Below are 144,179 nucleotides of genomic sequence, written 5' to 3'. Positions count from 1 at the left end.
GCTAATAGAGACTAGCTAAAATAAAAAGCATTACTGCTGTTTTGCAAGCTTTTCAGAATAAAGGAGTGGTCTCGATACCCATAATTACTTGTTTACTTCACTTAGAAAAAAAATGCAGTGGCATCTAGAATGGATGTCTGGAAGCTAACTACCGTGTCACAGGATGTCTGTCACCTGTTGGAAGATATTGGAAGGCTCATATAGAACTGCTAACAAGTGTAGAGAATGGTAATCAAACATCTGGTTACTTCTTCAGCCTATATACAATGTAGGATGCTCACTCAAAATAGGGAATTAGCACAAATGGTAACTGAGACTAGAATCACAGAATATTTTGGGTTGGAAGGGATCCTTGAAGATCATCTAGTCCAAACCCCCTTGCCATGAGCAGGGACATGTTTCACTAGGTCAGAAAATATAGATAGACTACTGGAATAGGGACAGAACAAAAGGGTTTAGGATTTAATTTTCCCATGGGAAAATCTTAAAGAACTGTCTCCTTCTGTACACTATTCCTGAAATGTGAGCTTGGGAAAGTGTATATAAAGTGGCAGAAAAGCGTAACCTTTCAAATAACCATAACGACTGTAGAACTTGCCCCCATGTATTATTTTGCAGTATGGATGCACCAAAAAGAAACCCACCATCTACTCTAAAACTGAAAAGGGGAAATATTGTCTCTCAGCTTTGAAGGGTCTTTACCTTAAACACTTTCCTAAGTCTCCACATTATAGCAAGCAGCCACAGCATGTAAGCTAGGAGCCCTTTCAAAGTTCACACACACCTTGTGGATCTCCCAGAAGGGTAATACTAAATGCTTTACTCTGTTATTCTTTTAAAAACTTTACTTTTCCTCAGCAGTTGTACATTTAATGTTGCTAAACAAATGAAAAATAGAAAAGAGTAAGGAATAGCTAAGTTTTTACAATGCATGACTGGAGTATGTAAACTAAACACCCAAATTCCATGCCTGCTGATCAGCTATTATACTTAATTAGCGAAATCACTCAGCAGGGCTAAGGAGGCTGAGATGACCAGCTTCTCTAAGATGAAATGGGCCATCTAATTATGCACTTTTATAGCTCATTATACCTCATTTTGAACTTGAAGCGCAAATTAATTCAGGGGAATGCAGTGGTTGTATTAAACTGAAGGCCATGTTATTTAATCATGGAAGTCCTCATTGATATTAAAAATGTGTATCTCTGAATCTCTCTTAAATCGATGTATCTGGAGATTTAGCATTATTATTCTATTTTTAACATTTTCCTTGAACATTTGAAGCTGCAGTCTGGTGGGTCTCCATTGCTGCAAGTGTGGTTTGAATGTGCCTGGCTGCTGCAGTGACAAGCAGCCCTTGTCCCAAAGGGCAGCTGTTTGTCACTTAAGTGGCACTGAAGGAGGAAGGCCAAAGGAAGGGCAGGTACTGGGGAGTCAACAAGGCATCTCCCTGTGACTATGCCACTCCTAGACACTTCCATGTCAGCTCAGTGCTTGTGTGATGGGCCAGGCAGATGGCCACCTGCTGCCTAGTTCTGCCACATGTCACCTCACCAGGCCCCATGCACCATAACCCCAGTGGGGGAAAAAGTGACCTTCCCACCCTGGTGGGAAGCATCTGGAGCACAAGTCTGATGAGGAGCAGCTGAGGGAACTGGGGCTGTTTAGCCTGGAGAAAAGGAGGCTGAGGAGAGACCTTATCACTCTCTACAACTACCTGAAAGGAGGTTGTAGCATGGAGGGTGTTGGTCTCTTCTCCCAAGTAGCAAGTGACAGGACAAGAAGAAATGGCCTCAAGTCGCACCAGGGAAGGTTCAGATTGGATATTAGGAAAAATTTCTTTACAGAAAGGGTTGTCAGGCATTGGAACAGGCTGCCCAGGGAAGTGGTGGAGTCACCATCCCTGGAGGTGTTTAAAAGGCATTTAGACAAGGTTCTTAGGAACATGGTTTAGTGCTAGAGCAAGGTTATGGTTGGACTCCATGATCCTGAGGGTCTCTTCCAACCAAAATGATTCTATGGTTCTATGATATTATGACATGGAGGAGTATTGCCCTCCAGACTCCATGGCAGGAGGTTCCCCTGTTGTGCTCCTCCGCAACACTGAAAAATGAAATGGGGACCCTGCGGAGATCCTGACCCAGGGGTTTTGGCCCCAGAGGTGCCATGGGGTGGCCATGGGGCTTCCTTCTCTGTCCTTCTCTGTGGGACAGGGCCCAGGGTTCATCTGCCGAGCAGCCGGTGATTTGCTTCTCCTCCAGCGAAGGGTGCAGGTCTCCTTCAGGGGATGCAGAGCCCATCCTGGACCTGCACGCACCAGATCCGCCCCAGCAAAGGTGAGTGGTGGGTTCACATCAGGCAATCACCAGCAAAACGAATCAAACTAATCTCTATAGGGGTACGCAGTAATATTAAACCAGACTTTGTCATCATGCCCAAAGACATGGTGACACCAGACAGAAACTCAGAGATTTTTAGTATTGTGTGAAAAGATTTACTCAAAGATATATGAATGGACTGCCTTACCATCAAGTGAATGAAATATTTTAATGCAACTGAAAGCCTAAATTCATTTATTTATCCTTTGCAAATGTGCACTTAAATTTACTCAATGCATGTAACGTTTATCACAATTTTCCACACCAGCTGAACTAATAAATCACTTTCAGCCTTTACTCCAAAGGTTTTTGAAAGGCGGATCACGTTTGGCACGCTAGAGACGGTCATGACTTTTTTAATATAAAATTAAGATCAACATAAACAGACCGGGTTTTATTTCGGCGGCAGTGGCGGAGGCCGGGCCCCGGAGCAGGGTGCTGCGGCTCGGCCGGCCGCGCGCGCCGCCTGCCCCCCAGCGGCCGCGGGCCGCAGCGCTCCCTCCGCCGCGCTGCCCTGCCAGGGGGGCGGGAATCGGGGCCCGTCGCCCCTCATCCCCTTTCGTGCGCCCGCGGTGACCCGACACCAGCCATGTCGTTTTTAATCCCGCTAACAATTGTACGCAGATTTTAGGGATAAGGTATAAGTTGGGGAATGACCTATCAGAGAGCAGTGTAGGGGAAAGGGACCTGAGGGTCCTGGTGGACAGCAGGATGACCATGAGCCAGCACTATGCCCTTGTGGCCAGGAAGGCTAATGGCATCCCGGGGTGTATTAGAAGAGAGAGGTTCTCCTTCCCCTGTACTCTGCCCTGGTGAGACCCCATCTGGAATATTGTGTCCAGTTCTGGGCCCCTCAGTTCCAGAAGGACAGGGAACTGCTGGAGAGAGTCCAGTGCAGGGTAACAAAGATGATTAAGGGAGTGGAGCACCTCCCTTATGAGGAAAGACTGAGGGAGCTGGGGCTCTTTAGCCTGGAGGAGACTGAGGGGTGACCTCATTAATGTTTATAAATGTGTAAAGAGTGAATGCCACAAGAATGGAGCCAGGCTCTTCTCGGTGACAATCAATGACAGAACAAGGGTCAATGGGTACGAACTGGAACACAGAAGGTTCCACTTAAATTTAAGAAGAAACTTCTTCTCAGTGAGGGTGCCAGAGCACTGAAACAGGCTGCCCAGGGGGGTTGTGGAGTCTCCTGCTCTGGAAACATTCAAAACCCGCCTGGACACCTTCCTGTGTAGCCTCATCTAGGTGTTGCTGCTCCAGCAGAGGGATTGGACTAGATGAGCTTTTGAGGTCTCTTCTAATCCTGAACATTCTGTGATTCTGTGAAGTGCATGTGGAGCCAGAGACGTCAATGCCACAGCTCTGAACTTACAGCCTTCTCATGCAGTTACTTCTTTTTAGGACATAAAAATCCTGTGTATGCACTCTTTCATTTCGGGGGGGGGGGGGGGAGTCAAATTCTTAAGATTAAGCTGTTTCTTATAAGCATCCTCTGTGCCTATACATGTATTCAACACAGAGTCATGGAGTCATTTTGGTTGAAAAAGGAAGTTCTTTAAGATCATTGAGTTCCTATGAAGATGATTAGGGCCCTGGAACATCTTTCTTATGAGGAGAGACTGAGAGAGCTGGGTCTGTTCAGCCTGGCGAAGAGAAGGCTGAGAGGGGATCTCATCAATGTTTATAAATATCTCAAGGGTGGATGTCAAGAGAATGGGACCAGACTTCTTTCAGTGGTGCCCAACAATAGGATGAGGGACAACAGGCACAGACTGAAGCACGGGAAGTTCCATCTAAATATGAGGAGAAACTTCTTTACTTCGAGGTGCCAGAGCACTGGAGCAGGCTGCCCGGAGAGGTTGTGGAGTCTTCTTCTCTGGAGATATTCAAGATCTGGCTGAACCCATTCCTGTGTGATCTGTTCTGGGTGAACCTACTTTAGGAGGTAGGTTGGACTAGATGATCTCCAGAGGTCCTTTCCAACCCCAACCATTCTGTGATTCTGTGACTGTTAACCTTACACTGCCAAGTCCACCTCTAAACCACACCCCTAAGAACCTCATCTATGCATCTTTTAAACATCTCCAGGGATGGCGACTCAAACACCTCACTGGGCAGCTTGTTCCAGTGTCTGACAACCTTTTATGTGAAGAAATTTTTCCTAATTTCCAATCTGAACCTCCCCTGGTGCAACTTGGAGGCCATTTCCTCTCATCCTATCACTTGCTACTTATTTCTTATGATTAATTAAATTTGTACTGGCTATAACTGGACAAATGAGTGGATTTAGTTTGCTTTAATATCTAGCTGATTCTAAAGGTTAAAGAAGACTAAAGTGGCAAATGCATCGCCACTAGAGCTGTGTGCATGCATGTGTCTCTTCATGATTCCCCTCCCACCTCCCCATAACTAAATGCATTGCAGCCGTTTGCAACCATCCTTGACGGGACACCAGCCGGGCCCATTTCAGCCAGCTCTGTGAATTGCATGTAGATTTCTTGGGCTAGAATTTGTTACCTGTGCACTGCCTATCTGTCCTGAGCACTCCCCTGGACTTCTCTTTTCTATTCTTCAACATGCAGAGGTTGCACTGATGCATTATATTGGATGCTCATCTAAATCACCAAATGGATATTTCTTTACATTAAAATAGATCAGTCAAAATGTGTAACTAACCAGCAATTTGAGGGGCCTACATGAAAATTAACCAGAAGCATCTAGATGCTCACCTTGCGTTTTTGATTTTAAAGACATGCTGCTACCATTAACTTCCTGTGCAACTGCCTCAAATAGAGACTGAAGAGCAACGAGCTCAGCAATTAGATGCCAATGAGCAGAAGTGAATAGAACATCTGTCTTTCTTATCATATGCTTCATATTCATGGCCAAGGGTTTTGTGCTGTTTGTGCAGTCATTCAAGCAAATAATGAACCAAATTTCAATGCAGAGGAACCTTTTGCTTTATTTACAGTTTTACAAATCATTCAGGAGCTTTTATTTTAATAAAATAAACATCAAATGCTGAAGTTTACCAAATATTCTGTATTCAGGTTATTTTGCTAAAAATAACTACAGAGAAAGAGCGTCCATCACTGGTAGTGATTAGTCTGACAACCCCGCTGTGTGTCTACAGCAGGTGAAGCTGCCTCAAAAAGCCCAGATGATCCTTTCAGAACCTGCAAACCTCTCCACAGCCACGCCGTTATTATTAACTGCACTCAAGACCAAGGCGCTTCTGAATTAGGTGCTATACGTAAACAGCTAATGATGACCGTGCTGCACATTAATTAATTAGGTAAGGAGGATTTTGCCATCCTTGTGCTGCTGAGGGGAAGCCAACCAACATTATCAAATTTGTTGAACCTGCTTTTGAGTAATGAGCTCAAGGCACTTAAGTTGTACTGAAGTTAATTGTAGGTGATAAACCTACATTCGGTCTGAAAAAATAATCCAGAAAACCACATGAATCCCTGTGCCTTAATCTAATTTTTTGAGCAGCTTGTTTACACTTTCTCTGAGAAGTGCTTTGAAGCCAGAAAGTAGAGGCATTCATTCCCTGGCTCACACCGGAATGGAGACACCTATGACTTTAGGGACTTGCAAGCTGTTTATCTGCAATTCACAGATGTTTCATTGGCCTGACCTGGATGGACAACTCACACCCTAGTTGTCATTAGTTAGTGAATAAATTACTTTATGCCAGCTGGGCTTCTCTGTGCTAGAGGTGTTGCTGTCTCACTGCTCTCTACGCAGCAATGTGGCCAACAAACATCAATGAGCAAAAGCACCAAGGTGACAGGGGCTGCTACAATATTGTGATACAGCTTGTTCTTGTTTTCACCCTTCTGTCTCAAAAAGAGAACAGGACTGACTTTGGTTTTCTTTGATGCATAAGTATCTGTATCTACAGAATTAAGAGCTCTCTCTGCTCAAGCAGCTGATTTCTATCTATTCCCAGTAAAAAGAACCCCAACAATCAAAACCCCACAAAACATTCAGTGCTGTCTCTATCTCCTATTCCACTCCATCAGAGCTCTTGACATTCACATCCAAAATAATATACATAATGTTATTATTGGCTGCAGGTAAATAGCTATAAAAAGAAGTCTAATAAAACACTGCTCAGATTTCTACAGATGCGTATTTGCCTTTCAGATAAAACATATTTCTCAAGGCTCTTACTGTAAAAGTGAGAATATTTTCAAGATGCATTTAACACAACCAGACCACACCCCCCCAAAACCCACAATCCAAAATTCAAATGTTCTAATTAAGGACCTGTACCTGACATTCCTTTAAGAGTTTCTGCTGCTGTTGAACCCAGTTTTCTCAGGCAACAGCAGAAGAAACCTGTGGACATGATCTCAGCAAACTCGCTGTTCTGAAAGAAGCCTGTTACTGTTCCAGAAAAGGAAAGAAACAACAATTGAAAATGAGGGGATGTGTTGGTATTTCTTAACAGATCCAAGGAGTTAGCACTTCAGCTTTTTTACTTTCCCATTTTTTCTTGTCTTCCAGTACACTACAGGGTCATAGTGGTCCTCCTTTAGAAAATTGCAGGTAGCCTCATCCAGCTTACAGTGAGTGAGACAATAGTTTCTCACAATTAAAAAATAAAATGATGCAGGACATTCCTTTGAAATCCATGAAAGGTATGTATTTGGGTGCTGTGCTGCTGCCATCACATTCCTGTCCTAGTGCCTACTACATGACATGGTTTGGCAGAAAGAAGTCAACCTCTGGCTTTTCTCAGCCAACACAGAATACGTCACCATTCTCCACAGATTCCTCAGCTTTGCATAACTAACAAGCTTCACCTCTGAAAGCTTACTCCTGCCACATGCTTAATGTCTTCCAGCCCACAGAGAATGGAAGTGCAAAATGGTGCATCTGTCAAAGGATAAAGACTCTGATGAGAATTCCCCAAAGAAATAGCAAAAAAAAAAAAAAAGTATGATTAACTGGTAACACAGATCTGTTCCCCCTGTTGTGTTCCTGCCTGAAGAATCTGCTGCCTGAAGTAGAACATTTTAACAGAGGCAAGTGGATGGTTCTGCCCTGACTTGTTAATGATGCAAAGAGCAACTCTCACATTAACGTTCTGAAGCATGTGGAAAAACATAAAATGCATATACATCCTAGAGGAATCATTTTTCAAGAGCCATTTGCTTACCAAGGTTAAGAGATGATGATAAAAAACCCAAAACTATTGTAACTTATTTCCTTAAATCTTAAAAAAAAAATACATCCCTTTTTCTAAAATGCTGAGGCAAAGCATGTGATAAACATTTTCAAGTCACATTACATAGATAAAGGCATGCATAATATTACTTATGTGCAGACACAGAACCATGATGATCTGTGATGGTAAGAAAGCTTGTTGAGAGAGGCCATATCTTTTATTAGAACAATAGAGAGCTGGAAAAAATATGGGCTTTTCTTCAGGTTTGAAATGCGTAAAAACCTTTGCAGTCCTGACTCGAGTTGGCAAATTTCTACCAGCAAATAATTTATTTGTCAAGAAACATAGTTTTAGGGCAGACAAAACTCTTTGCCAAATCTGGAGTATTCAACCATGAGTTACAGCCAAGAAGAGAAAGAGCTGGAATGTCAAAAGGATTTCTCTTCTTTCTTCTGAAATGGAAACAGTGACCAAGCTCATAAACAAAAGCCTTGACACAGAAACACAGGCACATGCACACAGTTCACGTTCCATTCACAAAATAGCAGGCAATCCTCCACAACCTAAAGCAGGGCAGCTGGGAAGTTTGGGCTCAGATGTCCTTCTTACATTTAGTAAATCTGAGCTTTCTGTATTTTAGAGAGCATCCTCACTGTCTTTTGACCATTCTGACATACAACTTTCTTACTGGCACCAGTAGCCTGTGTTCTATTTTAACCTTACTAGATCAGTGAAGGTGTCTGAGCCAAAGTGATATTTTGTGTGACTATAGCCAAGAGTGGGGGGAAATAAAAGGAAAAGGAAAAAACCCAGATTGTTTGCATTTCCATGCCACAACTTTTAAAAAGATAATTTGGCCTTAAAAATAATAAGTAAAAGAAAAAAAAAGTAAAAGATTTTTTTAGACTTCAACTGTTAACTCCCTTATGTTCAAAATATCTGTTTCGACATGGTGTTCTAAAATATGTACAACCAGATATCCACATTCAGCAGTATTTCTTGTTAGACCCAGCAATAAAGATTTCTTCTTGAAAAACGTCCCATTTTCAAGCCAGTATATGATTGTGAGCATTTTCTTATGATTGGAATCAAAAGGGACCCAAGGTGAACTAAGAAACAGCATAAACAAAATAGATGCTTAGATGATATGATTTATTAAATGAGACTAAGTGATTTACTGTTCGCAGTTTATGGAAAGGAAAACAATCACAACAACATTACAAATCTCGATTTCTTGTGTGTTTTTAATCTCAAGAGATAAATGCTGTAGAAAATGAACTGAAATAAAAACACACAGCTCATTCAGTAGTGAAAAACAGCTGCCTCTAGGAATGGAAGAAGCAAACGCTGATCAGGACATTAAGAACAAACCTCAGAGGACAACAAGGATGAGGGAACTGTAAATGCTGTATGTAGTAATGTCTGCTTGCATGTTACAGAGCTGAGGATTACTCCATTAAGCCCAACACTAACCTGAAACACTGGAAATGTGGAGACAGAGGCCAGCTTCTCTTGAACTTCCAGCTCTTCTTCCTTATCTGACGCCTGTCCCAGCTCCAACACTGGTGAGGTCTAGAAGGGATTAAATGTGCAGGAACACAGATGGAAAACTGCCTCATGGTCTTCCCTGGGAAAACAGCAGGAGAAACTCCCAGGGGTTATTCTCCATAACTCAAGGGGTGAAACCATGAGCATCTTTCCTGGCAATGAGAGTGACAGACCCCCTAAGGATGGGGCTTATGACCTGAAAGGTGTTTCTAATACACACGCTAGCTGCAGCTGGGCCCATATCTCCTACCTGCCATCCCAGACTCCAGACAGGCTTATTTAACACACAATTTTCCAGGAGTTCCAAGGAGTCAGCTCAGTCCTCCTCTCTGTGGCGTAAGAATTAGCATTACTGGGTAGAGAATTTCATCACGCTGCTATGTGGTAGAATGAGAGGAAGAAAGGGGACAAGTGATAGGGGACACCAGGGAATACCACCTGCAGCTGATGGATCTGTCACATGCCCAGTGTCTTGCACTTCCCTCTTCCCTCCTGTGTTCTGGTGGGCACTCCTTCGGATACATGAGTTTGTGATGCGTGCTCTCTTCCTTCAGGTTAAACACTTAGGTGACAACAGAAGCATGGGAAAATACCAATTATTAGAGCAGGCTGCTTGCCTGCCTGGAAGTTTTGCCCCAGAGTTTTCTTGTTGGCCTCTGAACAGCTCATTATCAGAAGGGAGAGCAACAACTCAGCAGCTGTGCAGTGACATCTTGCTCTCAACACCTCCAGCATATATCAGATGGGGAAATCAGCTTGCAATAAGCAGAAATATTTCCTGACCCAGATTCTGGCATTTTATAAACTTCGAGTCTCTTTTCCAGCTGTAGAGATCACTGTGCTGAAGCAAGCAACAGTGATAGCTGTCAGAAACAGACATCTACACCCTCCTTCACTATGTGTGCCACCACTGCTCAGGAAATTTATAGGGGGTTTCACAACAGAAATGAACGTATGTTTCGGCTCTGAAAGCCTCTCTACTTGATTTGTTCCACTGTTTCTGCCGAGCAGCGCAGCGCTGACTGCAAAACCCTGCTGCAATGCAAAACGTTACACAACAAGTCATTTGCTGAGCGCTCCAACAAAAAGACACCTGAGTAGAGAAATGGCATCTTCCCAACTCAGACGTCCTTAGGCAGGAACCCAGCAGTGCCTGCAGGCTCATGGAAAGGCTTCCGTGGTATCTCAGCCTGTGCAGCGGCTGTTGCAGCTGGGAGCTCGCAGGGAGGTGGCAGAGACTTCATGCCTGGTGGCATGAAGTACTGCAGTAACATTCGTGGTGGCTGCCCAGAACACTAGGTTAGGAAAGACCAAAAAGTCTTTGAAGGAAAAAATTAAGAGTTTCATTGAAAAAAACCCACCACCAACAAAAAAATGTTAAATAATCCCCATTCAAACTCAGATAACTGCATTCTGCAGATAGTAAAAATACAAATTCACAAGACTATGTTGTGCTCTTTATTTTGAAGCTAGGGAATACATTTAGTTCTACCATATTTGAAAATTTCCTAATGTCTTCTAAGAACAGATGTCCACTTTTCTGAAGAAGGCAACATGGTTCAGTATTGTCCTTGTTCACTACCCGTAACAAGAGGGTCTTTATACATGGCTACAACAGAAATGCTAATTGACACTTGAGAGTAACATTGCTAGAGGGAGAAATTGCATGGAATTGCTTCAGAGGGTGTTTTGTTTGTTTGTTTGTTTGTTTAAATTAATAAAGTCTTGTATATTTATTCCCTTTAAAATGAAATGATTTATTATGAAATTCTGGTGATGGTTCTGAAGGCACTTTCTCCTGGATTGTGCACCTCAAGTGGGCAGGCATGCCATTTTTCAGTCGCAGTTCAGAGGTGCTGCTTTTAGGACACGTTTCATGGCATCTGTGACACCAGGATTTGTGGACTGACACCATGTCCTTCACTCAAAAAACGATGCAATGGCTACCCAAGGGAGATACTAAATATCAATCTTACCTCCAAATTGCTTTTACTAATTTAAATATTTAGATGGTGGGGTAGTAGCAATGTTTGTAGGGCATCTGGCGTGCTGAATTTTTTCTGCTGTGGCTAAAGTAAAACATACTCCATTATCTAAATGAACACAAATAACAAAGTTTGGTTTCCTATTTCCACGTCCTCCATCCTTTTCCTTTGTCCTGTTGCAACTCCCCCCATTTCTGTCCTGTCAAGTCCTTCCAGCTGTTATCCCAACGCAGAACGCAGCCCAGGCTCAGGTGCTTCCAGCATTGTGGATGCTGGATCCAGCAGTTTGGAGCTGTCCCTGCCTCTCTGCACCCCTGGAAGCACCTGGTGAGCTGTGCAGCCTGGCTCTGCTAGAGGCAGGTGGGGGATTTCCTGGGCGCTACCTCTCCCCTCCATCCCTGGGTAGCCAAAGCCTGCCCTAATTGTTCTGGGTCCTGCCTGGGCTGAGCTGGACAGACCTTGGCCGGCTGAGGGGACCCAGCACCATGTCCCGGCCACCGTGGAGCTGCCTCCATCTCACCCACCTACAGTTTCCAAAGGGAAGCCACCAGACTTCATAACCACAAGGGTCACTGGAGCAGAGGTCCCCTCGCTTTCCCCACAGCATGGCCACCTTTTTTAATAAGATCCGTAAAAGAAACCAAAATGCAGCAGCAGTTGAAAATGACCCAGCTGAAATAGTATAATTGGATTTGGAAAGGGGAAGCCTGTTTCAAAAGAAAATTCCTGGGATGCTTGTTTTTAAAGTGGTAGCAGCAACCTCAAGAAAACAACAAAGCGTCTGCCATAAAATGAAGGGTAATATAAGGTCTGACCTGAGGACTTGCACTGGTACGAATCTGTTGCCCTGCAAATGTCTCACATCCTTGGGAGCAAAATCATCTTCAGCACAACAGAATCAAAGTAAATCACTCCAGACATTTCTGGGTGCAATTTGTCACAAAATGCATTTTCCACTGAGGTAAAAAGGGCATATGTAAAACTGGACGGGAAGAGAGCTTCCAGCCAACAAAGGCGGGCAACATTTTTGGGGCAGCTTTTTAATATGGTTTTTGAGATGCTAGTCAGCCAAGTTCCAGTGCTGCTTAAAGCAGGTTGTTTGAAATGTCACTAGGCAGATGAAGGAGCTGGACTATGTTTGTCTATTAATGCTATATGCCGACTTCATCTGAGCCTGGGGAACTACTGTGCTAAACACACTACAAAACAAAACCTAGAATAAATTATAAACCTGAACAAACAAGACAGGCAAAAAACTTATTACTAATAATGCTTGATGTTCAGAGAAAGAGACTGTGACAGAGCCTGTCTTGCATGTAAATCAAAAAGCTTCCAGGAGACTGCATAGTTTTTTTCACAGAGAAATAGGATGAGCCAAAATTAGAGACAAATTAAGAGATGGCAAAGTGCTGAATGTCTCTATTACCCAAGCAATTTCTTCAGAGGGCCAAATTATATCTCGCCTCTGGGGGAATTTGGTCTACTGTACAGTATCCATATTCTGTATGAGAAAGCCACAATTAAAAGCTGCCTCGCTGAGGGATTCAATGAATGCTTCTGCAGATCAGTGACTTTTTTTGAAGTTGAAATAGTTGCTTTTGTATCAGTTGATTTGCTTTCAAATCCTCAGATCACACAGGTTAACTGTAGAGCTTTTTTACCCTAGGAATGTACATGAAACAGAAAAAGGAAAAACTTTTTGTTGTTATTTAGCTGTTTTTTCCTCATTATATTCATTCTCCTGAAGCCATCACTTGCAGGTCAACTGTATCTGACACAAACTGTGCACATTCATAAAGGACATGCAAACAAAAGAACTGCTGTATAACAATTTTCAGTCTGGACATGAAGATATCCTGTGTTATACAATATTTACTAGTGCCAAGAGACAGCAATGAAAGAAAAAACAATATATAGTTATATTGCAAATACAGACAAAATAATAAAGAAAAGGCTGATAAAAATCTCTCGATGCCAGCGGTTCCAGTGTATGGTTTATGTTCACTTTTTACTACACCCTCTTCCTGTTTGCCTGAGAGCTTATCTTTGATGAAAACACAAACATTGTTTAAGGTCTGACTAATACCCACAAAAACAAGGACAGGCAGAGAAGGACATGAGAACTCGCATTTCTGTGCATTCTCTGTTGTCTTAAGAGTAGGGTAACATTGCGGAATAAAGCATTACGCTTACATCTGAAGAAGTTATGATCTGCAATTGCAGACTTTTTTGCCTAGAATAGGATCACTTTTACATATATAGGTAAAATTTATCGCCAATTATACATAAGCAAACAGCTCTTACTAGGTTACCTGCAATGACTAATGACAAGTGTTCAGTATTCCTCACCCTCTTTGGTGTAGTATTTATGCTGACATGCAAAAGGAGGCTTTTTCTCTTAAGACCTGAGTGACATTTAAAATCAAGCATCTCAGCAAGCTCTTGTACTGAGGATTTCAATATTTACTTTCCATAAATAACCTCTTTAAAATTTTCTGTTTCTTTGCACTTCTCTGCAGGAAAGATAATTTGCTAATATCAAGCATTGAGGAAAATTTGCACAAGGGCAGGCAAAGCAAATCTCTGTTTTATTCAAACAAGACACTCCCTTCCTCAATTTTTGAGTTCCTTGCTTTGAAGACCTGTAAGCTATTAAATTTGATTTACATCTTCCAAGTTGAAAGAAACAGAGTTTCTCACCACTTCCAAGTACCCAACTTTGGGAGTAAACACATAGGGATATACAGTAAATCTTCTCAAAATTTATACAAAAGTTGAGCTTCAGCTATTGCATATTTGTCTTTAGTGGACTTACTTGTGTGTAAAGGTAAATGGGTCCCAAAGCCCTTAAAGAATCAGAGGTCTGAGTTGCTACTAAGTTCACAACAGTCCTTCTTTCTTTCTCTGAAATGCTTTCTGTCCTCCCTAGTACACTGAATGTGTCTGAGCACGCATTGTTCTCCATCATCAAACACTGAACTGCAAAATCATACTGCAATGTGACTTTTCTATTTGCAGTCCCTTCGGTAGGTTTGTCATAGGACGCATTCTGAAAGCTACAAGATACTTCTACCAAGAGTGAAAAAAAAGGGTTTTAAAAGAGTTCTGCAGTCTGGTTAATTGGATCATTCATCACCCAAATCTGTCTTCAGAGCATAGTTAGTATTTGCTTCACAGATGATCACTGGTTATTTTATGAGGATAAGTACATTTATTAAAAAAATGTTATTGGTCCATAATTTTACAGATTTCTGCATGCAACTAATTATGTAACTGGTAAGTTACTATTAATAAAACTCCCTTTCCTGAATCAACTGTCTTGAAGAAATATTTCAGTCTAGCTTCTGCATTTTAACATTTCTAATGTTGTTTTTACTCTGCATTTTTGCAGCCTCTGCTTTTGATGGAGAAGAAGTGGGACTCCAGCCATCTAAAACACATTTCCAAAGTTGTGATAGCTAATCCCTTTAAACAATAGCCAGACTGGTCAAGGCACTCCTACAGCAAAGCGAAGACTTAGTACTCCAACTTCATGGTGCATCTCACCATCAGTTCAAGGGGCAAGGGACAAGAGGTCATTGCTGAACCTTAACCTCTCTCACAATGGCATGCAGAACTGCCTGGCCAATTTCCTCTGGGTTTTATTTACCAGGCATGTGGCCAGCATGGGAAGCAGCCTTTCCCACAGATGTTTAGTATAAAAGAAGCTATTTATCAGTGTGAGTTATACAGTCAGGCTGTGATCAGAATAGATCAGGTCTCTATGTAACACAGAAGTTCCCATGTTCTCTGAAACAATGGTTTAGAACAGCTAAATTAGAGCTAATTTGTGTCTGAAGCCTGTTTTCTTGCTTTATTTTCTTTTGGAGGACACTGATTTACACCCACTTCTCGTCAGGACTGATGTTGCCTGGGAGAATGGGAAAGGTCACAGGGCAAATGGTGGCACTGTCCAAGGTGACCAGCTGAACAGGCCTTGGGCAGATGCCAGGGTTTTCTGACAGCCTAAGTCCTATTTCTGCTAGCCATTCCAGCAGTTCCCTTTAATACAAGCATTTTTCTTCCCCAAAAGCATTCTGACTTGGTGATCTTCTTGCTTTCCTTTTTTTTTTTTTTTAAAAAAAATAATAATAATAAAAAAAAAATTAAAAAGAACCAACAAAACAGGTATTAAGTCAGTCTAAGTTCCTTCCCCCAAACAATTTTACTCTATCCTGTAACATATTTGCCATTTGTTAGGAGAAGTACCACTGCACTTGTTTCACATGCAAAAAATACCTCAGGCACAAATCATTGGGTTTTTCTGGGACCAGGAGAACCATGGGTATTAATCCACAGTAAATTGTCAGATTGGACAAATTCTCCATCAAGCCTATGAATGTCTCTGATGTATGAGTTACTTCTCTGTAATGTAATGAGGCAGATTGATTAGACATGTTTTTTGATGTATGTTTTTGCAGCACATTGGAAGACATTTGGATTCAGCCTACTCTCTATTCAGTGATTTATATTTACCTCAGACAGAAAATTTTCTTCCCTTGCCATATCTGTGTGAGGTCTTCAACAACCCCAAAAAAACTCATTAGCATCTCTGTAGACTTGAAACATGGCCTTGGGTATTCTTACTTCTGTCCTTCACTCTAAAGCTACAGGGTAATTTATAACCTTAAAGAGCAAGAAAGTTTCTCTTGTAAATTTTGCTGTGGAACCATGATAAATATAATCAAATTTACTGATTTACTGAACTGATTAAACTGAAACCATTGTAAAACAACCCTTCTGGCTCTTGAAATTAGGAAAAAAATATATAACCTTTCTGGGACAGGCAGAGGTGGAAGACACGTGAGTTTAAACAGCACACTTCATTTCTGGGACTGTAACTGAGTCATACCAAACGTGGGGATTTTCAGCGCCCAGGTTTTAAGACTGACCCTTGCAGAGGATTTTGAAAATGTGATGGTTTTATCCCCATTTTATTAAATTATAGAGCTTTTATTAAATTCTAGACATTTTCAAAAGCCTTCAGGCGCTGGTTTGAGTCAGAAAAAGTAGAACTCCCTGGATGAGAGATACAGAAAGCTCATTTTCCTCCTCCAGTCAAATCAGGTGCATCCCTTTTGTTCTGCAGGACTCACTGACCCAGCCCGTGCCTGTGTTCCCCATGCTGAGGCCAGATGGTCCCTGGGCTGACAGAGGGACTGTCAGCTCCAGGAGGGTCACTGGCTGCTCTGCCCATGGCTCTGCTGCTGCATCAGCCCTGAAAACTTCTGGATGCCATGTTGCCCTCAACTCTGAACCTCCAAGCCAATGGAGATGGAGCGTCAGAGCTTTCACCAAGAAAGCCTAGCAAACTTCAAATTAGCATGGTATGGGAGAGATGCTTCAAAGGCTTACGCATTTAAACACATTTGGGCAAAATTTCAGGAGCAAACCAGTTTTTCCACAGAAACATGGTTCTCCATGTCCAGAAGTCAAGTTCCTGCTACAAAGCGTGACAGTCTTGTCCTCTCCCAGTAGAACACTTGTAAGAATTCAGGGACATGGGAAAATGCATCATATCACAATTAGCTTGAGAACAGATGCCTTTTTTTATTTTTTTTTTTTTTTGGCAGAAATGTTAAAAAAAACACATCAGTAACTATAAAATAAAACTGCAAGTATTCACCCTGAGGCAGAGGCCTGGCACAAGACATTTCAGAGCACTGAAAAATAATTTACCCCAGCAGAAGCAGGATTTTACAAGGGAAATTGTTGGCCAAATGTAACTATTGGCAGCGTTGCCAGCTCGACTTTTAGGAAATAATGCGCCTATGCAAATCAGCCAGTTCTTGAAAATTTACAAACCCCAAATGCTGCACCTCAGTCATATAGCTGAAAGGAAAGTTTATTACTTCAAGAGCTGTTAGCCGTATTTTGAATAATGTCTTTTCAGGAAAGGCTTATAAAAGATTAAGAAAAAAAAGGGAACTCGGCTGGCACAGTGTTTACTGGAAGACATTTGGCAACGCCTCCAGCTGCTCCCCCAGTTTCAACTGGAGTTACACCTGTCCCAGGTGGGGTGAGGCCCTGTTGGGTCAGGACTGTCACCACACGTTTTCTGTCTCTTCAGTGGCAGCACAGCTCTTTCATCACAGCTCTAAAGCAGCTGTGTGAGCCTCCATTGTGCTCAAGCCCCTCCGCAGCACATGTTTACTGGTGTCACTGCAATGTCACTTCACTGTGGAGAAGGAGGGCTAGACTGAGCTTTGGGCCTCTCTGCATGCAGCCCCCTGCTGTGCCAATGTCCTTCATGGGTGGGGTTTGATGTCTTTCTCAGGGGGAACATGGTGAACATCTTGATGCAATCCCTTTGAGAAGTGAGAAAATATTCTCTTTCCCTTCTGTGCTCTCCACTCACTTGTAGTATGCTTAATATACAGAAAAACACTGTGAATTTTTAGTTGCCTTTGTCAAGTGACGGAGGATACACAGGAGCTCACTTTTGAAGCACAAATCTATATGAAAGCAGATTTTGGGGATTTCGCTGTGCACTGCTATAATTGGCTTGTTGCTTGGGAAATGTGATCAGTGGTGCTGTAGGCTAAGTGTGCACAGGACTGCAACCTCTATTTCAACCAAGCCTGGATACCAAAAATTTCACGTTCAGTTATCATGAACCAAAAAGCCAGTGCCCTAAATAATCATTTGCTCTGCAAGACATAACATTCCCACTTCTTTGGCAGCTTTTGTATTAGTCCCTATTTCTCCCCTCTTGTAGTAATGAGGGCTCACTAAAAACCAAATTTATTGGATTGACTTGTCATAAAATATACTTTTACTGCCTTGCTTCTAGCAGGCTCAATGTAGTAGGTACCCTGTCTGTAATCTCTGCCATCTGGACTCTTCTCCATTTGTACATGCTGGAATAGATCTCTGTCTTTTGACATGAACCCAAATATTTATTGTACATGTCCACATCTCTATCTTGCTTAAAAGAATCATCATAGGAAAAAAAAAAAAGTATGGAAAAATAAGGAGAAAGAGTCAATAAGGGAGAGAGTAAAAGGAAAAAGAGGAATCAGCTCATTTTTGACAGAGAGAAAATGAAGCAAACCTAAAAATCTCCCCAGATCCTGAAAATGAAGTGAATAATTTGACAAAGATACAGCTATATATTGCAAGGGCAAAACAGGATGCATTTTAATATTTTCAAGATAGCTCATGTTTCACACTAGGTATTATAATAGACAAATGAGTATTCTAGCATTAAATAAGTTTTCCCCACTATGCTCTTTTATATTTTACACACAATTTGAAACATCTGGTAAATGACTTGTTTTCCTGAAGCACAGCAGAGAGCACACTTGGATGATCCGCTGCTGTTTGCAAAATGTTTCTCTCTGTGGAACAGTTCCTCTCTTCCATTTCCTCTCCTTTTTTGCTATTTGCTTATTCTGAAAATAATAACAGCAATCTGAAAACACAATAACTGATTAGAATATTGATTGTGCTGTAAGAATGGAACAATAACATACAACAGATGCTATGTTTTACCACTGGAAGATCACAATGTTAATAAGATGGGGTCTTCAGACAGAAGTATGGTTTTCTTAAGAGCGATGAATTGAGATGCCACGCTACTGTAGTAGAGACCATTGTGCCATAGCTTGTTTGCAATTTGTCATTAATTGTAAGAGTGGTTATTTTCTGACAGGTGGCTTGATATAAAGGTGCTCTCTGACTCTTATTATTTGGGAAATGTCACTGAATACCATTTAACTTTTAATATATGGCCTTGTCATCTTTCCCACTCACTTTCTAAGTGATATATGAGATTTTTCAGTTTTCAGCTACAGTTATGAAGAGCCCCTAACACTGGGTTGACTGTTGCAGTAAAACATATAGCCTGTTATAGTACCATGTAGCCTTCTAATGGCTACCGTTTTGAGGATGCCACTGTCAGCCTTGCAATAATGGAGAAAGAACATAATCATACACAAGACAGGTCTTCTAGCTAGCTCAGGTGAAATACATTAGGCAGACATTACGGGAACTATTACCTTCTGCTCTTTGATTAGAAATACTATAGAAGATACCAGAATAAACAAATCTCTGCAAAACATTTATATATCTAGCAAAGTAGTATGTTGAGTGCTCATTCCACTTCCTAAGCCTGACAAGCCTCATACCGGTTATTTTGTTGGGTTGGTTATTGGTTTTTGAAAATTTTAGTCCTGAAATTGATTATATTCTTAGCCAAAGAGTTATAGCAGCCAGCATGCTCAGAGAAGTTGAATTCAAGTACAGCAAAATAATACTGACCTTATATAAGCCTATGTTCCACTCAGCCACATTCATCCTTTCAGTCGTTCTAGTGCCATCTGCATGCTAGCATACACATTTTTTGTCTAGAAGAAATTCAGAGTGAAGTGAACAGAAAGTATCAGTCACTGCAAGCCCAGTCTTGCAATCCATCCAAGAATGGTGCTCCCTTGAAATGAATAATTTGTAGCAGTGTGTTTTGCATCCATGAGTCCAGTGAGCACATAATTTGAGCATGTACACTTCTGGCCTGAAGACTATTTCTTCTCTTGTATCTGCGTGAGATTATTTCCAGAGTTAACTAACAGGGAAAGCTTTTACTCCCTCAGTGCTTAAAAAAGATATTTTAATCTTCTGGTTTGCACCTTTGGCCGGCTCAGGAACTAGATGGGAAATGAAGGAGTACAAACCTTTATCCTAAGGATGGCTACTACATGAAGAGCAAATAACTTTTCACATGGTAATCATTTCAGGAAGTCTGGGGCAGGAGGGAGCTTATAAATAGGTATGGTCCCTTAGGTAACTTATCTTTTAAAAACAAACACCAAAACATTAATTACCATGAAATTCACCCAGGCTGAGTAATGACCACAACTACTCTCACATTGTATCACAAAGTATAAGCATATGTTGAGAAGTGGAGCTGGACATGAGAAGTAATCAGGTTATGGAAAGGTAATGGGGAAAGGTCCAAGGAATCTCTCCCTCTACAGACCACAAAAACGAAAGAAAAATGCAATCACAGAAATTGAGTTTATTTCCCTTGATAAAAAATGAATGCAATCTATGGAAACTCATCAGTTTTTCTGACTGGCAACTATTATCTTCAAAAACATACTGAAAATAGCACTTCAGACAATAGGCAATTGCTATGAATTTTATGTTGTAAAAAATAAGTTATTCTCTCACTGAAGTCTATAATAGGCCTGTCTTTTAAGTCGAAATCTGTGAGTCCAGAGGAGTTTCAATTACTCCAAATATTTTCAGATGTTTTGCAAAGGCAAAGAAGTAATCTAACACCTCTAGGTCATTGATGGAGAAAAGGGCGAAGGGAGGAAAGGGAGTGAGGAATCCTCAAGGACGTCTGACCTCTGGAGTCCTGTTTCCCCCATCTCCTCTTTACACCAGACGGCATGCTGAGGTCAGAGAGAAACCAAGGTCAGCAATGGACAGAAGCAAACAGAAGGGAGCATAAAAGAACAATTTCAAGCTGTATAAAAGGCACAAAGGGAGAATGCCATATTCTGCATATTTCTCTTTAGTAACTGGGAATGACACTGTCTCTTGACTCTCATGCCTCAGAGGCTGCCCATATACTTTAAGGAAAAGTAGATTACAATTGAATCAACACCTTTATTTTATGTTAACTTGAACTGTTATTGTGTTTCTTTGCTGTTACTACCGTTTTCCTTTTCTAAGAGTCCTCATTAGTATTCTTATTCCAACAAGTCAAGACGACAGTTTATCACTGCATTTCTCTTCAAAGTAATACCCAGCAATGCATAGTCATCTAAAACTTACAGAAAATATAGAGATACAAATTAATATTGCGTGGACTACATGATAGATTGAAGAGCAAATTGCTGGAATCTTCCAAACTTACAAACCCAGAAGGACTCCGGTGAGGGGAGTAGATAAATTTAAAAATAAATGTGTAGATACTTCAAATGTCACAGTAATCACCCAAACTGTGAACCTTAATTATGCTAACGGAAGATCAGAATTTATGCCCTTACTGAACACTGCCAAGCCAACATCAATAAAATCTATGCTCAGTTCCAATACGAATTAAAACTGGTTTCTCTGATATTGAGGGCACCTGACATAAAGCTGACCAGTCACATTTCTTTGAAACTGCTGACATAAATAATACATCTGCCTGCCCATTGTAATTTGCTATGGATGTTATGATTGAAAGGACTTGCTTTCCAAACTGTAACTGGGTGAGAACAACTCTGTCTTCATGTCTGAAAGCATACAAGTGCAAGACATTAGGGAATTTTCTGTAATGACAGTAATATGAAAGCTTAGATGTATATTTAGGAAGGAGTGAAGTCTGTAGGTGGCAGCTGTGTTCACCAACTAAAGCAAAATTTGGTCATTGGAAACCTACTGTGAAGACTTGCAATTAGAAAACCTCAACTCATACGTACCTTCCATCTCAACACGCAGATGTGGAAACCCTGAAAGAAAAGATTTATTTATTTATCAGATAATATCCTGAACAGATTCATAACAATTAATGACCCACTGACCACTTATCTCCAAAGAATCCAGAAAAGAAAATGGAAATTCCTGTCTGAAACACAGGGTAAACTCAAAACTTCTGGCATAATGTGTCAGTCACTGCAGACGTCAGAGGAGCACACGAAAGACGGTGGCTAGAAATTGTCAATTAAACTGCTAGAGGGAAAACTTAGGGGGCTTCACAATAGGCAAGACTTGCAGAAGGGAGCCACTATGGGCAGTAATTGCAGAACCTTGTTTGCTTCTTCAGAGATATCTGAATGGAAGAAAGGATTTAGGCATGAAATAAGCTACAAGGGCTCTGCTGCTTGTGGATACAAGCCAGACACTCTGTCCCAAGAGGAAGAGGACTGTGAAATAAGTACTCAGTTACCTAAAATTAGAACCTGTGACATGGTTAACTTATTATTCTGCAAGCTGCTGCCTTAGGACATGCTTGATATTGAGAAGATTCATTTCTATTCATGTGTTTTAGCCTATCAAACAAATTTTTAATAAGTACATGTTGTGGCCTTGAACTTTCCTATGCTTTTATGCAGATTTGAAAAAATCATTTTGTCATACTGCATGGATAGAAACTTATTTGAAACTGAATGCACTAGATTATGCAAGACTATGTGATAATAAAATAACTAGAAATTCACATAAGTGCTAGTAATGGGAGAAAAATTATGTAACTTCCTACATGCCCTTCACAAATCTTTGTAACTGGAAATACTGATACCTTTTAAGGAAAGAAAAAACCACCATGGAGACTGCAAGTCAAAAGATTTTATGAGAATCATTAAAGGGTGTTTCTTCTCTTCACATCTGGCTTAGCCTGTGTTGTAGATTTCATGCTATTTAGCTAAATCTAAAAATATGGAGACAGAATTGCTTAGAATCAAGCAAATACACTTAATGAAATATAGGTCAATAACTGATATATCTATAATATTACCTTAGAGGTTATTTTTTCATGTCTATGTATCCGTTGGTTTTTACTTATTTTACTTAGCTAAAAAACAAAACCAAAACAAAACAAAACAAAAAAAGTAAAACATAAGAGCTTACACAGTTAAGACCATTACGTTTTGGCTTAAGACCATTCAGTAAGCTTATGTCACACAATGTTACAAGTTCCATCATATTATACAACCTGTGAAGTATTGTTTTAATTTCACTTTTGAAGACTCCCATGTCATTTAAAGGTCCCTTTTCACAAATATTCATATGTTACCGGAAAAAGAAACGAATGCTAGAAAAATCAAAGCCCGCCTAACCATACATATGGTGCAGTGCCCACTGCTCGCCCACAGTCTCTCCATGGGCTTGTCTGGTTTTAGACAACTCTGAATCAGAAAGAGATCAGAGGTTAATCATTGAAGGAGCCATAGTATTTTGTATGAGGTTTTGGGATAAGAATTTTAAAACTTGTCTTTCCCATGTGGATGCAAAATTATTCTTTCTGCAGTCTTTTCTAAAAGGATCAATTTTGCCAAACTTTTACCTCTTTGAAGGAAGTAGAATTAGGGAAGGGAAACTGAAGACACTATGGCCTCATTCTGCTCTCAGACTTTCTACAATGTCATATTTCTCTCTCCCTTGCTTCGGAGACCATACATTTAATGTCAATAGGATAGGGGATTGGGGTCCAACATCATGGAGACACCAAGGTTTGATCCTTTTCTGTGAAAGGAAGCAGGGGTTTGAGAGTCTGAACTTACCGGGAGGTAGCTACCTGGCACATGAAGCCTGAGCAGTGTGATCCCAGGAAGAGGAGACGTGAGAGGAGGCAGAAGTCGTGATGGTTTGAGTTACTATGTCTCCTCAGCCACCTCCATCTTCTTCTAACATGTCCATCTTTCTCAACTGAGTGTACTGGGAACTGCAGTTCTCCACAATGCACCTAAATGTATTGCTGAGAAGGTGTTCACAGCATCTTCTTAGCAAGTGGGACTATCCAGAGGCAGTTTGATAAGCCCCTATTTTCTAAGAAAAACTAGATTTTCCTTCTGTTGTATAGACTGCAGTCTTCTGTTGTACAGACTGTAGTGATTGCACTGTGCTAAGGCCTGAGCATCTCAGCTGTGGGCCAAGGCATCTTGGTGCTACATGTCATACTGTCACAGGAAGGGACTTCCCCTGTCCCTGAGACCTGTTCTTGTCATTTGATCTAAGTGCAATGAGTATGCCAGCACTGCTCAGCCTCAGGGTTGATGAACTGGAGCATTTATTTTATGACGGTCATATAAGCTGTCAGTGTGCTCAGGATGCCGCTCGGAGCCATGGCGGGTATGTCACTAATGCAACATACAAGTTGGCAGAGGGAACCTGAGACGTGGCAATGTGCTGTAACAAGTTCAAATGAACTTACTGTACATGCTGTATAGCAGATGACTGGAGTCATAAAGATGTATCTGCAAGAGGTCTGAGATAGCCATCTGGATAGCACAAAGTGCAGACTGAAAAAGCAAAATATATTTATTGCCAACAAGGTTTTTCTTCTCACAGAAAGTTCTGTTAGTAGGAAACTAAAAGAACATCCTCAAAAGTGGACAGACACGCAGCACAGTAAGGCTTAGTTTGTCCTGTAATCCTGAATGTATAGATAGGATTCACCGAAAGTATTTTCTATTCTGCACTTCCCAAGGAACCATTTAATTAGATCTCCCCTTCAGTGCCTGTGTAAGGAAAAGGAACCTCCTCCTCTGTGGGTTTAACTCTTTGTTCACAGGCCTCATATCCTGCTCTGAAACATTTGTGGACATTTCTGCCCAACAGGTTTCTGTTTTATTTTTTTTAAACAGCCTTAACTTTCTTCTCCAAAACAAAAGACATCCTCAGTGTCCACCATCTGCCCTATCCCTCCCCTCCGCAAAAAGAAAGAAAGAGGTATCTCTGCTCTGAGTGCTTCTAAGTGGAGCTTTTTGCCTAAGAAATTTAGAGCCAGGTAGCTGACAGTTACTTCCATCTCTGAATTAAAACTTTCATCTGAAAAGCAAACTGACTGCTGGTTTTAGTTAATTTGTGCTATTACGTAAATGTCCCTTCTGTTTAGGAACAGAATCATTAGATACCACCTGTGTACTCCCTCCTTTCTGAAATACAATTTCCCCCTTGCCTTGCTCTCCACCCAGAAGAAGCAGAAAGATAATTGTTTCAGGGCTTCCTCTATCCTAATGGCTTGATCTCTGTAAATAAGAACTTGGATGTTGTATTTACTGCTTCATGTGGGCACTTTGCAGAAGAATGCAATAAAAACGTCTCACAAGCCTGCATCCAGGTCTCTCCACTCCGCTTTTGTGGCCAAGATCCCAGGGAGATGTGGCCTTCTGCCCACCTTGCCAGACTGCCACAAGCTACCAAACATATCAGCTGTGGTCAGCAGCCCTCAAACATTTCTGCACAGGCTCTGCTTTATGTTCACTGCTTTCTCTGAGACTGCTTCAGTATGAGATAAAGCACATGCGCCTGTGGTTGCAAAGGAGGATCAAGCCTGGCTTGGCTAATGTGGAGAGTATCCAGGGGTGGGTATTGCTTGTTTGGGTTCTCCTTGTGTCATCCACATCTCTGTTTACCTGGTTGGCATTGTCCTTCCTGTCTCCACAGAGTTAAACACAGCAGTCCATCCCTTTTTTATTAGGGGAAGCCAAAGAGACACAACCAGGCAGAGATCATTTATGCCACACCAGACATGAAGGGAAAGCAGAAGGTGATCTTAGGCAGGGAAGAGGACATCTGATCGGCTCTAGCCCGCCCAACAGGTTACAGTTACCTGTTACCCCACCTCAGATCAAAGGGGCCATTAAGCACCAGAGGCCTCTGCTGGTGGGGAAGGGAAGAGGGGGCAGGGGTGGCTGCAGAGGTGCCTCCGAGACACCAGCCCCACACCAGCACAGTGTCCGTCCCTTCTGGGCTGGGGGCCAAGGGGACTGTGCCCAGCAGAGCACACAAAAGCCAGTGGTGGCCTCTCCGAGCACCCCACCAACCCCATCTCTGAGTCCCTGGCATACCTGCCGGGCATGGGAGACGGTGGGGAGCCAAGGGGGTACAGCTTGGCTGCCCATGTATTGCAGGTCATGGTAAAGGAGGAGAAGGGTTACAGAGCACAGAGCTATGTATGAATAGATATCTTCTCCATTCAGGAACAGGAGAAAGTGGAGCATATGAGGTGGTATCGGTCAAAATGCAATGAAAAAAAAGACAAGCTGAATTTTTCCAGGGAGCTGCAGGGACAAACAGTATCTTATTGATTTTGAAGTGAAACTCATTCTTAATTTCAACAGGGAGTTTGAATTTTCCTTCAAAACAGATATCACATTATCTCGCCCTATATAGCTTGCTCTGTCTCCTTTTGTTTTAGCACTCTCACCGCCCAAGGAAAGTACACATTTCATGGATGAGGATAGAAGAAAAAAAAAAAAGATAAAAAGAAAGCAAGCAAGCTTTTCAGTGCAGAAAGAGAATGGAGGAGAAAGAAAAGACCATATGGCCTGGATACTATAGCTGCTTATTGTACAACATGCAGAGACAAGATTTTGTGCTCTGTTGTTGTGCTTGAATAACACAAGGACATTTGTTAATGTAGAGCCCACCACATTTGAAAGACCTACTCAGTCCTTGGCAAATAAAAAAAAAATCACCTTCTCCAATTTTAAACCAAAAAAAACAATAAAAATAAAATATTTGCTTATTTATGCAACTGTTGAGGTAAAAATAGATTAATATAGATTAATATAAACAATAAGGGATAAATTATCTTTACTCCAGCCATTACAAACAGACTACTTGGTATGTCTTTTAGTACCTGCTACCAGCTTTTCAGAATTCCTTTCTAACATTTGCAACAGACACACCATTGCACATTATTTACACTTCAAACAAAAAAGGAAATCTTCCTACTCTCAAAAATAGTTGTTTCTGATAAAACCACTTAAAATAATGTTCTACCTCTTGATCTGAAGCTCACTAAAAGCATCATTTAACCACTTATTGCATGCATAAAAGAACACACAGGCTGTAAAGATAAGCACCCAAAAGGCAGGAAATCTAGTAATTAAAGACTGTGTCACAATACATCTTAACCTTCATTACTTACGGCAAACATTGGCCTGTAATTATATGTATCATTGTAGCAGCATAGTACAAAGCATTTCACAAGGAGAGGAAGAGAAAGCCACTGCCTCTAATTCAAGGGCTGCAGCCAACATGTCCCACTCAGTCTTTTCTTCCTAGGCATATTCCTTGCATCTGCCACCTGGGTCACATTAAACTAATCAGCACCGATGGAGCAGGGAAGGTGCAGGCAACCTCCAGGCCTGGGTCACCTGCCCCTCACCTGTGTGCTTGGTCTTCCCGACACACTGATGTCTGAGGAGAAGGACATGGCCATTGCCCCAGAACAGTGGAGTTACCTCGGGAACAGCCCTTGGGTTGGTGAAACAGGAGAAAAAATGGTTTTGATCCATACTTACTGCAGAGAAAATGTCAGTGCTAATAATCTGGAGACCACTCCTCTCACTTGTGTGTCCCTCTTCCCTGAGCTCCCCACAAGAATTTTTTCCAAGTCAAAAGCCTTACCCGAATCTGTGGTCTTGCTCAGCTGGGGTAGCCCTCTTGAAGCTAAGAGTGACCTTATCACTCTCTATAACTACCTGAAAGGACGTTGTAGCATCAAGGGTGTTGGTCTCTTCTCCTGAGTAGCAAGTGATAGGACAAGAGGAAATGGCCTCAAGTTGCGCCAGGGGAGGTTCAAATTGGATATTAGGAAACTTTTCTTCATGGAAAGGGTTGAGAAGGACTGGAACAGGCTGCCCAGGGAAGTGGTGGAACCACCATACCTGGAGGTCTTTAAAAGACATATAGATGAGGTTCTCAGGGCCATGGTTTAGTGCTAGATTTAAGTTATAGTTGGACTCGATAATCTTAAGGATCTCTTCCAACCCAAATGATTCTGTGATTCTAAAGAATGGGCCAAATGCTGACCCCTGCTGCCATTGCTTCCCCTTCTTCAGACGGATAGAGTCTGTGAACCTGCTGGATCTTCTTCTTCCCCATCCCAAGGACTTCTCACTCTCAGGTGCTGTGGAGCACCTCCTCAGCAAAGCTGCTCCAAGTGCCTGGCATGGAGAAAGTCCATCCAAACAGCTACCGGGTCCCTCACATCTCTCAGATTTGGGGCAGCCTGACCACTTGCTTCTTTTGCCTGTGAAGGAGAAAAGTGGTATAGCTCTGCATTTTCCTGCTTTTTCTCTGTGGCTGTGCCATCCTTACTCTGCACACAATTTGAATGGATTGGGCAATGTGGAATAGTTCAAACTCTACTTGATAAGTGTTTCCAGTCTTAACTGTGACTTCAAAAGTTCTGGGATCAAACCTCCCTGCTGTGACTTTGCTATAAAGAATGGATGGATCTTATTCTGCTTATAAAGGGAATGGCTTTACTGTTATAAGTATATAGGGCTGGACTCTTTAATCTAGACACTGAGGTTTGCACTTATCATTACTATGTAGTACTAGCAAATGCATTTCATTCGCCAGTCTCTCCTCATCTACCAATATGCTATAAGTGCAAAATGTTGTGGAAAAGCACTTCATCAGCAGGGAATCAAACGCCATTGCAAAATATTCCTTAGAATAATCCCATAATCTGGCAGTTCTTTGAAGAAGTCATGCATCTGTAATGTGCAGACATCTTATTGCTAGGGAACAAAGCTTGTCTGTAATGACTATTTGATGTTAAATTTAAGCTTAAACAAGACTGCTGTAACTGTTGCTTCTGCATGACACCGCCTGCACATTTGGATATCAAAGGGTTGTAATATTAAATTGTTTAAAAATAGCGTTTATTGTTTCCAAAAATAATGCTGCCATTCTCAGATTTAAGTGCTTCTGACTGTGCTTTGTCTTCTGAGAGTTTGTCAGCTTTTCCATCACAGACCCTGCTGAGAAGTGTATGGGGTGGGTTTTATTATCTCCAGCCAGCTGAAATGGCAAATGAGGTGAAATATTGACTCTCTCAATTATTGGATGCTTATTTGTGTAAAGTTATGTCCATTAAGATGGTTTTGGTGGAGGCATCAGCAAACCTCATATGCTACCCAGTTCTTGAAATATTTTGAAAACTCCCACAGGTTTCTGATAGCCCAAATATTTAAAGGTAGTGGATAACTAGCAGGGACACAGGAACATGTTAGAGAAGATGTGTGACACCCAATCTCCTTTGGAGCCCCACCACACTGTAGTTTGAAATGAGGGCAAAAAGCAGGAGCTTTTCTCTGTGATCTCCTCCACCTCTGAGCATCAAGGAGATGCAGTAGAGAGAACAGAGTTACTGCCTCCCTTTTCCTCCCACTCAGCATGAAAACCAAGGGGGAGAGGGAAATGGATTTTCTAAAGCACACAAGAAAGAGAAAGCTATTTAATGCTTCTCTGCATGTAACTGGATTTGCCAACATGGTTTTAACCAGTGGAGCTATTTCTGTACATGTAAAAGTGCAAACCTAATTTAGTTCAGCGAATGAAATTTCCTTGTTAGTATAGCTTAGATCAGTTCTCAGAATAGAATAAAGCACTTAGGCCAGTATAAATGCATCTTCATTAGGATTTTTTGCTCTTACATCTATAACAAATTGGGTTGTGTTTTTCTTTTCCATGTTCTTCAATGACATTACTATGCCAGCAATGCTTTTAAGAGCAAGCCTTACTTAGGCAGGTCTTACGTGAGTCTGTCAAATAGCCCCTAGCAAAACCAAACAATCTCTCACTAGTCAGATGCGCAGACAGACCTGAAGCAAGAAGAGAACTGGCTGGCTACAACATACATCAGGCTCCACTGAAGGATAACATGAAGTAGATTTAGACCACTTGACATGCAGATCTCAGATATTCAGGTAGATGGAAAAAAACATGGCCATGTGAACTGTGGAGAAAAGCAGCTAAGCAGCATCCCTGTAAGTTAAAAATTTTCCTCTACAGTTGCAGAAATGTATGTGTTAAACACTTACCTTTTATGATCTGCACTTACTGGGAATTCCCAGTTCACGGGGAAGAATTGCAATCCCCAATCCCCACCATGGATGGGGTTCAATAGTTCAGGTCTTGCATAGCAAATGATTTTCATTCTTTGAAGCACTTCCTTGGCACCCAACTGAAATCAAATGCAAATTATAGGAACCATTTTCCTGGGGCTGAAAAAATCCACCATCCTTTTGTTTTCCACTACACAGCTCCCAGTGCCTCTCCATAACAGGCCAGGTTTTCATGGGTGAAGAGCTGGGGCTATCTGGATAACACCAAGTCAAACTTTACTCTTCAACTCAGTTCTGTCAAAGGACCCTCCATCATCACTGACGTTAAAAAGAAAAGTGGTTCTCCCCAGAACTGACAACTGAAAACCTCTGGACAATAGATACAGTAACCTTATGAAATTGTATTTTCTGTTCTCTGACACAGTGTTCCTCTTCAGGCCACGTCAATAAACTGAGTCTCTGCTGGAGACAATGAACTAGATTTCGTCCCCTCCTGATTTAACAATGTCCTTTGTAGTGTTGCCACTGCAAAGCTGTTTGAGCTGAATGACCAGGACCTGCTGTCTCTATTCTTGGAAGTTGTGCCCTATTCATTCTTACAGGCAGCTTTGTTGTTCCACTTTAGATAGTCTGCAAACAGTTATCAGGTCAACCATTTCCAATGGGAAGCTCTCCCCCAGTATCTTTAGGAATGTAGTGTTCAAACCTTGGCTTTATTTTTCTCTCTTTGAACAAACGATTTGCCTGCTACAAGTGAGAACACATGTCTTGAGAGAAACCAGAGATGTGCAGAATCAGTGATGCCAAACGCATGTTATTTTGATAGCTCTGAGCTCCAATCAGGTTCACCCTGGCTGCGGGCTGTGTATGGTTGTGCTTGGCCCCACAGGTGAACGGGTTTCTGTCGATCTGTGGCTCAGCAGCGGCCCTGGAGCCCAATGGAAATGCCAGTACCTGCAGCTGGGGAAGGGGAACCTGACCGGAGAGGCTGCTTTACAAAACTCCGAAGCACCACCAGCACCGAGGTGATGACACGAGCTTACAAGCTGATGCTGCCAATGTCTTCCTCTTCTCCTTCAAGTCTTTACATGATTCTTTCAGTACTAGGAAGTGAAATTTCCATAGTGCTGCAAGCAACCCAGAGACTGTTCCAAGTGTTCTCATACCTGTCAAATTCCCAATAAATATTCTGTCAGTGTCATCCAGAAACTCTCGAGAGCCCACCTCCCAGGAGGAGAGCCCAACTGCAAAGTCCCCTCCCGCTCTTCCCACACCAGGGGTGTCTTCAGCAGGACAGTGTCAGTCGCTGCCTCCTCCTCCCCTGTGCTACACCCCAAAGGCAGGAGCTCTCTCATTCATTCTGTGTAGCTAAAGCCATCATGTAGTGCTGAGAACATCTGTGGTGCAGACTTAAGTAATATCAATCTACTGATTTTTAAAGTCAGGCCAACAGGAATCTAATTTAAAACCTGGAATAAAGTTGTAAGTATATGACTTAGCTTCACCAAAGCCAGTGTTCTTACATGGGTAATATCCACTACTTCAGACTGGGCTTTGGAAACAGGCTTATACAAATTTTTGTCTCTATGCAAATGGAAGCAGTAGAACTGAATTGCTTGGCTTCCTCTATCTTATATCAGATTGAGAATATTTTTATGCAGGATTTTTACATTTATATTCTTTAATGCTTCTGACCATCTTTGTCTGCCAGGCAGCTGTTTAGTGTCCCCTTGGATCTACTACAGCTGGAGCTGAATTCAGATGTCACTCTGGGGGCTCTCCTTTCTGATATCAACTATTATTCCTTTAAAAGTGCAAATAAATAAAATTATAAATTAAAATAATCAAAAGGAAGCACGTGCAGAGTTCTTTTTTAATTTTTTTTTTTTTTTAATTCATCAAAGGCAGCTGAGTCCCTCTAGTGCTTCCATGTTGTGCTCTGCATTTTTTCCAGCAGAAAGTTAACGAGAATTGGAAAATATCAGTCTCCTCCTCTCCTCTCCTCTCCTCTCCTCTCCTCTCCTCTCCTCTCCTCTCCTCTCCTCTCCTCTCCTCTCCTCTCCTCTCCTCTCCTCTCCTCTCCTCTCCTCTTCTCTCCTCTCCTCTCCTCTCCTCTCCTCTCCTCTCCTCTCCTCTTTCTTTTCCCTTTTCTTCTATACGTCACACAGATTTATCTGCATGAAAAACTTGTAATCAAAGTTTGGCCTCTGGATTTAACTCAATGTCTAATTAAGCTTCAGATTAAAAAAACCTAAGCTTTTCTTTTGTCTCTCTCGGGTTTCACCAGTGCTCTCCTCAATCGCGATGGGTGTCAGCAGGCACTCAAGTGCCCTGTTGAATCAGAGCTGTGCCCACAAGACATCTTCCTTTTATTAAAGTAGCTACACACAAGGCCAGTTTTATGATTCAGTTTAAAGAGTACTTCAAGTTTTTTTTCTGGTTAAGTTAATTATTCAAATATCTTAGTCGGCAAAAGTGGATCATGTGTGAGAAACATAAGAAGTAGGATGTGGCCAATAACTTTGCAACTCTGAGGCCATTTCTAATATAAATGACACCCTGGTGATGTAGATCTAGCTGTTGGCCATCTGCCAGAAACCGAAGAACGACTCACTTTTTTGTGCCTTCAGTGTATGTCCTTCAGCTTTTTTATCTTCTTTTTCTCCCCAGTCTGGCTGTCAGAAAATTGGAGAGAACAGAATAAGAAAAACAGAAGTTAATTGTTTGAAAGCTTCATCTTTTATGGCATTTGTTTTCAATTAGAATAAAAAAAAATAGAAAACATTTCCCATTAACATGTGTTGCCTGACGGACAAATTTTTAATCCAATTTAATTTCAGTTGTTTTCTTATCCTTCATTTCATCTACAATGTTTTACATGAAAAGTCTTATGAAGTGGCACTATATATTGAAATTGTTTAGGAGAAGACAGCCACATTGACTTAATTAGACTGAAAAATATATTGGTGCACAATTAAAATGGCCACTGCTTTCAGCTTGCCTGATTATAATCACTACCATATGACTTCTCTCTTCCCTTAGCTCCAATTGTTCCCACTACATTGGAACAATCAGCTCCTTTTTGTGCTTGTAGGAAAATATATTATAGTTCAGTGCAGCTAATATTGGAGAAAAATATTAATTTTCAAATGGAATATCTGGGAAGAATCAAGAGCTGGTAGAAGCTCAGACTAGTCTCGTAGCATTCCTGCACAAAAATACATTATAAAGGATGACAGACTTTGCACTGGTCCAACTTAGATTTGGGATGCTTAAGTTTAAATATTGTCCGAGCACCTGGGATATCATTAGCTTATGTCCATAGGTTGCAATGTGATGAAGGACTGTCCTTTTTCACTTTGAAGCTATCAAGCACATGTAGCCAGCTTACAGGCAAAGGTTCTGTATGAAACTGTAGTTCTATTGCCCAACATTAAACCTCTTTTGCACAAGACCCTCTTACACTGTCACGTACGGTAAAATAGATCTGTGAGTCCAAACAACGCTGCTTTCATCCCCAGCAGCAATCAGTCTACCCCAGGCTTCAGGAGCACAAGTGTTTATTAAAACACCACCTTGCTGGGAACTTGATAACTGTGTTTTGACTTCTCTTCTGTCTGTATAGGTTGTTTTGCATTTTAAGGGGGAACATCAAGCACGAATGCATGTTTGTAGCTGCTGTTTTACTGGGACAGCATCAAGGTTTGGTGCTGCCGTGGAAAAGTTACCAAGCGGGCACTGCTAGGCGAGGTGGCAATACCCTGGGCTGGTCTTTTTCTGCCTCCACATGTCATAACAGTGCACTCTGTCTATGCAAAATGGGGCAAAATGCAAATGTTTATGCAAAATATAGGTTATTGCTGAACACTTATTTACAGTCTTGTTGTAGCCTAGACATGTTATAGGGATTTGCCTCTCATTTTGGGCGGTGTATGGGTGGGCAACCGGTTTGCTATATTTGGGTGACCTTTGCTAGGGAAAGCTTTTCACCTAATTCTACCCTCTCTGCCTTGAGGACTAAGCAGTTGTGACCATATCACACAGGATTTGATCTCTGCTCCAAATGGTGGTTGTCAGGCATGTTTGCAATTGCACAGGATGAAAAGCTTTCCAGGTGTACAAACCCCAGAACAACGTTGAGCTAGTGCAGTAAAGCTGTGCGACCAGTTTCATAGCCAGCTGGTGAGCCAAAGCCAGACATTACAGTGGGGGTGTTTGTGGAGGAGTCTCGGCTATTCTTCTGAAGCTGCCTTTCTGAATTTCCTTAGGAGTATTTTCTTCTCCATTCCCTAACCTAGCTAGTGAGTTAAGATATTTTGTGCATTTTTTTCCCAACCTAGACCATGTCACCTATTTGTCCTACAACATTCAACAAAACGTATTATTTTGCGTTTGCTTACCCACTTGTGATGTGACAATGATAAAAGCAAAGGTCTTGTTCGTTTTTCTGTAAAAGGTGTGCCAGACTTTTACTGAAACATATACAATGTTTGGAGACATTTGTTTGAATGAAAGCTGCTGTGAAACTGCAAATGAAGAAATCCATTTGACTCATTACAAGCTCTGTAGAGCTGCATTTCAGAGGGTGAAATACCAGCTTTGCTAATACCTGGTAAATCAGAGTATTGTTCATATACATAACTCTGGGGCTTTGATTCTCTAAGTCTGTGTCCTGACATTAAAATTACAGTTCCAAATATACTCAGGCAACCGATGACTCTGAAATGCAGCTATCAGCTGCTAAAGTATACAGCAGCTCTAGACAATTTCAAGATTTTTCCATACCAGATACACAGAATTATTTCCTTTATCTGGAATCTCACACAGAATCAGCTTGTATAATAGCAACCAACCTTCCTCTGCTCTGAAACCACTTGTATTACAAACAGTGGCAAAACTGTTATTTAGAAACACTAACATCTCATGTTTTTACAACAGCAATTGGACTAAAGAGAGGAGAACGCAGCAGCTTAAGAACGCTATTGCATACTAGTTATGGTTGGGATTTTTGTTTGTTTGTGTGTGTTTTTTTTTTTTTCCTATTTACTGTTAGTACAGTTTCAAGCAGTAAATCATATTTATTATTTTGACAGTGCCACAGGAAAACAGCTACTTCAGATTTTCTAGCAGCACCACTTACAGCGCTTACCCAGCATAGATACCACAATTTTACATCTAATCAGCCTGGAATGTAGTGCTCCGGCATAATTATTTTCCTCTTCACACCTCCAATTATCTTCTAACTTAGATGGTGAATTTTGAAGGTTGGTCTTTGGAGATCTAGCTGTCAGACTGGACTTCTGTCCAAATGCCAATCTCTTTAAGGCCATTGAAAGGCTGGGGAGAGTTTTTCCTCAGCCTCATGATTCCTGAAATGGCAAAGCCCTGCTCACTACATTGCTTTCATTTGCCCCTTTCTGTCAACAGGGAGACTTTAGCCTTACCAAGAACTGGAAGAACACTCAGCCTTGAAAGCATGAAACCAAGACTGATAAAGGGAGACACATTTCATTCATTTAGACACCCACCTCCCCCTACACCTCTGAAAATACTTGAAGATAACGGATTTCATCTACCAAGCCCACGCTACTCAGCTAAACCCATTTATCTTATGACACCATAATGTTTTTTTAAAAAAAGCTATAGCATCTGGCTTCTCTGAACTTGGGAGGAAGCCAGACAAACTTGGCTCCAAACTGGAGTGAGGTTGCCCTGAGCTGAAATGCTGTGCGCTGGAAACCTCCCACCCAACGTGCCGAACCTAATTGCTGAGACAACCTGGTTGAAAACAACGATCTCCATCTATGGTCTGAAGCCCACCTGGGCATCAGCAGACCCGGTGGCCCTGGCCCAAGGAGGGAGCACCTGGGCTGGCAGAAAGCTCTTACACTTAGCCCAACACAAGCTCTGGTGCCACTTCTGCTGCCCAGAGCGTATCTGAGGAGTCAGCAGCCAAGTGTTGTGATTCCTGCTCACAGTAACCAATATGCACACGAGAAGCACTTCACTATCCAGACCTTTGTAATAAAAGCTATAAATTGGCAGACTCATTGTGCAGGGGATGTGTTTAATTGTGGTATTGATTGCTATATAGCTAAACTCTGCTCCACTGGGATTTTTTTGTTTGTTTTGTTTCCCCTTGCTGGGTCACCCAGAGCAGCAGATTTTCTTGCAACTTTGGGAGGGAAAAGTTCCATGATCGCATTGCTTAATTTATGCATTATTTGGAGCAGGTTCTTTATCACTCAGCCCTATTAAAAATGGGATTATATTTCATGAAACATATTACTGTGTAACAGATGCAACTGATGAGAACTCATGATGAAGTCAAAGAAAAATATGTAGTCAGTAAACTATGACTTGGATATGCAGTCTTGGTCAACTGTGCTACAAATACGGGTAACATGTTGACCTCCTGCTGTTATATTTATGCTCTAAAGAAATGAATGCTGCCATAAGAAATGGGTTAACATTATACAAAAAGTTTTTATTAGATCATAACTCATTTTATTATGCAGTAGTTTGCAAGAAAAAAAAAAAGCTGCTGTTATTGCTATTTCTTATTGTAAAATACTGAATGTGTTTGATTTCCCTCACCCTCTCTGATTCCTCACTGAGCTCTAGTTAACCACGGGGCTGACTGACCTAATCCGGGTAAAACGGGCCAAAGCATTTTAGAAATAAAGAACACTTCAGCACTTTTTGTTAAAAAAAATGGGAAATTAATTGTATTTGATTGGATTCACATTCCCTTCAGCATGAAAGGCGGTGCCTGTGAAACACCATTTTTCTCTCCCAAGAGCCTCCTTAAGCACTACTGCAAGAGGTACATCAGCATCTTGAGCTTGGTTTAATTGATACAGGTAGGTAGCTATTTCTTCCACAGGGCTTCCTTAGCCTTGCCTTGAATGTTTCTACTGGGTTGATGAGAGCAATTTTGGGCAACCACCATCACCCAGCACTCTCAGGACCTCACCAATTCCCTAGATAATGGCAGGGTCTTGCAGTTTCAGGACCAGAGCTCCTCGGGCTCTTCAACAGAAAATGTCTCAGGCAACACCAGCACCTTAGGATATGAAATCTACAAGGAGTAAGAACAACAGTAGAAAATGAAAATAAAAAATGTGTATTTTTTTCTTTTGAAAATGCATATATTCCTATTTTTAACCTCCTGTAGCAAAATACACGTGTAGATATACAGATATACAATTAAATAAAACATTATTGGTTGTATTTATAAACACTTTAAAGTATTTATAAACCAGAAAGTGATTGCTCCCTCCTAAATAATGCTAGAAGTGAAATGTTCCCCAGTATTTTTGCACGTCAAAGACAAAGTAACACTCAATGAAGTGTGACGTGATGAGAATTTTTCTGTGTGCTTTAGAGGGGCCAGGATTTTATCCATGGAAGAAAGTGGGAACTATTTCTGCAAGACAGAGTCCAAACATTGGCAAAGGAAGTTTTAATAGATTTTTACATGACACAAAGCCAAAAGTATTCATAAATGACTGATGTCTCAAATTCCATGGCAAAAGTCCTACTGAGTTCAACAGAAGATTTTCCCTCAACTGCAGTGGTCATGAGATCAGAAATGAAGGAGCAAAAAGCAGTTTCTTGATGCTTAGTATGTATTTTAACATTATAAAACGTGTTACCAACAGCGTTAGAACAGCTCATTCATACAGTACTTCTAATTAGAAAAGCATGATCAGGAGGCCCTCCAGGAACTTGTGAGGGAAACCTCTGACTGCTAGTTAATGGTTTTGAATTTTGACTGCTGCTTGCCCAGTAGGGTAAGGTTAAGTAGAGCAGGTAAAACTGCTACTTTTGTACATATTTGGTTGGTTATAAACACCACTGACAGCAATACTCTCTCTGTAAGCAGTAATTAAAACCAGTGGCATCAGTCTAGTTGCACTCCATTTTTTTTTTCTTTAAGATGAAATAACAGTGCTGAGCACCCTGTTAGTGGTTAAGTAATAAAATACAAAATTACCCCTTTTAGCGCGGTATATGCCATTATGGGTAGGGTGTTCCAACCCCCTTCACTAACACAGTCAATTAGTAGCCAAAGCTACCAGTCATCTTGAAATGTGGCTTAGCTTTTTTGTAACATTGCCTTAGATTCCAAGCGCTCTCTCCTTGATGGACTAGTTTTACTCCAGTGAAATAAAGACGCTCCATTTCCAAAATTTATAGGGTTCATTTATTACCTCTAGTAACATATTATACTGTATAAATACTCTATCCTTGTTATATGTCCTTTTAAAAAAGCGATAACTTAGAAGATCACATTAGACAAGAAGTATAAAAATAAATATGTTCATTATATGCATTTATTACAAATTATAACCCTTCCCAGAAGGGAAAGAAATATAAAATACTTATGAAGTATATAAAATCTATAGTAATATATTTTACTATATACATATGGAAAGCCATATTCTCTCATTGTCTATGAACTGGCACAAACTAATTATGTTAATGTTGGCGTATTGCTGTGGATGGACCTGCTATCCTTCAGCTTTGTCTTCCCGCCTTATCAGTGTTTTGAGCACTAACAAACCCATCAGAGGCCACATAGGAAAGGTTCCCATTCCTAGCGGGTTTCTTTGATATATATATATATATTTAACCCAAATGCAAATAATTTCCTTCAGCTGGGGTAAGGTAAAAGATTTGAATGTGAAAGCATGACTCAATTGCTCACACGTGCCATCAGTCTGGTTGACATGACAGTAGGAACAAGCTCGAATCAGAAAAGCCAGTGGAACGTGTGCGGAAGGCACAAAGAGCAACTATTCAGAGACGCTACCTGCTCCATGAAAACTTCCACTTTTTCTAGCCTCTGGATTCTGTATGTCACCACAATGGCATCGGAGTGGATGAGAGAAATGGACAGGCACATTGGGATGACATAATGACACTAAAAAAAAAAGTGACATTCTAGTTATTTGTTGAGTTGACTGACTGGTTCTTGATATTTCTTACTCTTTACAGGTAGAGAATATGGCTTTATTTTTATATAAAACTATTCTCTGAAACAATAGCAGCCATGAATGACATAGTTAAAGCTCTTTTTCCAATCCTGTTTTTTTGCCCTTTGTGAGGTAGGTAAGCCTTGACCAATTATTTTAAGCTATGGTTTCCACTCCCTTTTCCCTCCCCTTCCTACACATGGGGACTTGATCAGTACCACAATATAATTCCAGAAGAAGGGGAAAATAACTGAACCCCAAAATGTTTGCTTACACGTGTTTTGGCCACTGCTCGTGTTCTGTTCATTTTGTAAGAGACATAAAAAAAAGCAATTTATAATGCCCTTGGGCCTCATCTGCTGAAGATGAGGGAGTGACATGGGTCTGCTAGCCTATCAAATTTACAGTTGGCAGGGTATTTTTAGGATGCAATGCCAATTAAAGCTATTTGCACTGTCCCACCTCAATGGATCCTCACCATGAATTTTGTCTGCAAAAACACATGCGCTGCCTCTAGCCCTCTTTTTTTTTTTTTTTCAGTGCATTGTTCTGAAGGAAAAAAATAAAATAATAATTAAAAAATTAGCTTTCCCGACTTATACTATTTAACTGCAGTCTGTAACATTGCAGAAGTCTATTAGGTGTTTCGGTTTCTTGGAAGGCTCACAGCTTTCTTGCGGCAGCACGCTGCTGTCGTAGGAAATACATTTCAACAACCTCTTCTTGAAACCTTTCCCGCACGTCTTAGAGCAGGGCGACCAGTCCCCCAGCTGCCACTGCGGGCAGGGCACATCGGCGCAGGGACGGACGTCGCTGGGCTTCAGCTCCCGGGCGCAATCAGTGGCCGGTCGCCCCCGGGGGTCCCGGCACTCCACTGCCCGCCGCTGCCAGCCCGAGCCGCACGACTTGGAGCATTCGCCCCACTCCTCGATGACCCACTCGGAGGAGATGATCTCCCTGATTGCGTTGAAGGACTCTTTCTTTCTACTGGGCGACTTCTCTGAGCTAGGCTGCACGGGTTTCTTCACGAAATAGGTGAACTTGATCTTGGGCTGTGGCAGGTCCCCCACCGTGAGGACCTGGATGGTCAGAGGTTCCTTCAGAGGGCTGAAACTGCGGATCCTCTCCAGGGTGGCGGAGGAGCCGCTGTACCTCAGTACGCTGCCCTTGTAGGTGATGTCCTGCTCCAGCGTCGACAGGGTGTAATCGCCGTTGAGGATGTAGGTGCCATCTGCGGCTTTGATGGCGAGGAAGCTGCCGTCGTGTCTCGCACCCCTGTGGTTTCGCTGCTTCACCTCGATGTTCGTCGCCCCAGCCGGAATGGTGACAACGTCATGGTAGCCAGGTCTGCCCAAGAGAAAAGAGAGAGACTGAGTCCTCCACTCTTCCCTGCAAATGGGAAGAAGCTGCTCAGCAGAAGACTGAATTTCATTCGAAGCCAAAGTGTTTAAGCTCACGAGCTGATGACCTAATTGAATTAATGGATTAAGTGATTTCCAAAGTCACATCCCACATTATTGCTACGGCACAGGTGTGCCTGTGTGGAAGTGGCTTCCTTTCGCACGGATGTCACTGTAAGTTATCTTCAGTCAGATGGCTGTGACAGATCAAATCTCAGTTCCAACAATAAACTGGGGAAACACCTCTGCCTTGGAAACCCAAAGCTTACACCCACAACACATTCACCAGAACAAAATAATAGCAGCTGTTATATACTCACTTTGCTCTAACAAGTGTGCCAGACACTTTCTTGCAAGTGGATCCATTGCCACCGCAGATACCACATTTGTCAAACTTCTTATTGGATCCTATCATGCGGTCACAGCCAGCCTTTACGCACTGTCCCTGGACGCAGACAGAGGTGGAATCGGGGCTGCAGGGGGTACCATCCACAACCTTTGCAGGAAAAAAGCAGTAGGGTGTTTGATTAGAAGATGCACATTGCTTTGAAATTGCATAATACAGACACACACAAAATATGGACAGGTGGAAGACCTGCAGCACCTGTATTTTTCAGGTTTTTGAAACCCAAACCCAAAAAAGCCCATAAATAGTTGGAGGTATGTAGCGCTACTTCATCCCACTTGCAAAAATTATGCCACAGTGACAGGAGAAAACAACCAATTTCATTTTCTATTAACATCCCCCTCAAGCCCCTCCACCCACAAATCTGTTTTACTCCTTTCATATAAATAAATAATGTTATTTTCTAATGTCACTAGATGGTAGATGGTAGTCATGTCCTCAAAGTACAGGACCAAAATTGCTTTCAATGGTGTTTGATGTATCTTTCATTTCTAGGACTACTGCTCTACAAAAAACATCTGTGTCATCGCCCTGGTAGTTATTGGCTCTCCACATCTTATGACAGTGAGTTCAAGTAGCTATGCAAAACGAACATTTTTCCTTCTGTTTATTTTAAGCTGTCAGCATATTAGTAACTGGTATGAGAAAGCACCAAAGTTTTGGCAAAGAACCTCCACGGTTTTCCAAATGTATGTCAATGTAATCAAACTGGTGGAGGAGAGGAAAGTAGGGTGGAGTGTAACTGGAAGGACTCTGCCAGAATATTTAAAGCATGTTTGCACTCATCAAGATGTACACGTAGGAAGAGGAGAAGGAAAAATCTAGCTTATATACAAGAAAGATGTAATTTTGGATTTCTATGCTCCTTGACTCTTAATTTCACATAGTTAGATGAAAAAAATTTCCTATTCATGATTAGATAGAAGAGGTATAGTTTTGAAATACCTTTGGCTGTAAAACAAAGAAGTATCCTGTTCCTTTTGCTCGGCAGACCAGCTTGCATCTGTCTTTTGGAGAAACACCGGCAAACTTGGGTGTCCACTCCACCGCAGGTCCACTTCCAAAGGGAGACTTGGAAAACTCATTGTGCTTTTCACATTGTTCCTCCCTAAAAGTTTTGCCTGCAGGGAGAGGAGAGACAGGTGGACATTAGATCATCTTCTGTACATGTTCTTCCTCCACAAGATATCTTTCCTCAGCCTCAAAAATGGGGAGAAGATTACCATCGTTGTCCGGACAATCCTCGATGTTACATGATCTGTATTGCACCCGCTTCCCTTCACAGTATTTCCCCCCATTCCTCGGGACAGGGTTGTCACACTCCCTGAAGGAGTACTGCACTCCACCGCCGCAGGTCCGGGAGCACTCTCCCCATGCCCCCCAGGACCCCCAGCTCCCATGCACTGGTGTCTGGAACGACAGGTAAAAGCAGAACAAAAAAGTTAATACAGCATACGCAAAACAAAACCAAGCCACAAAATCTACAACCATTCCCATTTTTATCTAAACCATTTGTGAAAAAAAAAAAAGCCCCAGGATTGTTTTGTTAGCCACCCGCCTCCATTTATTTAAACCCTTTAAACAGATGACTCCCACTAAAGCATTACCCATGCTACTCTGCAACCCAGGATATATTCCGATTTTTTGTTTAGTACTTACATCATAATGCTTCTTCTCAGTTTTATTCACACACTTGCCATTCATGCACCACTTCCCTTCCCCGCAACTGGTGCCGTCTGCCCAAGGGAAGTGTTTGGTTTGGCACACCAGCAGTCCTCCAGAAGTGCCAGTACACCACAGCGTCGTACATGTACTGGCGGCATCGGGGCAGTGCTTGGACTCATCTCCAAATGTAAACTGGCACTGTCTGTTGGCGTCGTACAACGTGCCAGGCAAGTCAGAAGGAAGCTGGATTGGTTTGTGGGGCTTGTCTAACAAGCACTCACCTGAAAAGAAAGGGAAAAAAAAGCAGATGATGCTGTCAATGAGTTCAGTTTCAAAAGGGAAAAATATATTTCCAACTCTAGAACTGCATTTGCTTTGTAACAGAAGTTTTTGAGCCAACTTGCGCCACCATTCTTGTAAAACTAAGGGTCTTCTAAATTAATTTGCAGGATATAAAAGGTTAATTCTATGCTGTAGCAGAAAGCACTCTTAAGAAAAAAAGAACAAAAAAAAATAAAAAAAGCAAAGCAGTGAAACCCAAGAGCTTAAACGCCACATGAATGGAAAGCTTAATAATCTTACCATGACCGTTATCCAAAAATGTTGTAATCATGTAGGCACTACATGGAGACCAAGGCTGGCTGCGATCCAGATTGGAAAGCATAGATGCCATCATGTGGAAATCCCGGCTTATTCCATTTATACCGGCACACTGCTTTGCATCGTCATGAGGCATGTTAAACACGTGGCCTTAAAAAAAAAATAAAGAAATGAAGTTTGTGATTCTAGGAAGCCTGTCCCATGCATCACCAATACTACTTTAAATATTACCCTAGAGCAGTTCATAGCCTGCTCTTTAAATAATGACCTGAATCTGAACACTGCCAAACTTTAGGCAGATGGCACTGTATCTTCGCTCCCCTCCCTGGCTTCTCACAAGCTTTTTTCCTGCACTCCAGCATGCAGCTCTCACAGACAATGCTGTGCAGACCACAATTGCTTCCCACAGCTCAGCCCTGCTACAGGCAAAGCTTTGCCTCCCCCCGACTGCTGCAGGGAGCCGCGCGGGCTGGGCAGCTCTTTGCTTTACGGCATTGAGCTGGCTTCAATTAACTACATGAAATCGCCTTTCAGAGTTTCAAGTACCTAGTTCGTGCGCTGTTGTAAAAGCAGCCTGTAAGCCATCGTCTTCTATGATAGAGCAACTGCGGTTTAGATCACAAACTGTTCCCACATCAGCCATCCCAAGAGTATCACATGTCTTGGCACCGCAGAGGTCCTGTAAAAAAAGGCAGTTTCATTATTAATCGGATCAGAGACTTAACCTTGGCAAGAAACATCCAGCCCTGGCAGTTTGCCTTCACTTATGGAAAGAGCATAAATATTCAGCACTTCAATGGATATGATGGCAAAAACCTGTCTTTGGAACCTACACAAGTGTTACAGGTAGAAATAAAATGCATAATTTCCACACTAAATCAGCTAAAAATATATGGGGCAGAAATACGTTGCACATACTGTGAGTTTCACCTGAGACAGCGCAAACAGCAAAGTAAATGACTAAGTCAAAAGCAGTTCATTTCATTTTTAGCCTACTTTGCTGAAGCTGTCATGACACAAGACTGCCTCTGAGCACTTTTTCAGAGGTCTCCTGGCAGAATGGTCCTCTGGGGGTAGGGAGCAATGAGCATGGGCATGGATTTGACCTCTGTGTCCCTCACCTGCCTGGTGAAGAGGATTGCTGTGTCGTAGTGCTCGGCATGCCGGTCACTGGGTGGGTTGTGCTGCCTCTGCCAGCTACAGAAGTTTCTCAAAGTCAGGGCTGCGTTGGAAGAGATATCAGGTCCCTTCCGCTCCTCATAAATGACCATGATTTTCACCACCACGAGGCTGATGGAATTGCGGATGCTAGGGTGCTTGTACAGCTTGGCTGCCACGGAGAGCAGCGTCAGGAGATAGTGCTTCAGCCCACTACCGTGGAACTCAGCCATGGACTGGTCAGCTACCAGCATGGTCTCCACATAGCGGGGGCTGGACACGAACCTCTTCTTTCTTCTGCTCCTCGTTTCTGCATTAAAAAGGGAGAGGCAGAGGCAAGGAAAGTGCATGTTAGCATCGGAAGAGAAAAAACGCTGCAAGAGACCACCATATGGAACCCAAACTCCACTGATACTCAGGATTTTCACCTACGGGATGTACCGCCGCGCCCGGCTGCCGCCCCCAAAACTTCTGCAACCTCAGCCGAGCAACTCCTCTGAGTCGCCGCCGGGCAGACGGGCGATAGCTAGACCCGCACCCAGGTGGGAGCACCCCCGGGCCGGGGCTGAGGGAATGCACCGTCCGGGACCCTGCAGTCAGCCCCGTCGGGGCGTGGGCGCAGACAACTCCCCCGTTCCTCCCTTTCCCTCCCAGCGGAGGGCAGCGCGGCGCCCCGACGGTACCTGCGTGCCCGGCGGGCTCCGGCTCCGCCGCCTCCGCCCCCGTCTCGGCCACGGCGCAGCGGGCGGCGGGGGCGGCCCGGCGGGTCCCGCGGAGGCGGAGGAGGTGGGCTCCGCCGCGGTGCGCGGTGCCGGGAGCCGGCTGGATGAGGTATTGGCGACCCCGAAGGGAGAAGGCTCCGCGCATCCCCGCGCAGAGGCTGAGGGCGGCAGCGGAGCCGGGGTCCCGGTTGACGGTGCCGGAGTAGAAGCAGCGGGAGAGGTCGTCCTCCGGCGGCGGCGGCGGCCCGCCCAGGTACTGCAGGGTGAAGTCCGGGGCCAGGAAGCTGCTGTCGGGCTCCAGCTCCAGCGTCAGCCGCTCCCCGAAGGCCTCCAGGCGGAAGCGCTCCCGGCCGCCGGCAGCGCCCAGGCGCCGCGGCACCACCAGCGCCTGCCGCTCGGCGGGGCGCTCGGCGCTGCACAGCCCCAGCAGCGCCGCCAGCACCGGCACCAGCACCGGCGGGCGCCCCCCGGTCCTCATCGCGGTCCCTGAACTCGGGGCGGGGGAGGCTTGTTGCTGCGGCCGCTCGCTTAATGGAGCCCTTTTTATTTATTTATTTGTTTATATTTTTAAAAAATTAATTTTTTGCTTTCAGGTTTTGGGGGGATCTCAGTTTCTCTTTCCTGGCAGAGGGGCGGGGAGGGCCGGACGAGCGCCGGGTCCCGCGGTCACTGAAGAGGTGGTGTCGGCTTCCCCATGTCCGGGGCGCGGCGGCTGGGAATGAGGGTCTGCGAGGGGAGCAGCCGTTCCCCTTTATCCGTCTGTCTGTCTTCTTTTCTCTCACTGCCGGTTCTCCTTCCCGCCGCCTCCTCAGCTCTCCCCAGCAGCAGCGGTTGGGGAGGAATCTCCGGCGAGTCTCCGCTCGCTCCTCCGGCAGCTCCGGCACAGTCCCGCCTGCACTTCCACGGCTTCGCGGGGCGGGGGGAGGCGAGCGCCGAGAAACCTCCCGTTCTTGCAGAGCGGAGCCGAAAACAGAGTGAACACCACCCCCAGCCCTCGGCGCCGGGCCGGCCGGGCCCCCTTCGCTGCGATCCGGATGGCTCCGCCGTGCGGGGTGAGTGCAGCAACCGGGCCGGCCGCTGCCGCCCTTTATGGGGTTTGCCCGGGCCGCCCCCACCCTCGGAGCGGCCCGCCGCCCCCCGCCGCGCCGCCCCTCGGCCGCGGGCCGCTGAGCTCACTGCGTGCGTAACGCGCCCGCGGGCGGCCCCCGCCTCCCCTTCCCCCCCCACCGCCCCCGACGGGGCGGGACGGGGCGCGGCGGGCAGAGCCCAGGGTCGGGCCTTGGCTGCCGGGCGGGGGGCGGGCTGCGCTCTGCTGCGGCGCGGCCCCTTCCCCCGCCCCCGCGGCTCCCCCTCCCTGGGGCCCGCCCGGTGGCGGGGGTGTCCTTCCCCCCGGGACCCCGAGGGCAGCGGAGCTCTGCCCGGGGTCTGTGCGGGGCAGGAGGGGTGCGCCGCTGCCGTCGGCTCCGTGGGGGCGAACATCGCTCTTTGGAGCGGCTGGACGGGCGGCGAGCGGCCGCCGGCCGGGGGCTCGGGTCTGCGCCCGGGGCCGGGGAGTGGCAGGTGAACAGCCCCGAGCTTCGGGGGGAGAGGGAGATCCCTAGTCGCATTCGTGGCTTTTCTTTTTTATTTATTTATATATATAGATATATATTTATATATTTATGTATATTTATTTATATATTTATTATTCTTGCCTTTTCACAGCCCTAATAGCTACAGTCAGCCGTGCACCTGTACTTCTGGGAAATGGTTCCTTTTTAAATTGCTTAAACAGAGGCATTTACGTAGGTGCAGCCAATATTTTCCTTTGAAGCCAATAACCAACCATAGTGGTACAGCTAATCCGCTTAATTCTTTATATGGAACGTGCTTGCGATGTGCGCAGCCCGAGTAATACTTCCTTCTCCTTGTTGAGGCCTTTTTGGAGGATCAGGGTAAAGAATGGTGAGCAAACGTGTGAATGAAAACAGAAGCACTCTACCTGTTGCTGACAGCTCCCGGGCTTCCTAATCCAACAAAGGTGCTTCAATGTCAGTCAATGCTGCATCTTACACAAGTGTGAAACTCAGAGGCTGAAAACAGACATAACAAAATACATCATCCTTCTGACAGAGCAAACATTTCTAAAATTTCATGTATCCACCATTCTCTTAGGATAGAATGTCCTATTTATGCCACTAAATCTAAACCAAAGGGTTTTCTGTCTCATTTAAACCATGTCAGATAAACTTGGAGCCCTGTTTCTGTGTTAACTGCACAGCCTAATTGCCTGCTAAGTTCCGGTAGTACATTAATTTCCCATGGCATTCTGTAAATGACACAAGTTTAGAAACATACTTTTTTTGAAGTTGTGCAAGAAGACACACAAAAAGATGAACCCAATTTTCCAGTTGCGTATTCCACTGAAGTCCTGTTGTCCCACACAGTGATGAGCAAAACCAGAACTGGGCCTCAAATGAGGGATTTTCCTTGGTGTACAGCAGGAAATGCTGGACTTTTTGGCTTTGAGAGGCTGCGACTGCTGCCCGTTAACATGTCAGGAGCACAAATATCCATTCAGTTACAGCAGAAGCCTAATTTTTCGCTGGAGTTGGAGACTCATGCCAATCTCTACCCTTACCTTCGAAATCCGGTAACGTATACCCAACTGTGTCAGGCTTTTCCTAGGACAGAAAATTCACAACAAAAAACCGATTCATTCATGTTGTTAATTTTGCATTGCATATGGTACATACCTAGCAGTTGTATGTATTTTGAATGTTTAGGGAATCACAAGCTTAGAAGTCTAGAAATATGGTCTATAAAACATAGAATTGAAAGGAAAGCATTTTTATAATTTACTTTTGAACTGATGTTACTTTCAAAATAATTATGCTTGCAAAGACATTAATTAAAAATACGCAACCTCCTAGTCTGTCAGTGTGATCAGTGTAGCGCATAGATCAGCAAGGACCAGCGCTAGGACACTCTGGTATCCATCTAGAGCATGTTCACCCAGCTGCCTGGTGCACCTGTGTGATATTTTGCTGTTACTTTTTGGTTTTAAATCTCTGATTTGAAAAGGTCCTGACCACCTTAAAAGAGCTTTTTTGATGTGAAAGGCCTTCCCAGTGTTCCACCAGGTGGCACTCGCTTATAAAAGTTTTTCTCTTGACTGCTTCACGATTCATGTCCTGGATTTCAAACTGTACTCAGGTGGGAAAGGCTTACACTTAAATATTGTTCTCAACAGTTCTATGATTAAGAAAATAGTTTTCCTGGCCTTTGCATAATATCCAAGAAAGTGTTTCTGTAAAGAACTCGGCAATTGCCTTGTTTTCCCCTCATTGCCAGTTGTGCTGCTGTGAAGATGCAGGCAGGCATGTAAATTCTTTGGGGTACGCGAACACAAATCGTGTTGTGAAGGAACATTTACAGAAGGCTTGCTTCCTCCCAAATGTGCAGTGTTACCACACACCATGAGTATAGTCTCGCAAGTGCTTAAATCTGTTTCTGTGAATAACCCCAGTGAGTTTAACTGAATTATTTAAGATCAGAAGGCATGTGCATGCATACTCACCACGAATGTCGTATCTAATCCATACCAGCTCCAGTCGTATTTTGTGTAAATCAAGATTTAGAAAGCTAACTGTACTGAACTTTTGCAGAATTTCACTTAGTGGAATAAAAACCTAGCAAAGGCATAAAAATTATATTTTTAATAAATATCTGGTGCTTGGAAAAAAGAAATCACGAAAAGACACCAAAAATTGTAATGCATGGAAGCCACCAGATGGAGCTAACAGATCATCGTATTTTAGGCTACAGTGCAGGAACAGGTTTTTTATGGCTTAGACCTCAGTGTTACCCGTACATGAGCAGTGTTAACAATGGTGGATTTTTAATTTCGTTGCCAGTGTTTGTATAAACTGCTGTATCCAAAATCAGAAGAAAAAACCAACACCAAACCCACATCTTTCTCAGCCTATTTGTTTAAAAGCTGCAGAATGATAAATTCCTTCAAAAGTTTAGAATTAAAACAGCAGATGGCACATTAGGCCCACTGAATAGAGGATGAATGATCCAATGCTGTTAAAAAATCCTCAGTAGAACACTTCCAATAACCTTAAGCCTTTTCTATTATTTTTTTAAAATTTATTTATTTCTTTTTTCTCCTGAGGAATGAATCTGATTTTACAGAGCTCTTTTCCCATCACCGCTTGTGACTAAGTAAAGGTTTGCCCATAATCAACACTTCTTTTCTAAGCACTTCCTAATTAATTGTTGAGCAGCATGAGTGGTTGGGCTCTGTGCAGACAAAGGGAATTTATTGACATTCAGAGTGAATGATTGTACCAAACAAGATTATTTATGGAGGTTATTTCCTCTATGGCAACTTCTGTGATATGCATGATTAGTTTATTATTTTTTCCATTTATTATTGATTCTGATGCCACTAACAGTTGGTTCTTGTTAATCAGGATAATAGGGATAACAGAGAAAATCTCTAATTTTGCCTAAGTGTTTTGATAATCAGCAGTAACAGAAAAAAACGCCACAATGTCCAGCACCACTTTGATGAGAAGTATACTTTTTTTTTTTTTGAGGAGAATGGTGATTTAACGTGATTATCTGTTTTCCCATAATATCTGCTTTTACTTGTGGTAATTAACAAAGTTACTGAAAAAATAGATGCAGAAATTTTGGAAGGCCCCAAATTTTATTTCTATATAGCCATATAGACCTATATGTACTCAAAATGAAGCACTACCAATTCTTTCTGTTTTCATTAGTAAACTTTTATCAAACTTGGATTAAATGGGAACTTGTTCTACCTCTGGCTGCGTGAGTCAAACATTTTACTATTCAGCAAATACAATGTACCAGACTTTGAGGTTCAGGGTTTAGGTTAGTTCAGTTTATAAAGGTGAGAGCAGCCAGGAAGCTTGATTTAATTTAAGCTCAGTAACACTTGTAGAAATAAGGATCCATTTATTTGGTGTTAGTACTTATTCAGATCACAAATAAATTTTCTGTAGGTATTTTGCATCACTAAAGTAATACTACTTCTATGAATTTAATACAATTATGGGCATTATAACTGATAGCAAAATTGCTCTCTTTAACAGTTTTTTACTATGCACAGGTAGGAGCATATGTAATCCAGGTCACCTTACATATCTCCTAAAGAGTGCCAAACTATTTTTCAGCTGAATTTTTCTTGTGGCTTTTTACATCTGTTTTTTAAACCAGTTTTTATTTTAAACAAGTTTTTATCTGTTTTCTCCTGAAAAAAAAAAAAAAAAGGCATACTGAAAAATGTATTGCGTTTGTCCATGGCAAAATGTTTTCAACCATTTTATCGTTGGGCAAGAGAGGAGGAAAATTAAAAACAGGGAGGGCAAAGGTCAGTTCCAGAGTGCAGGGGTGGCAGCTGTGGGTCTTAACATTTCCTTCGCTTATTGGGCAGCTGTAAAGTCCCCCATGTCACCTGTGGTTCTTAGAGTTCTCCTCATGGTACAGCCACGAGTCAGCTTTCTCCTGACACTGACTGTAGGTCAAATCCAGTGGTGAAGAGCGTGATGTGGGTTGTGCTGGGACCGATGAGGAGTGTCTTTCCTTCCACATGATCCTTGTGGTCCCTTCCAACCCCACATTCTATGTTTCCATGGTTCTGCAGGTGCTTGTGCCGAAAGGAGGATGGCAGCTCACTGCTAATCGCTGGTTGACCCCACTGGCTCTGTGGGGAAGGGCAGGCCTCAGTCTGGACCAGGAGTTGGCCACGTTCATAAACACATGTATAACTGTCTACTGTAGCATCCCTATCTGATCCGAGACATCAAAGGTGCTGTTAGCACCTCCTGGCTGTTTGTTGATTGATGTGCTTGTTAGAACCTGTGAGTTAATGTATTTTAAGTGATATGTTCTGAGAGCAGTGGAGGCAAAGCTGCGCATATATTTAATACTAGTTTTCTGGCTAGATCAGCTCCTAGGGCATGGCCTAGAATTTAGTTTTATGTTAACCTCTCCCCCAGCTGTTATCAGTCACATACCATAGCAAAAGTCTGTTATCACAGTGCATTAAGTCTGAAGACGGAGGTTTGCATAAAAATGTGAATTCAGATATGGCTGTATCACACATAAATCCACAGGCAAGTGTTTTAAAAGGCTGTTGAGGTCTGACATGTATCATCTCACTCCCTGGTGGTAGAAGTATTCCTACTGAAGAATTTGTGTTACCATCTAAATTGCTTGTGAACAGCTGATCTAAATCCAATTTTTCATGGTCAAAACAACTGCTAGTGTCAGATATACAAAAAATTCTCTCTGGAAAGAAGAGATCAAATAAAAGGAATAAGGCAGAACAAAATGTTGCATTATGGTATATCTGCAAAAGTGTTTCAGAAGTTAAATATAACTATACCGTTGGCTGTAAAGTCCCTCAGCAACTGGCAAGGAGCATATTCATGCATACCCTGAGCTCCACGACATTTTGATATTTTTATCACGCTGCGATTCCAACAGATACCACACTTTCTCCGTGTACTTTGGACAGAGGATTTCAACAAGTACTGCAAGAAGTGTTACAGTTTCCATGAAAGTCCTCATAATGGAAACTCATCACTGTACCTATTAATAATTTTTTACCTTTGAGACATCTATGTGAAGTAGGAGACAATTGCCGTCACTTAGCAGATGTGGGCATTGGCCACACTGATTCCAAGGAAATTTCCATCTTGCTAGATGGTGCTCTGCTTGTTGCTGTCCTGATCTACCTGGACACGTGCTGGTAATTCTTTGAGATCAGAGCCTATATAATGCTGATAGTCCCTATAAAAAGTACCAAGAAATTTGAACATAAACAACAAATATTTTCTGTAGCATTACATTTCAATCTGGGCAGTTCCCTCACCCTCGTTTTAGCACAGCCATGCAAACGGTGGAATCGGCCAAGCAGAGGGTTTGATGCATCCCAGCAAGTGGTGGAAACAGGCAGCTCAGCCTGGTTTTCAGGAGAGGGCAGGAAACCCTCCGAGCTGGTGCTGCTGTCCTACCTGTTACTAGGTCTATTAGCTCCTTGCAGTGCTGCTTCCAGACCTAAACTGCCACATACACATCGTATTGTACTGAACTTAATGTGCATAAGGATATACTAATGTGAGGATCTATTTTATTAACTTTCCTTTTCTTCTTCACATTCTTCATGTCATTCTAATAGCCTCGTTTACAGGTTTTACCTTAGCCATATTTTTGCTTCACCCCTTCTTACCCCACCCTTCTTCCCTGTTATACTGCATAATCAAGAGTTGGCAGTAAGTGTATTTAACAAAGGGCAAAAACATTAAGGAAAGTGATTAACCACTCTCCACTCCCCAAACAATTTATATACATGTTTAGACTCACCTAATCTGTGCTTTGCTAAAAACTAGGTTAGATGGGGTTTCCTCCTGGTTTGCAGCTGTGGGGCTGGCCCTCTGGAACTGCAGTTCTTAGGTCTCCTCTGGGTCTCAGATTACTTGTTCCGAGAGGGTTCTTCTCCCTCCTCTGTCTTTCCAAAAAGCCTCACCTTTCCTATGTGTGTCTGAAGTTGGATGCTGCTTGATAAATGGCCTTTGTTGTAGGCATTTGTGTGAAAACCTTTTGCCTGGCACAGCTTTTTGCCTCTTGAATAGCCGTGACATCTAGGGAAGAAAGTTAGACCCTTTCGTAGAATCACAGAATTATAGAATCTCCTGAGCCGGAAGGGACCCACAAGGATAACTGAGTCCAACTCCTGTTCTTGCACATGACAACCCCACAGTTCACACCATGTGTCTGAGGGCGTTGTCCACTCTCTTCTTGAACACTGTTAGGCTTGGGGCCGTGACACCTCCCTGGGGAGCCTGTTCCAGTGCTCCACCACCCTCTGGGGAAGAACCTTTTCCTCATGTCCAACCTGAACCTCCCCCTTTCTAACTGTGATAAATTTATGTATGTGGGTCAGTGTATTGTCTGATCTCTGTTATAGTCCAACACGCTGCTTGAGGTTACCTAAAACCACAGTTGTCACAAATACGGACTTGTACTCATGATCAGGTTCTCAATCACCTATGGCAGGTATATTACACTAAACACAGTGATCAAGCTAGTGTTTAAAACATTAGATTGCAATTTTTCTCCCCCTCTCTCCCCCTTTTTTTTTTTTTTTTATATGGGTCTTGCCTTTCTATACCTTGTGAATTTTTTTTGCACTCATTATAATGAGAGGGAATTTCCCAGACACCAGTCCCAGGGATATTTGGTATCCTTTGTAAGTCAGTTATCTTGCATTTTAACATCCTAATATCTTAGATCACTCTGTCACCTTTACTGATGCCATTTATAGTCTTCTCAGCTGCTTGTTTGGGTTCTTTCTCTGAAGTCTGAGGCTTCGAACCAACACACGAGTAGCTGTTTGAGAAGTAAATGGGGAAATGCCTTTATAACTCAAAAAGCAGAGTGAAACTTTGGAGAAAAAAGGGTACAGAACTGAGCAACAATTATGCATTTCTGCATCTAGTGTCAACAGCTCTGAACTCTTCTAAAGAGAGGGTGTTTGATATGCCAGTGCAACTTTTTTAAGGCCAAAAGAGTTGCTAGTCCCAGTGTTTTCACTGATTTCGGCACTAGCTGCAAGCAATCGTAATGGAGATCATCTGTTAGCTTCTATCAATCATGCTGCTAACCTGGACTTTTAAGTGGAGAAAGTACTAGTCCGCCAAGTATGAAATACTCTTGCATGCATTTCTTATATTCAGAACTGATGGAAATAACATGTGAGCAAGTAAAATTCTCAGCAATACATACCTCAAGAGAGAGAACCTTAAAAGACAACTTCACTTAACAGCAAATTTAAGGATTCGCATCAGGTTCTTTATTTAGATGCCTGAATCCAGGCATTCATCAATTTATCCTGTGACCTAAGCAAATATTTCAGAAATGCTGCAAGACATGATAACATGAAGTCATAGTTTTAAGCACAGTTCTATGTGTCTTTCTTTAATATTTGCTGTATACCCAAGTATCACAAGATGTCTCTGTAGCTTTTGGCAGACCTAGCTGTGCTACGGGCTCCTTATAAGATGAGGACAAAATCAGCTAAGCTTAAGTCCAACAAAATCCATAAGTACATAGAAGTCAGCCACTGAATCCAGTAGCTGGGTCAACTGTATTTTTAAAAACTTGTTAGCTTTCAGGAGCCATCATTAATTACCTCCTTCTAAACATGATATTTTGGACTCATTGTGCTTATAAGGCTCTCAAACAAGCAAGTCACAATCATAAAGAAGTATCTCTTCAAAAGCCCCTTGCAAGTGATATCCTCATATAATAGGTAGAAAACTGAAATACAAAGACATTCAGCAATTTATTAGCAAAAAGACAAAATACCTTTGTTACACCAGTTCAATTCATAGACATTTGTAGAGCCTCTAGCTCTGCCATAACTTGTTTGAGCTGTTTCAAGACAGGGCTCATGATGTTGCTAATGTGTTCTTGCTTTTTGACAGTTTTATCCACATTTTGAACATGACATGGGATGGCTACCTCCTTTTTTTTTTTCTGCTTTCAATCCCTCTTGTTTTCTAATGTTAGGTTGGAACTTCAGATTGCTTCTTTGCACTTATTTAACGTTAAGGAAAAAGTAAATGAGAAATCCTTGTTTGCTCTCAGGTGCATGGGCAGGTAAGTCAGTAAGACTTGTGTAGGTGTCTTGGGGTAGAAGAGACACCTAGAAGGTCTCCCTCAGTTCTGGATATGTCTATATGGCAATGCTGGCATGTTTTAATTACAAGGTCAGCTGAGATGGTGACAAGACTTCATCACAGATTTTGCCTTATGCATTGGGATGCTTAGTATCTCCATTTTATCAGTGAAATGAGTAAAATAAAAGGTTGTAATACTCATATTAGGCAAAGAGCTATGGAGCATTGTGGTAGGTTGCCCTTGGCTGGCTGCCAGCTGCCCACCCAGCTGCTCCCTCATTCCTCCTCCTCAGCAGGACAGGGAAAAGAATATAAGATAGAAAAGCTTATATATCAAGATAAAGGCAGGGAGATCACTTACCAGTTACAGCCATGAGCAATGCAGACTTGACTTGAGAAAAAATCATTTAATTTATTGCCAATTAAAATAGAGTAGGATCATGAGAAACAAAGACAAGATCTAACCTCCACTTCCTCTACTTTTTTTTTTACCCCCGAGTGCAAAGGCACTCTTTAATTCCCAACTCTTCTGCCTCCCTTGCAAGTGGTGCAGGAGGATGGGGAATGGGAGGTTGTGGTAAGTCCACGATAGTTCCTCTTTGCTGCTTCTTCCTCATCACATGTTGTCCCTCCTCCAATGTGGGACCTCTCCATGGGTTGCAGTTGCTTCAGATCAAACCTGCTCCACCATGCTCTCTCCAGGAGCTGCAGGGGATCCCTGTTGTGGTACCTGGAGCTCCTCCTCTCCCTTTTCCTCCCCTTCTCCTCTTAAGGCTGTTTCTCACATTTTCCCCTCACCATCAGGCAGCATTTTCCCCTTCCTCACAGAGGCTCCGGCAGCCCCTAGGCAGCACCTGGGCACCTGTGCATGGTACAGGTACTCTGCTGAAAAATGTTGCAGAAAGGGAAAGCAGAACGATATTCTGTAGTTTTCACTTTCTAACTCATTGCCTTTTTTCCGCCACTTCACTGCAGCTGTCACTTGCTGCCCTTCCCTTTGCCTCTTCCCTCCACAAGTCCCTTTTTATCCTCAGAGCACCAGGGAAGGGGGCAGCAGGAGCAGGGAGAAGGGCCACTGCAGGGTGTCGTGTCCCTTGGTGGCACTCCCTCTTGTGTGTGCACCTGTGGCTTTCCGCCATCACGGGGCTGGATGGGGCCCATAGCTGTCAGCAGGAGGAGTGGGAGCAGGGGGGCAGCATGGGCCTCCCTTCACTTCTCCCTCCAGTTTTCAGAAGATTTAAAGTCGCCGTCATAGTTCACAGCAGAGTCATGCTCGCTATCTCGCCAGGCCATCTGGAGTGGCTCATGTGAGCCACTCCTCTGGCATACAACCTCGCTTGCACAACTCCATATTAAGACTATTAATACACTTTGCCCGCATGAGCAGCCCTCGTTGTAGCAATGTAACACGTAGCTCAATCACATAATGCTAACAAAGAGAACTGGGGCAGACACGTAGGCCCCAATCCTGGAAATATTTATAGTTAGGCTTAACTTCTAGCATCTTGCTAACCCCTCGAGTGTTTGCAGGAATTGAAAACTTAATAAAATGTTGGCTAAAATATTCTGTTTACAAATGATATCAAGAAGAAGCATGTGCAATGGCTTATACAAGAAATGAAGTTTTTAAAACAAAACACCCTTCCATCCATCCTCTGTGTCTGTTTATACCACAGACAGTGTAAGAGAGTGCTGCAAGAAGTAAAACAGACACTAGTAAACCAGTACCCGGATTTGTATTTTCATTCTTGTTATCAATAGGACTTCTGGAAAAACACCATTACTACTTGAGACCAAACACCAAGAAGCCAGTCCCCCAAACCTTTAACTTTCATTTAGCATCACTAAATTTCTCTTCTTGTCTTCAATATGCATACGCTTATACAAAATCTTTGCTGTCATGGTGTAGACAGGCTCTGTGGTTTCCAGTGGGTATAAAGCTGAGCATGTGAACACATGTTTGCAAGAGATGCTTGGGACCCCTCTTGATGTGCTACCTTTGCTACACCACCAAACCCTTTTTGCATAGCAGGGCATGAGATATGTTACTGGTTTTGTGTGATGAGGAACTAAAGTCAGGAAGTATGCGATGTTCATGAAACCTTTTCATTCAGCCTTGTTTCCATGAGTGTCATGAGGAAGTCACAGCACGTTTGACTGAATAGTTCAGATTGCCAAATTCATGCTTGAAAGTTAAAAGCTATACTAAAGGCAAAAGTAGAGGTTTGGGTAAATGATTAATGTTCATCAAGGAAAAAAATTACAGGTTTTAAAAAGTCTCAAGTCTTCTAGGATTATATGGGCCTTAAAGGGAAGGGGTAAAGTAGGCATGGGGAGAAAATTTCCCAATATTATTATATCTACTAATTAGTCTCAGTGTTTTGACTCGTTCTCTTATTGTTGAGTTCCATCTTCTGTTTATTTAGAGGTTTATAAGTTTTAATTTGAAATGTATTTAAATGCATGATTAAAATATTGTGGACAGAAAAATGCATCATAGTTTCACATGGAATCATTTTGTTTTAGCAGAATAATCAATTTTATTGCCTGCACAAACTCAGCTGTCATTTCTGATCCTCAGCCAGGCATCACGGGAAGGTGGGCATCACATTCCCTCGCCGGCTGGCAATGCACTCTCCTGTTGTGAAAGAGGCCTGAGTCTGATGCCTAGTTTGGCCGCCGGCCCCCTAGGATCCGCGGGGAGTGCAGCTGAGGCAACCCCAAATTCTTTGGGTTGCAGTTGCCCCTGCCTGCCTTCAGCTGCAGGCTGAAGCCTGGGCAGAGGGACATCTTTATGTGAATCACATGAAGTTGGGTTTTGCAGGAATTGAAAACTTGTGAATCACACAAGTGTTGGATTTTGCACCTGGGACACTGCAACCCTGGCTGTGCATACAGACTGAGGGACTGCTGGAGAGCAGCTCTGTGGAGAGGGATCTGGGAGTTCGGGTCGATGGCAAGTTGAACATGAGCCAACAGTGTCCCTGGCAGCCAAGAGGGCCACCCGTGTCCTGGGTGCATCCAGCACAGCATTGCCAGCCGGGCCAGGGAGGTGACTGTCCCGCTCTGCTCTGCACTGGTGCGGCCTCACCTGGAGCACTGTGTGCAGTTCAGAGTGTCATAGGATAAAAAAGATATAAAGCTACTGGAGAGTGTCCAGAAGAGGGCTACAAAGTTGGTGAAGGGTTTGGAGGGGAAGCCGTATGAGGAGGGGCTAAAGTCACTTGATTTATTCAGCTTGGAGAAGAGGAGACTGAGGGGAGACCTCATGGCGGCTACAGCTTCCTCACAAGGGGAGGAGGAGGGGCAGGTGCTGAGCTCTTCTCTCTGGTGACCAGTGACAGAACTGAGGGAATGGAAGGAAGATGTGCCGGGGAGGTTTAGGTTGGACATGAGGAAAAGGTTCTTCCCCCAGAGGGTGGTGGAGCACTGGAACAGGCTCCCCAGGGAGGTGTCACGGCCCCAAGCCTGACAGTGTTCAAGAAGAGAGTGAATAACGCCCTCAGACACATGGTGTGAACTGTGGGGTTGTCATATGCAGGGACAGGAGTTGGACTCAATTATCCTTGTGGGTCCTTTCCAGCTCAGGATAGTCTATGATTCTATGATCAGTGTGTCCCTTGCAAAATACAAGGGAGTGAAGAGGCACAAGAGTGTCCTCCAGCTGCTTGTCGCCCACTCAGGCTGTTTTGGGCTTGATGGAGCTGCTGGCTGATGTCATGTGGCCACTGATGGGCTCCTCTTCCGTGGTGCATCCGCACGAACAGCGTGGCACTGGCCTAGCCCAGGGGCAGTCCTGGGTAATCCTGTAGGAGATAATGAGGGACATGAACTGCAGGAGAATTTCTAGGGTTCTGTGGCTGACATTCCAAGGAGAAGCATGGTCTGGTTAAATATTAAGTGGCTTCCAATGCATAAACGAAAGCAGGTAGGGAACTCCCTTTCCTGAGACCTGCAAGGACCCATAGGAGGGCTCTCTCTGAGCATGGACTTGTTCTTATGCTTATGAAGTGGAACAGTGCAAAACCTGATCAGCTGGAAAGAAGAAAATCAGTGTTACTCTGTGCTACTCCTCTCACCAACATTTTATTTCTTGATTATTTAAAAATCTCACAGGTTGTTGCTCAATAACATTTATGAACTGGGTGTAGTATAAAAATCTAGCTACAGTGCAAATATGCACAGCTGTCACATTTAACACACCTTTTAAAACCAAAGCATCATCAGGTATTTTAGCAAACAGAGAGGTAAAAAAAATTGCACTTTATAAACCCACAAATTTATATAATTCTAGTGATGCCAGCTGAGCTGTAATTTCTTTATATGGTAAATACACGAGCTAAAAAAGGTTGTGTCAAGAAATTGCTAATAAGACAAAAAAGTGAAACCAAATTTAACTGAGAGGGCCCTGCCAGATTTATTAATGTGGATTTCAAAGCTCTCCAAGAAAAATGTTCTCTTTTTACCTTTTTCAAAAGAATTAAAACTCAAACATAGTATTGGAAACAAGCTGAAATTCTAAACATGCAAGCTACGACGTAATACATTAAAAGCTTAGAAACCGTAAGAAGTAACAGCATTAACTTGTGCTGTTTGCTTCAGGGAGGGCAAAAAGCAAAAGTCAATTAAGGTGAGGACGTCTGCTGCTAAAACTGCCAGCATTTGTTGCTTTATGCTAATCTCCATGCCCCCAGTCCCACAGTATTTTTCACATATCGCCGGACAGCTGCGCTTGAACAGAGGCCCATTGACTTCATGTCATTTAAGCATCTCTTTTGCATTCAATGGCTTTGATCTGTGTGGTTGGAAGTCTCTTCTTAGCTTCTGTCTACAGCAGTTCCCAGCACACACTTGCTGCTTGTTTAGCACGGTGCAATTCTTGACTACTGCAACTCTGCAAAGAACTATGGAAATACGTTGCATGTTTAAGATACATTAATTCACTTGATTCTACAGTTACAATTTGAGCAGTACCAAAAGCTCTAGCTGCAGGCAATGTAAATGGTGGTTGTCCACAAGCCAGACATTTAATTATTCGTGCCAATGAAAAGAGAACAGGCTATTGATGTTGGAGACTGCTGCATCCATGGGCTATGTGGCCTCTCACAGGTGCAGTTTCATGATAAGACCTGATAAGGCCTGCTGTAGGTGGGCATTGGTATACCTGCTTTCCAACAGGAGGAATGGAAACAAAGGCCACAATGGCTGTAAAATTGAAGTTGATTCATTTCTGAATTGAATTATGTGTATCTATGTCCTATCACAGCAGAGGAAAGGATACACCAGTGAAAGAAGTACCGTCCAGGCTCATGTTCCGAAAATGCTACAAACCATACATGCACAAACTCCCTGCTTGGACTTGTTTCAAGATCCAAACAAACTAGCGAGCAGTGTTTGATTATCCAAGAGCAGGAGAATGGAAACCTTCTGACACCTCCAAAAAGCCTCCAACAAGCACTTGGACTCGGAAGTGGTGCCTGGGGAACATTTCCACACAGAGATAAGTTTACTTGCAGACATCAGCATTTTGTTGGGGAGGCTGCCTTGTCCAAAATTTTGCTGTGTGTGCATGTGTCATTTCAACCCTAACAGCTAGCAAAAAAGGATCAGCTGGTGCTCTAGGCTTCAAGGCCAAATGCTGTAAATATCTACAATAAATGTTGTTCCACACATGAGTAATTCCTCTGGCTCTGTCTGTGCTGTCTCTGGGACCATGAGTCAGGGAGCACAATATGAACCTTGACCTGCTCTTTGTGGGCCCATATTGCTGGGAAGGGGGTAGCCCAGCTACCTCCAAGCCCTGTATTTTCCCTATTGCATGTGAAATGTGGCTTTGCTATGGCAAACAGCTTGTTTGTCCCAAGGTAGAATGGGATAAGGGGTAGAGAGGTCTCGCATCTCATCAAGGGAAAAGGAAACCCTGATGAAAGCATGACCTGCTTCACTACATGGAATCTGTTCTTGCCTAAGATGAAACCAGTTGTCCACTGACTTTTTCAAATGGACATTGTTATCTAATCCTATTTTAGACCATCTGTGGAAAAGGAAGAGTTTTATGTCTAGATTTGATTATTAGTTACCAGGTACCAGGTGTGTTAATATTTAATGTACACTTTTAATTCTATGGCATCAGTGTGGGTGTTAAGTTGGATTTTTGGATGCCTTTTGTTTGTTTGTTTGTTTTTGACATATGGTCTGATTTTAGAGCTAGCAAGGAATACAAAATAAAGACAGAATGTAAACGATTAATTTAATGAGTTTACTGTTGGTCTTATGTTCGGAGTCAGAAGAAAGAAATTTGGTGATATAGGATGTGACTGGGATATACAGATAATTATCTTATAAAATAGCCTGAACATTCACCCAAGTTGGAAAAAAACAGTGTTTCTAAATAGGAAAATATTTTGCTGCTGGGGATTTGGGGATTTGTGTGCTAAGAAAGGGCTGGGGGGTTTCTTTATGCAGCATGGAAACACTCCCAGCAATTTGTCCTCACGTTGAGTTTCTTTGTCATCTGACTACTGCCACTCAGCTGTGTGCGGCCTTCACTGAACTGTGCCTGTGGGGAGGGCTGGAAGCATTTTGGTTCTGGAAGAAGGCTGAAATCTCATAATTAAAGGCACATACTTTAAAACAAACAAACAACAAAACTGAAAAATAATTAAAATAAATGCGTCAGATGTTACATAGGTGTCTGCTGCCCATCAAGTTAATGTGGGGTTACCATGAACCAAATGGTGTAAGCAGAGGGGGAAATTTGCTCAATTTTACGAGGGTGCACATATACACCTGCACCATAGGAGTGGCCTAAAGGAACTTGTAGAAGCGGTAGTATCTGGCCTGTTTCAAAGAGCTGTTTTGGGGGGTGAGGCTCCTCTGACCCATTTTCCCCTTGATTCTGAAAGCTGGTAGGAGGTTGCTACAGGCACTGCCCATCCCCAGCAGCTCCACAACAGCCTCATGCCAAGCAAAAGAGGCCTAAATGTGTATTTTCTCACCCAGCTGTCAAGCATCAGTCTGTCCCTGTGGTGTAACTACACCTGCTCACGCTGCTTGTACCTCCTCATCTTCCTCCCACTGGTTCTGCCAGGTTTGTCCCACGGTGGCAAATAGTGTCCTCACTCCTGCACCCTCCGACCAGCGCAGCCCCCCTCATCTCTGCCCCTTTGTTCTTCAGAGAGCTCATACACATTAGAAAGCAAAATCTTATAGAGAGACATAATGTAGGATAAAACCCCCGAACTCTCTAGGAACAAGTTTAGGGAACTACTAACACCTGGCTTCCTCACCACGTGAATGATGGCAAATGTGTAATTGATTCGATTAAGCTGTTCTGTAGTATTAGGACCACCCAAAAGATGGCACTAAACAGCCTTTAGTCACACACACATGGAATTTGCTAATAATATTAAAAAAATAGTTCACCAGCTTAATTCTGTAATTTTGTGAGCAAAAATAGAAGTAATCTTGGATAATTCTATGTTAGACCAGCAGGAAAAGTGAGGACAAACACTTTTATATAAGCAGATAAACTTTGTACTGTAAATACTACTTTTCTAAATCCACATTAAAGCATTCATATTTTTGTAAATATGACAATGTGACACTTGATGAGCTGTGCAAATGTGTTAAAATTACTCAGAAGTTAGGCACTGCACTTAAAATATTTGTTTCTTTAGAAGCCACTGACGCTATTGCTGTACATTGACCTTTGTAAATCTGTGGTTATTTGGTTTAAAGTGCTTTTTTTAATGTGGGTGCAGCATGGAATCATCACACCAATGCCCACAGAGCTACATGGAATGACAAGTGTCATCAAAGGAAAGCTCCAGCCTCTTGTCACTACTTTTCTTAGTAGGTAGGACAGATTATTTTGATCTTTAAATTAGCTTAGTTGTCTGTGATGAGAAGAATAAGGCATGTTTCTACTAGTCGCCTTCCATCTTATGATGAAGTAGGTGAAGGAGGAAAAAAATTCCTTTCATATTTATAACTTCTGAAAACTCAGTAATGGGATTTAATTTATAATAAAACTTAAATATGAGAGTGTTCACAAAAAGTGCTGGAGGAGGAATCCTCACATCCTGTAGGATTAATTTTTTACTATGACTTCAGTTTCATGATTTTAATCAAATACCACATGCTAATAATAAACAACACAAATGGAACAACACCACCTTTGCTTAGAGCAGAAATCATTTGGGTACCAAAAGGAGTTGAGAGTTCTGACGCTTTCCACAAATGTCTGATTGCCCTATGTTGTGAGGCTTCTCTTTGGAATGTGGTTGCCTACAAACCTACAGCTAAAGTAGTGAGATTAAAAGAATCTTCCCAGGAACCAGGTGAGATGCAGTGGGAATCGAGCATGTAAAGTCTGCCTGGATACAAAAACTGTTTCCACCTCTTTCTCCAAAGCTTGTCCCCTCCACGAGTCTAGTGGTTTTGCTCACTTCTGCTTTTCTTACTGATACAGCCAGCATGGATGCATATGGTGTCGAGCTGTCCATAGCTCTATGCACTCACGAAATTATAGGCATTTAAATCAGTTGTATCAAGCCAGAAAAGGGAGTAAAAGTTTTACATTTGGAGAAGGTGGGGGTTTTTGCTTGTTTTCTGATAACTCAAATGAGGTACTTGGATCATAGAATAGTTTGGTTATGATATGTTTAAATTATAACCACTATTTGGTTATAACAAAATGAAAAGAAACTTGGATATTGGTGTTTTCTTCAGGGAATGAGCTGGAGCGTATTCAAGAGAATTTAGTGGCACCTGCAGAAAAAATGTCCACAGACATGGATGTAGCAGCTGGCTTGATACATTCATTCACCATGTGATAAAAAAGTCGAAAAAGAGATAGTGGAAGTGTACACACAATGAATGGGCGAGGAGCTGGCTTGTCTTTGTGCTTGTAACACAGCGACGAGACCTACTCACTGAGAGATTCTGCCCAACGCATAGTATTCAAAGCCACCATGTATTTCATGGTTACACTTTGGATCTCATTGTCACAGCCTGTGGAAGCTAAAGGCTTACCAATATTAGATGTGCAATATGGATACTGAGTTGTAATAACCAGTACTAATATATAATTCAATAATTGACTTTAAAAGCTCTGTAGTAACGCCCAAATTTAATATTGAAACAAATACTTTTGCATCTCTCCAAGGCCTTCATAATTTGATTTTAAACAACTTCATATTAGTAAAAAAAATCTGCAAATAAGTTTTAGCATAAAAATTAGATCACTCCACAGGAATATAGTTTAGGTGGGGGGAGGGGAACAAAGCATTTTTCTGACAGTCATTGCAATATGTATAATCTTCACATTTGGAGGGGTTTTGAATTCACTGCAGATATTTTCTGTACCAAAAAGGATGTATTGTTTCTTACACAAGCTTAAAGATAAATTTACAATGAAGTAAGAGCTGGAGGACTTAAAGGGGAGGGATGATAGGGAGGGAGAGAGTCTGAACTAGAACATTACTAATTCTCATGATGGTAGCTCAGTGAAAAAAAATGCTGCAGAACAAACCTGCCTCCATCCAGTCATTTTTTGGAAAGAATTATAGCCATTTGGAACTGAGTTTTCACTTGAAAAATCTTTGGAAACAGGATACTGCTCTCAAGCACTTTCAGCCCTTTTGAGACCTGGAATGAGATTCATCTCACTCAGCTTCAGACATCTGCACCGTAGCTGTCTACATCTGGACCCTCTGTCCCTTTGTCACTGTAAAGAAATACACATTTGTAATGTGTAGTTCATCTAACCTATGATGGACAACTACTGTGGGGTGAAATTAATAGCACGTGTGGAGTGCCCATTTTCTCTCCATTGAATATAAAAGGCACCTGTGAAGACTGATTCAGATGCAGATTCAAGAGTCCATGAGAGGAAACTCGTCCCCAGTGTCAAAATATATTATTTTAATTTTTGAAAGACCATGAAATGGTTGCAACAGTTTTATGTATTTAGGCTTATAAAAATAGTAAGAGGAATAGTGTAATCCACTCTTGGCAGACTACATGCCACTGGAATGGCTTATGAGAGCAGTGTTTGTCCTCATAAACCAACCTTCATAGGAGTCAACCAGTGTACCATGAAGCAGCCTGCGGCCAGGGATGGATTTGTCTGGTCAAAGGTGGAAGCCTTCTCCACATCTAATAACCTAGCCCAAAGAAGAGAAACACAAGCCTGTGGGACACCATCCATCTTATCCCAAGGTGAGTGGGAAAAGCCACAAGTTTATACATTTCAGGTGCCTGCTTTGCCAATCAGCAAAGGTGCCTGGGCTGACTAATTAAAGAGTTGCTGTAGCAAGACCAGTGCTTCTGTCTGCAGTGGGGAACTGCTTCTGGGGATGCAGCACAAGAGGCGACTTGAATAAAAAGAATAATTGAGAACGTCAACCTGATGCTGAAAGCAGCTGTAAAAAATCCTGGTGAAAGAGGAACAGTTGTTTCATATCACTATTTTGGAGCCTAGAAGCCCACAGTATGTTGGCTGTGCTTGTGCTCACTGTGTGACTTAAAATAGAATAAATATGACTTTTTTGTCTTCCAGTTCCTTTAGCTGGGAAATAGGGGTAGGGATATTTTCTGGTGCATCTTTGTCACCACTTAATTTGACTTTGTAAGCACAGGCAAATTCTGAAATCTTGCAGTTCAGCTTCACAGTTAAGGGAAACTTGGGGATATTTGATTAGGATTATGCTTCAAATGGTGACACTGGTGATAGCTTAGTTCTGGATCAACCCAGCATAACTTGTTTGGGAGAAAATCCAAGCAATTAATTAATCAGTGAAATCACTGGAGATACAAACTTCATTTTATTTTGCAGCATCATATGCATATGCTTTGCCTTTTCTTCTCGTTTATTTTAATTTTCCTGTTGCTGCAATGCATGCTGGCTCAAGTTTGGGAGCTGGAGACAAAAGCAGGGAGCAGACATCCCTGTTGGGGTCCAGCTTTCCTCTTTTTTGGAACCATTCCACAGGGTGGGCTTGTATAACTCCACCATTAGCCACAAAATTCACTTGCACGCTAAATAAATGCTTTAGGGGCCACTTGATGACTCCTGCCATTAAGGTAACCAGTGGGAAGGGATTTTTAAATACTCTGAAGTCCTATTCCAAGAGCTCTCCATGTTTATTGTAGAAAAGAAGCTAAAATGCCTAACATAGCTGTATAATACATCACCTGCATGGAGGAAGTGTAAATCATTTTGAGGGCAAAAATCTCAGTGAAGTAGGTACTTCATGGGGACAAAAAGGGTTTTTATCAGTGAGAACTGCATTAACATAGAATACAAGGTGATGCAGTCTCATTGCTGAGCTTGGAAGCAAAATTGTAGTAATATCAGCTTCACAATTTTGGATTGGACCTGTCTCTCTGCTGGTATTTTTTCCTTCCCCTCTATTTCCTGAAATTTCAGGCTTGTATGTGCTTTTTGGGTGCTTACTCTGTCTGCAGTGCATTTCTGCAGTTTATTTGCAAAATATCTTGTAGGCTGAAGCTGCTCTGGTGGAAATTATTAATGATCACAGTGCGTGCGATGCCTAATTAGTACTGGAACTCCAGCCTTATCTTCTCACATGTAGCCAAAAATCTCAAAGTGACTTATATCATGATGGTTGTGTTGCGTTTTAATAAAACTTCCATATTCCATCTATAAAAGAATTCTTGCTTTATAAGTGGCAGTTCATCTCATTGTTATAATGATTCTTGTTTCATTCAATTTTTTTACATTCTTTTGCTATACAGGATCTTGAGAGAACAGCACATTAAACTGTTTGCTCAAGTGGTCTGTTACAGTGTTTTCTCATAATAAGAGAGCATGAAATCATCCAGCTATCTGCTGGAAAATGTACTAATTATTTTGTTAGTGGGTAACAGGTCACTGCCAACAGGGCAAGGGAAAGACAAGTGAGCTCCACATGACTGTGCATTGGAATTACACCTGGGGAGGGAAAATAATACTTATAAATACAGTCCATAAAAACAATTGTAAAGCTTTTCTAAAAGCTTTACCATGTTGTCAAACAGGAAATTTCAGAATTATTTTGTGTCAAGACCAGAAAAGCCTGCTCATAGAAGCAGAAATTTGGTACTACCAAAGAACAAGAACATTTTATTTTCAAATTCTTTAAGCAAACTTTGATCGTCATGCAGGAAATACATCAGACTTAAGAAAGCCTGCCACTGACCTCTATGGTAGAATAAAACTAAGAGAGAAGGGGAAATAACTCACCAATTTTTTTAATTACTGTTATGCCAAGACTTTTTAGAGAGTTTGAATCTCAAACACGCATTCTAAGAAAGGAAACTGTTTTCTTTCATTGAACAGCCCTGAGGGGTGGCTGTCTTTTCCTTCCCTACCCCAGCCTCCATTGCAGTTTTTTATTTTCTCTTTACTTCCATGTACGTGTAAAAATACGAAGTCATTTGTAAGAAGTTCACTTAATTCCTCTCCCTCAGCTCACATTTGTTACAGATTTTGTTTGGCTTGCAGTTTGCCAGAAGGGAAGGGAAGAGTGTGCTCCAGCCAGGGAATGCTGCTGTCCACTGAAAAATGTGTTTGGATGGAGCAGCTCTTTTTCATGGATGGATTGTGGGTTTTGGCAGCAGAGGTGGCAGGAAGCAGTTGCCATAACTACTATACCATTAAAAAAAAAAAAAGGCTTTAAGTAAGGAGACATTTTTGAAATTATGCTTTTACTAACCATCCTGGTAGAATCAATCAGTTCAATCTGATGTGTGACAGGATACTGGATGTGGTCTCTTGAGTGTATGCTAAGGATATGCTTTTAGGGCTATATTCAGGCATTGGCTTGTAAGGTACGTAGGGAAGGAAAATACGTAGACAGCCAGAGAACCGAACATAATCTGCCTTGCCTGGGATTTCAGGGTTTGGCTAGAGTCACACAATGGTGTTAAGTAGCACACTAAAAGAAAAAAATAAATGTATGTGTTTCAAAAACTTTAAGGGTGGGATTTACAAATTCACTGAAATGATTTAGAAACATGAGTTACAATGTTAAGTCAACACTAAGTACTCCGCATTACGCATAGATATAATTTAATATTTATCTATATTCAAGGGACAGATACTACTCAGATAAGAAGTCCAGATATAGTTGGTTGACAGTGAATATTACTGGGATAGACCTAGGCATGGTTTATACTGGGTCAAACCCAGCTGAAGGTTTTTCATCCCCAACATTACACCACACATTATTGTCACTGGCAAATTGCTTTGGCACTTTTTTTGTGTGATATTGGAATCAGAAAATATTTCACACTGCTAAAATAACCTCTATCTATTGCCATATGGATACCAACATAAATTTTGTGGTCCTTCTGCAGTGCTTTGAGTTGTGACCCGAATGACCAAGCTATTTGTTTGCTCATGGGACCTTTACTGAACCAGTCAGGTGAATTGGACTCATACCCCTGCTTGAGCACTGGCTCCCAGGCAGGATTCATCCCTTCATTCTCACAGATTTCTGGGGTCAGCATCTATGAAACTGTCCCTCAAAGAGTCTTTGCAACCCATGGTCATGGTGAACCTCCAGCTGGGACCCTTACTCTGGTCCCATGGAAGAGAAGTGCTCCCACATTTCTGTTTCATTCAGCCAGTGGCTTTCTCTTGTGTTATGACACCAAGAGCCCTAGGGTATTTGTTAATCAAGCTTAAGTCTAAATCCCTTGTCTGAGAGCTGCATTTCCTATGGTACATCTTACCATCCTGAGCACGTGTATCAAAGAAATTTTCTAGTCTACCTACTAGCTCTTCGTTTTAAAAGCAAGTGTTACATTAGGAAGTACGTTAGAAATTCACTCCCCTTTGTGAGCTGTAATGTATATTACAGCTACAATTGCTTCCATGCAAGAGTAGAAACATTTAGGCATATCTAATTAAATAAATCAACTAAGATTTTATTTCAAGCTTTAAAAAGATTTAAAATGATAAACATGCCTGGGCTGCAATATCCAGGTTTTTGAGTAAAAGTATCCACATTCTCATAAATACTTGGGCTATGAAGCCTTCAGCTGCTACTTCTAATGGAAATCCCTATTTATCCTTAAGAAATTTTTGTTCCTTACATTTATCTGATAAGTTTAATCTTGTATGAAATTATACTAAATTGTCTGAGCTCCCTTCTTAGTTACTTCTTGTCCCTCACTGTATCTAACTGAAAAGTAAAGCATTTTTCTCCTCTATTGCTATTCCATTCTCTTATGTTAGTTGTTCTGCTTTATATTTCAAAGTTTATATGGATTTCTACAAGATCTAAATTAACCCCCCAAGTTTTGCGGAGTTTTTGGATGCTTCGTAATTATGTCTTACATCCAGATTCAAGATAGAAGAGATGTTATTCCTTCTTGGGGCTTTTCCCCTTTTTTCTTTTGTAGGCGTAAATGAGAAGTAACTACCTCTCCTAACTTTTTTTGCCAATGCCTTTTTTTTGTTTGTTGGTTTTCCAAATCTACTAGGTCTTTAACATCCTCTTTTACATATTTCTAGAAACCTGACTAGCTCTGAAAACAAACCAGGTGGTGATTTAAATAAACATGGTGAATGCGGCCAAAGGAAATGGCTCCTGGGGTAGAAAGTGTGGGCTCTGGGATGCAGAATCTCGAGACCAGAGCCATACCGGGAAGGCCTTCAGCAGGCTGAGGCAGGCAGAGACCTTTTGGAGGCAAAGTTTTTTCCACATTAACCTCAGAACTTGTCTTAGGTTCTGGCTCTGTTTTTGCCTTGCCTTAAGAAACTATTTGGGGGGAAAAAAATAGCCAAAAATACACAGTGAACTCATCCCAGAATAATAATTATTCTGATGGAGAGGGAAACAAAACATCCTTTGGTTCCTTCTCCTCTCTTCTGAAGGAAAAGTTCTTCATAGGTGCTACTCCAGTTCACCGTTTCGTTGTGCCTCGATGCAGGGCTGGTTCTGATGGTGATTTCCTGCACACATGAAGGGGCTGAGGTTGCACGGAGAAGTCCCACCACTTCCCTTCTCCCTTTGAAGTGGAGCTGAGGAGCATCGCAGCGTGCCTGTATGGCCCCGAGTCTGACTGTGTACTTTGGCATTTGAATGCCAGACTGGTTGGTAATTTCCCCGTAAATCCTTTCATAGCTCAAATTCCTGTCGAAAGAACCTATATCTGCGTAGCCGCTGGTTTACCATATGGAGTCTGTCTGCGCGATCTGTGGCTGCTCTGCCGCTCGGTTTCCCCCTCAGAAGCAATGCCATTTCACGTGCTTTTACTTGGTTCTGTTGCAGCATATATTTAAAATGAAATATTGGCCGAAACCCCTCTGGATGGCTGTCAGATCTTAGCATGCCACATAAATATCACTGTGAAAACATTCCTCCCAGCCCACACAGAATGCATCGAACACTGTTTTTCCTGGACAAAGCCAGCCCTAGCACAGCGAGGCCTTCAGCAAAGGACCACTTCCAGTGGGCAGGGCCCCGTCTTAAATTGACCACTTTAAAGCGCTCTGAAAGTTTCCAGTATAATTTTCCTTACCCTTTAGTTACAGACCACCTTTACTAGGCAATGAAGCTTGTTTGCCAACCCGTTGGGTCGCTGCCATCTAAGCACTTGCCTCTGTGGCCTGCTGCCAGCTTTCAACTATGTCAAGATGTGAGTTACCTGGTGCTCTTGGGCACTATGGGGCCACAGGGATGTACACCATGCCAGTGCCTTCCTGCTTGCCCAGCGGATATTTCCCCATGGAACCTTCAGGTCTTGATGGGCGCACAGGGTCGGTTTCTGATGGCCCTCTGCTAGATTGACAGTCATGGGCAATTTGCACTTTTTTTTTTTGTTTTGTTCTTGCAAGGATATGCACTTTATGCACACTAATGGCCCTTTTGTGGTTCCTGGCACGGCTAGGGCAGGAATTATATCTGCAAACCTCACCAGGGCATACGGCCTTTGGTCATTGCAGCAGATCAGTACAATTACCAATGGGCATGAGGACACCCAGCTCCCATCAGCTGAAGGTCTGGGCAGAACACCTGGTACTACAGCAACTTAAAGGTTTAAAGGAGTAAGTGCTTCCAGAACCAAAAAACCCCATAAAATCCATTTTGAATGCGCTGTCTCAAAATAACACGACAAAAGTGTAATGGGTTGGGAAAAAGGCGACTAGCAAAGCCAGTTCTATAAAAAGAACTAATTTCTGATGTGCATCTGTGCGAGGCGCTCAGATGAGCTGGAGGTAGGCATGTTCTTGCACATACACAGGATCTTAAAGCTCAGCTGGCTTCACCACTGGACACAGCCCGGGAGTCGATGCCAGCAGGGCTCTGGTGTGGCGCTGCTGGGCTCAGTCCCCCATCCACCTCTTCTCCTGGCAGCTGCCAGGACTGCGGATGTCATTCTCTCAGAGCTTGTCTGGCAGCTGTCATGACTTACCGGGAAGTGTCGCTACTAACATGAGTGTTTAGGAGAACTCAGGCTTGTGCAGACAGAGATGTGCCGGAGGTTTTGGCTTTAATGCTATAGATTGGGGTCCTTCAGGTATAATCTTATTGAGACAGAGGAATATGTGGAAGAAATAAAAGAAAGACACACCAGTCAACCATCTTACAGGTAGGCAAAGGTGCATGCTTATGAGCTTCCTGTGGCAAAATGCATTAAAACTAATAAAGCTTACAGAATGCAGCACTTCTTACCTCTTATGCACCTCTTACCTCTTCTGAGGCACACCTCTCTCTCCCATGCCTAAATACACATGGATTCTCCAGAATTCCGTCTGACTTTCCTATCTTTCTGCATTTGTTTAGCAACACTTGGAGCAGTGAGACTGCGGTGGCAATGACCGCGACGGCTGTTTTAATAAGTTCATCCTCAGGTTGCCCGTGATTGCTACAACAAAGCTTTACTGAGCAGCTGCTTAAGAAAATGTCCATGCGCTTTCACTTAGACATACTTTTCCTAGAATAATCAAGGGAAAGCAAAGAGATCACCGCCCTGGTCCTCTGAGCATGGAAAATAATAATTTTTCCTTGGCTTTTGTTAAATTATTTTTCCCACACATTTTCTCTTCAACCTCATACTTGGGTCAGCTTAGAATGCTGAGCGGTCTAAGTATGATGAATTTATTACCTTAAACTTTGCAGAGCACAGCATAAGGAGGGTGAGGTAACGATGTAAGTGATGTGGAACGACTTGAACATTTTCTAGTTTAATTATTGGATATATTTAGAGGTCTCCAAAATGTATGCTTTTTTATAAAAGGATCTCTTTGGCTAGTGGACTGAAATCAGATCAAATCCATCTTGCATCCCCACCTAAAAATGAGATTGGGGTCTACAAGTTCAGAGCCTTGGGAATAGAATATGTGTAATTACATATAGTTTCTGAAGAGGTGAGATGTCATATTATGAAGAGATGGAAAACACATTAAGAGAGAATGAGTTCATCTTCCTGATACAGAACAGTCCCTGAGCAGTAATGGAATTATGACAGTGTTGGACATTTGAGAAAGTCTACACTGCTGTGTCTGTTCTATTTGATTTGTATAAAAACGGATTTCCGTTCCCCATAACAGCTTTCTCTGAGCTACTGCAAACTCTAAAATGGGAAATAAAAGTGGAATCTTGGGAAGATAGGACCTGCCATAATCACTCAGTGACACTGCAGCTTTCTATGCAGACAAGAACACAGAGGAGGTACTGAGGCATCTCTGAGGTGGTAACAGCTGTGGAGTTCTCTGAGAGGCAAAAAATACCTAAATGTAGAGGACAAAGTTGTGGCATAGTTTGCATATCTGCTATTTCTACCTGCAGGTGGGCAGGGGGAGACTAGGAAATGGTGAAGGTTTTGCTCTGCCCCAGCATCCTGGCTGTGGAAAGACACAGGGAGGGATGAAAACCTGTTGGTCAATTTTTACCAAAGAATGTAGCAGATGACTCATCTCCTGAAAGGCTTTAGGCAGGATAAAGGGTAAACCTGCCTTCTAGCACAGGTTTCTCACTGCACCCTTCACTGATGTTGACCACTGTATTCTTTCTGATGGGCAGTATATCTAGTGTACATGTGTAAGCAAGATTTTCTGAAAAAACTTTACATACAGACTATATAATAGTAATATTACAAATATGTAATAGTTTGCATATATATGGACATACACTGTACCAAGCAGTAGCAGGACAGCTCTCTTGTAACACAGTTCAAGCAGATTTGTATGTAGTGTAACAGATTATTAGACAAAATTTTCTTAATGCCTTGGGTGTTTCCATAGGTACTGGCAGCTCTGTAAATCTTCATGGCTGTTTTTTAACAACTTAGAAAGAGAAGCAACTCCTAGGCACATATAAATTTTTTTCTGTAAATAAGAATCAATTGCATTTACAATTCATAAAACAGAATAAAGCAAATGCTCCTTTGCCTTAAGAAAAAGGTAAAATCCCAAATTGGTAAAAATGCCAGCAGTCAATAGATTAGACATGTACATGGTGTAAGATATAGACAGGAAGAGGTTGCTTTCATGTCTGGAAAGAAAGCATCGTTTTCAGGAACAAGAAAAACTCCAACTTAGTGTTGTGGAATGAGAAAAGATAAGCAAGAAATCTGCGTTAAAATTGGATTATAATGATATGCTTCTATTAGAAAAGTAAATCTTGGTAATAATGCCTCTTAAGAGCCACATTCCAACTGGAGTGGCAGACAACTCTGTCTCACCAGCCCAACCCCATAATTGCTGCTGTGATCTTTCCTTTGGCACACTGGCTGTACCGCCACTTCTGCGCACTTTGTAAGCCAACAGTGCCTGTTCTGGAAAGTTTTTCCTACTCTTAGACTGGCCCATATTGCTAATTATGAATCTCATTCTGAGTATCTTAATCTGCTCTTTCTGCAGGATGTTGCTTTTGGAGAGACCCCATGGATTTCATGGAGATCACCAGTATTTACCATCCTTCTGAACTGCAGCAAATGGGAACTTTGAGGCTCTGGAAGAACACCGAATGCCACTCTCTGTACTTTCCTGTTATGTTTCATGACTCCCAAAACCAATTTGACACAACTCCACCCCATCACAACTGGAGCACAATGTTTACATAAAGACAGAGCATTTATGCCTTAATGTAGAGATCAGCTCAATCTCTTTACGCTTGTCTGTCTCCAGCGGGGCACAAATGGCAAACACCAGCCCAGAAATATACCATATAGAACAAATATTTTGGACCTACGATACAGTTTGTATTTATTACTTTTACTGAAATCACAGAATCAAATGATTTAAGTTTACAACTGGTAAATTATACATATGTAATAGTTTACAAAACAAAATATTGGCCTTCAATGTGTCATAGTACAGTGTAGACCTTGTACAGTTCAGTTCAAACGAATTTATATTTTGCATAACATATTATTTATGATGTAAACTGGCTGACATAGTAGTGCTCTAAAAATGTTAACTCTCTTCAAACAGACACATGGTAGGATGAAAAGAAGTTTTGTGACACATCTTGGTTTTTCAAAGGATGTTTCAGTCAAGTTATCTGTAATGCGCAAAGTGACACTTCCCAGAATATGCTGACACCAATAAAATGTATAAAGAGGCACATGAAATAAACTAAGCAAAACCAAACGTTTTGCTTTCCCGTTGGTCTTGCCTACAACACCTCTCTTGTTTTATCTCATCTGATGTTAGGCAGATGACCTGGCAATAGAAATTAAAGTAATTTATTGCTGTACAGGAGTATACACTGTCTCCAACTTACTTGAATTCAGTATATTATCTCCTGTATCTGATGGCATTTCAACAATGCACATAGGCTTGACTGCCAGTAGGTTCCCTATGATAAACTAGCTGAAAATTTCACAGTTCATATGATAAATTGTGTAAACCAGTTCCTATAAATTAAAAGACAAATTATGCTGTCACTTAAAGTGGTATCAGTCTGAAGCAACTCCTGCGAAGCCAAATGATGTAATGAAGTTACTCTGAATTTACATAGGTATAACTAAAACCAGCGTAACTATTTTGCCCTGTGAGTGCGAGTAATGGGGACCCACATACTTGTTTGTGTATATATACGTACATGGATGTGTTTATAGATACACAAGTATACGCATGCACACACAAAAACTATGCGTTTGCATTTAGCCACAGTTAAGTTCTACATGTGCCCATGTACGTGTTTCAGCATAGACTATGCAACACTGATGTATGTGGAAACAATTTTAACGTCCTTATGGTGACCATGAGCCTCTACAGGCAACTTCCAGGGCAAAACAACTGTGAGTTTTGTTTTTGACCTGCAACTCTGCAGTGTGCAGAGTGGCGGGACAATGTCCAGATGTTTGGTACGGTGTCTGGAGAGAAGATCGTACACCACTCACCTGGAAGACTACGAATATGTTTGGGGTGTTTCAAATTTTGTATGCTAGCACTGAAAACTTGTACTTATAGTAACATCTTCTTACCCCCAAAGTGGAGGTCCTAATAATTTCTCATATGTTAAGCGTCATTACTGGTACACGTGATAAACCAGAAACATCTCCATTTGCAATGTTATTCGAAACAAGAATGTTGAAGTAGCTTTACTATATAAGCTAGTATCAGTGTACCCACAGTAACAAAACCGTCTTGAAAATATTACCAGTGACAAGTAAAAACGCAAGTATGCACTCTGGTAGCTCTATAAAAACTGATCACTTAATTAAGAAACAAACCCCTCCAAACCAGCAACTTTTTTTTCCTGAAAACTGCAGCCCATGCTCAGAGAATCTAATTTTGCCTCTTGCCGTAGGCTCCATCTTCCTCAGTGACGAAGAACAACATGGCATGCATTAGCACGAGGACAAACACTCACCTAAACGTATTGCTGAACACCCACAATTATTGATGTTTCATCCTTACAAAACCTTTTTAAAGCCTGCCCTAAAGATCACCAAAGGCCAGCATCACCCACTGGCCATCGCAGTTACATCTAAAGCCTTGTGGCTGGCGCTGGGGCTTTGGTGGTGCCCAGACAGCAGCCGTCACTGGGCAGAGAGGCTGAGATGGAGTTTAACCCAGTGGGCATTGACAAGCAAGATAACTTTCAACACTTTGAAATAGATTATTTGCAGTTTGTAGTGCTGCCCTTAGGGTGAAGTGGCTACAGAAGTCAGCTGTATTGTTAAATAAACTGACTGTAGAAAAGCTGTAGGTTTGTCTATATTGCATTTTTTTCCTTACATTGGGCTCGATATCAGTTCCCTTGAGTTCAGCAGTAGTTGGACTGGACGAAAAGTGGAAGCAAACATATTGTTATTTTCAAGGAAACACATGCTTTGCTGGCTTTCTTGCATCTGACTTTGCCTGATGTCGTGCAAAGAGCTAGAATAAATGAAGTAAAACATTGTGAAGCCTTCCAAATCGAACTTTTGACTTTTTATAGCCATATATACATATTTATGTATGTATATATGGTGAAAAGACTGAAAAAGTTAGCTTAATGGTTCATAACCCAAATGGTACATTGTTTCAGCTCTGTTTTTAAAGAGGCACACAAGAGCTTCTCCGTAGCATTTTCACTTAAATGTAAGAAGCTGCATGAGAGAAGACCCACTTGCCACCCTGACAACTCAGAGAAACTTCATTCACACAGAAGACTCTCATTTCCTACAAGTCTGAGCTTACTCCGATTGAAGCCAAGGGTAAGACTGACCAGCTTGGGTGGTAAATCGCTGAGGCAGCAGCATCACCTGCGTGCACCTCTGCAAGGCCAGTCTGTTGTCTGGCTTTTCTAGGAGCTATTGTGTTGGGTTTTTTGTCACTTTTTGGTCCACAGCCATTTATGACTTGTTAGGTGAGAGATTTTCAAAGTGAATTGTAACAAGGAGCTTTGAGCATGAGGCATCACTAAATTAAAGACCTACAAGTTGTCTAAGAAAAGGATGGTAGCAGAAAGAGAATATACATCTATACAGTGTGCACACACGTATACACATATACTCTCGTTTCTTGCAGAAAGCTTTCTAAATAAAAACATACAAAAATAACCAGTGCTATACATTATGTAAACTCACAAGGCATACTTTCAACATAAATTTGAAGCATAAATTAAACGAGAGTGAGAAAGAGAGAGACAGAGACGATAGTAAAACATTTTAAATATAGAATTTGCACAATTGGTATTTTTGTTAAATAAGAATAAATAAATTCATTACATCAGTTCACATACCAGTTGTAAAAACAATAAATTATTTTATTTTTTTCAGTGCTGTGTTACTTTTTTTCTTTTTTCCTTTTTTTTTTTTTTTTTTACAATTGTGATTAATCCACAAGAAGATTATTCCCTCTCCCCCTTGTGATAAAACTGCTTCCACAGGAGGGCAGCTAAATTTAATTTCTTGTATACAGTCAAACTAAAGATGATAGGCTTTTTTCTAATGAGCATGTCTTATTTGAAAAGCAGATGCTTTAAAAACCACTGATCTTAGGGGTCCAGCTCCACCCAGGGGCACTGGTGATGTGTCCCAAAAAGTCAGCAGTGAATGTAACACTGAGGATTGTTTCTTTCTATGCAAAGAGCAACACTCTGGGCTTCTATCCCCTAGATGCATTTTATGACTCCTGTTTGGCAACAGTCAGTAGTAATGTAAACAATGACATAACAGTGTGAGTGACGAGGAATTTAGCTGAGAACAGAGGCTGAGGTGACAAAGTCACATCCCTTGCACCAATTTTTCATTCATCAGTTACATGAAATAGCTTTGACTGACAAAAGCAAGGTTTGGAATTGAAGTCTGATTACAAAGAACAGCCAAAAAGCAAGTGTTAATGACAGCAGGCTGACCCGGTTTATCTCACACTTCCAGGGTTGCTTCCTTGGTCTGCCCCCTTTGCTCCCTCACCGTGTGAAGGCAACTGCTTTTTGCTTGTGCCAATTTACTTCATCACTACCCTGGTGAAAAGGGAAAAATCACTATAGTGGTTCGTTCTCATACTTATTTTTCATAAATAAACTCTTTCTATGAACAAAAGATACTCTTAATCTAAGGAAGTTTTATTTTTCTACCCGCTTACGATATCACTCTTCTGGAGCCTAAATATCATCCAAAAGCTTTACTCGTCCTGTTGAATATATAATAAATTATTACTATGATGCAAACACAAATACTTGCACATTCTGTCTCTATTATGATAAAACACAGGAAACAAATGCCACTTAATAGAGCAGCTGTATGCAGAGACAAATGTTAAGTCTACACTGAGACACATTAAGTCTCCTTATTTTTCCTCTCACGATGGTTTCTATTTGTTATGAACTCTTTTGAGAGGTTCTAGAACATATGTAGTACATATGTAAGTACAAAAATTAGATTACTTGAAAGGAAAATAAGACACTTCAAAGTGATCTATGTTAGAGAAGGCATAAATCTTAATTTTCCAGGACTCTGTAAATATTCAGAGCCTTGATCTTACTTCTTAGGTTGGGAACAGAGATTAAGTGGGGAATTTTCCTCAAGATCCACAGTTTTGCACAGGACTACTCCTAATAAGAAGGCCACGCCATTCTTGGAAGGTGAAGATCACTAGTTTGTAATTCACTTTGACAGAGGAGGAGGCTCTGCCCGTATTGCTGTTTGTTTATTTAAAACCGGGTACAAAAATAGATCCTTCTCCAGGTTTCGTACTTGCAGATGAAGCAACTTTATGCTGTTTTGAAATCATCACATGCTTTCTAAGAGCTCATAAAAACATGTCACAGTTGCGAAAACATGTTTGTGTCAGCCTGGAGCGAGACCTGCCCTTCTTGCTACACATACCAACAAGTTTACTGATTTCATGACTGGGATTTTCAGAAAAGCCAGGGGTATTTCAGTACCCCTGACTTTACAGCTGTAAGGCTTGTCTGATAATCCTCCCCATACCCTCCTTTGTGGATGAACAAAGGAATAAAAAGATGGGATTCTATTTTCATCAGTGTGTTATAACCCTTTTTTTTTGGTTCATGTTATTCTAGGGCTTAATTCAAAGCCCGCTGATATAAAAGGAAGCAATTATAACAGGGTTGCTCTCAGGCCTCCACCTGTTACCTGCATAAAGTGAAATGCCCATTCTTGGGTCACAGAACTTCTACCAGATAATAACGGGATTCAGAAGTTGCTGCCAATGAAAATTATTACCAGCTACTGCCTGTACTGTGGAAACAGTCTTATTGATAATGGGCAAGTCCTCCACATCCTGATGTGGTTTGACTTCCTACCCTGTTTCCCCAAAAATACGACAGGGTCTTATATTAATTTTTGCTCCAAAAGATGCTTACTTTTTTACATGTATAGCTGCCTGGACACTATTTATATTTCCTTTTTTTATGAACTGTAACTAGGGCTTATTTTTGGAGTAGGGCTTATATTTCAAGCATCCTCAAAAATCCTGAAAAATCATGCTAGGGCTTATTTTTGGGGTAGGGCTTATTTCTGGGGAAACAGGGTAGTGATCCCTCTTCTTCCCAAACATGGTAGATATACGAAACATGAATGCCTTCTATAGCTTTAAAAAAAAAACAAAACTCAAACCACACACAAAACAATAAAAAAAGACAAATAGTTACAAACTTTTGCTGGTAAGATGAATACCAGAGTTAGACATGATGGACAAAACAGTGATAAAATATTAACTGCTTGCTGTGTTTTTTTGACCTTTATAGCCTCTTCAAAAGATGTAGGTACATTACACATTGTTAGATTCAAGGTGGGAGCCATAGAGAACATAACAGAGAAAGCAGTTGAACACAGTTTCGGAATAACAATAAGGAGATGCTTGATTATCTTACCTGTAATTTTTGGTTCTCTAACTAGTTTCTACAAAATACAGTATGCCTTTGCTTTATGGAAAGAAGAAGCTAGCAGCTATTGTTCATCAACAACGAGGACCCCAGGCTGTGACACAGCTGGAACTAGTGGAAGGTTCACAAGCAAAGTGTACACAAATTCCTCCTAGCAGCCAAATCCTCCTCCTGCGTGTCTGACATACACACGGTGAGGAGTTGCTGGTGGTACTGGTATTTGAGCAATGTATACGTGGGGATCCTTGCTCTGCAAGCTGCTGCAGTGCTTCTTCTGAGAATTTCTTGGCGAAAACACAATATTTGTCATAGAATAATGATCTGTTGTCAGGAAATTCATAGCATGAAAATGTGTTTCCTTTTGTCAAAACCGAAAGGTATTACTTTTTAAAACCAGCAGCAAGCTCTTCATTTTCCAGTAAAACATCTGCGGCCCTTACTGAAGAACGGACCAAATCCACAAGGGCTGCAGATAAACTTTGGTCAATCACTTTGCTTATGAAGTTCATCTTTTGATTTTTTAATAGAACCAAGTGATATAAAGTGACATACCAAATGAAAGATATTTACAAAACAGTATAAAATAAGCTACTGTGGTGTCATGGGTACATGTGACATGTTCTAAGGACATACTGTATTAGAGGTAGGTGAAAAAGGGGAGATGATTCTGTAACCTTCAAATATCCCAGGATCCTCCATTCACTAGTTTTTCTTCTTTTGCATTATTTTATTTTATATTTTTGCAGGCACAGAGGGCTTACAATAACTTTAATGCTTTTTTTTTTTTGACGTATTAAGATCACCCTATTATTATTTAAAGCAGTGCACATCTTCATTTGGTCCAAATAGGCAGATTCTGCCCATAATTTGAGACTGTATGTAAGTACATTGAAGCCTTTGCTTCTCTCTGTCTGGGCAGACCTAATACCAGTATGTCAGCAATGGCTTAATCAAACCTCTTTTAAAGAAGATCACGACCACAGGTTAACACTTTTTCAACAAGCACTGTTTAAATGCTGACGGTCTCTGAGAGAGAAGACATCCCTTAGCTAATTTTCCATGCCCGTCTTTGCACTGGACAGTCCTCGTGTGCCATCCTGTGTCGCATGTTCGAGAACATGAAAGCCACGGCCCCGTAACCCAGCGGGGTTGCGTGAGCTGTGGAGTTACTTTGCTGCTGCTGCTGCCACTGCTGATGACAGAGTTAGTCATTTGCCCTTGCTTCTTTGGCACGAAGAAACTGTAGCGGACATCCACCGGTTGAGTTGGATCAGTGGCGAGTATCTGCACAATAAGAACCTCTTTTGTGGCAGAGTGTCCCATTGCGTGCAAGAAATCATCTTTGTGGCTCCAGCCGCTGTAGTTCATGACAGTCCCGTTGATGTCAATGATTGTTTCTGATGTGGAGATCATGTATTTTCCATTGACAAGGTACTCACCATTTTTCTTTTTCAGGGCCAGGTAAGCAGTGAACCTGCTCTGGTCCTTAGTCTTGAACTGCCGAACTTTGATGTGGGTTGCCCCTTCTGGGATTTTCACTATGTCTGTGTAGCCCTTGCTGAATGAAGGAAAAAAAAAGAGAGCATTCAGTAGCTAGCGTGAAATAAGCCTCAGGTCTTAACTGCAACACCTAATGAAGTCGCTGGCATGACACATCTTGCTTTGCTTTAGTTCAGGCCCTGAATCCATCTGGCTTGAGGGTCATTAATTTAACCAGGTTCCACTGTTCATCTATTGTATTGTTCTTTATATTCTTGAAGAAATTTCTACTGCACTTATTTCAAATTGTTTAATCTTTAGCTTTAGTAACGATTTTACGTGAGTCAGATAGATACAAGAGGAATGAAAAATAACAGATAGCTTATATATTTCAGCAAAGGGTGGGAGATATGAAATACGATGCACGCTTCGCCTGCCAAGGAAAGATAATGAGATATGCATTGGTTACAGATGTTTCTTGCTGTCTGTGCTATAATGATGATTAAGGAAAGCATGAGCAGAGTAACAGCTGGATAGAGGTACCTTGGGAACATTTGAAACTAATCTTGATCACTGAGAAAAAATTTGTTTACTTTTAAATTCATAAATCTGAAGATTAATTGTCAAGTGTCTAGTATGAGCTGCACCCAAATGTTTAATTTGTACCCTCACAGAGTTCTCTCTGTTGCTACTTATGAACTATCTTAATTCAGATTTAGAGAAAGATGTTTAACGTCTCTACTGAAAGTGACAAGTATTCAAAACCTGCAAGTGTGCTTGAACTTATCACTATTTCAAGTATGTTATTTATTTTAACTTTACTGATACATAGACAAAATGTATAGACTATATATAGCTATAAGCTACCAGCTGGACTTCGGAGACATGTATTTTCCCTTCTAAACCTGTTACAAAACCGTTCTGTAAGTATCTCATATTTGAAAAGTTTAGTGCTGAAACTTCTAGAGAAAAAGGAATGAGAAAATATACTAAAAAAATCTAAAAGTGAAGGGGTCACCTTTGGAGTTTTTTAAAGAACAGACTGATAATTTTGAGAATTTTTGACTGCACAAGTAGAGGCTGCACAGAATACAGATTAAACTCTTGTGCTATTCCCCTGTTATGGGACAACAACTAAAACTCTATTGATTTAGCACCTCCACAAAGCTGAAGGAATATGGTGCGAAAAACAGGCTGGAGGGACTCTGCTCTACAGCACTGCATAAATATTTTTACGTAACACTTGCCAAAATAACTCTGTTAAAACATGTTATTAAAGTTACAAAATCATTTGTTCAAAAACTAAAAGCAATGCTGGAGAATTCAAGTCATCTGCACAAAGAAGCACGTGCAGCATTAATTCTCCTCTTTCTCAATTTCTGACGATTTGGCTTTACAGTCTTTAAAAACAGTTCTTAGGAAGCAAGTTTTCTAGAAGATTATGTTTTGACTGCTTTAAAAGAAAAAAGTACAAACAAAAGTTATTATAGCAATTGTCTGCAATGGAAAATACTAGTTTTCCCTTGTACATTTAATAGCTTCCCTGTACATTTAAGGTACAGATTACTACCGTTTGGTTTATGATAGACAGCAATGCAGGAGCTGCTATTTTTCAGTGGAGAAAAGCTAATTTTACTGTAGCCACTGCCCTTTCATATGTAACAGCAGTTTACAGCCAATTAAGATTTCATTATTTAATGAAAGGTTTATTTTAAAATCAATTACTTGCATAAGGGAATTATCTCAAACAATATTTCTAGTAGAAAATAAAACCTTGTCATTCCAAAAATTCAATCAAAATTGAGTTAGAACATACTTGTCACTTACAGGTTGACTATTACTTTCTAAATGGGGCAACTTTTTGAATGCATTGAGGTTGAATTAATATTTTACTCTCTGACCAGTCTCATTTCAGTTAAAGGCATGATTTGAAGAGTAAGACGGTATCTTCATAGGAATAATTATAATAGGATCTTTCCATTTCCAAGTATATCTATGCTACAGATCTGGCCTTAGTGACATTCATGGGGTGTCTTTAACATTTTTGCTGGAGCCTGTATTCCAGCACAAGGTCCATTTCTGAATCACATGAACTATATCTCACACTGTCCTCTTCATTTAGACATCCCAGATATTTCAATATTTACAAATTGGAAAAGATTTGATTTATGTAGTTAATAATTTGGATGGAAAGTAATTCTTTTTGGCAGAGGTGTTTTGTCATCCCTAGGTGGTTTACCAGGAAGAAGATTAGTTACGTTTATTTTTAGAATAAATTCACTCTCAAAGCCATTTTTCACTGCTATTAATCAGTATGTCAAAATGTATAGAAACTAAAGTTCATTTCAGGAGTCAGATTTCAACTTCTAGTAGCTTTCAATGTGCTGTGTAAGAATATGGAAGACATAAACCAAAATCAAGTTTATGCACAATTTAAAAGATGGTACACTAATGCAGTCACACATATAGAGTAGAAATTGTCAACTGAAAGTTTCTAAGAGTAGGTCAGTACAGCAGTCCTTTGAGACCTTAGAATCTATATAAATGATAACTAAAAATCTTAGTTTTTCAATGAATCTTAAGACTTGAAGAGGGAGGGAAACGAGTTGAGACAGAAGGCAGACTTACTTGACAATGCTATCTCAGTACAAAGCTTACTGCTGCCCACAGTGTGATCAGGGAAAACCATGGGTTAGTTCCTTCTATTTTACTTGTATTACATTTTATTATAGTTAAAAGCAGAACTCTGGCAGAATAATGTCTTATGGATAACTGCTATAAATATTTTGGCTTAAAAAAAAATCCATCTGGAGACCAATATTATGCCAATGGACATGGAGGGATATAGCAAATACCATGTTTTAGCCTACGTTTACTTCAGACATCTCATCTAGTCATCTAAACTCCATATATACTCAGCAGTGTGGAAAGGTATTTTTAGCTTATAATCCCTCTCAGCTATTAAGGAAGAATTTTACAGCTGTGCTCTAACGCTGTCCACTTCTCTCCACTAACTACACAAGGAATCCATGTCACTGGATCAGGTGGGATTTCCTCATTGCCATTGAAAGTCAGATGAGATGAAACACGTTCTTAGCGTGTACTTGCCAACACAGTATCATATGGGAAATGCAGAGTTTCGGATACACCCAGATTATTCTGACCCCAACAACCTTCTGATTCACTCCTTTTTTCCCTTTCCTCTCTTCTCTGAAAACCACAGGCCATCTGAACAGAAAGATCAGCAAGTAGCACAAGATGCTATGCCTAATTCTAGGCAAACTTCCTCTTACTGGGTCTTCACATGTATCACTGGCTCTTGGTGTCAGAAATGGGCTCGGTAGAGTGTTTTGCCCGCTGATTATTTGCCAGTTTCAGGGTATTGTTAAGAGGCTAGCGGTAAACATCTGGAAAGCGCAATAAAGCACAGGCAACATACTTTTTTGCTGAAGCTTCATACAAAAGTATATTGCATTTAGCGACAGAAAGCAAGCAAGAACATAGCAGTGTTACTATCTGCACAATGAGATGTATTTACTAATACTCAAGACCAATACCTCTTTTTGGTAAAGGTTCCCATGACTTTTGTACAGCTGGAATTGTCTCCTCCGCACACCCCGCACTTGTCGTACTGGAGCTTTGAACCGATGATGCCATCACAACCAGTTCGGATGCACTTCCCCCGGACGCAGACTGAATTACTGTACGGTCGACATTCAGTACCATCAGTTACCTAGGCAATCAAATTACTGTTAATTAAAGCTACTGTGGATAAAAGTTGCTTTTTTGAATCTGATCAGCAGAACCCAGTTACTTATTTATGTCACCTACTCAGAAGAGGGTGTCTACCCTGACAGCCCAGATTGAGTTTCTCTCCCATTCCCAGCACAAAAGCAGATGAAACTTAGCAAAGGGCTGAAAGCAATGCTAGATAACTCCACCATAAGACATTAAAATGACCCTGGCTCTAATGATGATCTCACAGGTTATTAAGAAAACATCAGTAGTTAAAGATAGCCTTGCATTTGATCTATCTAAATATTACCTTCTTAACATTTAGAGGCAGAAAACTGCAAATATTTGCATGGCAGACCTTTTGGTTCGAATTGCCTCTGATATAACAAATTGACCACAAGTCACACCTATACTAATTGGCTAATTATTCTGTATTAATTTGTACCATAAGAGTTACTCTGGATTCAATGTAGTTCAGAGTAAAACTTATTATTTTACTCATGGTACTCTTTCTCCTCCAGAAAACCCCAAATGACAGATGAGTCTCCAGGCAGAAACGCTTTATCCACTACTGAAAACAAACTAGCGTAGAGCGCACTAAGAGGTCCATATGTTTCATGAATCCACTTAATGAGATGTGGAAAAAACTTAACTAATTTCAGAGGCCAATGCTGATCCTAATGTATACCCAGTGGATCAAACCATTAAATTTAATTACACAGCTAAATTTTTGAATCATATGATTAACTTCTTTTCCCTCATTGTAGGGAAAGCTCTTTAAGACACAGGTAACTTCTAAACTGGAGGATGAAATCACGATTGGAGATGCCGTTACCTTCTGAGAAAATACCACGTAATAGCCAGTTCCTTTGGCTCGGCAGGTGAGCTTGCAGACGTCTCCGGGAAGTACTCCAGCATACTTGGGGACCCATTCAACAAAAGTCTTGACACCCTTTGCATCAGACTGATAGCCATTCCTTGCTTCACACTGCTCTTGCCGAAAAGATTTAGCTGTAGAATTATTCACATCATTAGTGACTATTTCAGACCATGCTGCAAATATCATTATGCTCATATATTATTCCAATTTCTTTTTAAAGTAATTTTAAAGTTACGTTGCTGTATCTCTCTACTTAGAACCGGCCTTCAAATCCTTTGACTGTTTTAGCTTGGCAATCTTCTCATGACATAATAACCATTAAAAGACTAAAGTCTGCATTATGGTTCATTTTCCAGGACTGAAACTGCTTTTCATTCAAGTGTCCTTTCTGTACAGCACCACGCTGGGGATGGGGGAAGAGCTATGGTACTGCATTAATGATGAATGTCTTGCCTTGGCAAAGACATTTTGGAGAAACTACAATGGACTTTTGTTGCTTCCTTCCGAAGCTGATGTTCAGTATTTGCTATGTGTGAACACAGAGGCTGAAGCACAGAGCCCCTTTGGCACGCAGGCACTCACCGTTGGCAGGGCAGGGCACGACGTTGCAGGAGCGGTAGATGGCCCTCTTGCCCGTGCAGTACCGGCCGTTGTTCCTGGGAGCCGGGTTGTTGCAGTGACGATACGCAAACTGAACTCCTCCACCACAGGTACGGGAACACTGGCCCCAAGGTCCCCAGGACCCCCAGTTACCGTGGCTTGAAGCCTGAAATATATGGAACGGTGGGAGGTAAGGACATCACTCACGTGTGAATAAAGGTGCTACATCTCAAAGACACTGCTAATATATATTCCTCAGCTGAAGGCATCTCTTTGGTCATTTTAATCAGGGGTAAAAGGCCTTCGGAGTCTTTTTTCTCCCTCCCGGCACAGTTAATTTCTGTCTTTTATCTGTACCTTGATGACGTTTTATTTGGCTCTGGGCATGCAAATGCAACACCAGGCCTGCCTTCAGCCTGCTTCACGGAACACACCATGCACCAGAAATAGTGCCCACAGTCTCATGTGCTGCTCTCTTATTTTTGCTATTCCCACCAATGTCCCCCTTAAACTAGATCCAGGGGATTTGGCTCCCAGAATATGTTCATAAGGCTAATCTATGATTAATTAAGTGCAATTATTGTGATGTGTAGGTATTGTTCTGAATTGCTGGCAAGAGATGGAGTGGTCAGATATAGTTTGCAACTGCTAAATTGGCTACCAAGAAGGAGTATTGCAACAGCACGGAGAAGTATATAATTCCATTTAAAATGGTGTTATAAGGACTGTAGCTTGATTTGAATGAGTCTCATAGTTTGAAAATATCTTTTCAAAGCTCTAAAAATCCATGCAAAGTCCCTTCCAACCTAAACTATTCTATGATTCTATATTTCCGTGGGTATAACAGGAGGGGCAGTACTACTGTCTACCCAGTAAATTCAGAAGCATCTGAACTGTGCAGCTGACAGTTCCCATGAGCCTGAAGACCCTTCAGATGTATACAGTTGGCAGAGAGGACTCTGTCACTGGAGGTACAAACTTCTCTGCTCCAGAAATTATATTCTGGATGAACTCCATCCACCTTTCTCTTCACTAGAGTTAAGGCCCTGAGGCCTTTCAGATGGGGGCTGCAAATTATAATTACAGATTTAATTTTGCCTCACAATCCATTGCCATGAAGTCAGGAAGGTAAGAACAGGTCCTTGACAATCTTTCCTTATGTCCTGAGACCTGATTTACTGAACGGGCAAATCCACTACTCTGAAGGGATGCTCTTAGTTTTCCAGGAATGAAGGCTTTCATACTTCAAGAAAAAAACACGCTTCCTGAAACTCAGCAGTGTTTTTCCTATATCCCTCACCAGTAACACTTCAATTACATTATAAAAATAAGGCAGCTTTCAATCGGACTTCCATAAAGTCCCTTTCACTCCCACAAAAATCAGCACTGTTGACGATCATGCCTTCTAGAATTCCCTAGGGTCACAGCTGGTAACTTACTGAGTAGTATTTCTTCTTGGTTTTGTCAACACATTTTCCCTGGAGGCAGATCCTCCCTTTTCCACATGGTGTTCCCTCCACAGCAGGCAGCTTCTTAGTCAGACAAACCATCTGACCTTGGCGAACAACTGCACACCAGAGGCGAGAGCACACATCCATGCCGGGACACACGGTGTACTCGGGTCCAAACGCCAGTTTGCACTGACGAATAGCATCGTAGGTTTGTCCCGGAAGCTCCTCGGGGCCCAGGATCTGCTTTCGTGGTTGGTCCAGCAAACAGTTACCTAAAAGAGCAAACCAACCTGCTATTACTCATTTCCTAGTTTTCTCTGCAGTGGTGCAAATCTGTCATTCAAGTTAGGCAGACCGATGATGGCAGTGAACTTCATCCAAAGGATGCTGACGTGAACGGAAAGGGTCTCTGAGGGGTCATCAGGTTTTGGACAAGGTCGTGCTATTGAAACTGTGTTCTCACCAAGCAGCACACCAGGTGTCAAGCAATGTCCAGTCCAAGAGTGTAAATGAGTTTTACTCAGGTCCCTTTGGCCTTTCCTCCTGGTTTCCTTTATCTGAATTGACTCTGCATACATGCCACTCTAATTATCCATTTATGATATAAGGAATGGTCAAGACTCATGGCAAAATATGCAAATTTTGAGACAGAATCAGAAATCATAAAGCTTCTAAAGGGATGACAGAAAAATCACAAAAGCCAGACTTATAGCCAATGAGGTACTTTTTTTAAAAAAAGAAAACCCCAACAGATCAAAGGAAAAATGTAAGCCGCATATCAAAACTAATGTTGGTGGTAACTCTGGACTGGGCTTTCCTTGTAAGTAATGATACTTGGCTGCTTCTGCAATTAGTTTGAAGAGGGCTATCCATTTCATACAAAACTACATGAATAACAGAAAGAAGATTTGTCTGGCACACTCTAAAAATGAGAATTTGCATTTAGCTTCTAGATCTACTGATAGATTTTTTTTTTTTACTATTGAAAAACTTGTTGAGATTTATTCAGTGTAAGCTCTTTTACACTTCATGAAAAGGATATGTGGTCTGGGCAAGCTTCACTTATCCTTGGCCAAAATAACTTACCACAATTTACCTCACTTTGGAACCTACATGGATGTTCTTCAGCTGGATCATGGGTGAAAAAAAGGCTATCCAAAAAATCCTCACTATTTACACAAAAATGAGAGACTTTCAAGTGACAGCAATGAATTTAAACAAACCAAATATCCCATCTCTCAATGGCTTGTGTTTTTCCTCTAGAGCATACACCTGGTGCAACTGTTCTTTCCTTCCTCTAGAGACTAAAGCCAATTAGCCAAATCAGCCAAGAATTTTTTCTGTATCACCGTTTACTACTAAAAACTTTTTGCCTTGTTAATCTTGTTCCATTTGTCCTTTGCCAACCCTGATGTACCCTAGCCTTATCTTTAATCAAGGTGTGCCAATGCTAACTGATGAGCTGAGTGCCATGAGATAAAGATAACTAAAATCATTCAAAGCCTGTTGTAGTGTAAAATATGAAAGCCATGGTGAAGAGTGAGGAAGCAGCTGTTTGGTTGGTTGGTTGTTTTTTTCCCAGGGTTTCTGAAAAGGACCTCATTGGCAAAAGTCGCTGCCAAAAATATGCTCTGTTAAAACAAAAAACAAAGTCCTCCTTCATATACCTTGTGATGAGGGAGAAAGCTAGTACTGTGTCAGGGCAGTGATGGGAAGGCACTAGCATGTTAACACTTAGTGGTATACGCTACTATTATATATATATACTGCTTGGTCATCAAACTCCCAACCATTATTTAGTATTTTAAAACATCGTAATAACACTAATTTTGTCATGACAGATACTGCTGCCCATCCTTGAGATCTACCAAGACTGACATAACTGGAAATATACATTTAGAGAAAAAAGAAAAAAAAAGGTCACATCCTAGCATATACTTGATTTGTCAATCACTTTAGTTAACACTTGTTTTAGTATCTTTCACATGCGAATAATAAACAGGTTTCATAGGCTTACATGGCAAATATAGCATTTTTTCCCCTTCAGAATACAGAGGAATGAGATTCAAAGTTCTCCTTAACCAATACAGCTTCGAGGAAACATATATTATGTCTATAAAGCCAAGTGTTCCAGCTGATCCAGCTGATCTCACGTGATAAATTCAAAAGTGAAGATAGGAAAGGTCCCTAAGGCTTCCCCACAGGAAAACAACCCAAAACTTTACATTTATAGATAGTACCCATGGTAATCTATGTTTAGACAGGTTGCAATGAAATGCAGGTGTTTTCACCACCAGCTGGTCCAACTTCCTACTTGCAATGGTCAGAAAAGACAGAGTTGAGAAGCAAAGAATGGTTTGCCCCAGGTCCCCTGGTTGAGAGGGCAGAGTGGGCTTCAGTTCACTACATTATATCACAACATACAGAGTGTGTACATACCGCTATTTCCATTTTTTTGCCCTGAATACAAAAAGAACATCTATGTGGCCTGGAAGAGAGCACCATTGTTGTCTAATGACAGTGTTAATTAAGCTGTCTCATTTATCTCTCCTCAGTGTTATGTGCAATATATCTTGGGTAAAGAAAGGCAGAATAAGATCTGTGCAGGAAGCAGATAACCAGGATATAAATTAATTAAAAGAGAAATAGCCTTTGTTTCAGGTTGCACAGAGCACTGAGCACTCTGACTAAACACAATAAATTGCAGGCAATCATACCACAGCCTAGTGGTTGGCATGACAATAAAAGCAATTAGTACCTTAGGAGAAGGTTGGCTAAAAGCAGATGCAAATAAATGTCACTGTCTTCTGGACACTAAGTGAGTCTTTTCTTCCTAAATGTCAAACTGCTGTCTGGGGTCATCTCATGAGTGTAAAACAAATGGAGATATCATGACGATGATGTTTACAGTTCTCAGAGTGGGCCTCAGGAGACAGGGAATCAGCACCTTGATCCTCCACAGACCTCCTGGTTGACCTTGAACAAGACATTTATATTGGGATTTATTTAGCTGACTTTAACTATATGTAATGCTGGTGTCTGCAATTCAGTCAGCTGTCAGATGTTTCACTACTCAGGCAAACGAGTTTACGGTGTAATTCGGCAGCAGTAATGCAACTCATGAGATCAGTCAAACCACTGATGCCTTTGATTACATCCCTCTGCACTATGATGGGAACTTAAATACCCAGTTTAGGAGTAGCTACCTGCATAGTAAAAGCTCACATTTTATAAGATAAGCCTGCTCCCCAACATCGCTTTCCAAATTTAGAAAACATCAGAATTTGATAAAGTGATGCTAAGGAATTGCAGTTGCTGTTACAGCAGTATGGTGTGAACATCTATATCTATATAGGAAACTTACTTTAAGCCTTGTAAGACATGGAGCATTCTTTTGTAGTAGAATACTGTACACAGATCCAAACTTATGGACTTCATTTGCACTTCTTTGTGATTAGCTATATGGAGCAGCAGGTGAGGCACTTTATTTATTTCCCCACACCAATGCTGCCATGCCCTCTTTGTCACAAAGCACAATCCATAAACTTATGCCCGTTCAGACCAAAAGCCAGGTGCAAACTGCTTATGCTGCCTATCAGAGGATAGAAGACTCTCCTCGTTCCCTGTTTCCCACATAAACATCTGTGCCAAACCTGGTCACAGATTTCCTAGAAGAAAGCCTGGAGTATGAATATCCGTATTCTTTAATTACAACTGCTATTTTCTGCTTTCCTCATCTATGTTATGCCTGTGGCACTGCTCAAAATTACACTGGGATGGTTAAGATTTTTTCCTCTGCCTAGCAGCACCTGACAGAGATAGGCTTGATGGGAAGATTGCAGGGGAGCATCTTCTTTAAAATAAAAGCGGGGGAGCACACTGCAACTACACAACAGTACATGTGCCCCAGGTAAGGAAAAAAATGAGCAACGCAAAAAGCAGACACACACTTATTATGAAGGAAACATAGAAATATGGCATGTTTGCACTGTTTTGTTATCAGCCCAAAGCGGCATCATGCTCTACTAGGATCCTGTGGTTTCTAGTACTCTCAGCATACATTACAAATGGGAATTATGGAGCTATCGATTCATTCACTGGCTAAAAGAAGAAGAGAAAACCCACAGAAGTTCCCTTCCTAAAATAATGTGTGCCCTTTCAGCACAATCATTTGAAGAAGCTGTAATTTAAATAATTGAGTTCCATTTTTACTTCACAGATAGTGTTTATATTCTGTTGAGACAATTCTTTGATTTCAAATAAATAACTAAAAAATCATAAACTTCAACAGAAAAGAAAGACTGTTACTTAGAAAAGATCTCTGAAGGCCCTAAACATTGTGTATTTATAATCACATCAATAGCATCAGTAATGAAATCAATTTCCAGGGGACTATGGATCTCTACAATGAGAGGTTCAAATTTTCCATGAATTATTTAATCACATCGATAACTCTTACTCATGAGTATTAGACAGGGCAACATACCATAACCCATGCATTAGCAGATCAACAGATCCTAAGTCCTTTCTGTACAGCAAAGAATACACAGACTTTGTGGAAAGTGTCAGCACTTGAGGACCTCTAAACTTTGTGTACAGGAAAACAGCACTTATGCTGAACAAGGAGACCATCATGCACCTGAGGGACCTGATGCTTCTACGTACTTTTACTGAAAGAAAAAAACCCTGGCAGAGGTAGATTTTTAGACCTTTAGGACTGGTTGTTACAGCCCCTCCTTACTTCTATTATACATTGAGACTGGGTCCAGCTCATGGATAAAAGTCTAAATGTTAAGCTAGTTACAAAGAAGCCAAAGGTGACATAGGTGGCAGAAACACTCTCTTTGCTTTCTTTATTGTTGGAGAAGTAGGCAGCTGGATGATTAGTAAAGAGAAGATGTCAGGTCACAAAAAATAGGGATAAAATGAGAATAACCTTTCTACTCGCCTGCAGCAGGAGAGGAACGGAAGAGACAATGTAGTTCAGAGCTCCTCGCACTCTCTAACAGCTCATCCATGGATGGTAAGGGAGGTCCCCCTTTTTTTTTTTACCCCACTGAACTGTACCTCAGCAAATAAACTCAAAAATGAAAGTTCTTTTCATATGTGGAAACTAACTTGGTAATATTAAGTTGATGCCAGGGCAATATGGACCGTAAAACAGGACAGTCCAGATTAATGGATCTAATAAAATTGAGAGAGAAAATGAAGTCATTCTCCAGTAGAGGAAAAGAGGAGAAAATATTTCAGAGAGCACTGAAATTAGCCGACAAAATATTTAAAAGCAAAAAAACCTTTACATTCAGCAGACATACCATACTTTTTATCCATAAGCATTTCAGTTACCATAGCAACTCAATCCATTCACTCAATTATGTCATTTTTATCTCAGCATTTTGGAATTTGAATGGTTTGTTTAAGAACTGCAGTTGCTTTGGGAGCACAACGAAGACTTTAAAATTCATTAAAGAGTGAAGACTATGCTTTTTTATTACTACTTTTGGAAAAAAGAAAGTTTTGCACCTATTCTCCAAAGGCTAAATGACATATGTAACAAATATTAGTTACATGACTTGGAAGATAAGCTCCTGGGGTAGGAGTAATCTTTTATCATATACAACACAGATAAGTCCTAATTCTTGCTTACAGCACTTCTACACAAACATAATAAATACAATGGCATTACAAACATAATAAATGTCACTAATGGTAACATGAACACATACACTCTAATGCTAAGTAGACCATATTACCTATTTTAATGTCTGTAAGGAAAAAAGCCATTTCCTTGCATCCCCTCTGTAAAGTACTCTCTGAGCTCACATCTGTGGCACTTGGGAAGGCAAGAGTAATTTCATGCTTTTAAGAAAACCTCTCAATGTTTCAAACAAAATTATTGCCAACACACACTACATCAACTCTTTTTTTTCTCTTGGATTTGAACCATGTAAAAAGGAGGGTCAGACTCTGCCAGCCTTTTAGACTTTTGCCTTGTTTTGTAAGCACTTCCAAGATAGTCCTGAAGATCAGGTAAGGAATGAACAAGCTGGTATAATATTTTCTTATTAAAAAATAGATCACAGTAAAAACTAACACATAGCTGATAAAAGGTGTGGTAATACATACCATGACCATCATCAAAAAATTCTGTTATAGTTGCTGAAGTGCATTTGGACCAGGGTTTTGAAGAATCAATGCTAGTCAGAATGGAGGACATCAGGCGCTTATCTTCCATGGAGCCAAAGTTCTCCTCACAAAATTTGGAGTCATCATGGGAAAGCCCAAGCAAATGACCTATAGAAATGAAACAAATAAATTAAATTTTCAAACAGCAGCCCAAAACAGGACACTTGAAACAGGGTATCATCTCTGCTTGGAGGCAAAAATGCTGTGACAGTTTACACCATTACATATAGAAGGAAGTAATGCCATCCATTGACATGTCATTGAACTGTGCTAACTGAAACCTGGTGAAGAATAAAGTGAACTGTATTAATTTATATTAGTCAACAACTTAGTTTTTACTGTTTTTCCAAATCATCTGCAGCAAGAAAGATGAACACTTCACAAAGATGATCTGCAACTGTCTTGAAAAGTGCTAAAATATCTTTCTAAATGGCCAAAATTGTCAATATTTGCGGAGCAACTAAACAATCAGTATGTAAATTCTTGAAGGGCACTCCTTGCTTAAGGATCAAACAATCTGAACAATGTTTTCAAATAATGCAGAAAGTCCTGTTTTGTGGGAGGGTGCTTTTTAGTATTGTTTTGATTAGGGTTATAGTTTTGCTGGTTTTTGTTTTCAAATGTGTATGGTTTTGGATATTTATACTGCAGAACACAAAACAACCTGCACACAAAGCAGAACATGATGGAACTTGCAAAAATCCTTAATGTCCAAGGGAGTTTAGTCCAGTGCTAGGTTAGTACTTACAAGTGCAACAGCAACCTTTACTGTAGAGTTCAGTGATCCCTATCTTCTCTAGTTTTTGGGCAACAATAACAGATTGCAGGACTTTGTTCCCTCTGTAAACGTCATGTTTAATTTCCATACCCACACTGGATTATTTCACGGACAACTTACTATCCAAGATGTAGAAGACTGAATGGGAACCAAAACTGCAGGAAGCTCAAGTCTGAACTTAACATTCACAGTCTTCAACCTAGGCCAGGAGATGACTAATCAGACATCCAGGGCAAGACCAAGAGTGCTTAATGACAAGGACAAAGACCACCCATCAAAGCCACTGCAGAGAAATAAACCCGATGCCCTCAAATAGCAGCTTGAGAGACACGTATTATTCTGCAATAACTAAAAGCCTTCTGCGTACCATCGGCTTCACGGTTTGGTATAACTGCTGTAGACTACCTGTAAGGTGATACAAGTAGGGACACTGAAGGATAGCGTATTTTGATATCCATAGTAATACACATGACAATAGTAATAACAATACCTACAATACAGGATGAAAAAGAAGAAAATCAGCATGTTTTACCTATTTGCCCTATATAAACTTGCTACTAAGTTGTTTGAAGCTGCTTTGGGGGACAAGGTACAAGGAAAGAGATGGAGGCAGCTCTCACTGTTGAGCTGTATCTGAGATTAGGAAAGCAGCTGTTTGACCAGAAGTCTGTGTTAAGGCTGCAGGAGATCAGGGTTTCTGTTCTGAGAGAGAAGCCAAGGTATCATCTGGCAGCCTTACTCCCAGTGATACTGGGTTTCTGATCTAAGGATGGAGCTACAGGAAAAGTGATAAGAGGAACTTGATCTGTCACCAGTGATGACTGAGAACAGCCAGTCTCTGTCTTCTGCAGCTATCGAATCCCCAGGGGAGGGGAGGTAGGAAGGAGAATGAAGGAGGCATTTATCTTTTTATCTCTCTTTCTCTGATGTGCACAAATTTACAAACATCATTCAATTACAGCCACTATTTGAATAAAAGGCCCTGTAGTATTATAGATGCTAGTAAGAAATTACTCAAGGAACCTCAGTGAACAGTGATGAGAGTTAATACTCCTTTCCCTGTTACTACTGTTGCTAATTGCTATTGAAGAGATATACCACAGGTACACTGCTGCAAAAACATAATGAATTAAACTTTCATACTGAAGGCATGTCTAATTACTGGTGTGTTTTATAGGCAAGATTTGGGCTTATTTTTTTGTGATAGGTAAAGCCACTTTCCTTTGGCAATGCTTAACAGATATGGGCCAGATAAAGCTATTTTTATTCTGCACCGAGAAACAGATGAGTATGAGTAGGTACATGTCAAGTGTCAATCTCATGTAGTACTATATAAATACTTGCTCTGAAAAGATGACATCTTTGTTTTATTTAAGCTAAATGCTGGTGCTGAGCAAAATAATTCACTAGTTAGATTATGATTTCAAGCAGACACATTTCTCTGACAGAGTAATCAAATAATCAGTGCAAGCCTTCCAACCTATAGAACAAATTCTGTGGAAGTGTCATGGGCTAAGCGTTTAAGGAATCAGCAGCTACTGTGCCAACAATGACTACCTCTGCCTCTACTAAAGTCTTAGACACCAATGAAAGTCTTCGGGGAAACGTAAAGATGATGTTATTTTTGGCTGCCGTTCTACACAATGCTATCACTAAGCTTGTATTTGTGCTAATGCACTGAATGGCACCAGGTCACACCTCTTGTCTGAGAACTCTGAGCAGAACTGACAGGTTAATGAACCTCAACGCATGCCTAGTAGTAAAATAACGAGAACCATTTTCTGCTGACATTAAGTAACTCCTTGTAGCATGTTTCACCAGTGTTTTGCTAACTTAAGCAAACATTTACTAGAGAGGGCTTTACCCTGATCCCCTAGCTTTTGTTGACGTACCCCTGAATATGCAGCGCAGCTCCTCATTTAAATCAGGACCACACACAAACTGCTTTGCAGGAGTTTCAGCCAGTTTCTTGTACTTTACTTGAATCTGTGCACATGAATATGCATATATTACTAATCAATGATACAGAAATATTTGCAAAAAATTAGTCCAGCAAGCATGAAAACAGCATACTGGTTGATTTAAGCCTCACTATAGCAGCCTTCTCCAAGACAACTTGCGTGCTTAAAGGCAGCAAGAGGAACCCTTTTGTATTTAATGTCCCAAGACACTAACACTGCAAGAAATTCACTGGAGCATGCTTGTGAAGTAAGGTAATGAGGTTCTGCCACTGGAAAAGGAGTTTCATTTCCAAGGTACTGAATAACAAAAGCTGGAGGCTTGTTCAAAAAGTTTGGCTGAATAGCATCACATGGCACACAATGCATGTTCACTGTAGGATATGAATAACAGTTAGGTGCAAACCCGCAACTTGAGAACTTATTTTTTTGAATGCTCAACATTTTACTGCATCATTCAAAACTACTCAAAACTCTGTGATGTGAAGGATTCAGTCTCGTAGGGCAGAATTGAAGTTTCTTAACCTTGACAGCTTCTGATACCACTCGGCAACACTCCACCCATTTAAGATACATCACATTCTGTAGGAATGCCTTTCTTGCATAATGTACTTCACCTTTTGTAACTCTGTTCATCTTATGTGACAGACATCCCACATGAGCACATAACAAAATACGTACACTACAGTGCAGATACACACAAGCCGTGTTAACGCTGATGCGTTTGTGTGCAATTTAGACCTCTCTGAGTTTTTCTGCTATCTGTGATATTCTTCTAACACAGTTTTTGTGTGTGTAAGTTCCTCTTTGCACCAACTTCATCAGACCCAGATTCAGAAAGACCCCTTCATCTTTCTTTTATTCATCTTCTTGTTTTTCAGCCCACACTCCTCCTGCAGTGCGATTTGTAAGCAATCTCAGCTTAGACTACTTGCTGTCAGAGCCATGTGGTCACATCACACCAACCTATGGAAATCTTACAGCTGGACAATGTGAATGCCCTTGGAGCAGACCAGGGAATATATTGTGCTTTAGCTTGCTCCTGGCTTCCCTGCCTAAAGATGGTATCTCTCCCTTCCCTCTCTGCTCTGAGAGACACGCTGACTCTGCAGAGAATGTAACTGCTGAGCTGTGGACTCAAGTTGTTCTTTTTCCCTCCTCCATATAGACCAAAAAATATCCTTCAGATATGAGAAAGATTGCAGACGACTTTCAAGCTCTTTGCTTTGAGCAGAGAGACTGCAATTTTTTTTCCATAAAATGATTGCAGATTAGCCTCCCTCTCAGAAATGCCTGGACAGTCTCTGTGGAAAAGTTCAAAGTAAATAAATAACATGAAATGCTTCTCAGGCGACTATTCAGCACAGAACATTTCATCTCAAATACTTTGGCAAAAGCACAGGAAACTGAGACAGGGTCATCTTCTGGAAAGTGTCAAGCTACTGGCTTCACCTTTAATTAGAGTGCAGCATAACTTCTATCCTTTAAATGACAAATCAGGTAAACTGAGCACATACCTCATTACAATATCTACCTTGTCATATTAAATTAGGCCACTATCCTAATGCATGACAAGAACTAGTCACTTAGTTGGCATACTTCAGCTTTTTGAGAAGAAGCTTCCCAAAGTATCTGTAAGTCTCTCTTGTTATTTTTTTTAATAAAAAAAAAATAATTTTAAAAACTATGACAAAGAAAGAAGTAGTAAGTATTCAATAATTTCAAAAATATAAAATTCTGATTGTTAGTATTTGAGCTTCTAAATTAGCTACCAGTGACATTAGTGGCAGTAATATCTGTTCATGGCATTAAATATATGGATTCTACCTGTCCATACTGATTTGCCAGTCAACTTTGTATGTATGCTTACAAATACTACAAATGGAACTTTCAAATAATTTTAGGAAACAAAAATTCCTAATTCTTATCACAACCTAAATCTCTCTCCATCTTAAATTTGCCTTTTTTTGAGGTAGGCTGAGCAGACTTGAACCAGATTAAAATTTATGACAAATGTCCAATGGCTCTTAAAACTGTTTTTGCCTTTCATTAAAAATAATCACAACTCAAAATATCACAGCGATCTGTTATCTCTAAATACTGCCTACAGAAGTGAGAACAACAAAGTATTTCTACACCTGTGCCCTTCGTCCTTTTACATCCAATAACTAAAGAAGGGACACTTGCCTTTCTATTTGAAAAGTCTCCTCTCACCACCCCTCACATCCACGAACATGCTGATATTGCCACATATTGCTCAGGACATTAGGGTGGTTTCTGGAATTTACTGGTCAGGTGCTTCCTTTCATAAGAACCACTGTGGAAAAATGACAGGTGATCCCTCAAGTGATCCTGTATGTAAGTATAATTCCAGTGAAAGCTCTGGGCAAAAGCAAAGGCTTAACAAACACAAATCTTATAATGAAGACTTTAAAAAGCGATGCCAATTTTTGCACCACAAAATTTTGTACTGCTATGAACTTCAAACCAGGCTATTGAAAAAAGGAAAAACAAAAAAAAGACTCCCAGCAGCTGTGTAAAATGATGACTGACTGAGAATGGGTTAGTAGATCATCTGATGTTTTCTACTTAATGAAGCATCTTACTGGTGTTGACAGTTCCCGCTGAGTGAAAATGACATAATATAATTTTACCAGCAGGATGGTGTTTAGTTAAGTTATGCTGTAGGAATGCAAAAAATGGTAAAAGAAACAGATGGTGAGGAGGCAGGGTTCACCCTCGTGCAAGTGAAGAGGAGCTAGCCTTCTTGTAAATTGGTTCCTTCCCAAATGGCAGAAAAACCAACCAGTGCAATGGACTGACAGCCTTTCCTGCCTGCCTGCCTTCTCTCCTTGGGGTGAGACGACATCAGTAAACTGTTGAAAGCAGTACGAAAGCAACCTGCAGGCTTTGGACCCTGTTATATTTTGGAAGATCATCTGCAAGGGACTTTTGGCACAGGCTCAGTCTGTTTAGATCCTGAAGCCAGAAATGGAGAAATCAACAGCACTCACCAGTCCCTGGATCCCCTTTGCCTGCACTGAGTTTCTGATAGTGGACCTTGCACTGCACAAGCTTTCCTACCCCAACATCTACTGAAGGTCAACACCTGTTTTACAGCCCAACAGGAATTAATATCCTCAATGGGTTCAAAAAGAAGTCCTACACCTTGTAGGAATGGGGTGTATATTCCTAAAATAAGGTGGTGGTATTCCCAAGCAATTATGACAACTCACTGAAAAACTGAAACCCTGTCTAAATATCAGGAGACAAAGAGCTCTGCAGGTAAATCAGGAGCACAGCAGAACTACGTTGGGTGTGTGGTGAAGCACATTGCACTGAAGCTATATGGATATTCCTGAATATTTCTGATTTTTTAAAAATATGTTGCTGGACTATCTGTAGAGGTTCTCTTCATCAACAGCATGCAAAAATTGCTCTAATTTCATTTGTTTTCCACTGGTATCTCAGGTATAGGAGTAAAAAAACCAAACAGCACCTCTAATGTACAGCAAGTCGAACACAGCTTTTGCTAAAACACAAATTGTGGCAGCTCTTTCTTCTGGGAAAAACAAAACCATACTCAACCTTATCTATGGACACACACAATTCTCTAGTGCTATAGCTGAACAGCATCTCAAAGCACAGCTCTTGCCCTGAATTTGAACACAGGACACATGCAAAGTGACACAGCACGCTAAAAATGCTGCAGGCATTGTAATTTGTTTTCTTAGAAAAGCTCAGCTCTGATGAAGCACATGTTTTTCAGCGAGGTCGTGCCTTTCACCTAATTTTCAGTGGGGATGACTGGGGTACAAAAGAAGGTCAAGTGATTTGCCCAAGGTTACCCAGTGAGTCATCGGCTCTCACGGGATCAGGAATCAGGAAGCTCCTGGCTCAACATTCCTTGGTTTAATCACCAGCCCGTACCTTCTGCAACAGTATCTTGCTCTCTCCTTCACTGAAAAGAGATTGCACGGGGTAACTCTTTTTAAATAAAACTTTTTTTTTTTTTTCTGTATGTACTGTTTTTCTAACTTGTGTGAGCACTTGGCTCCTCATTAAGAACTGCATACTGATGTTGCTCAGAAATCCTCTTGAAGTCATGGGAATTTTGCATAAAAAACGATGGACCTAAGCAATAATGAGTAATAAAGTTGCCCTTTTTCTTTTTTTTTTTAATAAAATGTAAGTGTTTTGAATTACACAAGCTTAGAAAAAGCACGCATAGAATCTAAAACTGGCTATTCCTCTTTCTTCATCCTTGAACTTTCCTTCTAATTTTCTTTTCTTTGACTGCTATCCATCACTTGTGAAAGAAAGAAAAAAATCACTCTTTTAAATCTCCAGCCCAGAGGCAGTTTTTAATATTTCTGGCTTAAAAGAGTTTTTCAGACTGAATGAAACAGTAGTCTGAAGTGCAGCTTCTTTTCAGGAGCAGGCATAAAAAAAAGCCACAATCAGACATTCATACAGCAGTCCTGCAGACTTTACACAAAACAAACTTCTGCTGAAATGGCTTGTTTGAACAGACTTCTGTGGGAGATCAGAGATACAGCACCCTCAACAGACAGACAATTTGCAAGAAAGATTCTGTCCAACCAGTGTGGACTAGGCAATCAGAAACCACTATGTCCACATACACTCAAATATTCATTAAAAAGATGTGGTCTCAGAGGTCCACACTGCATCTGCTGTCCTAATTAATGGGGCATGTAGAAGATAAATATTGATCTTAATTAAATAGTGGGACATGGCAACACCCATTTCACATTTGTCCAGCTCAGAGTAACTTGCAAAGAATATAATTCATGGTAGCTCATGGTAAATGAATGAACTCTGGGAGAGTAGACAGTGCAAGAATGTAAAAATTGCACTGCCTGCTGCCTGTTTATTACATAATTCTGCCTTCCTCTCTGTACTTGAAGTACTTTCTGCACTAAAACTACATGATCATATCAGTAGTATTTACCTGTCAAGGAGGAAAGTAATCCTTACCTTCCCCTGCAATCTGGAAGACTGAGGGGTCAGGCACACACAGCTGAGGTGGACTTCTTTTAGAATCAGAGAATCATTTAGCTTAGAAAAGACCCTTAAGATCATTGAGTCCAACTGTAACCCTAACACTGCCAAGTCCACCACTAAACCATGTACCTCAGATAATTTTTGATAATGCTTGTTCTGATACATTAGGAAAAACCCAGTTTCATCCTCAGCTCCTTTATGGTTGCAGAGATACCAATACTTAACTTGATATATTTGCCTTTAAGTTATGATGTTTCAGGGTCTGTAGCAGCTTTTCAAAGCATAGCACTTGTTTAATCTAATTCTTCAGGAGGTTATACGGAGATAAAGATCAGCACAACTCCAGAAAATCTCTGAAAACACGGGCAATGTTAGTGCTGTGTCTGAGTCGCTTCCTGAAGTCTCTGGTTGAGAACTTGGCATTTGATCACCTCAATTCTCTGTCAGAATTGCTTCATAGACACTAAGAAGGCTTAGAAGTACATAGTAGATAAAGAAAGCTCAAGCATATTCAGAATCTGAGATTCAATTTTTCTGCATCATATCAACTCCCCCCTTCCATTTCCTCACTTTTCCATAGAAACTGTCTCAGCTTCAAGTAAAAAAGTTTTTTTAAGCACCATGTGTGCTGTAGGTAGAACAAGATTTCTTACCCAAAATTTTAACCAGCAACGTTTTGTACAGCCGATGTTTGTGTTTCGAAGCACCAGTTAAACTGTCTGCCCCATTTTTCACCTCTTGTGAAGGTTTAGCTTTGACTGCCCATCTTTTCTTTTAACCAAAGGGGGATATGTTTCATGAGGGCTTAATTCAAGAGCTTTTGCAAGCAGAAGTTCAGATAGAACTTTGAAGAAGGTTCAAAGAGAAAGAATCAAGCAATTTTCCTGATGCATGTCAACAGAGAAGACTTGGATAAGTGCACTCTTTCTCTCTTTTGTTGTTTTAAGAAAGCAAATATGCCTAATTATGATTACCTGGATATTTGCCTAAACTTCGTCTGTCATGAAAGAAACATAATACGAAAATCAGACAACCTTCACCATTTTTTCATGTCCCTATGAAATTCTGTGCCCTTGGCAATGTATCCCTCTTGAAATGAAAGGCTACAAAAGATTTGTACCTGTCAAGTCTGAAGCTTGTCTTTATCTGCTTTATCTTGACAGCCCTGAAATCAAAGGGCTGCATGTTCAACGGTGGTAAAGAAAAGACAACTGTATTTAGTTATTTTGAATGCATATGAAATGAACACATGTGGCAAAATATGGACGGTATTTTATGACTCTTCTGTGTACATCAAAAGCAAAACAACCATTTACACATCATATACATTGTTCTTGGTTTCAGTTTATTCTGAAGAAGGGTCAGAATTGTACAGTTTGCTATAAAGGTGACATAGGTTACACGTGGTAGACATGGCTGTCTTTATACAGAGGCCTACAACTCAAATACAGGCTCGAGCTCTGAATAAATACTTTCAATCTACTCAGAATTCAGCAAAATGGTATTTTGATGTATTTTAGTGAACTGCTTGAGTAGAGACTCCAGGAGTGATACCTCACTTCTAAAATGACTTCTCTACATAAAATTGTGCTCTCTAACAAAGGACTAAATTTTGCCGACAGCACTCAGTGATGTCAGATGCCACAGAATGGTGGCATGGTGAAAAAGATTTGGTATTAAACATGTCGTTTTCTAGTTTTATCTTCTGTAGAGTTCCTTGATTTTAGGTGTTACACAGAATCGCTGTGGAGGAAGTTGTGATAAATAATTTCACATAACTGTAGAAAACAACCCTGAGAGGAGACCTTGAAAAGCCATCTCGTGCATCCCTCCACCCTAGGGTAGGATCAACCTCCCCGAAGTCACAGCTGCCTTAGGCAGCCAGCTCCTGAGAACCTCCAGTAATGGAGAACCCACAGCCTCCTCAAGTGATTCATTCCTGCCCATAACTGTCCTTCTGGTCAGAGGATTTTGGCTAATGCTTAAAGTAAATCTCCCTTGCTGCAACTTGAGGCCATTATCCCTTGTGCTGTCCCAGGTGGACAAGGAGAATGATTTATTATGTAAATTTTTGCAATGATTTTTTTTAATGTATTTGAAGTCGGCTTTTATGCCCTCCTTTGGCCTTCCCTTCTCTAAAGTCACATGTAAAAGATAAAAGAAAACTAATGATCAGAGGTTTAATTAATTCCATGTAGCAATTTTAAAGCTATATTCTAAAAATAAAATACTTGGAAAGAACTTCAGTAAACTGTATTACTCAGGAGGATAGAAGGAGTAATAGCATGCCAGTGTGGTTGCATAGCAGAGAAATACGAACTTTGCAAAAGGTCAGATGAACACTGAGCAAAAAGGCAGCACTTTATCTGTATCTTCTCTTAAAAAGAAAAAAGAAAAAAAAAAAGAAATGTTCTTCAAGATAAAAGGAAATAATAAAGATACATAGAATTTAAGTGATTAGACCCATGTAACTCTCACTGAACTAAACTGGAACTTCGCCTGCCTAAAAACTGCAGGAAGGATGCTTTTGTATTTAAGGACTACATCGAAACTCAGGAGACAAGTTTAATTCTTGGCTTTGCTTTAGACTTCCTTTGTGATTTTGGGATATTGCCTATTGATAAAACAAGAAGTAGCTCCACTTATTTTCTCTTGAACTCTTCTCATTTTGTTTTTGTACATGAGAAACCCTCTAGGATGGTGGACTGTCTGTACTGAAGCAGAAACTTCTGACCATGACTGCATCACACAATGAAATACCAGGCTACTAAACAAGGAATTGTCATGTACTGGGTATATCCCATTCCAGGAGGTGTTAAACCTAACTTCAAATTGATGGACTGTGCCTGTTGGTGATGTTGGATCATGCCTGTCTTCATGGGATACACAGGCTGGCTAATAATTCAACACTGTAAAAGCAACAAAATCTCCAACTCAAAAGTCCAGAGTATTAGAGTGAGAACCTAGCTATTTTGTTTTCCTGATGGTTATTTTAATAAGGGATATATGGGGAAGTAATATGCTAGTGCTGACCTACGAAAAACATTAAATAAATATCGATACTATGAGCAATCACAAGTTCTTTAATGCTTTTCTCCAGATATATCTGTGAAGCAGGGAAGTGCATGAAATAAGGAATCATAATTTTTTTACAGACAACAGGCTGATGATAACAAAGACTTGGAAAATGTCTGCATACTGTGCCTAAGCTAGCTCAAGTATTCGTGCAAAGCTGTGGAGGCACGGCTCATGGAGTTGCTTCAAGTCAAAGAAGCCATATATATGCCACAACATGGAGCTGAACTGATGATTTCAGGCAAGAATGCATTAGTCCATTTTTGTGACAGCAAAGCTACTGCTGTTCAAACTGATAGCAGCACATCCCCTGCTAGAAAATAACCATGTATGGATTTACCATTAGTGGCTGGATGTCTGGACAGACTATGACTTAAAAATAACATTTATGCTATTAGCACTGCTTCACTTTATTATGAGAAGAAACTGGATTATAATCTTCAAAGTTACAAGGTTTCCTCCTGGTTTTTTTTTTGGTTGCATTACCCTTACTCGCTGCATTTGACATTGGAGATAAATTATTCCTGATTTTCCTACATACAAGTAGGACAAGATTCAGGTCCTACCTTGTCAATCTTTAAATAAGGATCTTCATCTCTGATTGTCAGCTAATCAGTTGTACTAAGAATTTGGTTGCATCTATTTTGTGCTCTCATTTACAGCTCTTTGGAGATTTTGCCTGTTATTGCTGCTCAGTCATACTCTCCTCAAAAACACTGGTCAAAATTCATCTATTTTATCTGAAAGAAATAAAATAAACATCTAACACATAATGCAGTAGAAACCCTGGCAACAGAAGCAGCAGGCTTTATTCTGTAGCAGGCTGCATTTTGGCTCCCTATGCACATATCCAACCTGAGGCCCTGGGCTGTGGATCGTCCTGTTTGGTTGAGCTGCAATTCCATTTATTTTGGTCACCTTCCAGAGAATGAATATGATCCTCAAAAATGCTCTTGGTTCCTTCAGAGAGGAAACAGGAGCATTCAGATCCTCTTGAAGTCAAAGTGAGGACACACAGCCATTCTCTGGACCAAGGCCATGTTAATGATGCTGCATCTGCTACACATGCACATACAGCAGGTTATTTAAAAAACTGCAGACGATGACTCTGATTCACTTAGTGGCTCACCTTGCTCTTCCTGCTGACAGAAAGGAGCATCTTCAGCTTAGAGCCCCTAGCATCCCCTCTGTCTTACAAGGCATTTTCTATGTTGCCAGGTGAATTCCACCAAGTAACTAAGCCGTTGTAAAATCAAAGCTACACCATAACCCACAGAACAGGGGGAAGTTTAAGACTTCTGAATTGTAAGAAGAAATTTGGTCTCCAAATAAAATAAAGCAAGGTTTTCCCCAAAGTGTTTAACTAAAGGGTATCCATGCCACACTTCTATTTTTCATTTTTTTTTGACCTTTAATTTAATGTAAGTACTCAAGCAATTTTAGCTGTGTTTTCTTCCCAACTTCTCCCACTTTAGGCCACACACACAAAGATTATTCTGTGACTTGACACCCCTCCTTACTTTAAATCGTATGGCGAGAAGGAAAAAAGGATGTTATTTTAAAGAACCTCAAACTAGATTTTTTTTGTCCATTAGGCACTTATTTATCCATTTCAACTCATGCCTTTTTTACATTGAAAATTATAGGTTTTACAGATTCCTGTAAACGTCTAGGTATGAAAATGGCTCTTTTTCAAATATGTGCTTCTAGATTACTAAAAATACTTCATTTGTGTTTACATTTTCTTTGTGTGGAATTCAGAGTAATAATATGCGTATTTACTGCTCATCGCTATCTTTATTGATCTATGTTCTTTCATTTTTGATCTCTCTAAACATGTATTTATCATTGATAAAATGTTATTTGAGACACATTACTCGCCTCTTCCCACACCAGATACATGAACACTGGCATCACAAGTAGGTCCCTCATCCAACCCTGACAATGCCCACTAACCTTCACCAGTAAGCATCACTGCTGGATGCAAGAAGATAGAAGCAGTCCCTCCAGCAGACTGGCCTTCGAATAATGGGCTAAGTTTGCCAGTCTATCTACTTGTCCCAATTCTAGAACAGGTTCCTGACAGGTCATTAGCTTCACGGCATCCAGATTTGATGCCACTAAACTCATCTGACGTGAAGCTGCATTTGGTATATTGCTGTACTTATCTCCAAATGCTCCGAATTAGTGATTTCAGAGGACTTTTTCTTTTATATATATATATATATATATATATATATATATGTATGTATGTATGTATGTATGTATGTATATAAAAAGCAGTTTTACATATATATATACAAAAGGGATATTTATATATACACACACACACACACACACATAAAGGGATCTTGGACTATGTGATCTCCAGACGTCCCTTCCAACTCCAAACATCCTGTAATTCTGTGATATTCTTGTTTATTAAAGTAAAATTTCTGGTCTGGAGACTCATTTTGTCACAACACTTTATGCTTTCCTGGAACACACAATCCCTCTCCAGCCACTCCTGATTTCCTTTCTTTGTGGCATCACAAGAGCAGTAGGGTTAAGTTCACTAATTGTTGAAGGGTCAGGTCACTGAAGCTGCTTTTTCATTCTTGGTGACCTCTGGTTGCTAAGCCAGGTATATATAAGGCACACAACTCTTGGGTTCTACCTGCTAGCTACTTGAAAATTGAACTACTGCAATGATACTCCCAAAGCAAACTTTACTTTGGTTTGGCATGAGGTACAAGGCAATTCAGAAACTGGCCCTCTCTGAAAGTTCTCCTCTTCCTTGTTATTTCCTTCCAAGAATGTTTAAAAAAAAAATGTTCTCCACTTTTAAATTGCTGTTCACCCAACAAAGCCCTCAGACCAAATATATTTCTAGTGAACACAGCTCATGAAATATTAGTAAGTTAAAAATAATCAAGATGGCAGCAGACATCATGACAGACATAATGTCCCAGAATATGAACTTTCTTCTGTCAGTAATTCTATCTTAAACTCTTCTGAAGGCTGTACCTAAGGCTCCCACATTAAATTGCTGTCCACTGAGGTGGACACTGAAACAAAGTTAAACAGATTTTTCACCAAACCTTTATCATCTAAATTCTACTTCACTTATTTCAGGATTCACATTAGTACCATATATTACCGTAAGGGTGGAATTTCTGTACACTCAGAAAAATATTAGAATCCTGTTTTCTTCCACAAAACCCTTTTCATCGTCCCAAGAAAAAGCTTCACAACAGCAGAGCATACAAGTAGTTAAAAAAAGGTGAGTTTTTTTCCACTCTTTATGCACTAAATGCATGCGAATTACAGTAGATGGGCCGAACGCTTTCTCAGGAGGGACACATCTTAACATCCTTGGACAGTAGCAGCAGCCTTTGAATTTTCACTTCAACTGCTGCTTAGAAATGACACTGTTAGAAAGGAAACACCTACTGTGCGCCTTCACTTGCCTTCTGATCCCTTATTAGTTAACCCTGAAGTGCATATGTATACAGCCTTAATCCCCAAGTGAGTAGCCGGACCAGGGGAAATCTGGAATTAATTGCCAAGTATTTTGGTTACTAATGCAGCTGTTACAAGTGTTTGATTTGGCAAGCGAACAGAAAAGGCACTGCATACCAATTTCGTGAGCCACTGTAAAAGCTGCATGGAGGCCATCATCTTCAATCACTGCACAGCTGCGCTCAGGAGAACATATGGTCCCAACGTCTGCCATTCCCAGAGTATCACATGAATGATGCCCACATAAATCCTGCCCAGGAAGGAAAAAGAAAAAAAAAATCATTAAAATAAATTTTTACACCCATAAGGTAACAACAGGTTAAAGTCACAAGCCCTTTGCAAACAGCAGAGCCTGGATAACAACATCAATATAAGCTTCCATCTAAAGATGTCAATGCAGTAGAGTTAGTGGGAATATTTTCATTAATAGGAATTGTATATATTCTGTAATTAATCACTGTTATTTAAATTTGTATTTCTGTAATACATACAGGGGCTCAAACTTGCACTGAGTTAGGTACTCAAAATAAATGCTGTAGAAGTATTTCTTCAAACAACATCAAAATACAAGAAATACTCCCTTTATTTTCAGAAACTGAACCAGGGCACAGAGAGAAAGCTTCAGATTCCCAATCAGTCCTTGAACCAGACATCACCTTTCTTTTCAAAAGGCAAGTCTTATACTCGCACTAAAAGAAATGACATTGTTATATATTAAACCTCATGTCACACATGTCAAGTAGTACCATGTTTAATGATGTATTTCCCAATACACCAAGTATTTAAGCAATTCTCATAGGTTGCTTAAAGAGTCAGTGATATGACAGAGCATAAAATCCCTAGTCTTACTAGTGCAACAACTCTATCACATGCTTCCTACTTGTAGATATGGGGTGTTACCAAAACCCAAGCAGGTAGCATTAGGTTTTTCTTTCCATTCCAGGATCATAATATTTTAATCATCAGCAATAACTTAACCCTGCTTCAGGAGAAGCACTGAAAAGAATAAGTCTGAATATACAAATTTATGTTTTTATGGTTGAGAAGGAAAAGTAGGTACCATTTCATTTGGAACACTCCTAGACATTCCATTGTGGTTTCAAAGCACGGCAGTATTATCAAATGTTATTAACCAAATGATCAAAGAGTACCTTTTTTTTCCCCCCCTTCATTTTTAAGACTCTGTTCTTCCCTTGAGAGCTCCTTTTATAATGACTTTCTTTCATGAAAGCTTTCATAATTAATCCATCTGAATAACAGATATCCTGCATGAGGCTCCAGGTCAACAATATTCACTGACTATGACAGTTTCAAACTTAAGCAAGCTCGAAAATGCACAGGAATCAAATGCCACTGAAGTCAAAGAAAACCACATTGAGTTCACAGATACTGTGACAGAGCATCTCTTTACATTTATTTTTTCCCCCCAAGATGAAAGAAAACAATCTTCAAGATAAAATTACAAGCTAAAATGGAGGAAGGATTTCAGGATCAGTCCTCTGGCTTCCAGGTGTCTGAGAACTTTGGCAAGTGCACTCTTGGTGCTACTTAATGTCAAAATTTAAGTGCTACAGTACCAATGAACGAAACAGTCTCACAAGAAGAGAAGGAATAAAGTTCAAAAGTACTTTGATTCTCGAATTTTCACAGGTATAATCCATTGTTTAAGAAAAACTTTCATTCTTTAGCAATGCACATACAATGCAGAGAATTTCCTCTCTAACCCCACTGGCTACCAACCTTGACATCCAATTAGCTCCCCAGACTTTACTTCTGGCTCTGCATGGGTTTTGGAAAGGTACACTATAAGGATGCCCATTTTCAAGTATTTTAAAATAAATCTATTTTTTTTTTCCATTTTATTTAGACAAATAATATCATTTTCAGCATTTATGGACTAATGTTAGAAGAGGCCCTAAGTGAGGTCATGTTACTGTAGCATTTATCATCTGGGACATATTCAACAAAGAAGATGCAATATGTAAACTTAGCACTTTACGTATCACTTCTGAATCTTGCTCTTTCAGTCTTGGTACGTTTTACATAGAGTAAAATCTATGTAAACATAAGTGGTTTACCTACAGCAGCATGAGTAACAAAACTCAGAAAAAATGCATGTGTATGGCACCAATAAAAATGCCTTTTTGTGGTGATATAATTGGTCTAAGTAAATGAGTGTAAGCTGTATAGGAAGTAAGGTACCTTTATACCAGTGCAATTTGAACTGAATCCACAGAAGCAGTTGAACTGACGTTCTTACACAAGTACCAAAAAGCACACAAATAAGACAGAAGGCAGCTTACTGGAGGTACTTTCAGGTTGGTAGTGCCAAGAGTACTATGAAACACATTAATTCAGGCCCCGTCTTTGCATGCAGATTCTGTGTCATTTGGTCTTTTCTAGTATTTGGCTGTCATTATTACATAGATGCTTACATCAGTACTGCTCCCAGTATGGGCACAATTATATCAGAACACAGATGCCTTACGCCAACGCGTGATTTATTTCCATTTACATATAAGAAGAAGCTATGCCAGTGATACGGCTATGGAGCTATACCAGTAGACGAAACCAGACCTCACAATGATTCTCCAGATATGATGACACAAGCATAATTAAAATAATACAATTTTTCTAAGCAGACAATCTCATAAAATTCCTTATAGTTGCTTCTGATGAGATTTGTGGAGTATGGAAAATGACGACAGGGACATTAACCATAAGCAGCCCTGCTGACTCTTGGCTGGTTAGTAATCTCACCCTCAAAATTTCCAAAGCTATGCACAGAATTGCATAATGCCACCTTCATTAGACATCAAAAAAACCAGTTACGTACATACACAAGCACTAACAGACATAGCAATATTTGGTTACTTTTCATGTTACGTGTTACTGACATTTTACCACACTGCATGCCCGGCTTTTCCTCAGAACTCATCACTTAATCCAACCACTGTTCCTCCATTTCCATCATTTCCCAGAGTATGACACATATCCACAAATCTCAGCATCCCACTAATAACTTTCAAGGCAGTGCTCATCTGTGTAACAGTTGTCTAGACAAAACACAGCAGGCTTTGCACTTTCTTTATGAAACACCTTAACTTCAGGTCAGATAAACTGAATTTATTGAAGGGCTGTATTAGTTAATCACAGAATCACAGAACCATAGAATCTTAGAATCATCTTGGTTGGAAAAGACCTCTAAGATCATAGAGTCCAACTGTTAACCTAGCACTGCCAAGTCCACCTTTAAACCATGTCCCTAAGAACCTCAGTCACTTCCCTGGGCAGCCTGTTCCAATGCCTGACAACACTTTTCGGGAAGAAGAATTTCCTAATATTCAATCTAAACCTCCCTTGGCGCAACTTGAGGCCATTTCCTCTCATCCTATCACTTGGTACTTGGGAGAAGAAACCAACACTCTCCATGCTACAACCTCCTTTCAAGTAGTTGTAGAGAGCGATAAGGTCTCCCCTCAGCCTCCTTTTCTCTAGGCTCAACAGCCCCTGTTCACTCAGCCACTCCTCATCAGACTTGTGCTCCAGACCCTTCACCAGCTTTGTTGAATGGTCACTCCTAGGAAATCCCACAGCAGAAATTACTCTGAAAATCACTTCTCTGTAAAATTACCTAGCTCCTCCAGCACCCTATAGACTTCTGAAAAACAGCTGTCCTCAGATGGCATGGTCGCAACGGTCCCCATAAAGAAGAGAGGAGAGCGACCACGCTGTGGTCAGAAAGCGGTAGGCAGGGACAGAGGAGAGCCCCGCTCCCTTCAGCCAGCACTGTGACCACATCCGCGCTGAGCCAGGCGGCGTGGGGAGCCCTGCGGCCGCCCACCGCATCCCAGCTGGGCAGCACCAGAGGAGGCTTGTCAAGGACCTTGGGAACAAGGACAGGAAATATTTCCCAGCGTCAGCTTCTGTGTGTGAAGCTGTTATTGGAGGGATGTCTATGGGTTGCCCGTCTGCCGGTAGAGCAGGGTGTACGCTGGCTATGCTTTGAACGGGGAGCATGGGCTGAGCCTTCTGTTTTCCATTGCAGACTGCAGTCCTCAGCGACTACGTGAGGATGCGTTTTGTCAACTAATGCTGACATTGTCAGTAATCACTTAGGCAGATTAGTGAAGACTCAGCTCCTTTATGTTCTCAACTTATATCTCATTTATTCTTTGTTTCTCTTGCCTCTGCTTTATTTGAACTGTATTTCTATTCATAGCATCACATAGTATATACTATGTACATAACTGAAGCCTATCAAGTGGCATCTCTGAGATAAATACTCTGAAAAGTTTGCTATTGGATCAACTCACCATTCTCTAGCTACGTGGTCCTTCCCAACAGCATGCTTTTGAGTGACATTATTGAAAACCACACCTGTTTATACTTCAGCTGATTTAAATCTTTATGGCAAAATTTCTTTTCACTTAAACACCTTGTAGCTGTACTGGCCATGGATTACTTGTTACCAGCATCAATAGCTATATTTTTAGTTTTCATGGGCAGTGTTGGAAAGCAGTCTCAGACTTTTATGAAGTGAAGTTTCTGGGAATACATGAAAAGTTTTTATTTCCCTTGAAAATAATTTTTTATGTTAAAACAATCCCTGATGCAATGCAAAAAAAATCTGTGTGGGTCTCCTCAACTTTTCATACTCCAGCTAAAGCACTAAGAAAGCAGGGACTCACATGATACTTCAAATGAGTTTCCAATGATTATTTCACCCTGGTGTGTGGCTTCTATTTAAAAAGTTAATTGCCTACTCATATCTGTGTACTCATTTGATTGTCTCCAAATAGTGGAAGAAGCTTTGAAGAATAAGTGTTTCTTGATATTTCTAAAGAAGGAATGGCCCTTGATCTGCATTACAGTAGTTTCAAAACAGAAGAATGACTAGGAAATGCATTTGCTACACAGAAGGCAATAGATGTTAAGCTTTGGCAAAGGAGACTTAGGAAAACTGAGCTGTACATCATAAGACTAGTAGTTAATTAGACAGCTTATTAAAGGCCAAGTTTTCTTGGCATTTGTAAGTACATCAAGAGCAGCTGGCTGTTTGCCATGTATACATGGCATTGTTGTGAATGGAGATAACTGTCATGGCTCCCTGCTGGAACAGTTAATTTATTTTACCTGAAATTCTTTGATTTGTGAAGTAGGCTTAAAAACAAGAATAAACTATTTAGTGAAACATGATATTAGGTCAGACTCTGTGGACCAGATCCAAAACAGGATTTAAGCACCAACGCGGACGGTTTGGTAGAATGTAAGGGCAGAAGAACAAAATCGGCTCCCATGTCCTCTGGTCTTCGAGTTATCCAGCCTTCACAGGGCTTTGCAGTCTGTGACCTTACGGGCCCCGAAGTGCCACAGTTTTACAGTCCTGAGCAGCTTAGCACTTAGCTTATACTAAAGCTTGATTGGGGCTGAGATCCTTAATGTTTCTCAGTCTTTGCCCCTGAGGGAAGCCAAGCCTAAAGAACTTCTGAGATCAGATGTACAAGAAACCAACAGGATTAGGCTTTCTCTCAGGTCCAGCTGCACGTAATTTTTAAAGAACAGCTAACAGCTTTTACATCTGTCCACGTTTGTTTGCTTGCTTTTCTGCTTTCTCTACAATAGCTCATCAGTTAAACCCTTTGCTCAATACGAAGGCATTCCTCCACATTCCTTTAAGGGATGAGGAGACTTTGAAGCACACTTCACACGAGAGTGCCCGGCGGTCTATGGTCTACACCAGACTAAGGTCTACAGCGAAGGTCTGCACGTGTCCCTACACGCAGGGAGCTGTGGCTCCTCTTGTTGCAACCCATGTGCCAAAGGTTTCCCCAGCCAGGCTGCAGTTCGTGCTTACAGGGCTTGGTTGAAGGGACCTCATTTTCGGTCCCTATTCCTCAGCCTGCTTCTAGATTTTACACTGAACAGTCCTTCGGTAAATTACAGAAACAGTTTTCTCTCCGTGCTCTGGGAACATGAGCCGCCTTGCTCTAAGCGGTGCGATCCAGTCAGCTGCCTCAGGTCACGATTTCTCTCCTTCTCACCATATGGATCTTGAATTACTTGCTAAACAGTGACATAGCTTTGGTCAGAGGGGTGGAAAGTTTCCTTAACACCTGGAACAGCTTACAACCTACCAGTTAAGGACCTCTCCTGGGAGGTGGGCGATACAAACCTAAAATCCCTCAAGCAGAGGAAGGAATTAAATACGACTTTCCGACTTCCTGCAGCAGTGTTCCCACCTCAGGCCTGTAAAGGGAGGCATTTGGGATGGTATTCAGGACCCACACATCCACCCTCCCCTGCCCCGCTCTGCAAGGTGGGTGAAAGTTTATTAATGTCACAAAAACGCAGGATGGCACATGGGGAGGAAAGTAAGGTTTCACCCAAACGGAACGTATTACAGATATCACCTAAGAAGCACATTATGTTCGCAAGTCAAAAGGAGCACAGGACCTGAGAAAACTGAAAAGAAGGGCTAACTGCTAAACAAAGTAATTGGGAATCATCTATTTTACCCCTCAGCTGACACTTAAAAAGAGAGACTTTACAAGCCAAAATGGTGGAGCATTGCCCTAGAGGAAGTCTGCTCTTAAAAGTCCTCTTCCTGAGGCACTGGTGGGACTCGCTCATAGGGATGTCCACCTTACGGCAGCAGGGTCAGGGCCTGGCCATCGGTGTGAAGCGAGGAAGGACTCCCATCAGACTCACAGGGATACTGCTTTGACCTCCCATGGCCTTATTTTGAGAGGAAAGACTGATGTCCAGTTACCTTTTGAGGAAAATAGGAGTGATGATACCTCTCATCCTGACCAAAATAAAAATCATGTATTTTCCTTAAACCCTGAGGTCATCTTCCTTTGAGGTTAATATGCTAAATTCAGGACTGAGTTTTGGGCATTTGAATCTCAAATGCACAGAGTTGTCTTTCTGAATTCTAGATAAGGTGAAAATGAAGAAAAAACAATGTATGGGTGATATCCTGTTGGGCTAACTTCAGCACATGCATGCTACATTTTCTCCTTCAGAAACCACCTCCTCCCCAAAGTGTATATTTAGGCATGTTCTTACTCTGCCCTTGCATGGTGTGGGACGCCTAAGCATTTGTCATCTCAGGATGCTCTTCAACAAAGTGTTAGAAGTAGAGTCTAAAGTGGATTAAGCTTTTACCTTCCAGATGTACAGATTAACATTTTTTTTTCCCTAAAGTATATAAAGAAAAAAATGCAGCAGCATTATGTAAGACACAGATTATTTAAAAATATTGACAAAATACGCATAAAGCTTTGGACTCTACATGTTGAGGGGAATGGCAAACAAAGTTTCAGTTATGAAACTGGTGACTGGTGAGCAAGGCAAAATATGCGATTTAACTTGCCTAATCCATAGTTCCTCTGTGAGGAAACTCCACACCATCTCTGTAGATTAGTGTGAATCATGCTACTTCTCCCACACAAATTATGTCCCACTTTATTTTCCCCAGGGACATTATCTAAATGTATTAGATTTGCAACAAAATTGGTGAAAACATTATGAAACTGTCAGACACATCACATTATAATTTGTGCAAAGTAATAATAATAAACATTAGTGAAATATATTCTATTGACCATTGGTACGGTGACCTGTTTTACTAATATGGGATAATAATTGTGGGAAGACGATAATCTAGAAAAGAAAAAAAGAAGAAAGAACAAGAGCCAAAGAAAGCATGTGCTCCATGCAATGAAATTATCATCTATAGAGCTGCGATAATCCAAAGCTTGCTGTTAAATTTCAAAAGAATTGTCAGATTGACAATTAAACTTTATCACACACACAAGGCCCATATAATTACTATGTAGACAAAGGCAGGAGAGTGGCCTTTGGCTCTACTATGAACTTTTTGTTAGAGCCAGGCATGATGGTGCTATCACAGATGATGCTAACAAGCACTTAGGGAAGTATTTTTTCTTGCTCTTGTTGCCTGTATCTACTGTGAGAAATATCTATTTTAATTTTCACATGATTCAGAATTGGGGGAAAGGAAAGGAAGAGAACTGGATTTTGTCCAAATGCATTCAATAGTTCACTTGAAATTTAACTAAGGGTCACTAATGAAACAGACTGGATGAATACTAGAGGATAATTGCAGAGCAGGCTAGACCTTAGAAAAGAACAGTCTGAGTTCAAGTGCAGTTTGCAAGGCATGCCTAATATGTTTTTCTACTGAGTCAGATGATCAGACAACTATTTTCATGCACTCATAAAAACCTGAAGACTGAAGATAACCTGCTTCCAGCTTCCGAGAGCTGTTCACAATGAAAAAGCCTGAGAAAACTAAATTCTAAACTTGTTGTTGACTTCACTGACATCAAGAAGAAAGCCAGCTAAACTCCAGGGGGAGAGGGCTTTACAAGGTCTCCTTCCTTCCCATCACACAGTCGCTCCTCTATCACTGCACAGGGCAGAGGACTCAACTGGCCACCAGATTATCAAATCCTTGCATCACCATATTCCATGGAGGATGCATGTGGCCCAAAAATTCAAAGCTGCTGTCAAGGACTCAACCACAAAGTAGCTGAACAGCAGGGGACTCGTACTCTCTAAGGTTGTTAAGGCCAAACTACCTTAATGAGAGCTCTCACAGGACTGATTAGCAAATTATCAGCTTTTGGTATTGACAAATCAGACCTCTGTCAGGCTTGATACTAGCCATCATGGGTCAAAGCAACACACTAAGACCACTGGGGAAATATACTTATTAGATTTTGGGAATTTAGATAATCATTAAGGAACCCAACTATGTTTCTGCAGTATTTTGTGCTAGATAATTTCTGGGCCCATTGAGGGTTGAAAATAACGACCAGACACATCATTGTAGTTTTCCTTGCAGTTACAGGGTAAACGGACTCACTGCAGCTAATGGATACATGGTTCTTGCCACCACTGATAAGCAACATAGAGCCTTAAAACAGTTTTAACACCAGCTGTCTGTGACCTGAACCGATGTTCATATTTATTTACTATTTACTATCTGCAGCATGATTGCTTTAAAGCCCTTATCAAAGTAAATACAGATTATGACCAAAAGTGAGTGAATGTTTTAATCCAGAACCAGTAAATCTCCTAAAAATCTTTTTGTGTGGAAAGTACTTCCTAGTATTAATGATGATGATGATAATAATTTGAACCGCCTTTACTGATTTTATTATAAGGGAGAGCTGCCAGCACACTCTTAGTCTATGAATCGCTATTAATTTATCTTTAAACAAGTAATAATAATAGAAGAGGAGGAAGCAATGGTGCTGAATTCTGACGTGATTATTCTTTTATAAGGAACTTGAATAAAGCTACTATCTCTTCAGAGATCCTCTATTGGTGTCAAAAATATCATCCAAGCAAATGACACTCCATAATGAAAATAATTATTCTCTTAGAGACTTGTATGGCAACAGGCATGCATAGTTTAGATTCTAGCTACACATAAACAGTTACATACAGCTGAGGACATGCGTTCAGCTGACAAATGATTTGCAAATATTGTTCTGTTGACGCAGAGACACAAAGTTCAAGGTGGCTTCAGTTAGTAAACAAAGACGGAAAATGTACCTCACACATTTACCCCATGCCTAAAAAACAAGCCATTAAGAAGACATCTGGATGTTCAAAAATTAGCATGACGGTATTCAGAGCCCATCAAAACATGCAGCCATGGCTTGGCGTCTAGTAGCTAAGCAACGTACTTCATACATTCAAAACATAGTTGTAAAAGTTGGATCCTCCTGCCAATTGCTGCCACTCTCACTGAAAAGCTAAACTGGAAAAAATCTCTCTTTAGTTCAAAGCAGGGCTGTTTTCTACGGGAAACATCTCTACTGCTTTTTCATCCTTTAACCCTTCTTGTGTTTACATTCCATGAGGAGCAAACAGATTCATGTTGACATTTCAAGCATAAGCATATAAAAATCATGTGGACTCACACACCCTGCAAAAAACATCACGAACACATGTAGCAACACTCTACAGTCTTGTTCTTATTGAGTCAAATACTGAAATGGAATGCCAAACAATGTGCATGTGCACATAGCAAATCATTAAAGCAGATTAAGTTATACTGAATTCCACTGAGGAGCTAATCCCATACTTAAACGTGTTAAAATGTAAACCAAGAAAACGGAAGCCTGTGCTTTTTTCTTGCAAAGCGTTTACATCCTTAAGTAACAGTTCAAGCAATATTTGCACCTTAAGAGTGGAAAGAGACCAAAAGAACGGTGACATCTTGTTTAGTTTAGGTTCTAAATACATCCAAAAGAAGTAACTATGCATGGAAGATACATTGCTCAGGAGTCTTTGAAAGTGGATTACTGATTAGCAACACACTCTTGTTCTGGCAGGAGGGCACCCATGCAAGGAATTACAGATAAGCATCTGTAAAGCAAGTGCACTTTAAATGCACATCCTATCTCAATCCAAATTAACTTAATAATTGATGTTAAGATTCACCGTCTGCCACCCTAAGAGTTTCCAAACTGTAATAAATCCCAGGGAAATAAATGAGAATACTGGCAGAGAAAACCACTCTTCAGTGAAAAGTGAAGAATTCTGGGCCAGGCTTAATTAATAAGCCATTAGAAAGGATGTTTATAGAAAAAAAGCAAGACCGGCCTAGGTAGCCTGCTTTCATTCAGATTATAAGGATAAAAAAAAATGAAAGCTTGCAAATTGGACTGATGTGCTTTAAAATGTTAAAAAAAAGGCTCCTGCTGTACAAGTGATGCCTGACTGACACAGAACCTAATGTTTCAACTATTTACAGCTATAAAAGCAAGCCAGACGCTTTTTTTCCCCCAATCTGGAGCAACTCCTTCCACAAACCATCCAAAGCATCCTTTTTGGCAGGCTCTTACGATGCAGAAAAGCAGGAGGACTCAAATGAACGGAAAGTCAGGCAGTTATTTTTTTCGTACTTGGGGAAGGGAAAAAAAGAAAACACCAAACCCAAACCGCTGAAGGGATATTCTTACAGAAGAACTTCATTGCATAAACTCGGCCACATGTCTACTAGAGCAATGTCCCTTAACGACCTCTGGCAATGCAATTAATTAACAACCAAGCAAGGAGCAATGCACAGCTCTGCATGAGTAAGACTGGCTGTATCCGACCCACAGTTGACCCGTTCTTCACTTGGGGAACAAGAAAAAGACTGCATCCCCTTACCACCAGCCCAACTCACTCAACTTCAGTTCTGTTTACCTGTGGTTTGCATTTACGTCCTACCCTTGAACCACAAGCACTACCAGCTTCCAGTGTGGCAGAGCTGTTCTTGCTGGAAATAGCATCCCAATGCACTCAACAAGGAAGCTGCGCATACTTTTAAGGTGTTCTCCACCATTTTCCCTAGCAGGTTTGTTTGTAGGCTAATTTACGTTAGGGAGTGCTATCAGCCCTTTGCCTGGACCACCTTCCCAGAGAGAAAGAGAGGGGCTGTGTGTGAAGCATCTCACTGGGAAAGATGGAACAACATCGTCTCCCAAGCCGACATAAGTTAGGTGACCTGAGCCAACTCCCCCAAGAAGGCAAACTACCACCCCTCCATGCTGGCATGAGTCCCAGCATGGCACTGGCACCGTACCCACAGTGGGGATGACCTTGCAGGGGAGTGGGCACGCATAAACGCAGACACGATCTGTTGGGTTTTCAGCCCCTCTTCCATTCCCAGCAGCTGTGTGCGTGGGTGCTGGTCCCTGAGATGCAGCGCAACCTGACAGTAAGGCCGAAGGCATGAGTCGGGAGGCGACCCCCTGGCAAAGCCAGGCTGGAGAGGTGCCCAGTCACCCCACGACACATTGTTCGAGGAACACCAAGTCACCATTGGTCAGAGTGATGCCTACCTCACGGGTGAAGAGGATGGCGGCATCATAGTGCTCATCGTGGTCATCGTCGAGGTGGTTGTGCTGGTGCTGCCACTTGCAGAAGTTCTTGAGAGTGGTGGCAGCGTTCCTGTTGACTTCCAGGCCTTTCTCCTTCTCGCTCAGGGCCACCACCTTCACCACGGCCAGCCGGACGTGGTTCTCCAGGCTGGCGTGGGCGTAGAGCCGGGAGGCGATGGAGGACAAGGTGAGCAGGTAGTGCTGCAGCCCCTTCCCGTACTTGCGCACCATGGAGGCGTCGGCCACCAGCAGCAGCTCCACCTGCCGGGCCCGGGAGACGGAGCGACGCCGCCGCCTCCGCCGGCGATCCCCTGCCGCCGCCGCCGCCGGGTCGCGGGTCTCGCAGCTGGTGCGGGCCGGCAGCGTCTCGAAGCTGAAGCGCTCCCTGCGGAAGAGGTGCGGGACGCGGGCCGGGCCCTCCCCGTAGATCCGCGGGCCGGCCGCCTCCCCGCCGCGCCGTGCCGGCCTGACGGTGTAGCGGGAGCGACCCACGGCGAAGAAGCCGTCGAGGCCGCCGCAGAGGTTGAAGACGGCCAGGGAGCGCGGGCTGCCGTCCACCGTGCCGCGGTAGTAGCAGCGCGGCGGCCCGCCGGCCCGCGGCCCCCGCGCCCCCACCGCCTCGTCCCGCTCCAGGTCGAGGAGGAAGCGCTGACCCCCGGCGTACAGAACGTAGCCCGCCTTGCCGCCCCCCGCGTAGGTCGGGTCGAGGCGCCGCACGACGCCGCTGGCCCCGCGGGGCGGCCCGGGGGGAGGGCCGGGCCGGAGCCGGGGCGGCGGGGAGGCTGCAGCGGGGGGCGGCGGCGCTCCGTCGTCGGCAGGTGCCGGCGGCTGGGCCAGGGCGAGGTGCAGCTTGGCGACCAGCAGCAGGGAGAGCAGCCTGAGGAGCATGCTCGCCTCGCCGTCAGGAGCGGCCACAGTGGTGGTGATAATTAATAGTAGTGATAATAAGAGTTGGGGAGCCGGGGGGCGGGGGGGTGGAAAGAGCCGGTCGGCGGAGTGCGGCTACGTAGGAAGGAGAAGGGGAAAGGAGGTGGGAAAAGAAGAAAAAAAAAGAAAAAGAAAGTTCTCCGTCCCAAACTCAAGTGTGAGTGGGAGAGAAAAAAATGTCAACAAAAGCCGCTCGGGTGTGAACTGTGTGTTTCTCTGCAAGGAAGAGCCGGGAGCACATGGAAGGAGAGAGAGAGGCAAAAAATCCCAAATCACTGCTGCTCGGGAGGCAAGGGGGTGGAGGGGGAGAGAGCAAAAGGAGGAGAGGAGGTTCGGACCCGGCAAGTAGAGAAGTTTGAACACTTCCCACTTCTCTTCCACTTCTCTGTTGCAGTCACCGGATCATCAGCAGCAGCAGCGGCAGGGTGCAGGTCTGCTGCGACTCGGCACTTTCTCGGGCACCGGTGGGCTCCCTTTCCTTCTTTTGCCCCCTTTTGTTTTGAAGAGAAGGAGGAGAAGGGGAGAGAAGAAATTCAGGCACCAAAACCCGCCTCGATCGTCTCCGGTGAGATGGTTAAAAAGAAAAAAAAAAAAGGAAAAAAAAAAGGAAAAAAATAAAGCTCAAGAAGCGGCAAGCGTCCCAGATTTTTGTAAAAGCCCCCTCCCTGTATCTTTTCTGTTGTTGTTGTTGTTATCCCCAGTCTGTCGATGTGAACAAGAGGAGAAGAGAGAGAAATGTGAAGATGAGAGGAGGTGGAACAATGAATTTATAGCGGAATGCCATCCTGCAATGGCAATTTCAACAATTCGTCACTGCAGGCTGCCTCTTAAAGGGAGAGCTTCAAAACCACCACTCCCACACTTCCTTCTCATTTAATCAGACAGAGGGAGAAACTTGAGGGGAGGGGGAAAAAGGAGAGGGGGCGGCGAGGGGAGGAGAAAAGGAGAGAGCGGGAGAGAGGGAGACAGGAGAGTGGAAGAGAGGGAGGAAGCCGGGGAGGGGAGAGAGACCGGGAGTAAAAATGTTTGTGTATGAAAAACCCAAGATTTCCCTTAAACCGCTTAAAGCCACAGAGTAACCCGGCGGTTGAGGTGTCACCGCTGGCCGGGGACGGTGAAGCTGCGCTTACCTCGCATCCTGCCCGCTTCCCCCTCTCTCCTGCCCGGTGCTGCCCTTCATTTTGCGGTGTTCAGCGGAGGAGGCAGGTTTGCGCTTGGCTTTCGGAGGGAAAGGGGAGCGGCCGCGGCTTTTCCGAGAGTGCCGGTGATACTGAGCGCCCAGGGGCAGCGGGAGGGTGGGACGCGCCCCCGCCGCGGCCCCCGCCGTCCCAGGCGAGGGGACGTGGCTCGTCCCTTGCCCTTGCACCTTTCTGGGGTCAGCGGCAGCACCAAACTTCCTCCCTTTGTCTGGGCGGCCGCGGCTCGTCTGCACCCAGCCTGTCATTAAGTCTCGGCAAGCTGTCATCTAGTTTGGGCAGACTGTGATTTCCCCCGAGCCCCCGAGGACGAGGGCGGGCGGGAAGAGTTAATGCTTGCTTTGACCTTTTGAATGACTTCAGATACTTAGATCATCTCCTTGCTGACTGACACACACATCCACTCACCCTGTCCCCTCATCTTCCTTCCCACTCTTCGTGCTCCGCCGGGGACACCACAGAGGGCACATGTCTGCATTTACTTTTTCATCTGCCCTTTCCACCTTAACGCTGACCGGAGAGCAAGAGGAGATTGGCAAGCAGCTCACTCTCTGCCGAGATCAAGGGCTGGAAGGCAGCCTGGGCTCTGGGAAAGTGAAGGGAGTGGGACCCCAGAGGAGTCCAACTCTGCTGGCTTTCCCCCTGCAGAGATGTGGGACCCAACATTGCCAGGTGCCATCTCTTGCACTAGGTCAAACACGGACACGTGGGACGCAAGTGCTTGTTGTCGTGCACATCCTCTCCACGTCCCAAGATGGGTGCCAGGAACAGGTAATCTCTGGCTGCAGGGCTCCAAAGGGGATGCAGCTCTCCCATTTCATCATAGCCTGCAAACAGCATCTCAGCCCGACCACTCTGTCTGCAATGGAGTGATGTGCACATCTGTCATACTTGGCAGGATCAGGACCGTGGTGGTCGGCTGCACAGAGAAGGGCAGACCATCATCTACCTCTGTAGCTTCCAGAGGCCACTATGGGAGTCTAACAATTCTGTAAAGAAAGGGTTAACTAATGCCACAAACATTTCAAAACTTAATATTCCCATGTAAATTATTACATTAACATAACCCTGAGGTTATGCTTATTAAATATTTAATGCACCAAGCTTTGCAGGTGTTCTTTTTTCTTTTACCATTTTTCCGGAAATGGTGATACCCATGAACAGAAGTTCATTTCTCAACCTCCTGGCATTTCTTTTTCTACATTTCAGTATTTTATCAGCACCAAAAATCCTTGACTGGAATCAGTAAGTTCCAAAATTAAGAGTTATATATCTGGAAGGTCACATGACATTTTTTGGGCATTGGTCCAGGACTATTCAACAATTTAAAATTTAAACATTTTCTCAGTTACTTTAAACTAGTTATAAAGTTAAGATAGTAAGAAAAAAAATAAAGGAAGGGACAGAGATGAAGAAGGCATATTTTGGTTAAAAAAATAAGCTGTAATCTGTCTCCCACATTTTCTTGACTGGCTTTTATTTTTCATTTGAGCCTAGCGAATATCTGTTCAGCGTCGATAATATTTGTATTGACTTCACTGGGACCTGGTCAAGCCCTGGATTTGCATATATGTCAAGGCCCGAACTCCCAGATACGTCTTGGAGAGGTGCTAAAGATGAGATCTGGGATAAGGAATGTAGTTTGGATAACAACCTTAGAAATTCTCATTAAAAAAGTGTCAGTTTGTCAATCAAAAGGCATATGATACACAGGAGGCTAGTGTAATGTTCTCCCATGCTACAGCATCATTCCAACAGTCCAGCCATATAGCCTAGGAAAAACAGGAATGCTTAGAAGGGTTAGCGGTAATTAAATGGTTCAGCCAAGTGCTTGTCTCTTGTGTTGTCTTTGATTTCCCAAATGACAGGAAAAGTTGGCTATGCTTCCACAATGCCCTGTTTCATCAAGCAAGGATCTAGGCTCTCCAGGAAGGTACAAATTAGTCCATGCAGATTACCCAATAGATTATGAGGTCTTTCCTATTTGCATTTCAAAACTGTAATAACTCAGCAGTGCAAGAATGGAAAGATAGGTCAGTCATGCTTCATACAACAAGAGGAACCCTCTTCCCATCTCAGAGTCTTGAAGTGTAAGAATAAATCACTTAAATAAACGATCTTCTTTTTCCTCCCAGTTTTGCCCTCTTACCCTCTTTTTACAGTTACAACATTGCCTTTAAACAAGAAAACCTGTTAGCTTGTCCCAAGTTGTGGGTGACACTAAATCCTTGTCAAACAGTCCTGACCTGGAAATCTCAAAGCTGACCTTTCCCAACTGAGAAAGAGAGAAACACAAATCCTCAATTAGCTTTAAGGCACAACACAAATTCTGTGCACTTTGGACCAAATTCAATCCTGATATAAGAAGACATGGTCCTCTTTTAGTCTCTGGGAGTTGCAATCTGCTGTCATTGGAGCTGTTTTTCACCTCCTGGGTTTGTCCATGACACAGTTTAGGATCCTTTGAGTAACAGTCTCGGTAGCTGGGGATTTCTGATTATATAGTATTTAAGCCACATAAGAAATATTGCTCTAAGCATTATAAACACTTACATGAAGCAAGAGCTTGAGACAAATGGCAATACTGACAAAGTTGCTAATCATTTTATCCACGTCCTTCAAACTGTCTTATAGAAGGGTCCTGTTTCATATTACCTCTTTTTCAGTTTTCAGTCACATTATTAGGAGTAGAAAACCTTGAATCCAAGGTGTCAATGAATCAGTCCTGTGTCTGCCTACAGCCCCTTGACAGTAGTCAAGGTCTACCAGAGATGTGCTGCCCAACACCACCTGTTTTTAACATTAACTTATCTCTTTCTCCTCGGGAATTAAAACAAAAATTCTGTTCAGCTTTTATTGTTCTGGTGTTAAGGTGTCTGACATTTAATATGTTATTACATAGGGGACATAGCAATTACTATGGGATATATTAATTTTTTTCTGTAAAATTATAGGAAGATCCAATCAAACCCAAGAAAATTGCCTGCTCAACATATTCTAAGGTAATATCAACCAAAGAGTGTTTGATAAACTTGCGATCAGCACAGGCCTATAGATGGGAACCGGACCCAGGTTTCTCTAAGTTCCTATCCAAGAATCTGCCTGTAGCAATATGCTTCTTAACATGGGTCAACTTTTTCCTCCTGGAAATTGAAAGCCTCCGTTAACTTGATGGGACATTATTAATATGCATATCAGCAAGAACAAGTTTGCCTGCAGCAGGAGGCTGCCCAAATCTTAATCCCCCAGAAATCTACCAGTGATACCGTACTGTCTCTCAAATCCACCATGGTTTACTGGTCTTGTCAGCAGTTTTAACAAGCCAAACATTATGATTATAATGTTCAAAACTATTCATTTTAAAGCTTTCCTATGGTGATGCATTAAAACCACTGAAGACATTTATTTCTAAAGTGATAATTATTAAATAAAATCCCCATTATAAGTAATCATGCAAAGAACTCCTGAAGATGAATATTTTTGGTTAGTGTTCTGGAAACGACTAGATATACTGGCATTTGGAATAAGTTATACAGCCTTTAACCCTCTTTCTAGGACAGCGGCATAGTCGACATTGTCCCTTATTTGGACTCTGTGTCTCTACGTGGCTTGAATGCTATGAAAACCCACTCATACGGAGTCCTCCTGGCAGTTGTTTTGACTGACTCCAACTTACTTGTTGATATTGAAATAGGTTTGTGGTTGATGAATAAGCCAACATCACCATTATTGGTGTATCCTTCCCGTCGGTCTTAACAGATGCGTGGGGAACCGAGTGATTCTGGAGACCGAGCTAACTTCATCCTTCTCATATTGCATGTGGCAAGGGCAGTAGCGGGAAGGTTGCTGTGGGCTGCACGTTCTCTCCTTTCCACATCTGGCACTTCCTCTACACACACCTGGCATTTCTAAGGAGTTCAGTCCGAAGTTTTCATAGGCTCTATATTATTTATTTAAGGGTCAAGTAATGTCTACCTTAGAAAACCCAAACAATTAAAAAGTATTTTCACAACAAAGACACAGGCTGGTGTTCCTCAGTGCACGAGTTCCTCGACAGTATTGGTCAGGTTGTACCTTTGTGCCCCTCACAAGCCACCACTGCATATGACCACCAGCTGCAATTGCAGTTGCTGCAATTGGCCAGTGTTTGAATAAAAATTTGGTAAGAAATGTCTTTTTGGTGTTAAGCACTGTAGCTTTAAGGCAAAATATTTTATTTGCTTCTTTATGGTCAATGACATCTTCTTCAACTACAGCCATGTGGGAGTGAAGGAGACGCCTTTGGCTTGGGGTTTATGTTTTTATAAGTGGCATGTGCAAGTAATGTATCAAATATATAACAGTTCCAGCAGGCTGAAAATTTTACACTTGACATCAGCTTCACTTTTATGTAAGGGCTAAGGAGGCAGCCGTAAGTGGTATAGTGTTAAAGCTGGGTTGGGCACTGTTTAAATAGCTGATTGTTTTAGTGTAACAACACAAGAATATTGTGAATTATGGGTACCATATCAAATTAAAATAAGGAATTTCTGAGGCCTGGCTAGAAGTCAAATTATTAGGGTATCCACTTATGAGGAGGAAAAGAGATTTCTGCAAGATTAATCATTATAAAAATACATCACATAATATAACTATATCTCTTGCCCACGTAGCAGGGTCTGGAGGAGAGGTGAGTTTACTGATCAAAAGGGGTGATGACATTGTCCAGTCAGGAGGAAGAAGAGGCACAAATGACAAATTATATTTCCTAGGTATTGACCTAGAGAATAGACTGGAGTGGGGTCCTCACCTTCCTCCAACTGATGCAAGAAATGAGCTCACATAAACCATAACATAAATGAATAATTGTGACCATTGAACCTACTATGAATTTTGTTTAAAAACATATGCTGGGTGGAGGCAGTGCTCTGCAAGAAGTATCAGATGTTAGTATAGTAAGTATCAGACCCTTATTATTATTATTATTATTTTTTTTTTTTTCTGAACGGCAGCAAGATAATCAGAGGAAGGGTAAGATGTTAAATATTCTTCATAAAAAATGACACTTGTTATAAAAATACATTTTAAGAGTGCAAGATATGCACATGATGTATTCTACAGCTGTTCTTTCAGAAGACTAGAAGGCCTGAAAAACTCTGGAGTCTAGTTTGTATGAGGAGCAGCAGACATTTAATTAATCTCAGTCCTAGAATTTTACAGCCAATATGTGGTCTCTAAACATCTCTGCTCTAGTTAGCAGAACATCTGTAGTAGAAAAACAGAACTTGAATAAATCCAAGTATTCTTGTACCCCTCCAAGCCTTACTGCTTTTTATCATCATTTCTTTAAATATTTTTCCAAAGATTTGTATGTTCAGCTTCTTGCTGTCCTCCCAGCTCCATTTGTGAATCTACCCTTTCAGCCAACAATGTGCCTTTAATTTTTAATGAGCCACGTCTAAACAAAAACTAATTCAATACTGATTTAGCAAGTAAATTATTCCCCCTCACTTTTACCCAAACCTTGTTTGTTCTTTTTTTGCATAGGCTGGATATACATTCTTGCAAATATTCTGAAATAGCTGGATCTGAATTACTAGGGCAATTATAATAAAATAAATGCCTCAAATGGTATTTTTTTTATTTCAGTCAAGTTGGGATAGTTCCATGTGGGCAAACTGTTAGAGGCATAGCTTTATGAATTTACACATGTATAAATGATATTCCAGTACTGTAGGTGGAATATCTTTTTCCATGTCATCTGAGGCATAAACCAGAAAATCTACTTCCCTAGACTTCAAAGTCAAAACTGAAAGAGTGATTAAAGAGAAATTTAAAACAAACATTCACTTGCCAGATCTCACCTGGCATTAATACACACGCTGCACCACTTAAGGTATCAAATTCCGGTTGCTGTGTGCACAGATTTTTCCATCCGAATCCTGGTTGCCCTGAAACTTTGGGAGAAAAAAATTTTGCAAGTCTTCTGAGGCAGGAGCCGGGGGAAGTGCTGTCAGGTGGCACCACTGCCTGTCACAAAGCTTCATCTGACTTGTCCTCACTTGAAACAGAAATCTCTGCCTTGAAAGGGAAGTGTGGAGACCTTGCAAGCTGCTCTTCCCACAGACACTTCTGTAACAGTAATCCACAAGCAGGAGTATTTTGTGAGCACTTCTTTGTCTTCTTGTCGTGGTTTAACCCCAGCTGGCAACTAAGCCCCACACAGCCACTCACTCCCCTGGTGGGATGGGGGAGAGAATTGGAAGGGTAGAAGCAAGAGAAGTCATGGGTTGAGGTAAAGACAGTTAAATAAGTAAAGCAAAAGCCACAAATGCGAGCAAAGCCAAACAAGGAATTCATTCACCACTTCCCATGGGCAGGCAGGTGTTCTGCCGTCTCCAGGACAGCAGGGCTCCCTCACATGTAATGTCTACGGGGGAAGACAAATGCTATAACTCCAAATGTCCCCCACTTATGTCTTCTTCCTCTAACTTCATATGCTGAGCATGATGTCATATGGTGTGGAATATCCATTTGGTCAGTTGGGGTCACCTGTCCCAGCTGTGTTCCCTCCCAACTTCTTGTGCACCCCCAGCCCACTCGCTGATGGGCGCTGTGAGAAGCAGAAGAGACCTTGACTCTGTGTGAGCACTGCTCAGTGGTAACTGAAACATCCCTGTGTTATCAACACTGTTTCCAGCACAAATCCAAAACATAACCCCATACTAGCTATTGTGGGGAAAATTAACTCGATCCCAGCCAAAACCAGCACACTCATACTTTGCCTAAGAAGGCATGAAGGTGAGCAAAGGCTGTATCTATGGTAGGATCATGAATATGCTTTTGAAGTGGCTTTCGCTATGATCTCGACTTACTGTGCTTTGGTTTGCACCAGGTAGGTGTCATGGAACACACAAACGGGATTCCTTTGGGATTAAACTAAACCAGAAGATATGCTCCTGTGGGCATACAAGGCATAGGGCTGGACTAGAGCTAGACCAAATAAATCCACCTGAAAGCATGCTGAGTGGGTGTCACAGCTGGATAGCGCCAACTGTTCTGCTGTCCAAATCTCCTCCTATCGAGCTGCACTACTCCCTAAAGCAGGCAGTCATGCTGCTACTATTGAGGAACATCAGGATGACAAAAACAGGCTATAGTGTCAGCTGGAGGCTACACAGTATTCCTTTTCAGATGCAAATGCTTTAGAAACTTCTGCAGGCTAGGATGCTGTATGAAGAAACGATAAGAGAACAAATACGTAAGAAAGGGAGGCATTTTTCTGAAAGTATTTTACTGTTTTTAATAATGGAAAGCATAAATTTTAATGATTAGCACATATTCTGTAATGCACTCACTTCTGTCAAAATGTTCAGGAGGTCCATGTAACATTTAAATGCTGTGTTAGTCTTACTTTGAGGGCTTAAACGGGTCTCAAATGGTGCATAATGCTGATGCTGGCCTTGGGCATAAGGTCAAAATTCACCCTTAAAGAAGAGACCAAACATAAGTCTCATCACAGCTGCAATATTCATTTCTGGAATGCACCCAGCAGGTCTTATCCAAGCCACTACAGACACACAGTTTGAGTTTTTCCAGTTCCTAATGATTACACAGTATCCTGGAGTCAGTTGGACAATTTCCACCAAGAGTGAAACTCCTTGTATTTAATATCCCCCTAAAATAAAAGTGGTGTAAGAGAAGGGCCTCAGTCTTTTTCTTCTTTTATTGCTGTTGTTGAAAAGGTTTAGCCCACAGGGATTGGAGAACTGGGCAAAACTACAAACTATGCAATACATCCTGTTACACCAAAGCGGGCAGATCCTCTCTCGTAACAACTGGACTGGTACAATGGAAGACTTTGTCTAGTTTTCCTGATCATACAGTATTATAGCGTGCATGGTATTTCATTATGGTTTCCATGTCAGGAAGTTTAATGTTGGAAATCGTTAAGTATCATGACTCCATTTTCACCATTGTTCCGGGAGGAGGTGTTTTTAAAAGGAGTGGGTAGATCTCCCTGGAGCTCTATGACATGATACTGCAATGTACCAGAGGAAATTAATTCCCCCTTTACTGGACACCCAGAATATAATCAAATATGAGTCTTGGAAATCTTCAGCAGCCATGTTGCAAATAAATCTGCAAAGAAATAAACAAACGAGGTGCCTCGCTGATGTATCATATGACCAGAGCAGAGAATAGCTTGATTTTAAGTTGATCTGAGCAACCAGTCTTTTCAAAATCCATCTATCATGATCTTCAGCAGGAGAAAAATCAGAGCAGGTCCACAAGGTAACAACTCTGCCTCCATTATAAATCACACTACAAAATGTCATTCCTATCTCTTGTGGCCTGGATTAGATTTACTAAGCAGTATACAAAATGCATGCACCCATGGAGGCAGCCTGTCTTTCAAGGTATTAGGGCAACAGGGCAAACCTCTAAATAAACCCAAATTTTTGCTCTCCTATGTAGTCCAAGTTACAGAGATTTCATCATAGCCTCAAGGGCTATTTCTGAAATTACCTACCCTCTCTCAGAACCCTTTTGCTTCTCTGCTCCCTTGTCTGCAATATTTTCAGATTTTTTTTTCTCCCAAGAGGACATTTCGAAATGTGCATGTCATGGTCCAGATCATAACCACACCAGGCAACCTTCTTTCCTCCCTGATGTTTACTGGGTTTTATGTTCTCAAATATGAACTGAAAAATGTGTGTACTCAAGCACTTGCCAACAAGCAGCATGACTTTTCATGGTTCATAAAAGCTCACCCATCCCCTGTGTAGGAAAACCATTCTCCTTTGCACAGAGCAGGAGGTCACTACTTTAAAACACGGAAACCATATGGTGACATATTTTAAAAGAAAACATGACATAATGAAGTCCCACCCATGACCCTTCCTCACAAAAACCCACCCTTTTCGTCCTGGAAAACCAACCAGTGCAGTCACCTGGTCTACCACAAGGTCCTAGATGCTGTTGTGCAAGGAAGGATGAGTGTTACCACCATGTTTGTGTTTGGCATCTGTAAGTCAGCCTGTTGTCAGCCTTGCCACCTTCTTCTTTGGTCACCTTCTTCTTATCGCCCAGGCAGACGGAGGGCAGAAGGACATTAAGGAGCAGTTTTTGCTGGAGCCTCTTCCCCTGCTGTGGCTGGGAAGCTCTGACGCCTGAGCCTCCAGGCATACGTGCAGGAGTGTGCACCTGAAGTTTGGAGTCAATGTATGTTTGGGCTTGAGAAGGGCCATGTATCCACACCCAAAATACTCATCTTGACCCACCTGACTCATTAAAACCAAGATTTTGGTATTTCCAGGGAAGGAATAACAGTCTTTGGAGAGGTGTTTCAATACTTCTTAACTGTTAAAAAGCTTCATCTATCTTGTAATCTGAATTCATTTAGCTGCAGTGCTCAGCATTAATACCTTTTTAAACTTCTGTCTGCCAGTCTGAAGAATCTGCTACTTCTTTTTCCTAGTTGATAAAATTAGAGAAAATAACCATGTCACTCTAACATTCTCTTTGGGAGGCTAAAACACAATAAGAACCTTGTACCTATGCAAGGGTCTATTTTTCATGATTTCAGTCATTCTCAGAGTCCTTGTCTTAGGCTTCTTCAATTTATCAATATTCTCTCTAAGATGTGAAATTACAGGTGGACAAAGCAATGCTGCTCATGCTAGTGTAAAATATGCATACAACTTGACTTACCCTAACTCTGTTGGTCAGAGCACCACACCAGGAACTCACATAAGCCACAGTTACTCCCTTTGCTTTTGCAGAGTCCCTGCTTCCCTGGAGAGAATGATGTTCTTCTAAGGCCACGGCTTACAGTCTCTGTTTCCAGATGTACTGCTCAATACATATTCTTCAGGATCCTAAATTCTTTATGTCAGTGTCCAGCCCATTTTAAAGCTCAGACTGCCTTCCAACTTATTTTATGATTTTATGTCTATTTCCGGGTCACTGAAAAAAATATTAAATTGTGTTGTGCCAAGAACAATATTCTTTGGTATGCAGCAGAAAATCTTGCTTGATAATGAGCACTTCTTTACAATCACATGTAGAGGCCTATCGGTTTCCAATACAGTCGATGTTTGCTGCATATTTTCTATGCCTGGGCAAATCCACATGAACCACACTGAGCAACTACACTGTAATAAGACTGAATAATAGTTTTCTGTCATATGGTCACTTCCTTCTTCTTATCCCCTGTCTGCTGGAGGGTTTGTCATTCAAGCTCAGGGCTGCTGTCTAGAACATTGCTGTTGGGGTCCCACAGAGCCAAGTCAGGCTTCCCGAGTGGCACTGACAAAGACGTGACCTCACTCAAGCTCTGTTTTGTCTGCTCCTACACGTTTCTATTTACAGGGCCCAGATAGCACCTCCCTCCTGTACTTCACAGAGACATAAAAAGCCCTGTCCTTTCCTGTTTGCATCTTCTGAAGAACTCTTCAGGGTTTTTTTTTGTGTGGTGTTGTTATTTGTTTGTTTTTTTCCTCTTAGTTAGAACATCTGTCTACACTTCTGTGTGATCTTTAACTCATCACTCTGCTCATTGATCCAGTTCAGACCAATTTCTAGTGAAGAGCAATATAGCAGTCTCACCTACTCTGGGGTTTTAAGAATTAAGGAGAAAACATTTATTGGGGGAAGAAAAATCTGCATATCCTTGATAAAAAGCCTAATGCATATCATTGTGCATAAGCTGCATTCTTCATTTCTACTTTCCCTTGTGAAGTAAAGGCTGTGAGGCCCTATTTTCTGTTGTTCTGTTTTTCGTTAACCTGTATGTTCATTTACAGTGATACGGAGTATTCCCCATGATAATCAGCCAAGGAATTATGACGCAGCAGTCTTGCTCTCAGTTTGCACATGAAGAAATTAATGACTGCATGAAATTCAAGGTACTGGCATATCAGACTGTCTGTTCCCTGCAGTATAACTCTTATGAACCTTTCTCCTCTCTCATTTGGCTATACCTGTTTTAACAGGCACCTGGAATGGTGCAGCTCAGATGTTCCTGCTGTTCCTGCTCTGTAAACCCAGAGTGACTCCTTTACACATTTCTCTTGAAGCAGTGACTCGCATGGGGCAGAGGCAAAATTCCAAAACAAAGCAAGCAGACGCTCTGGGTCCATGAAAGCCACATGAAGCTGGAACTCTGATGGCTTTCATTATACTGTGGTGTGAGCACCCTGTCTTCACACGGCCTGATGAATTTTAGTAAGGTCTGCCATAATTTTGAGTTTCAGACTTTTTCTGTAGATTTGAAGGCACTTATGTGCATGTATATTTGCCTGCACATGGTGGTGATTTTATTTTTTTAATGTTGGAAAGCAAAACACTCATTCTCCAGCTTCTTTACTTCTACTTTCCCGGGCTACCAGGGAAACCCTAGGAGAGTTATTGGTCAATAGCTCTTATAGTAAAAGTTAGTAATGTTTCCCAGTAGTAGATGTTGTGGGAAAGACATGAATTCCTTTCAAGTTCTGAATTGGATTCTTTTTGTCCTTCAACCCATTCCTCTGATCTGGGGAATTCCAAAAAGAAGGGTTTTCATACTGAAACCAAACCCATCTATATTGTTAATGGAACTGTCAAACTGCTATATTTACAATGTGTGATTCAGAGAACTCAGCCACCCACGCTCTTAACTGTAACCACAAGAGACAACACTTCAGAGCATCCTATCTGAAAATCCATCTATATGGACATTTCAGACAGACCTGAGGCTCCTTTGCTTGTGCTTCGAATTGCCTGGATGTGAGCCAGCTCTAATTTACAAGTCCTGTAGACATGTTAGCTCAGTTCTGTATTTGAGCTAATATCAAAGCCCTTGCAATCATCTGGACTGCGATGATGCCTTGTAGGTAAACCTCAGTTCTCAGGTGATTCAGAGTTATGTTGCCTTCATGGATGTCAGAGGAATTTTGCCTCAGAAGAAAAACATGTAAGGGAATACGTGCTTTTCTGCTTTCTGTCATGCATATGGCATAGCCATTGCTCTTGCCCAACAGATTTTTCTGCTGGACCAATACTTAGTCTACAGCCAGTTTCAAGGAGCCTCCTTGCACCCAGCAGCCTCCTCCGTGAACATGAAGCAGCTTCACTAACAACCCCCACCCCCAGCCTGTCTTTCTTTCCCTTCCTTTGTACCCACTCAGGCCTGGCCAAAATCCAAGCCCCAGCCAAAGCCTGTACAACTGCTCTCCTACTGCACATACTTTACAGATAAAAAAAGAAAGACTTGCATCAGAAGAAAAACAGCCAGAAAACCCCCTGCCTGCAGTCACGTGTCACACCCAGAAGCAATATCAAGGGCTGTTGGCTCTCAGTCTCAGCAGACAACAAGTTTGCACCTGAATCATTTGGAAGCAAAATCTTTTCAGGAAAAAGGCATCCGGTCCAGAATATAGTATCAATTCCTTTGTTTAGTTTAGCTGAATCCCATGGTTTTGCATTTTCATCCCTCAATCCTCCCTACCAGAGAAAAAAAGCTCCAGTAATTTGAACACATGTATGCTCCTCACTAGCTCCCAATACTGGTAACTTGTTCCATATTCTCAGCATCATTTGCACTAAATAGTTCTGCCATGTTTCCTCCTTGCTCCAAAAGTGGAGAAACAGATGAGTAAACAAAACAAAGAACAGCTATGTCTCACCGTACTTGATTTTTTGTTTGAAATCTATGCAAACTTTGGGACTAATTAGGTCATTTCAAAATAAGGGAAATTCCTGTAAAACCTTTTTTTACTTCTTCAAACAAAATGAAACGTGAAGCTTTCTGGATTATGGCATGTAAACTGATGTGGAGATAAGACAGGCTTTGTTTTGTTTCAGACTCAGAAAGATAGTTTAGGTAAAGTTCCTTGTTGCTGGCAGCCCACTTGCCTTACTGAAATGCAAGTTAAAGGTATCATTTACCAGCTTTTTTTTCACAACACTTTTACAGAAGTAGGAGGAAAGTGGTAGTGGGAAGTCTTTCTATGGGAGGTTTGCCAAATGATTATGAAAATTTTCTTACACTTGAAAAACTGCAGAATAACTCTTCTGCTGCTTTTTATGAAAAGTCAGACCCATGGATGACTCTGTCTTTCACATCATATTGATACTGTCCGTACCTTTGAAAAACCCCCACAAAATGGAAACAGAAATAATGAAACTTCTCTTCTGTAAAAGGGTGTGCACCAAAAGGTTGTTAGGTACTGTTTTAATCTGGGGCTGAGACAACTGGTATTTTACTGACTCAGACAGCAGTGCTTAATGATTGTTAACAGTATCTAGTGACTGTGAATGTTCAACTTGTGTTTGCTTTGCTTTCTGTTTTGCCTCTGACTGCCTCCAGGAAAGACGGCGTGAAAACCCCTATGAAAGGCTGAGAGATTTTTTTTTTTGCAAAACCTTCACAAAAAGGCTGGGAGATCTTTGTGAACCTTCAGTGCATTTGTTACACTCTGCCGTTTCCAGCTCTCTGACCTCCAGCTGGCAGACGTTTTCCTAAAACCTCCCTGACAGGTGCTAACTCTGGATTCCTGTTTCTCTCCATCACAGGCATATAGGCAGCACAGGTAGCTTGGTCTCCTGCTGCCCTGGCTGTGTGGGTCAGTTGGTTCTTTCCATCTCTTTCCAATGCCCAAGAGGCTGTTTGCTTCCAGCAGCATCCCTCAGGGAAGGACGAATTTGACTTGTTACTCAGCCTCGAAGCTCTTCCCTGCCACAGAGCCATGGAGGGAGCAGGGGTGAGATGGGACCTACTTGTTGTTGGAAAGCAGGAGACCAATTGCTGAAAGAAAACTTCACAAAATAAAGAAGGTGCCTTCAGCTTAAAGGCTACAGGATATTTTATTTTATTTTATTTTATTTTATTTTATTTTATTTTATTTTTAAGGGTTGGGACCTTTTCTTCGTGTTTGGCACGACAACAATAAAAATCCCTCCATTAAAAATAGATACAGATTTGGTATCTGGAAAGGCTAATTTCTGCTTGCATAGATTTAAGAGACTGCAACTCTTAATCAGAGGTTTTCTGGCAATGAGTCAACTCCACAAGCTGAAGGCCCACAGCAAGTGGTCTTGAAATATCCCATGCCTCTTGTATATGCATAAAAATCTGTACACATTCTGGTGTTAGCACTGTGCTTGGCAAATAAGCATTTTCCAAAGCTGGTTTTATATACCCTGCCACTGTTATATGTTTTTATTGCAAATTTCTCTATTCCTTCTCTGGCCTGCAAGTAGTCACAGCAGGAAGCTACACAGATTCAGTAGATAAACATGTAATCAGGCTAATAACAGGTGAAATTCTTCATAAAGGGAGTTACATCAGGCAAGGAGACTGAATGACATCTATTTCTCCAAGGTCCTCTTTATAAGAGGATTTGAAACTCATAGTCATTTGCTACATGGCATTGTGGCAAAGGGAAGTTCCTCTTACTTTTCTTTCCAAGCCAAGCAGCTGAGACAAGCTGATACTGTAACATCAGGTGTCATGGTCGGAGTCATGCAGAGAGCCTGGGCTGGAGGAACAAGCCCCAAGAGCCCAGGAGAGCTCAGTAATGAAGCTGTTTACATTTCAACGGGGACAAAAAGTCACCTCCATGAGTAGCCAAGGACGGATATATTAAACTGCTCTGGGAACACAGTGACCCCCATTATAATAAATTGTTTCCTCTGAGACCTACTGACAGCCTGTAAAACAGGAGAAAACTGGGCTGCCGTCCTGGACACGGCAGGTGCAGGAGCCAGGAGGGCTTATCCTCAGGGCCGGCGCTGACGAGGAGCTGCTTTGGCCTCTCCACCTCCTCCCACCACCCTGCTCACTGCACAGACCCTGCTGCATCCCAGCTGCAGGTGTGGGGCAGCTGCCTGTCAGCAGGGAAGGGAACAACCGTGATACTTCTAAGGATCTTCTGGTGCCCTCATTAACTACTGATTGAATCCCCCTGTTACTTCGTGCTGCTCAGGGCCTTGTCCTTCTCTTTTTCCTTACTATGTTTGGTGTCAGGATTTCAGCCCTTTGGCTTGCAGATTCACAGGGGATCCAAGCACACACAAAGAAGTGAGCAGGCAGGTGGCTGTCATGTCAGCTGGACATCCTGGCTGAACCATGGTACACTGAGTGGCCTTGAAACTGATAGAAATGAGTAATCTTTCTAAACTCAGGTTTTCTTTTCCTTTGTTTTAGTTCTTGGGGATATCCAGGATATGTTGAATAGGGCTGATCCCTATTCAAACTCCCTAAGTATCCAAATTTGCAATGAGTTGGAGTAGCTAAAAATTACCTATACAAGAACTTTTGGGAAAGGGCAGCAAAACCTTCTCCACAGACTCTCACACTCACATTCCAGATAAGCTGCTGAGGCCTTACTGGAAATCCTAAATGCCACTGAAAGTCACTGAGAGATGGTTATAAAGTTTTCTAAAATCCAAAATAATTTAGGAATACATTTAGTAATCCCTTGGAATGGTATGCTGGTATGCTTAGGAAAAGCCTAGGACCCTGGGAGGACCTTAGGAACTACTGACCTGTCAGCCTCATCTTGTTGCCTGAGAAGATCGTGGAACAGGTCCTCCTAGAAGCTATGCTAAGGCACATGGAGGACTGACTTGAGATAGCTAGCATGGCTTCACCAGGCGCAAGTCCTGCCTGACCAACCTAGGGGCCTTCTACAATGGAGTAGCTACATCAATGGACAAAGAAAGGGCTACAGATGTTGTCTATCTGGACTTCTGTAAAGCCTTTGACAGGATCCCTCACAAAATCCTTCTCTCTCAATTGGAGAGATATGGATTTGATGGGCAGACTGTTTGATGGGTGAGGAACTGGATGGATGGCCACATCCAGAAGGTAGTGGTCAATGGCTCAATGTCTGGATGTACGTTGTTGACAAGTGGTCCGTACTGGAACCAGTACCATTTAATATCTTCATCAATAACACAGACAGTGGGATGGAGCACACTCTCAGCAAATTTGCGGATGACACCAAGCTGAGTGACCCAGCTGACATGCCTGAGGGACAGGATACCATCCAGAGGAACCTGGACAAGCTCAAGAAGTGGGGCAATGTGAACCTCATGAGGTTCAACAAGGCCAAGTGCAAGGTCCTGCAGCTGTGTCATGGCAACCCCAAATATCAATACAGTCTGGGAGATGAAGGGATTGACAGCAGCACTGCCAAGAGGGACTTGGCACTGGTGGATAAAAGGCTGGACATGAGTTGGCAATGTGCGCTTGCAGCCCAGAGGGCCAGTCTTGGGCTGCATCAAAAGGAGCATGGCCAGCAGGTCGAGAGAGGTGATTCCGCCTCTCTGCTCTGCTCTGGTGAGACCCCAGCTGTAATCTTGCATCCAGCTCTGAAGCCCACAGTACAAGAAAGACATGGACCTGTTGGAGATGGTCCAGAGGAGGCCACAAAGATGATCAGAGGGCTGGAACACCTCTGCTATGAGGAAAGGCTGAAAGCGCTGGGGTTGTTCAGCCTTGAGAAGGCTCTGGGGAGACCTTATTGTGGCCTTCCAGTACTTAAAAGGGCCTATAAGAAAGATGGGGACAGACTTTTTAGCAGGGCATGTTGCAATAGGACAAGGGGTAATGGTTTTAAACTAAGGGAGAGGAGATTCAAGCTAGGCATGAGGAAGAAATTTTTTACAGTGAGGGTGGTGAAACACTGGCCCAGGTTGCCTGGAGAGGTGGTAGATGCCCCATTTCTGGAGACATTCAAGGCTCATTCTGAGCAACCTGATCTAGTTGCAGATGTCCCTGCTCATTGCAGGGGTGTTGGACTAGATGACCTTTGAAGGTTCCTTCCAACCTGAAATATTTTATGACCCTATGATTCTATCCCAGCAATGTGGATTTATCATTCCAAATCCGAGATGATTGTGGAAAACCTAGGACAAGACAAATCATTTTAGTTGTCTTTAAAGACCTCAACTGGCACATTTTATCTTACTCTTCTGCATCTCTATGTCAATTTGTTCTCAAATCCTGAAATATAAGCTCTTTGGTACCCAACCAATTCAAAACCATTTTTCTTGCATATAAAATTGCATGTCTGAAAGCATGTGCCTCTTGAATCTATTAATATTATTTCTATACTGAAAAGGCTCTATGTCATGCATTTGATATTAGGACTATGCTGACAGATCTACAGCTTTGCTTAACAAAACTTGAAAAAGATTTCAGTAAGCATTAATTTTACATGACACGATTTTATTTTTGTCATTCTGTTTGCCTAAACAAAAGCAAACTTGCCTTGCATAATTTTTCCTTTACTGATGTTAGCTGTACAAATATTTACTGACTCACCTAAGCCAGAGTTTCCACTAAAACCGTTTTCATCCAGCTAAATAAGGTAATTTAAGTGGTCGTATACCATTTAAGCCAAGAATTTTCACATACTTCAAAAGTTAAGTTTTACTTTTGGTGAAAGGGACGGTAATTTGCTACCTTCAATCTTGAACTATGCTTTATTTTATAATACAGTAAATAAATTCATTTTGCTACTTATCAGCTCAAACCAAATAAATATGGCATTGGTATATTATCAGACTGTTCAGAACCTCATTCTGCTGTTTTTGTTCAGAGTAAAAGGATGAGTAAACTGTTTCTAAAGGGTGTTTTATCTAGGCTGACATTGCAAAATGAGCGTTGTGTGGTTTTGTTTTTTTTTTTTTTCATTAGTTTGTTTGTTTTGCTGGAGATGGAGGCTTGTATCCAGGTTCACAAATAATGCAAAAATACAGTCTCATCAGTGAAAAGATGCACAGCATATAGCAACCGGGAAAGCTGGAGGAGATCCATCCTACAGGAGGAAGGGGTAAGGGAGGCACCCATTGTGCAGTTTGTCTGAGAGGCCCTGAGCATAATGTAAGCTCTAATTGTAAGGATTTTTTTTTATCTCCTGCTCCCTCATTTTGGCTTTGGCTTAAAACATAAAATAAAAATAAATAATGCCATTAGTCACAGCTTTGTTAGAAGGAAGCCAGCACTAAATCTTTCTTCCTCCTAGGCTCTGCCTTATATTTTGGTGGTGTGAAAAATGAGATCTGAATGCAAATGGACCCATTGTTTATTCTGATGTTCTTTTCTATTTTCATCTAAAGTTTTAGTTTAAAGGTAGCACTGATTGTCTGTTTCTAAGGACATGATTAATGAGAGCAGCCTACATCCTTAGCAAAACCAGGAATGCCTCCTTGACATTTTCCAAGTCTGCAGCAGATACCATATTCCCCGAACTGCAGAGGAGTCATCCAGCTAACCTCAGTGGTTTTGAGCTCAGACCCAAGGCCTGTGGTGGAATGTGCAGAAGAGAGGATCTGGAACAAATTCCTCTTTAGTGTCTATTTTATAGAGGAAGGAACTTGTTAGTGGGCCTTCCCACTTCAGGTCTCAGTTCTAAAACCATTTCACCATCCAAGAAAGGGAGGAGAGTTATGAAGAGTCTCTGACTGCTGTTTTCAAAAGAAATGCCTTTCTAATGCCTCTGCACTGGAAGCATCTGTTCTTATTTATGAAGTTTTCCATATACAAGAGGATGTCTCGCATTGTAATTCTGGAGAGCTTAACCAAACAAACAACAAAAACCAATAGATGATGAGGTAGTGTCGCCCAGGCTGGCCTCAGTTCATCAAAGCACTCAAGTGCATCCATGCACCCTGTTCACTCCTGTGGGCCGTTAAGATTCACATTGGACCTTATGTGACAGCTGCTGAACAAACTCATAGTACTGCCTCCCCACAATGATGCAGGGAGAAACCTGATCCAAGCTGGTGTAAGAGACTGCTAATGAAAGCCAAGTACTCTGTACAACAAGTTTTGTTGATCTCATAGAACTCAGGAACCCTTCTGCTAGGCAACCACCTATTTTTGACTGCCATATACAAACAACTAACCTACTATTCACATATCTAAAGACGTAGAGCACTCTTGCAGTAAGTCCTAACATTTAAAGCGCACCATACAAGAAACATCAGGACTCTCCCCACATGTGCAGCTAAATAAACCTTGTCTCTCATTTGGATATGTCTAAGTGCATTTAGGCTGCCAAAGGTTACTCTGGCTGCTGATTGCCAGGTGCTGTTGCACTGTTCAGCAGAGATAACAAGGTTGGAGAGCCTCTGCAAATGGTTACAGTGCTCACTGCAATCCTGAATGACCAGGATAAATTCTCCTCTCTCCATCACCACTCACCACTCTTACTAATACCAATACTGGAGCAGGGAATGAACCACTGCAAATTTTAAAGTTGTGCTGTATTCAAGCATGTGAGGTTTCCAAATTGGAGGTATGGAGAAAAACAAGGCTGTAGTAGAAAGTAACCTAGGATGGTAGAGAGAAAAAGGATGAAGTAGGGAAGTCCTGTTCTGATATACCACCCATTTAATCCAGTATTATTAGCTGTAAATATATTAATTTAGAGAGTAACTCAAATTTCTTTCGCTGCTTCTGTCCTGGTTGTGCAGGGGGCTAGCTAGTTCTTTTTACTGACAGGTTTCAACATCAGCTGAAATCAGATACTAGAGGAAATGAATTGGATTTATGCAGGTGTAGAAGGGTTGCTCAGGCAGAATCTATGTTTATTAAAGAACTTTTTGGCAATTCTCATAGGATTTCTTTATAACTTGCAAACCTTTAATACAAAAGAAGATTCAAAATGCAATCAAGAATACAACAGGGTGTATGGATTCATGCAGTTATCCATCTCCGATCCTATAATCCATCCTTACATGGTGACTTGCATGATTTTGGCCTGCTTCTACAACCCTATTTATTTGGAAATACATATGTTCATATGAATAACTTTTTAAAATCAATGCTATTTTATTACTTGATTTATACATTTCAGAATCAGACCTTCTGAGAAAAAGACAATATTGTTTGCAGACGAAACAGTCAAGACAAAGTATTACGCTCAAATGACTGAATGGGAGACTATGTATTAATTTATTTCATATGGGGAAAGAAGTGTAAATAAAATATTTCTATAGTGAAGGGAGAATACTTTAAAAAAAGTATTCACTTGAATATAGACGCATAAAGATAAGCCTTGGAGAGGTGTGAAGTGGTCATCTAATCCATGTCTCTCTTGAGGACTGGCTTGTAATGAAAAAGAATGAAAAGAAAACTGTGTCTAGTTAAGTTTATTAACATAAAATATACTTTCACTACTTGGTAATTACTTCTTATTGTGGTTTAACCCAGCAGGCAGCTAAACATCACACACAGTCATTCATTCACTCCTCTTACTGCAGTAGGGTGGGGGAGACAATTGGAAAAAAAAAAAATAAAGGTAAATCATGTAGGTTAAGACAAAGACAATTTAATAGGACAGAAAGAGAAATAATAATGATAATAAAAATAACAATAATAATAATACTAGTAAAATGCATGAAATGAGCGATGCACAATGCAGTTGTTCACCATCAGGTGGTTGATGGTCAGTTTGTGTCTGAGCTGTGGCTCCCCCATCCAGCTTCCCTCAAAATATATATTGAGCATAATGTCATATAGTATGGAATATCCCTTTGGCCACTTTGGATCAGCTGTCCTGGTTGTGCTCCCTCCCAGCTTCTTGTGCACCTGACATAGGGTGAAAAGCTGAGAAGTCCTTGACTACTTAGCAACAACTAAAACATCAGTGTATTATCAACATTATTCTCATTCTAAATGCAAAACATAGCACTATATCAGCTACTAGGAAGAAAACTAACTGTATTCCAGCACAAACCAGGACAGTTCTCGTATTCCTAGAAGCAAAAGACAGCTCTGTTACTATATGGCCAAAAAGGGATGTCATCAGCACGCGATTTATTTGAATAGCTTTTTTTTTTTTTTCAGTGTACACAGTGCTTTTCCACTTCTGAATCAAAGATAATTTTTGTTGACTGAGTATCCTAGTACAGAAAACTTGGAGTAGGCAAGTAATTATATTTTCATTTGTGTTTAATTGCTACTACTTATTCTATTAAAAAAGATACTATTTGAACAAGTTTGACTTGCTCAGCAATGTTATCAGCTATTCGAAGCAGATAATTTATGAGCAAACAAGATTACATTTGGGATGAAAAAAGTATAAATCAGTAGTATCTAAGAACATGACTTTGCTGAAGAAAAAGTCATCTGGAATTAGTACCCTTAAATACAAATTTGTCTCTGATACCGATAAAACCTTTTCCCTAAGAAGAGCTTATTCTATGGCAATCGGCTTCTCTTCTGAGCCTGGAGAGAAAAACAATTTCTCGCTCCTGCTAAACTGAATACTAAAACACAGAATTTTCACCTTCCCACCAGTCTCTGGAATAAATTAAACCATAGAAGCCTTAACTAGGGAGAGTGCCTGAGCCTGCTTAGTGACTTGCTTGAAACAACTGATTCTTGGCACAAAAAAATTATTTGAGATGCTCTTTCCATTGTAAAAAGGATTAATAACAACCAAATATCACTAGTTAATTTCTCCAGAGTCCTTAAAGGGTGGAAACAGTGTGTAGATGACGTAGAACCCTTCCCTGCTCTCAGTATTCAAAACCCTGCTGGGTACTCATAGTCTTTGAAATGTCTGCTTTTAATTATGCACATTGCCTTTCTGCCAGATAGCAGGTGGAATAGCTTTCAATTCAAGTGGGAGCTAATATAAACTCCTCTCAGCAAAGTCTCTTCAAGAGGATTTTCTTTCAAGGCTGCCTAAATCAAGTTGAGACTCAAGGTATGTGCAGGAGAATATTCTCCTTTCAGTTGATTGTATAAGAAGTAAGGTCTTCTCCTATATACTGACAAGGTTCAGTAAAACATTAACTTCCCCTGCTCCTCTGTATCTGTCTACTAGCTAGCTATGTGGCTGAGCTGAATTTTGGTCAAATAACACTATCTCTTTGTGTCCAGCCTGGCATAATTAATGTAGACCTGCTGTTTGTTCTTATTCATTCTTACCTTCAATTGAATCTGTTGGGGAAAATTTTTCCCCTTTTATGGCATTTATTTCCAGGTTTCCTCTGCATTGTCTCTGGACAGAATGAACACAGCTGCATACACAAGCATGACTGAAAGTCAGGCATTCAAACTCCCGATTTCATTACAAGCCTGCATATGCCAAAGAGCTTTTGTGCACAGGCTACTTGTTGACAGACATAAGGAGGTAGAGGTTTGAAAATTCCTGGAGATATTATTTCACTGTACCAAGAATATTTGTCAAGAATCAGGAGAAATCCTATAGACCCATGGTATGATCCTCCAAAATGACTCACAGCACTTTGGTGAAGTTTAGTTAAATAAGACACAGCTGATGACAGACTAAAAGAACATGACGTTTTTAAAGCCCTGATTCAAGAAAAGGCAGGTCCTATATACGTGTATAATTACTTTGCTGAATAAGTGTAAATTGAAATAAAAACCCAA

At 41.6% G+C, this 144,179-nt stretch overlaps 2 protein-coding genes across 2 annotated transcripts; both read right to left on the bottom strand.

Moving 5' to 3' along the window:
* Positions 1-39,201: 39,201 nt before the first annotated feature.
* On the bottom strand, positions 39,202-45,069 carry ADAMTS1 (ADAM metallopeptidase with thrombospondin type 1 motif 1; the record flags this gene model as incomplete). The annotated part of the gene is made up of 9 exons (XM_080353098.1): positions 39,202-39,987; positions 40,361-40,536; positions 41,392-41,567; positions 41,670-41,856; positions 42,106-42,392; positions 42,694-42,861; positions 43,258-43,390; positions 43,833-44,179; positions 44,553-45,069. The coding sequence occupies 9 exons, from the start codon at positions 45,067-45,069 to the stop codon at positions 39,246-39,248; spliced, it is 2,733 nt and encodes a 910-aa protein (XP_080209224.1). The 3' UTR covers positions 39,202-39,245.
* A 34,635-nt stretch (positions 45,070-79,704) lies between these two features.
* ADAMTS5 (ADAM metallopeptidase with thrombospondin type 1 motif 5) lies at positions 79,705-121,005 on the bottom strand. The gene is made up of 8 exons (XM_080354962.1): positions 119,640-121,005; positions 107,884-108,016; positions 93,370-93,537; positions 87,232-87,515; positions 85,775-85,958; positions 85,148-85,323; positions 84,135-84,310; positions 79,705-80,656 (listed from the first exon to the last, which is right to left on the bottom strand). The coding sequence occupies exons 1-8, from the start codon at positions 120,564-120,566 to the stop codon at positions 80,083-80,085; spliced, it is 2,622 nt and encodes an 873-aa protein (XP_080211088.1). The 5' UTR covers positions 120,567-121,005; the 3' UTR covers positions 79,705-80,082.
* Between the last annotated feature and the right edge of the window lie 23,174 nt (positions 121,006-144,179).

Source organism: Nesoenas mayeri (assembly GCF_963082525.1).
Source record: "Nesoenas mayeri genome assembly, chromosome: 1".
Classification (NCBI taxonomy): domain Eukaryota; kingdom Metazoa; phylum Chordata; class Aves; order Columbiformes; family Columbidae; genus Nesoenas; species Nesoenas mayeri.
The sequence above is the reverse complement of the archived record's forward strand: the minus strand, read 5'-3'. Positions and strand labels throughout refer to the sequence as shown.

Excerpts from the sequence above, each read along its gene's own strand:
- ADAMTS5 (XM_080354962.1), bottom strand. The coding sequence starts at position 120,566 with ATGCTCCTCAGGCTGCTCTCCCTGCTGCTGGTCGCCAAGCTGCACCTC. Across the intron at positions 85,324-85,774 it reads CGTGCCCTGCCCTGCCAACG|CTAAATCTTTTCGGCAAGAG; the intron begins GTGAGTGCCTGC and ends ATAATTCTACAG. Across the intron at positions 80,657-84,134 it reads GGAACCTTTACCAAAAAGAG|CAAGGGCTACACAGACATAG; the intron begins GTATTGGTCTTG and ends TCCTTCATTCAG.